This window comes from Panthera onca, chromosome D4, assembly GCF_046562875.1.
Source record: "Panthera onca isolate mPanOnc1 chromosome D4, mPanOnc1 haplotype 2, whole genome shotgun sequence".
Classification (NCBI taxonomy): domain Eukaryota; kingdom Metazoa; phylum Chordata; class Mammalia; order Carnivora; family Felidae; genus Panthera; species Panthera onca.
The window spans coordinates 7132791-7251821 of NC_138351.1; the positions used below are offsets into that span (position 1 = coordinate 7132791).

Genomic DNA, 119031 nt, shown 5'->3' on the forward strand with positions numbered 1-119031 from the left:
TTCTTTGTGTTGTCTTCAATTTATTTCATAGGTTTTCTATGGTTTTTAGCATACAGTTCTTTTACCTCTTTGAGCAACTAAGGCTTTGATGTGTGTTGATGTGGAATGTGATGAATGGCAATGATGGCTAGCCCCCTCTCTTGAAGATGGAGAAGGTCACAGGCAACTGGAGGCAGAGAGAGAGGGGAGGAGACCACCTGGGGCCTCCCTGGAAACCAGTCTTCCTTGACTCATGATGAGTCCAGGGACTGGAGGTCGGCCTCTAGTGACCCACCTGATCCCTACCTGCTAAGGAAGACCTTGCCTTAATATGAGGGAAGGGAAGGTGGGGAAGGGTGTTCTGGCCAGAGCAACAGAGATGGGTGTTTATTTTTAGAAGGAACGAGGTCAAAGTTTGGCTCATTCCCTGAAAGCAACTCAGATAAAAGGGAGGTTTATTTTAAGTTGAATGGGTTCATGGGAGCTACTGATGAAGTACTTCCCCAGTCCATCTCCCCTCAGTTGACTATTAGGGAAGAAGTTCCTTTGAGATAGCTCCTTGTGGAGAATAAAGTTACTGAAGTCACAACTGTCAGACCTCAGTAAGGGGAGTCTCTGAGGCATAGGGCTGAGAAATGAGGGTGGAAAAGGCAGGGGTGGGAGAGGTTGAACTGGTCAACCTTTCTTTCTTTTCTTCTTTCTTTCTTTCTTTCTTTCTTTCTTTCTTTCTTTCTTTTCTTCCTTTCTTTCTTTTCTTCCTTCCTTCCTTCCTTTCTTTTTCTTTTTTTCTTTTTAAGTTTATTTATTTATTTTGAGAAAAAAGGAGAGAAAGAGCTCACGCAAGCAGGGGAGGAGCACAGAAAGGGGGAGAGAAAGAGAATCCCAAGCAGGCTCAGGCACTGTCAGTGCACAGCCTGATGTGGGGCTTGAACTCACGAACCCTGAGATTAGGACCTGAGCCAAAATCAAGAGTCAGAAGCTTAACTTACTGAACACCCAGGCACCCCTTCCACCAGCCTTTCAAATTTAAAACACAAGAGAGGGATTCCAGAGACCAGAAGGACCTTCTGGGGTCCTGGAGGGGATATGTACTGTTCTCTTCTCCTCTCATCTTTGGGAGGGAAGAAAGGGATGCTGGACATCCTGAAGTTTGAAAGTGCTCTTCATAAAATGTAACACCTGCTGCTTGCCTGGGGTTTCTGAAGGTGAGAAGTTCCCTAAAGTACCCCATTTCTGGGATGTCAGAAGGGCTGCGGGGTTGTTTTCAGGGATGATGAAAATGGAGGCACCCCTCATCCCAGGCCTTCCTGCCCTCAGTAGCCATTAAAAACTCCATGGTTCCTGTGGCTTCAAGGGACACAGAAGGGGGATAAGCCACAGGCACAGGGGTCCTTGGCCTTTATTAGAGTACCATCACTGGCCTGACCCAGACCCATCCTGGGGATATTTGCCTCTCTCACTCCAAGAGAGCTGACCCACATGTTTACCCTGTTCCTGGAGTAGGGGGAGATTGAAAAGGATGTGAGACTGGAATTTCAAGTGGAACTGGGCTCTGGCAGTTCCCCTAAATGTTAATCGTAGAGTTACCGTATGACCCAGCGTTCTACTCCTAGGCATATAACCAAGAGAAAATGAAAATGTATGTCCATACAAAAAGTGTACCCCAATGTTCCTAGCAGCATTATTCATAATAGCCCCCAGTGGAAAGAGCTCAACTGCCCAGTAGCTGATGAATGGATACATACACTTTGGTGCATCCATCCAGTGGAAAAGAATTCAGCCTCACAAGGGAATGAAGTACTGATTCAGTCTATAGTGTGGCTGAACCTTGACAACATCATGCTCAGTGAAAGAAGCCAGTCACAAAAGACCACATACTGTATAAGTCCACAGATATGAACTGTCTTTAACAGACAACCCCTAGAGACAGACGGTAGTTAGTGGTTGCTGAGGACTCGGACTAGGAGGGGATATAGAGGTGTGACTGTTAAAGGGTATGGGGTTTCATTACAGGATGATGAAAATGTTTTAAAATTTATTGTACTGATTGTTGCACAACTCTGTTTATATACAAAAAACCGTTGAATGGTATATTTTAAAGGGGTGGATTGTATGGTATGTGAATTATATATCAGAAAGTTGTTAAAAGAGCTGGAACTGAGCTGAGTCATAAATGACCTGTGAGGTATGAGATTGGACTGAGATACGATGAAGGTTTCTCTCTACCCATCAGGCAGGGGGATGGGCAGGAAGGCAGAAGGCCTCTTCACCATGTAGCCTAGGCAAGCTCTTCAGAGGGAAACCAAAGAAGGGAAGGGAGAGACAGCCCTGACTAGAATTCTGGTCCTCATTCCGGTCCCTTCTGCAGACCGGCCTGTGGTTCCAGTGTCAGGTCTGCCTAGGTAGCTGGTAGAATTACCATTTTTGCTCAAGTGGCCTCCATTACATCAGACAGTTCTAATAACACAGAGGAGCAGCGGAGCTTGAGATCCCCTTACTGCTACATGCTGACATAGGCATGGCATCATTTCTAGGGTGGTTTTGGGGGAAGGACAAGGTAGAGACAGTTAAGGAACTAAACTGTCTACATGCATCCCAACATTCCTCCATTTTCCTGGTCTTGGCTCATCTCTTGAGGGACAGAGGGAGGCAAGAGTGTTGGCCCCAGACATTGAGGCCTGCTCTGAGATGAACCTGGTGTGGTCCCAGGAACTCAGGACTGAAGGATCCCCAGAACCAGCTTAAAATTGTGTACTCATTTCAGTGTGTGTGTTGGAGGTGAGTTTTTTCCCACACCAACAAGCAGTTCTTGGATACCAGCTGGGTGTCCTACAATTCAACTCAATTCTGACACTATCTACCCAGAGGTAGTATCAGATTCCACAGGTGGAGGGGTCAGTGATACAAGGCTGTCCCCACTTCACATACCAGTCACAATGCAGACTGTCACCTGTGCTTCTGACTGACCAGCTACTGATCAGAGGTTCCCACCACCCCTCCTTGGGTTTCAGTAATTTCCTAGACAGGCTCACAGATCTCAGGAAACCAATTTACTTGCTAGATTACTAATTTATTACAAAGGATATTAAAAATACTAATCAACATCCAGATGAAGAGATACAAAGGGTGAGATCTGAACAAAGGCCCTCCTGTCCTGATAGAGTTTGAGCCCAGCACAGTGGCATATAGAAGCATTCTGACGCCACAACCTGGAAGCTCTTTGAACTTTTCCTTTTTTTTTTTTTTTTTTGATTTTTAAAAAATGTTTATTTATTTTTGAGAGAGAGACAGACAGTGTGAGCAGGGGGAGGGGCGGAGAGAGGGGGAAACACAGAATCCGAAGCATGCTCCAGACTCTGAGCTGTCAGCACAGAGCCTGACATGGGGCTTGAACCCCTTGAACCGCAAGATCATGACCTGAGCCAAAGTCAGACACCCGAATGAGTCACACAGGTGCCCCCCTTTTGGGTTTTTAGTGGCTTCACTCCATAGGCATGATTGTTGGTTGAAATCATTGGGCACTGGTGATTGATTTAACCTCTGACACCTCTCTATTGTCAGGAGGTCAGGGCGTTAAAACTCCAAAGTTCCGCGTCTCTAATCACTGGTTGGTTCTCCTGGAAACCAGCCCCAAACTTAGATGCATCCATAAGTCACCTCACTAACATAACAGAAACACATTTACAGTCCTCATCACTTAGGAAATTCCAAGGTATTGAGGAGCTCTGTGCCAGAAACAGAAACCAAAGGCCAAATGTGTATTTCTTTTAGAAAACATAGCATCACATAGCCCTTTCGTCCAGGAATTCCCTAACCACGGTTCACCACAACTACAACAAGGTCCCAGAGTGGAATGGAGGAGGGAATCTTTCTCCTGAAGTCTAGATTGGCATCCTTTGCCCTTAGAGATCTTTGGGAGGAGACGCAGTGCCTGGTCAAGTGGAGGGGACACCTAAACTCAACCTCAGATAAAGGAAATAAGAAGTTCTCACATTGACTCTTGGTTTCAACTCCATTTAAAAAAAGAAAAAAGAAAGTGAAATGATGCATATTTTCATCTTTTCAAATACAGTCAGAGACAGGAGAAGACAGCTGACTCACGTTTTGAGGAGACTGACCCATATCAGTTTTTCCCAAACCTGGCTGCACATCAGAATCCCCTGGGGAACTTTAAAAACATAGAGGTGCCTGGACACTCCCCCAGACCTTTTGATTGGAAATCTCCATGGTTGAGGTGCAGAGATATGCATGTTTTGAAACTTTGAAAACAGGTGATTTGGATGTCATCAGCATGCCCTAATTGATGGCTCAGCATTAGAGAATCCCTAGGTTTGATTACTTTGTTCGCCACCATCCTTGTGAAGAAAAGTGAGTAAGAGGGAGGAATAGAAAATGAGAACTCCCCGGCCAAAAGTGGCTATTTCAATATGTGCCTTGTATCTGTCTATGTTTCTTGGATTTTCTTTTGTAAGAAAAGCAGATATCAGGATCCTCGGTTTACCCTTGGGGGGGTAATACGTAAGCATTCAGCCATGAGTTACTCACCTAACTCGTGGCACGTGGGGATTTAGAAGCCATAGTAATCGCAGAGAGGTGGGACTATGTGTAAAGTAGACAGCAGTTGACACAGAGGGCAGAAACGTTGAATCAGCCTCTACTCCCCACTAGCTGCTCTGAGGGATGGTGGTAAAATGCCTGAAGAACGAGATGGAGTTTTGTAATATTTTCTAACTTATATAGAAAGCCTAGTATTTCTTGGAGCACCTGGGTGGCTCAGTCAGTTGAGCATCCAACTCTTGAGTTCAGTTCATGATCTCACAGTTCGTGAGTTCGAGCCCCATATTGGGCTCTGCGCTGACAGTGCAGAGCCTACTTGGAATTCTCTGTCTCCCTCTCTCTCCCTGCCCTTCCCCCACTTGCTCTCTCTGTCTCTCTCTCTCTCCCAAAATAAATAAATAAACATTAAAAATTAAAAAAAAGAAAGCCTAGTATTTCTTGAATTAGGTAATTCATATAAAACAGGGCCTGCTGGTGCCTTTTGCATAAGTGGCATGTTAAAAATTAGTGACTTCTTTATTTAATGAACATTTCTATTCTGAATGTGGTGCCAGACAAGGTAGAAAACAGAACACTAAAAATAAATTCAGATGCAAGCATTGCTTTCCCAGACTGTTACTCTGATAGCATAAGGCCACATGGCCGTAATTTCTAGTTATTCACTCCACAAAGGGTGTTGTTTAATTGAACAATGTTATGGTCCTGGCACTGGGGATGCAGAGGTGCTCAAGACATTGTCTTTGCTTTGAGGGGCCATGTCCAGTGGGGAGAATGACACATGAACAGAATTATTGTAGAGAGTGGTAAATGCAGGCACAGAGAACGCCCAACTCAGCTGTCTTCTAGCCTGTCTTGACGACTTGCCCGTTGAGGGATCCAGGGGCCTCTCAGCGTGAGATAGGATGTTGGTGATGACAGTGGGGGGCAGTGTAAGTGCCACAACAGAAGTAGCTCCTAGGTCCATACATGGTACAGAGGAGAGTAATGCATTGTAAGTCAGTAGGTCTAAGAAGTCGTTCTTATTTTACGAAAGAGGAAATTGAAGTTGAGAGGAGGTAAGTGAACAGGTAGCCAATGGGAGGCTGAAGACCCTTCAAAACAATAGAGGAAGAGGATGGAGTGCTACTCCTATCACCCACTCACCCATTCTCAGACCTCCCTGCAGATAAAGAGCAGGTGAACTGTCCATGGAGCCGCACACGGGTCATGATCAGAGACCTCTGCCCAACTCTCTGTTTCATCTTGTACCAGCCCTGAGACCTTGAACAAAGGACTTTCTCTCTTGGTATTGTTTCATTATCTGTAAAACAGGGGTAAATGTCAAATGTAGAATGTTGTGTAGATTAAATGGTTTGAGACATGGAGAGTGCTTAGAACAGAGCCTATTAACACATAGTAAGTTCTCAATAAATGTTATTTATATTATTCTTATGCTGTTACCTGGTTGGTATGGTCAACCCAAGATTGTATTCATAAAAATATGATTAAAACCTAGCTCATTCTTTTCCCCTCAGAATTAAAATGTAAAAAGTTTAGTTTGTTTTTTCAGATTGCAAAATGACACATTATATCATTGCTAAATATATTTTTTTTTAAAGAAAAGAGTAAAGATTACCCAAATAGTACGCCTGAGTGGCTCAGGTGGTTGAGCATCCGACTCTTGATTTTGGCTCAGGTCATAATTCCAGGGTCATGGGACTCTGCGCTGAGTATGGAGCCTGCTTGAGATTCTCCTTCTCTCTCCCTCTGCTCCTCTCTCCTGCTCGTGCGCTCTCTCTCTCTCTCCCTCTAAAAAAAATAATAACAATAAATAAATAAATAAATAAATAAATAAATACATAAGATTACCCAAATACACCTGAGATAATCACTAGTATTTTGGTGAACATAATTTTCTATAGCTCTCTGGACACACATGTATGTATGAATGCAATTTTAATAAACGCCATTATATTAAGATGCTGTTTGTTCACTGAACTTCTTTTATCACTCATCAAAATTGCCATGGGCATCTTTCCATGTCAACAATTATAGATCCCATGATTACTTGTAATGACTCATGAGTATTTCATTGCATCACTACACCATAATTTATTTAAGCCGTCACTACTGAGAACCACTTGGGTGATTTCCAGTATTGCTGATATTATAAAACGACGGAACCACAAATGGTCTCACCTATGTGTATATATGACATGGGTCCCTGTCTGATTATTTCCTTGGAAAAACCTGCTGTAAGTAGTCTGTCTGCATCAAAAGGTATATACCTGAAGACATGTGTCCCAGGAGAGTAACACATATTGTGGAAAAACAGACTGGCTGGTCATCTGGCTCGACAGTACTTACATGAATGTGGCTTTTGCCGCAATTCAGGACCTAGTTGTGGGAGTTGAAGTGGGCCAGTGGTGAGTTTGTGGGAGGGCAAATATTCGGAGGCAGTCCCCGCCCACAAGTTTCAAACATGTTCCTGTGCCAGCAGGTAATTTTTCAAGCCTGAGAAGGGGCTCAGTGGGAGAATTTACTGACCTTGTTTGGCCACCAGGGCCGTACAATTTCTTTGAATATCTGGCTTTTCCAGGAAATCAGACTAGGAAAGTTCATTTGTCTGAAAAATGTCACTTAAATTTTGAGGAACTTGCTGAGGGTATAATGTCCAAGGGTATTTTGCTCCAATCATGTTTGGGGAAGATTTTTCCCCAGCCCCACACTTTCTTTATCACCTGGCCAGCAATCCTGGGCCTTTTCCCTAGCAAACGGAGCTGATACGTACAGTAAGAAGGATGAGAGGTGGCCATGAGATTCAGCACCTTCTACTGGCCAGAGAGTAATAAAAGATGAGTTGAGTATGGGAAGGAATTGGACACGGGCTGGACTGAACAAGACTTGGGCAGTCAGATGGGCTCTTCTAACAGGTGGGTGAAGGTAAAGAAACACCTGGCACTTCACCTTAAACCCAAGGTCCACCACTCCACACACTGGGCTCCAGCCTCTTTTCCCGACATCCTCGGATCCTGCTCTAGGGTGGGGCATCCCATCACACAGGCTTGGTGTGGGAGAGGAGTGATCAGGAAGAACTGGTGGAATGAGCAGTCTACTCCTACTTGTAGTAATTCCTAGCTGAAGAGGAAAGCAGCGATACAAGCTAACCTTCACGGCGTTCTAAATGTTGCTAGGGCAGTTCCAAGTGCTTTATGTGTATTAACCCAATTAACTCTTACAACAACCCTAGAAGGTAGGTATGCTCATTGGTATCATTTTATAAATAGGGAAACTGAGGCACTGAGAGGGCAGACAATTTTGCCGAAGGACATATACTGAGTAAATGGGAGAACTGAGATTTAGCCCCCATAGTCTAGCTCCAAGTTCTTTTATTTATTATTGCTCTCCTTTGTGTTTGTAATAGTGAGCATCTCTGATTCTATCTGCAACCAGACACTACTGAAATAATCATAAATATATATATGTATATATATTTATATATGTATATATATATATTATATATATGTGTATATATATGTGTATATATATGTGTGTGTGTATATGTGTGTGTGTGTGTGTGTGTGTGTGTGTGTGTATATATATATATATATATATATATATATATATATATATATATATGAGATAACCTTAAGAGAAACCAATGGGAGTTCTCGAGCCTGTTTAAAGTGAGACCTCTTAAGAGTATCAAACCTGACAAATAAAAGGGGATTGAATGGAGCCCCTCCTGGCCTGGGATTATAAAAGAGAACAAGATCTTTAGGGACAGAACCATGGATTCTAGTGGCAGGAATTGTGACATTATCTGACAGTGGCATGCTTTGCATTAAAAGTAGGGGGTATGTTGACATTTTTGCTTCTATTCTTTGTCAGCTCTAGTTCCTTTACTCTTCCCCTCTTGTTCTCTCTGTCCCTTTCTTCATAGGCGGCAGCTACTTTGTTTGTGTCCAATAGACATACGCGTTATTGATCTCTCTTGCAGGCAAACACTCTGTGTGTGTGTGTGTCTATATATCTTTATATCACCTATGTATACACACATATGTTTCATACATACAAATTTATCTCTACAAATTGTTAGTTTTCTAAAAATATTAAGCAATCAAATTCAACAAACCATTTACTCTATATACTGTATGCCTAAGGTAGTTAAATTATTACCTTCATGCTCAATAGAACAGGAAAATAGTCGAGTCAAATGAGGTACCAAAGGCTGCTAAAGGCCCAGCCAGACATGATACTAAGGGTGAAGAGACCTATGTGCTGGGAATATAGGAGTGGACCCAGTGGACTGAGTGAGCAAGCTGTGGTGTGCTGGCTGGGAAGGAAGGAAACTGGGCTAGCCAGGAGGGCTCAAGAGAGGGAGAAATGCATGTTCATTATGGATACAATGGCCAGGATACTCACTCCCTGTCCGTACCCACACTGGGACAGTCAATGCCTCTTGTCCCCTAGCAAATTGAAGGGTCATCATGGTACTTTAATTTGCCAAAAGCTGACTTGCAACAGACATTTGCTATATCTTTTCAATAGATGTGTGTGTGTGTGTGTGTGTGTGTGTGTGTGTGTGTGTGTGTGTGTGTGACATTATTCATTTCCAGTAACTTCTTGAAGTTCAAACCAGAGCATTCTCATAACCATCCTGACTTTGAGGAAGTAGTCTCCTGTCTTACTTCCCTCTCTCCACGTTCACCCCTTTGTTCCCCAATTTTAACTCCTCTCTTTATAGCCACCAAACTTGAAGCTTCCCTGACTGTCCACAGAATTCCCCAGTGACGCTCTTTCATGTAATCTAGGAGAAATATCAAAGAGAAACTTCTTTCTGAGCTCCATAATCTACATTTATAAATTGTTCTTAAGTAGCAGTTTGGGTCCTCTGGATCCACTTTCTCTAGAAGTCCCAACTGTCTTCCCAATTGACTACCCAGAAATACCAAACCTCTTGAGAAATAATATTTATTCTTTTTTTCCTAATGTTTATTTATTTTTGAGAGAGAGAGAGAGAGAGAGAGAGAGAGAGACAGCACGAGTCGGGGAGGGGCAGCGAGAGAGGGAGACACAGAATCTAAAGCAGGCTCCAGGCTCTGGCTGTCAGCACAAAGCCCAACGTGGGGCTTGAACTCAAGAACCTCAAGATCATGACCTGAGCCAAAGTCAGATGCTTAACCAACTGAGCCACCCAGGCGCCCCAACAATATTTATTCTTTCTAAGCAATATAATGAATCACTTTTGGAACAAAGAAGGATCTATATCCCAGGATTGTAGAATTATACAGAATATCCAGAAAGAATTTAAAGCTGTTCACAAGGCTCTCTAACATACAACAAACAAGCACAAATGGAAAGTGGGTCAAGAAAGGGTAGGGAAAGAAGAATAAAGCCCAAACCACGGAGTCTCCTTTTCTTCCTGGGCACAAGCCAGGAATGCATGCTCCCTGTCAGAATACACAGGCTTGCTGTGGTTGAGCTACCATCTGCTTTTTTCCAGACCTTGACACCCATCACCTGATTGTTCTCCCTGCTTCCATGTCCCTACATTGTAGCAAAAGTGATCTCATAACACAAGCAGGATCAATCATTCTCCTGCTTAAAGCCTTCAGCAATTTCCCATTGCATTTAGAATGGAAACCAAACTCTTGACCATGCACTCAAAGTCCTATATGGCTAGCTTTCCAATTTCATCTTGTGCTTTTCTCCGTCCTTCATTTGCTACTCTCCTGTCACTCTGGCCTCCCTTCTATCCCTTGATCATGTCAAGCTCAATCCCACCTTAAAGCTTTTGTGCAAATTGTACATCCTGCTGGAAGTACAACAACTTTTGTACGGCTCAGTTTAAATGTTACCTTTTCAGAGAAATCCCTTCCCTATTCATTGTCTGTAAAGTCATTTCATGACTCTTAAATTTTATCTTGGTCTTTTTATTATTATTTTTTTAAGTTTATCCACCTATTTTGAATGGGGAGAGAGGGGCAGAGAGAGAAGGAGAAAGAGAATCCCAAGCAGGCTCTGCACTGTCAGTGTGGAACCCAATGTGGGGCTCAAACCCACGAACTGTGAGATCATGACCTGAGCCAAGATCGAGTCAGATGTTTAACTGACTGAGCCACCCAGGTGCCCCTACCTTGGTCTCTTATTTATTGGTATTGTTGCACTTATGTAGTCATTATTCTGTTTATTATGTATCTCTACCTTCACTCCCAGACCCTCATCCAGATTGCGAGTTCCACCAGGCAGGATCCAACCCATGTATGTTTTGTTCTTTCCTATATCTTCAGTATCTAGCTCAAAGCTTGCCAGGCAGTAAATACTCATTAAATATCAGTTGAATTAAAAAGTTAAATTTGCTATAAGTTTTCCAATCCAATGTTGGACAGTTAAACAATTACTAATACTTCTAAGGTTGATGGTAAAACAAAAAAACTTCTCACTTGAGGAAACACAATTACTTTGGCATTAAGATCAAAGGGAAATTTTTCCTAGAGTTCCTTAGAAAGCACATTATGTAATGACGTGAACAATGTCCTCATCCATATTTTTACAGTATATTCAATGACCAGTTTCAAAAAGTGCTTTGTTAAAACAACCTCAATAGAGGCCAATGACATTATAGCTATTTTAATTCAATGTAGTCTTTTCTTGCTGGGATACCAATACTAATTTGGTCTTGATGTTCAGCTGTAGCCAACACTGATAGCTCTCCCTCCAAATTCATAAACTCCTTTTTCCAGCTAGATTATATGTCCCAGTCTCCCTTGCAATTGGGTATGATCTTGTGACTGAATTCTAACCAACGAAATTCTAACCAACGAAATTCTAACCAATAAAACCAATTCATAAAAACTTTCCACTGAGCTCCTCTGTATTCTCCTAGTTTAACAAGCTGTATGGAGGCCCCCTAAGGAAACCTCAGAAACCACATACTGAATATAACAGGGCCATTATCCATCTGAGTCCTTGATTGACTACACAGAGCAGACTGCCTACCCAAGTAGATACTGACTCTGTCCTTTTCTTATAGAAATTTTACCCCATGCCTATGGACAGAACATACATATTCTTCTACCAGCTCATGTTCAGCATTTACAATGTGCTTGAGTTTTCTTACACATATTAACTCATGTAATTATCCTAACAGCTCTCTTGATTCAGGTATTATCATTGGCTCCATTACACACATCAAGAAAGAAAGAAGTACAGCAACTTAACCAAGATCAAAGAAACAGGAAGCAGCAAACCCAGAATTCAAACCCAAACAGCCTAATTCTACAGTCCCTGCTCTCAATCACTCTCCTACCCTATTTTCTAACAGAGTTTTATTAAACTCTTTGTTGACATAGGTGCCAACTAATTAACTAAAGCCAAACGTTAGTCTTCAGCCATGCTTGTGATCCCTATGTCCATTGGAAATACTTTAATACTTGGCATGAATTATTGTGAGTCAATAAAACACTCTCCCAACCACTGTCCGGTACATACAAGTGTAATCCTGGATGAAAACTATGTCTGGGTTTCTTCCTTTTGTTTCTTCAGTCTCTTACAGGGAGGCAGAGGCAGTGATAAGACTGTGTGAGTCAGCAGGGGAAAGATGATGGAGTAGAAAAGCATCAGGAGTTTGTTTTCCCACCTGGACAATAATTACAGTGGCAGAATCTGTCTGATACAACTATTTTGGAACTCTGGAATCTATTGAAGACTTGCAATTTCCAGGGGAAGGCATGGTAAATTGCAATTAATTTTGATACATTTCAGCTCATAGCACAATATCAGCTGCCTATTTCCTACCCCTACTCCTATGGCAGGAGGCTAGCTATGCACATATTCCTGGAATAGCCCACACACAGCTTGTGGGAGCCAGGGCAGGCAAAAAAGACCCTATTCTCCAAATATTGAGGATTTTTGCTCTTATCACTGATTGCTGCATCTAACCACAGAGGTGCAGACAAAGAGGCAGCGGCCATTTTTGTTGCATCTCCTCTCATTGCTGCAATCCCCTCTCCCTCCAGCTGACATGACTTCCAGGGGACTTAAAGGGTCAAAGCCCTTTTTCTTACTATCCCCTAAAACTTCACATTTTTCTCTTTTTTCCCTTTGGGGAGCCAGACAACAAAGACTAGGACATTTATAACTGCAGATATGGGGAAATTTTTTAAGTGACTGCATATGGCCAGAGAAAGGAATAGGTTCATAACAGACCTGAGAAGACCTTAAGTTTACACCTTGGTAAAACTGGCACAGATTCTTGGCACAGAGACAGACTACAACAGTAACAACAACGGCAACAACAACAAAATAAAAACAATATACAAAAACCACAACAAAACAGCAAACTCTAGGGAATATGGAGAATCTTATTTCTAGAGTTAACACATTATTAGATTCAAATGTCTTATTTTCTACCAGAACAACAAAAACAAAAATAAGGCATACAAAGAAACAGGAAAGTATGGTGCATTCAAAGGAAAAAATAAATCAACAGAAACTGTCCCTGATAAAGACTTGATGGCAGATCTACTAGAAAAATGCTCTGAAACAAGTGTGTTAAAGGTGCACAAAGAACTAAAGGATGATATGGAGGAAGTCAAGAAAATGATATATGAACAAAACAGGAAGACTGATAAGGAGATAGAAAACCTAAAAAGAAACCCAAAAGGAATTCTGGAGCACAAAAGTACAATACCTGAAATGAAAAATTCACTAGAGAGATTCAATGGCAGATTTGAAAGGGCAGAAGAAAGAACCAGTGAACTTGAAGATAAGACAATGGAAATTATCAAGTCCGAGGAACAGAAAGGAAAGACTCTGAAGAAAAGTAAACAGAGCCAAAGTGACCTGTAGGACACCACCAAGTGAGCCAGAACATGCATCACATGAGTTCCAGAATGAGAAGAGACAGAGAAAGGGGCAAAGAGAATATCTGAAGAAATAATGGCTGAAAACTTCCCAAATTTGATTAAAGACATGAATATAAACATCCAGGAAGCTCAATGAACTTTCAGTTCTGAACTCCACTGAGACACATTATAATCAAACTTTTGAAAGACAAAGACAAAGAGGGAAACTTGAAAGCAGCAAGAGAGAAGCAACTCATCACATACAAGTGATCCTCAGATAAGATTATCAGCAGATTTCTTATCAGAAATTTTGGAGGCCAGAAGGCAGTGAGCCGATAATTATTACTACTAGACTTGCTCTGCAAAGAAATGCTCAAAGGAGTCCTGCAGGGTGAAATGAGACGACAACAGACAGTAACTCAAAGCCATATGAAGAAATAAAAATCTTGATAAAGATAAATACACAGGCAATTATAGAAGCTAGTATTATGGTAACAACATTTTGTAATTCCACTTTTTGTTTTCTAAATGATTTAAGAAATTAATGCACTTAAAAGAATTATTAGTTTATGTTTTGGGGGATACAGTATATAAAGATATAATTTTGTGACTTCAATAGTCAAAATGGATGGGGAAAAAGTTGTAAAGGAGCAGAATTTTTGTATGTTACTGAAGTTAAGGTAGCATAAATTCAAATTAGAGTGTTAGAACTTTAAGATGTTAAATGTAATCCCATGGGAATCATGAAGAAAATAGCTATAGAATATACACAAGAGAGAGAGAGAGAGAGAGAGAGAGAGAGAGAGAGAGGAACTTAAGCATTTCCCTACAAAAAATTAACCACAAAAGAAGAGAGTAATGCAGTAAATGAGGGACAAAAAAAGCTATAGGCTATATAGGATATAGAAAAATGACAAAATTAAGTCCCATCTTATCCATAATTACTTTAAATTTCAATGGCTAAAACTATCCAATCAAAATACAAAGATTGACAGAATGGATCAAAACACATGATACAACTGTATGCTGTCTATAGGATACTTACTTTAGTTCCAAAGGTACAAACAGATGGAAAGTAAAAGGTTGGAAAATATATTCCATGCAACTAGTAATGCAAAGAAAGCAGGGGTAGCTATACTAATACCAGACAAACGGACTTTAAAACCAAAAAGTTTGCAAGAGACAAAGAAGGACATTACATATTAATAAAAAATCAATACAGCAAGAAGATATAACATCCCATTTACAATAGCATCAAAAAGAAAAAAATACTTAGGAGTTAACCAAGGAGGTTTAAGACTCACAAAATGAAAACCACAAAACATTGCTGAAAGAAATTAAATAAGACACAAATGGAAACACACCCCATGTTCATGGGTTGGAAAGCTTAATATTGTTAAGATGCCAGTGCTACCCAAAGCAATCTACAGATTCAGTGAATCTCTATTAAAATCCCAATGGTATTTTTTTGCATAAATAAATAAAATGCATCCTGAAATTCATATGGAATCTCAAGGGACCTCAAATAGCCAGAGCAATCTTAACAAAGACCAAAGCTAGAGGATTCACACTTCCTAATTGCAAAACTTACTACAAAGCTGTAGTAATCAAAACAGTACAATATTGGGGAAAAGGCAGACATATAGGTCAGTGGGATAGAATAGAGAACCCAGAAATAAACCCCTCAACATATATGATGAAATAATTTCTGGCAAGCTTGCCAAGACCACTCAGTAAGTAAAGGACAGTCTTTGTAATAAATGGTACTGGGAAAACTGGATATCCACAGGCAAAACAATGAATTTGAACCCTTATCTAAAACCATATACAAAAATTAACTTAAAATGTATCAAAGACTCAAATGTAAGAGCTAAAATAATAAAACTTCTAGAAGAAAACATAGAGCAAAAACTTGATGAGATTGGATTTGTCTTGAATATGACATGAAAGGCACAGGCAAAAAAAGAAGATATAGACAAACTGACTTCATGAAAAATTTTAAATTTTGCACATCAAAAGACAATGCAAACATTGCAATAAGGCAACCAACAGAATGGGAGAAGCTATTTGCAAATCATATATCTGATAAGGGATTGATATCCAGAACTCCTAAAAGTCAAAAACAATAAAAGCCTGATTAAAAACTGGCAAAGGGCTTGAACTGACATTTCTACAAAGAAGATACATGAATGGCCAGCAAGCACATGAAAAGATGTTCAACATCACTAATCATTGGGGAAATGCAAATCAAAACCATAATGAGATACCACCTTACACCCTAGAGTGGCTACTGCCAAAAAAAACAAAAACAAAAACAAAAACAAAACCAGAAAATAACACGTTGGTGAGGATGTGTAGAAATTGCCCTTGCATACTGTTAATGGGAATGTAAAATGAAATGGTGCACCCACTGCGGGAAACAATATATCAATTCCTCAAAAAATCACTGTATGACCCAGCAATTCTAGTTTTGAGTATACACAGAAAATAATTGAAAACAGGGTCTCAAAGAGGTGTACCCATGTTTATGACAGCATTATTCACAATACCTGAAACTTGCAAGCAACCTAGGTGTCCCATCAACAGATTGATGGATAATCATAATATAGTGTATACATTCAATGGAATATTATTCAACCTTAAAGAGAAAAGAAATTCTGACATATGCCACAACCTGGATAAACCTTAAAAACATTATGCTAAGTGGGTGCCTAGATGAGTTAGTCGGTTAAGCATCCGACTGTTTTTTTATTTTTATAGAAATAGAACATTGAACTTCTTTTTAAAAAATTTTTCTAAACATTTATTTATTTTTGAGAGAGAGAGAGAGAGAGAGAGAGATAACGAGCAGGGGAGGGGCAGAGAGACGGAGACACAGACTCCGAAGCAGGCTCCAGGCTCTGATCTGTCAGCACAGAACCTGACATGGGGCTCAAACTCACAAACCGTGAGATCATGACCTGAGCCGAAGTTGGACGCCTAACGACTGAGCCACCCAGGCATCCCGTAGCACCCAACTCTTTATTTCAGCTCAGATCATGATCTCACATTTCATGGGCTTGAGCCCCACATTGGGCTCTGTGCTGAGCATGGAGACTACTTGGGATTCTCTCTCTCTCTCTCTCTCTCTGTTTCTCCCTCTCTCGCCCTCCCTGCTTGTGCTCATGCTCTCTTTCTCAAAATAAATATTAAAAAAAAAACAAGCAAAAACATTATGCTAAGTGAAATAAGCCTGCCACAAAAAGACAAATACTGTATGATTCCACATATACGAAATATTTTACAGTAATCAAAATCATAGAGACAGAAAATAGATTGGTGGTTGCCGGGGGCAAGGGCAAGTGGGGAATAGGGAGTTACTGTTTCATGGGTACAGAATGTCAATTTTTACGATGAAAAGGGCTATGGTGCTGGATGGTGGTGATAGTTGCACATGAATGCATTTAAAAATGTATACTTAAAAATGGTTAAGATGGTAAATTTTGTTATGTATATTTTACAATAAAAAAAAAGCAATAGCATGATCAGAAAAAAAAAAAAAAGATTGTAGGAGTTAGGGTAGTATCTGCTGGTGAGGGTAGGAAGATGAGCTTGAACTGATGACTCACCAAGAGGTTATCTGCACAGGAGAGAAATAAACCCATTTATTTGTCTCAGTCCAGCAAATCCGTGTGCCACAGCTTGGAGAAGATTTGAAACACAGCCCTGTAGGATCTTTTGATCTTTGAATCACTATAATGATCTCGCTGAATTAATACATTTACAGAAAATCTTGCTGCTATTGCAAATTTTGATGATGTATCAGACATGAAGCCTGGACCCTGCCATATATCCTGCATATGTAGCACTGCCTCAGACCATTACCTTGTCATCATTATGACTCTAATGGGATGCTGCTTGTTCAGTGGAGTAAGGGGTTTCTTAAAAGTCAGAGATTGTCAAAGTGTGACCTGGGGGCTACCTCTGGTCTACTGTTTTTGTAAATAAAGTTTTATTAGAACACAGCCATGCTAGTTTGTTTGCATATTAATTATAGCTGCTCTTGCACTCTAATGGCAGAGTTGAGTAGTGGCAACAGAGATCACATGGCTCACGAAGCCTGAAATATTTACTATCTGGCCCTTTACAGAAAATTTAAAAATGCCCACCCTTGTTATAACGGAGTAGGAGAAGAAAGGATAAAGGGATAGGTTGGAGGCTCATTGTGGGCATCTCGAATGGGGAGGCCAAGGTGTTCAGACCTTATCCTTCACTCAGGGAGGAGCCACTGTAATACTAAGAAAGTGCTGTGATGACAGAAATATGTTTAAGGAGAATTCTGGTGACTTTATTATAAATGCTGAGAAAATGGGGGCTGAAACAAAAGGCAGGGAGCATGGTTAGGAGGAAGCTTACAGTTACTTAAACTGAGGCGATTAGGGTCTGGAGCAGACACTGTTGGTTGTCTACCACCATTCAAACCCCCATCTTCCACTGTGGCAAGGCCCCGACTTTGTTAAGGTATCTATCCTCATGTGACCCAGAAAAAGATGGTCTCATCCCTGGCTCCTGGGTAAATCCTTGCCAACAATTGGTTTGGGGGATGGGCATGGGGCCTGGTCGTGGCCAGTGAGACACACGAGGTGTGGCTGCTCAGTGTGGAATGTGGGACTACCATAGCTGTCTTGCTACAAGCTTGTGTATATAGAGTCAACCCCCCACCCCCACCACAGAGTGAGGCCAAGAGAATTGCAGAGAAATAGAGACAGAGCCATTCTACATGTATATTTCTTGCTGAGATAATGATCTTCCTTTTGTTTAAGTCAATATGAACATCCTAATAGAAGGGCCAAGAGAGGGCAGTAATTGTGAATTCACAAAAGAAGAAGTTGGAAGAAGAAATTCTGTGAAAGCAGATTAGGTCAATATCAAAGCTGAGCTATGAGAAAACGGAAGAGTAAATATGGTCCAAACATTTTAGCTCTGGTGACTGGGAACCTTAATAAACCATTAACAGAAAGGCACAAATGATGGGCATGGCCCACTGTTTCTGTTTTAGTCTATTTCCCTGTGAGGCCAACAGACATCCCAACAGAGGATCTGCTTTGCATATTGCTTTGCATATTGCTTCCCAAACATGTGAGTATGAGATAAAGCTCATTTGACCCTACAATATTGTAGCTGTCAGCAAACATTCTAGGAATGCAGTTATATACAATATTTATTTTTTATTATAGATGTTTAAATTATAACAGAAAGGATGTATGGTTTTGTAGTGGTTGTTAGATTGGGACAAAATCATTTCCTTATAGAATTCAAATACCCATTTTTTTAGGGTGAGAGTGCAAAATATTTTTCTAAAATTAGGGTGCAATAAATTTATAGTAGGAAAAATTCATTTAAGTATACATAGATAAGTGTACCTTAATTTCTTTATTATAAAAAATACATTAAATCCTATATTCATCTGCTTTTAAAATATTGCCCAAAGAAGAGAAGATACCCAATAAAAAAGTCAACGATGAGTTGCTTTTATACTTACAAAGAGACAAACACATGCAGAGAGAAAGAGACTGAATAAAGATTTGCGGGGGGGGGGGGGGGGGGGGGGAGGGGGAAGGGAAAACAGTAGGAGAAACAGAAGCATTGTCTTTTCATCATATAAATACCCACAGGATGAAAGCCTTGGTGGGTGCCATGGCCTGGCTAGAGCTACAGATGAAAACCCACAACTCAAGTGTTGCCCTAATACAAAGAGGCAAATTTCAAACTCATTAATACTGCTTTAACAAAATTTTCTAGACAAAAAATGAGTTGATCAATGTACTAGAATAGAGTCTATGAACAGATAAATAGATATGTAGACAGAGATACAGTCAATTGGTTTATGATAAAGGTGACACTGCTATACAGCAAGGGGAAAGACAGTCTTTTCAGTAAATAGTGTAGGGACAATTGGTTATCCATATGATTTTTAAAAATGTGGGGTGTCTGGGTGGCTCGGTCAGTTAAGTGTCTGACTTTTGACTTTGGCTCATGTCATGATCTCATGGTTGGTGAGTTTGGGTCCCACATCCGGCTCTGTGCTAAGAGCACAGAGCCTACTTGGGATCTCTATCTCCCTCCCTCACTCTCTCTCTCTCAAAATAAACACTTAAAAAAATTTTTATTATTATGTTTATTTTGAGAGAGAGAGACTGAATGCGAGTGGGGGAGGGGCAGAGAGAGAGGGAGACACAGAATCTGAAGCAAGGCTCCAGGCTCTGAGCTGTCAGCACAGAGCCCGACGTGGGGCTCGAACCCATGAGTGTGAGATCATGACCTGAGTCGAAATCGGATGCTCAACCGACTGAGCCACCCAGGCGCCCCAATAAACACTTTTTTAAAAAGTAGAAATACTTTTTATGATGTGATATGCAAAAAATTAATTCCAGAAGGACTGAAGATCTAAATGTGAAAAGTTAACAGTAGATATTTTAAAAGAAAACGTGGAAAGAGGTCTTCATGACCTTGGAGTAGGCAAACTTTGCTTAAATGGGACCCACAAAAAAATAAAGGGAAAATTGGTAAATAGGACTATGTAAAATTAAGAGCTTTTTGATCATCAAAAGACCCAACTAAGAGAAAGAATAGGAAACACACAGGGTGAGAAAATATCTGACAAAGGACTTATATGTAGAATCTGATAAGAATTCCTACAAATCAATCATAGACAACCTAATAAAAAATGAACACAACACTTAAAAAGCCCCTTCATGGAAGCTGATTGCCACATAGCCCACAAACATGAAAAAGAGCTCAATTCCATCAGCCATCAGGACAATGCAAATGAAAACCATAGTTGATATGTCTACAGATTTACCAGAATGCCTAAAATAGAAGCAACAAAATGCCAGATGTTGGTGAGAAAGTGGAATAAGTAGAGTTCTCACACGCTGATGCTGGAAACGCGAATTGGTACATTTCCCAACATTTCCACACTATGCCCCAGAAATCCCACTCTTATGTATGTCTATATCTTGATGGCCCAGCAGTTGAACTTACCAGTTATATACTGAATAGAAATGAGCTCAAGGATTCATCAAAGACATGCACTAGAATATCTAGAACAACACTAGTCAGATTATCCCCCATTGCCTGGAAAAACAAAACTATACAGGCAAACGAACATCTGACTGCTTCTGGAGTTGTCCAACCCAGGTAGGTCCCAGTGGTAATAAACTCTGAAACCTCTTCATTAACATGCCTCCAGGCAGTCTTTGGCTGCAGCACAGCAGGGAGGGTAAGAGCACGGGATCTGAAGCCACACTGTGTCTGCATCCTAAAGACATCTGATTTTGGTCCAGTTATCTAAACTTTCTGTTCCTTCATTTCTCCATCTGTCAAGAAAAGATGATAACGGTAGTTTCCTCATAGAGATTTTAGGAAGACTAAATGAGTCAATGCACACAAAGCACGGAGAATATTGCCCAACATATAGTAAATGTTTTAAAAATCTTAACGCTATTGGGGTGCCTGGGCGGCTCAGTTGGTTAAGCGTCCGACTTCGGCTCAGGTCATGATCTCACAGCTTGTGGGTTCCAGCCCCTCATTGAGCTCTGTGCTGACAACTCAGAGCCTGGAGCCTGCTTCGTGTTCTGTCTCCGTCTCTCTCTGCCCCTCCCCCGCTCATGTTCTGTCTGTCCTTCTCTCACAAAATATAAACGTTAAAAAAATTTTAAGTCTTAATACTGTTTATTAAACCTCTTTCATATGTTCCAGTGCTCTGATATGGCAGAACTCATGCAACTACAAAAATACCACATTTGGGCTAGAATCAATGAGGCACCAAAATTCACGAACTCGCCAAGGATTGAGAAAATATAACTTCAGTGGTAGAGAGGATAAAAATTGAGTTCAAACTGCTTTAATTATTTTCTGGAGATTCAGTGGTTTCTCTAACACCGTTATTTGTGTCTTTTGTTTTGTTTTGGGAGGAGGAGGCGGCTCTATGCCCATAAGTAATGATAATATGCTTCAATCGTGGTGTTTTTAAGGGTAGTGTGGATGTCTGGCTCATCTCTATATTCTTCATGAAGCCAAGTAGATACAGGAGGCACTAAATGCGTGTTTGTTCAAACAAAGAGGGCAAGTTCTCATTGATGGTGTACTTGTTTCTCTTTAGTTAGAAACCAACAAGGGTCATTGTTTTGCTATATTTTGTTTTCAGTTTGACTGAAGGATAGACAGAAATATTTAACTTGAGGTGTAAAAAGAGGAATTACTTTCCACTAGAAAACAGCTTGTTCTGAAATTACCAAGAAGTGAAGCATCTTTCTTTAAAAACAAAACACAGGTATCCAAATAAACATTTTCTAAACTGTCCCTAAATAAGTTACATTATCTTATGCAAGTAATTTCTGCTTTACGGTAGAGTTCAGCATTTACTGACATGAGAGATCCAGATGAATCGAAAAGGGATCAATGCCAGAATTTTATTTTATTTATTTATTTTTTTTTTAAATTTTTTTTTAACGTTTATTTGTTTTCGAGACAGAGAGAGACAGAGCATGAACGGGGGAGGGTCAGAGAGAGGGAGACACAGAATCTGAAGTAGGCTCCAGGCTCTGAGCTGTCAGCACAGACCCCGACGCGGGGCTCGAACTCACGGACCGCGAGATCATGACCTGAGCCAAAGTTGGCCGCTTAACTGACTGAGCCACCCAGGCACCCCAACAATGCCAGAATTTTAAATGGGCAAATTGAAAAAGAAAAGAAATTCTAGTCAATTGTAACATAATGAAAAACTCCAAAATTGTTACGATGACCATCAACCCAACACAACTTTAATTCAGTTATTTTACTTTATAGAAAGAAAAATTAAACATTTTAACTTTAAAATTTTTTAATTTTTAAAAATAAGTTTTAGTAATATATACAAAATTAATTTTGATTTAAAAATGGTTTCTGAAGTCGTCCATTACCAATACCAGTCTGGTTGGATTTATAGCTCCTGGACTTTAAAATAATTTAATAAGTAATTTCTTGGCATTGATACTATCAATACACAAACTGACTAGACCATCCATCATGCATTAGATATGCTGTCGCATTTAGACCTCACTCTGTTTTACCCATAAGGAAACAAGACTCATGAAGTTAAATCACATACCCAAGTCACAGAGTTACTAAGAGTGGAACTTGGGTCTGACTCCAGGTTTCTACACAATCTCTCACTTTTCCTAAATATATGTACATTTCTCAGTACAGCTAGATTTTTTTTTTTTTTTTTCAGTTTTTACCTTCCACAGTCACCCAGGATGAAGCAACTTTTAGAACAGTGGTAAAACAACAAAATGTGTTTGTTGTTTTTGTCTTTGTTTTTGTTTTTCAGTTTTCTCCTACATGTCTGAATCACTTTAATCAAGTTTTGAAGTCCCCAAGCATCTTCTGTGTCCTAGAAAGAGGCCATTTTGTTGGATCTCATACATGTTAGCATTGACAACTTGTTTCTGTCTTGCTAAGAGAGGTAGTTGACGGATAAAGCTTGCTCTCAGTCATTTGTTGTTGCTGATTTAAATTTTTTTCATTATTCATGCTTGATGTGGCATTTTCTTTAATTCTCACAACAAAAAAAGATTCTTCTAGTCAGTTTCAGTTATGCAAGTTTTGTTGTCTACTGAGTAACTTCTCCATAATCTTTCATTTTTCACAACTGCAAAGCACTGAGGTGGAAACAGCTTTTTGTGTCTTGTGAAAGTCTGGGTGCTTGGTCTTAGGGCAGACGGCCAAACCTTCCCAAGGAGAAGCCAAGATCTGAAAGGGGAAACCTAGGTTTGGGGGATTTTGATAGTCACCAATAACCCCCCAAATGCTGGCCAAAAGTTTTACCTTGCAGTTATGCAGAAACTTTGCTTGTGTTAAACTCAGTTCTTAGACTGGATACATATATTGGAATCTTTCTTGCAAATTTCCCCAAGATCCAAATGTTTTAGTGATTTCATATCAAAAGAAACATATTTCATATCTATAACACCATAAACAATGGGTTGATTTGTTCTACTCATTTTTTTTTTTTTTAACAGTATCATATGGATCTAAACCCACAGTCAGAGCCCATAAGTAAACTGATCATGCTTTTCCATAGTCAAGCCATACTGGCTTTTTCCCCAGTGAAAACTGGGGAAAAGGTAAATGAAAGAAAATAATTCAGTCCAGATTGAAAATCCATTGGTGGTTCAATTTAGTTGTTTAAACTCCCTCACCTCTGATGTTTGTATTTAGTCTTACACATTAAGGAGAGTTATCATTTCTTACAAGTAGTACTTGAAAGTTCCTAGAAGGCAAATAATTGAGCTCAGATTTTAAAAATTATAATTTATTTGGAATAGGTAGTATGTTCACATGATTCAAAAGTCAAAAGGTCCTACCAGTAAGATTGTCCCACTAGGAACCCACTATGCCACTCCAAAAACAACCAGTCTTATCAGCCTCTTATGCATTCTTTCAGATATACATTTTTTGCATATACATGTAAATATGTATCTACATTTTTTCCCTTTCAAATAATACAAAATTTATATCTGCAAGGATAGTGTACATAATATCAAACTAAGTGTACCCAGTATACACACTAAGTACCTGGTGTACAAAGTGTTCATAGTATAAATGCACACATAATACAATGTACAAAGTGCTCATACTACACTGTTCTATATTTTCTTTTTTCAATTTAACAATAACTATATGTCAGAGATATGTTTCATATCAGTACAGAAAGAACTTCCTCATCTGTTTATGTGGCCGTCTAATATTCTTGTTTGGATGCAACGCCCCATTCATTTAACCAGTTCCCAAATGATGAACATTTGGGTTATTTCCAATGTTTTGCTATCACAAACAAAGCTGAAATCCTTTCAGCTTTAAAACCCTTTTTTAAATCAAAATTAATCTCATATTTATTAATTCACATATCCTTCACAGTAAGGATACGTGAATATCCTGACACACATGTCATTTTTCACATACGAGAATAGAACTGTAGGGTAAATTTCTATAAGGAAAATTCCTGGGTCATTTATCATTTTGATAGATATTGCCAAATTATCCTTTTCAGAGGTTGTAGCAATTTACATTCCCACTAAAATGTAAGGGATCACGGATTTTCTTCCATTGTTAAATTTATCCAAGGGGGAAAGGGGAGGGGGATAGGGGAGGAAGAGGAGGATGATGACGACGACAAGGAGGGGCAGCAGCTGCCCACACTGCTATGGCCTGGATATTTGTGTCCCCTCAAATTCACATGTTGAAATTCTAACCCCCAAAGATGATGGTCTGAAGATGATGGAGCCTATGGAGGGTTCTTGGGTCATCAGGGTGAAGTTCTCATGAGTGGGATCAGTGTTCCTATGAAGGAGACACCACAGGGATCCTCTGCCCCTTCCACCATGTGGAGAGACCACGAGAAGGTGCTGGGTACAAGGCAAGAGGAGGATCCTGACCAGAAGACAACCATGCTGGCCTTGGCCTTGGTCCCACCTGGACCTGGGACTTCACAGTCGCCAGAAAGGTCAGAAATAAATTTACCAGTCAGCTGCTCTGTGGTATTTTGCTATAGCAGCCTGAACGGACTAGAAACGCACACCATCAGACGCAGGCATCTTCTCCATTCTCCAGGGTCCAAGTTGAATCTGGCCTCATTGGTGAAAGTTTCTGGCACCAATGATTTCCTCCTTCTTCTACTTTATAATGTTTGCTGTCCTCTCTTCTCACTGTCCTGAGACATTTTCTTCAAGTCTCATATTCTCCAACATTTGAATTATGACTTAATTCTTCTTGAATTTATGTATTATGTCTTCAGTTAGACTGTAAGCTTCTTGAAAGCAGTGGCCACATTTCACATCTTTGACTCCTCTGCTATGCCTTGTAAATGCCTGGCCTAGAGAAGTTGGCCAACAAGTAATTGTGACCCACGGATATGGTTGTAATGGAACTGTGAAGAAACATGAGTAGAATTTCAAGTATTAAAGTGGCACTTGTGGGGTGCCTGGGTGGCTCAGTAGGTTAAGTGTCCGACTTCGGCTTGGGTCATGATCTTGTGGTTTGTGAGTTCGAGCCCCGCATCAGGTCTGACAGAACGGAGCCTAGAGCCTACTTTGGATTCTATGTCTCTCTCTCTCTCTCTGCCCCTCTCACACTTGTATGCATGCTCTCTCTCTCTCTCAAAAATAAAGAAACATTAAAAAAAATTTTTTTTTTTTAAGTGGCACTATATCTCATCTTTGGCATGGGCTGGGGAAGGGAAATCAACCCCTAGACTACAAAGAGGGAGAACAGAGGTAGAGGGAAATACAGGAAGCAAAATCAGATTAATATGTTAAGATTTGCCACAATCCTGACACAAAGACTTCTTCTGGTAAACCCATTTACTTCTTGAGAATTTTCCTTCCCCAAAATGGAGGCACCAGAACACCGTCCTAACTCGGTTTTGCCACCATCGTAGTTATCCCCAGGAGTCTCAAGGCACTGGATCTGAGAGTGTGATCCTTCAGCTGGTCTCCAGCCTGGAGATGATGCAAGATCAGATTCACCTCCGTTTACCTTCCCTCCAGCCAGGATGTGGCTGCCTATTGTTTGAGGCATAGCCTTGAAGGGGGTGTCCCTTCTGCAGTGCCTAGGGTCTTAACATCTCATCTCCCCTCCCTATCTGGATCATCCCCAGATTTGCCACCTGGCCTGAAAGGCCCTACTGAGGGGCTGAATCCTGAGGCCTGCATGAGACTTAACTCCACACCAGACTGCTGCCCATCTCCGCAGCCTTGACTCTCATTTTCTGCAAGAGATCTAGAAAGATCCAGAAAGATGACACTGACTAGAAGGAGGAAGATGGGGATCTGTGTTTTCTTCAATGGAGATAGAGGTTCTGAACTTCTGCTTCATTTAATTCCATTCTTCTATACTACAGAATCTGCAATCAGATCATAAATTGATGAAAAAATGGAGCTAAAATATGATAAGTTCATAATTAAGAAACCAAGAAGTGTAGGGGCACCTGGGTGGCTCAGTGGGTTAAGTGTCTCTCTCTTTTTTTATTTTGAGATAGAGAGAGAGAGAGAGAGAGAGAGAGCAGGGGAGGGGCAGAGAGAGAGAGGGAGAGAGAGAATCCCAAGCAGGCTCCATGCTGTCAGCACAGAGCCCGATGTGAGGCTCGATCCCACAAACCGTGAGATCATGACCTGAGCTAAGATCAAGAGTTGGATGCTTAACCGACTGAGCCACCCAGGCGCCCCAAGCATCTGACTCTTGATCTCGGCTCAGGTCACGATCTCACGGTTCGCGAGGGCAAGCCCTGCATCGGGCTCCACGCTGACAGTGAGGAGCCTGCCTGGGATTCTCTCTCTCTCTCCCCTCCCCTACTTGCACACTCGCTCACACTCTCTTTCTCTCTTACTCAAAATAAATAAATTAACTTAAATGAGAAAAAAAGAAACCAAGAAATGTACATTTCAGCCAATTTGGCCACCTATTCTCCATTCGAAATTATGTCATAGTAGTCTTATATACATTACTTTTAAATGACCACTTTATATTTTTCTGTTGAGGGAAAAGACATAAGTAAATAATCAGCAAGAATTATAATAAAAACTATTGCTTGGTATATCTCATCACCAGCCCATGGCATTAGATGAGCTAATATAATCCCAGTGTCTAGCCTGAAGTACGTGCCCAATAAACGGTAATTATCATGACTTTTAATGACAAAACCTCACCACTAACAATTGTTTCAGTTTCCTCAAACTTTAATTTCTTTTAAAATATAAATAATTCTGAGAATATTTAAATTATAATAAGGGTAAGTTGGTTTATTGATTTCCTTGAAACTCTGGAGGCCTGGAGCAGGGAAAAGTCATAAAAATGGAATGCATCTGTCATCACAAATATGGCCAGGGATAGCAATTGTGCAAAAGTTAACTCTGAATTCTAACTTTTAAAATAGTAATAATCTAAGTTTTCTAAAATATTTAGATAAAAATATATTTGGTTGGGGCACCGAGGTGGCTCAGTCGGTTAAGCTTCCGACTTTAGCTCAGGTCATGATCTCATGGTTCGTGGGTTCCAGCCCCACGTTGGGCTCTGCGCTGACAGTGTGGAGCCTGCTTGGTATTCTCTCTCTCTCTCTCTCTCTCTCTCTCTCCCCACCCCCCTCTCTCTCCCCCCCCTCCCCCCACCCCCGCCCCCCCGCTGATGCGGTCTCTCTCTCAAAATAAATAAATAAACTTAAATAGTAATAATAATAAATAAAACTACAAATCTTTTTATGGCCCCATCCTAGACCAGGCTTTAACCCTCCACTTGACTTCACGCTAAGATGTCTCACTTCCCTTTCAGAGTGTGAAGACTGGAATACATCCAGCTTTACAGGCGTTGGCCTTCATGTCCATGTTTACTGTCCTGCGAAGAGGACTCTCTGAGAGGAAAGCCCCTTCAGTTTCCTTATTGCTGTCTGTTTTGTTTTTTTAGAGAGAGTAAGCACAGGCAGGGGAGGGGCAGAGAGAAGGAGAGACGGAATCCCAAGCAGGCTCTGTGCCATTAGCACAGAGCCCAATGCAAGGCTTAAACTCACAAACCTTGAGATCATGACCTGAGCCGAGATAAAGAGTCTCAGAAGCTTAACCCACTGAGCCACCCAGGCGCCCCTCCTCATAGCTGTCTTGAGGACCACTCCCTCCCTCTCATCCTCCCTCCTCTCCTTCCTCCCTCAGATCTTCAATTTGTGTGACACAACTTTGACTCTTTTCTTGGTATTGTCCTAAAAGAAGCTATCGAGTAAGAGAGAATGAAAACTTTCAATGCATCCTTTTTAAACAAATAATTCTCTTGATCGATTTCATCACACTTAACTCAAGAGTATGCAACATAAATGGCAGCTATGAAAAAAATTACTAGGAAGGTAGCTGCAGATATTCTAAGCAACTTTTCCCACCAGGATATTAAACTGGACGTGGTTTATAAAACCTAGAAAACAAGAAAATGGACAGGCTGGTGCACCGAGGAACAAAATAAATATTTTATTAAATTAATGCAGGTGTAAATAATGACAATTAAAACGCAGAACTAAGTATCCTCTCTGCCTATGTCTTTTACAGTGAAACACAAGACAAAGATATAAAGTGCCTTACAAATCTAACACCACAAGAAGGCATTAACATTTAGGAATGGAGTGAACAGACTGTCCTCCAACTCAGCCAGAACCCTCTCTTGTACCTCACACAGAGGATACAGTCACGCAAACAACGGATGCTGTACAAATGAACGTGTACAAAAAGAGAACAGAAGGAGTTCTGTTCTGTTGGAGATTCTGTTTCTTCAGCCTTGACATGTGGCAAAGCAAAGGTTTTCCTTGTTGATAACACAGGTAGATGGCGAAGACAGAAGGAATACGCTGGGGCCTCCAGAGAGGGCATGTAAATTCAAAGTTCTGAAAAGCAGTATCTTGGATCTTTGTAGTGATGAGAACTGGTAGGACTCAAGGGTTCAGGCACAGCCCTTTTCAAGGGTTCAGGCTCACCTTTTCTAGCACAGGTGAGAGGCCAAGTACAGTACTGGAATTTCAAAAAAACAAAAACAAAACAAAAAACAAAACACAATAAAACCCACTCATGTAGTTTTGCAACTGCAACATCAAAGTCTAGTTTATACTCAAGAGAAAACAGAGAGGAAAAAACAAGTTCCACACATGATTTGGTCGTAGAGAATTAGTATTAAAGTCAGCCCTTAGGACTAGGTTGACCCCGTGTACCCTGGAGAACCCAAGGGTTTCACTTTGAGAAACACAACAGAAACCAAATCCAAACTCAGTCACAGAGCACTCAACAAATGCTGTTGTCTAAAAGTGGATGAAGTAATATTTAGGATGTACTAAGTCTTAGAAAAGATACTAACAGGCTATGGAAGAAGCAAAGAAGCAAAGAAGACATGACGCCCGGCCTCTGGGAACTTCACATTGGTTCCAGCCGCTACATGAGGAATAATATATTCAATAAAAATAGCAAAGTGCACAGCAGGTGAACAGTGTGTTACCACTTACGTGAAAAAGAGAAAGAAATAAAAGACATACTTTTCACACATATTTCTACATATATTCAGAGATGGTCTTTAGAAGACCACATAAATAAAAGGCACGGATGGTTGCTTCTGCAAAGGAAAACTCGACGGCGAGAATGGAATGAAGACTTTTTAATGTTTTCTCTTAGATCTGAATTCTGAATCACGGAAAGAGAGGAATTCAAAATTCAACAGCACTTAAGTAAAAAGAAAGAACTGCTAAAAATAATACCAACACGACATATATCGACATCAGACTGCAGGGCAAAGGTAAGTAAATCAGAGATAAATGCAATGAGAGAAAAGGGATTCAAGAGTTATCGTCCACAATTTTTAAAAATGCTGACTTCTCCTCATAAACTAAAATCACTTGGATTATGAAAATGTATTTTCAGCTTCTGAGGAACACACTGACTGGCATCCCTCCTTTTGGAGGCTTTTCCAGACTCTCCACACCGTCGCGGTCCTCCGGTACCTTATACTGTGACGCTGCACTAAGTTGTAATAATATATTCTCTGACCCATCACTCCTCCATGCCACGAGCTCCTTGAGGAGAGCTACTTTGTCCTCTTCAGTCACGGCCCGGCAAAGTGCTGGACGTGCAAGGGCACTTCCTAAATGTCTCTGCTGAATGAATGAATTGCTTAAAGCAAAACACAGCCCTCAACTGTCTTCTAAAGGGCCAGTGAGTGACAGCTGTGGAAATCTCAGATGTGATATTTACTGGCTCGGGCCAGTTACTTTATCCCTCCTCTCCCTCCACCGTGAAATGGGGGTAGCAACGGTGCCTACCACAATACAGTTGTCACAAGCATTACGTGACATTGTGTGTGAGGATGCCACATGGCTGTAATGCTGAGAGGTAAAATGGAACAGACACTGCAGTAACATACCTCGCCTTAAGGTGTGAGAGGAAGAGTTTTCATGTCAACCAAAGTACTGGGGGGCTAAATAAGGTAATATCCTATACAAACCATCAGTCTGTTCTCTATGCTTCCTACGTCCTGGTAGCTGTGGTGGATACCAAGCACTTTATAAATACTACATGCCTTGGGGCACCTGGGTGGCTCAGTCAGTTAGGTGTCCGACTTCGGCTGAGGTCATGACCTCATGGTTCATGGGTTCCAGCCCTGAGATGCGTTCTGTGCTGACAGCTCGGAGCCTGGAGCCCGCTTCGGATTCTGTGTCTCCCCCTCTCTCTGCCCCACCCCTGCTCACCCACTGTCTCTCTCTCTCTCTCTCTCTCTCTCTCTCTCTCTCTCAAAAATAAAGAAACATTACCAAAAAATTTAAAAACACTACACATCTTATTGAACACACCCAAGTCACTAAGCAGTTTAGTGCCGTGGCAAAATTTTAACTTCCACCATAGTATTCCTTCAAAAGAAATCACTCACAACCACACTCACATGACAAGACTCCACACACCCAAAATAAATAGAAATGACATACTTAAATATTGCTGCAACACTGGGGCTCTCAATAACACAGACGACAAATAGAGATGCTGGTGAAGCCAACGGGCACTTCTGTAGGAACTGACCACTAAATCAGGGAATCTCAACTTGTTTTCCTAGGATGAGCGACGGACAATTTGGAAGTGTCCTCTCTCTTTCTCAGGTGCCCGTAAGTCTGAGGCCCCAGTCATGCTGAGGCCACAGGGTTTCCTGGCAGGTGACCCCTGCTTACACCTTGCTTTGTTCTCCTCTTCTCTCCTGGCTTCCACTTTTCAGCGCTTGGGCCTCTCACATCCGACATCGTCTGCAGTTCGCCTGGCCCTCCGCATTCCTCTGGTCATGCTTACCCCTGACGAGCCCAAACCACAGGCTGAGAATCCCTGCTTTAAGATCAGGAATTTCAATGCTGGATTACGTCTCCTCAAATTGTAGATCTGGAGAGTGATCATGAGAAACATAACTCATGGTTGCTAGATGATATAATAAATTTGCAGTAAGAGAAAGAGGCAAATTATGTTTATGTCCAGTTACCTCTGCAGCATAAAGGGTGATCAACCTAGGTTTGTCCTAGTTTTAAAACTGAGAGTCCATGTCCTGAAAAAACCCTTAATTCTGGGCAAATGGAGAGAGATGGCTGGTCACCCTAAGATGCTCCTAACGTTCACTGGTTTTACAAAACAACTGAGTGGGATGGACAGCATAATGAGACCTGCCTGGGCTTATCCAAACTAATTAGATTCCTTTAAATTTGGGTTTGTCATGAAGTTTCATTTCTATCTGAATTAGAAAGAATTAGAGGGGTGCCTAGGTGGCTCAGACAGTTAAGCATTAGACTTTGGCTCAGGTCATGATCTCGTGATTCATGGGTTTGAGTTCTGCATCGGGATCTGTGATAACAGCTCAGAGCCTGGAGCCTGCTTTGGATTCTGTGTCTCCCTCTCTCTGCCCCTCCTCCACTCGCACTCTGTCTCTGTCTCTCTCCCTCTCAAAAATAAACATTAAAAAATTTTTTTTTTAGAAAGAATTAGAAATCTTAATATAACTTTCTTCTTAGTTCAGGGGTGCCTGGGTGGCTCAGTTGGTTAAGCTTCCAACTCTTGATTCTGGCTCAGGTCATGATCTCAAGGTTCATGAGCTTGAGCCTGGGCTCTGGGCTACAGTGTAGAGCCTGCTAGGATTCTCTCTCTCAAAATAAATAAAATAAACTTGAAAAAAATAAACCTTTCTTCTTAGTTCAATCAGCTGGGTGAGGTCTTTCTACCTTTTGTCAATGCAGACATTTGTGGTGAAATGAATGTTAGTGGACAGGTTAAGAGTAAGGATCAATGGTCAGGCTAGCGGGCTCCAAAGCCTGATTTTTGTCAGGTATGTGTTCTTGGGCAATTTACATGATCTTCTTAACCCTATGTTTCCTCTACTATAAAATGGGGAATATTCCAGTATTTATCTCTCTGATTTTGTGGGGGAGAGATTAAATAAGGAACTGCCTATGCAGTTAACACAGTGACTGCTACTCAAGTTCTCTATCATCTATCCATCTGTCATCCACCCACGTAACTCAACTTGGTCCCCCCTTTTGCAGGGAGGTGTTAGGATCCAGAGCAATAAAAATTTAGCAGAGAGAAGTTACGTCCTCCTGCCATCCCCAAAGCTGTGGACCAGGGCTGTTCCTCAGTCTCCTGGCTGACAGTGAGAGGAGGCCCCTTATCGCAGGTGGAGGTAAGGAGGAGCCCGTCGCTCTAACAGCCAGCATTCTTTACAGCGAGGGGAGATTATAGCTGATGGCTTTCTTCTTGTTAACTTTTTGTTTCTTTTTCCTTCAGCTTCCTCACCCCTGCTAATATTCTTACCATTTTGTTTCTTTGAGTTCATATCTGTGGTGTCACATTTTTCCACATCCATCGTTCGCACTTCAAAAAAAAAAAAAGAAAACAACAAATCATATTTATCCCCATATAACATAACTCTACATCCCATGCAGTGACTCAAGTTTAAATTCCAGGTTCTTAGGAAACATTTTTAATCCCCTAGGAAATCTGGTAGACTTCCAAATTTATTCCATGGGTTCCAACCCCTGAGGTCAATTCAACAGTTTAGGGCATATTCTTTTGCTGCTAGATTTTCTTTCTTTCTTTCTTTTTTTTTTAAGTTTGTTTGTTTGTTTGTTTGTTTTAGTTGTCATCTCTATGCCCAGTGTGAGGCTCAAACTCACAGCACTGAGATCAAGAGTCATATTCTCTCCTGACTGAGCCAGCCAGGTGCCCTGCTCCGAGATTTTTTTTTAGCAGTATATACTTTTATTCTCCATCCTTCCCTCAGAGATGGACCATATTCCAAGGTACTTTATTATACACTAGTTTTCTAGTCATTCCTAATGCCAAAAATTATTTTTCATGGGGAAATATTCAAAATGCAAGGTGGCAATAGTCACTTCCTTGGACAAATCAACTCCATTTCAGGGTCATCATATCATTGAAACTTCATCCTTACATTCTGGCTCATTGTCTCAGTTCTGTTAAATACGTATTCTTTAGAAACAGCTGACCTCCACTTAATTACACCACTTTCCCGTATCCACTCACCCTATTAGGGGTTGTGGGGAATTTCTCAACCACCATTGGAATTCCCTTCCATCCTCCACTTCCCTATTTGACCTCAGATAATTCTACACACAGATCATCATTGGATCCCCTGATATACTTCTCAAAGTATTGGGGAAATGTCTACTTTGAATCATCTTAAAATGGGAGGAAATTATTTGAATAGATTCAATTTCCTGGATTCTAATTGTTCCCATGGGCAAATAGAGAAACACATGCAAATTATTTCAAAAACTATATAGCACCCTCAGCCAGAAATCTTATAAAATACTCTATGGTAGGAGTATCACAGCTCTACAGGAAAAACTATCTTTATTCCTCAGGGTGCCCAGAAACCAACTCAATACAGCAGTACAACTAATGCAAGACTTAAATTCAACCGAAACCGGCAGGTATTTTAGCTTTTCCTCTCCTACTCTAAGTCTGTGGTTATTTGCATGATGGAAAGAAATTGTATGACGCGTGGTCTTCTTCACCCTGTGTACACACCCATTCTCCCGCCCTCACCCCCATACACACGCTCTTCACCCTGCAATCCTGCTCGGCCTCACTGCCATCTCTACTCAACAGCGGAATGTCTTTGGGACACGCTGCAAAGGCAAATCAGGTTTCCCTGCAGCCGTGATCCAACTGTCACCCCCTTGGAAATGCTACTTCAAGGGCTCACTGCCATCCTCAATGTAAGCAATGGTGCAGAACAGCGAAAGGAGCAGGACTGGAGTGACGCATGACACACAGGTTCACACGCTAGCACAGCTAAGACCTACTTTGCATAACTGAAAGCTGGCCTTACAAGTGAATGCTAATAGAAAGGCAGCATTTTATAAATCATTGCTTCCTAGTGGGGCCACCACTAACATTTGGGGCGGGAGGGCCCCCTGCTACATGGGACTATCCTGCACATTACACAAGACTTAGCAGCCCTGGCTCTGCCTATAAGAGCCACTGTGGCAACAACAGCACCCCATACGCTTGCCCATATGCCCGGCGGCCCAACTGCAATAAAAGATATACCATCTTGTTTCTTCAGACAGAAAGTGACAGCCGGGACCACGACAAGAAACAACAGGATGGCTCCCAGAATCATGAAGTGAGTCCTCTCATTTGCTGGAGCCAGAAATGGTTCTGAAAAACAAAAGAGAAAGAGAAACTGAAGATAACATTTTGACGGGAAGGGGTCGAGAGAGTAACTATCCTTGAGGTTTAATTCAGATCAGCTTGAGGTGGCCAAAAGTGCCAGGCCAGCGAGTGGCCAGAACGGCGAGATGCCTTCGACATGAGAATGGGAACAGCATGGAAAAGAGAAAGAAGCCCAGGCTTTGGACAGACGGGCCTGGAGTTCAATTCTGCTGCCACTCCCTAGCTTTGAGGTCTCAGGCAAATCCTTTAACCGGCCCACAAAATGGAAATGATAATAAATTTATTGCGAGGCTAGTGTTTGTGAAGTGCTCACCACAGCAGCTCAGTACCACGTGGGAGCCTTATTATTCTCCTCGCATTCTTTAATGCAGAAGCCAATGGCTTGCTGTACGTGGTGGAGATGGGACATGAAGGCCACCTGGTCCTGGCAGAGAGCTCCTGCCTCCCCGTACACGTGGCCGCCACTAAAGGCCTTTTCAGGCTACCTTTTATTTCTCAGTTTGAACATCTCGGGCCATCCAATCACTCATACCTGTCACCAATCTGTCTGGGGTTCCGTGCAGGAGGAAAAGGGGTTCCCTCAGCACATGATGCTCAGATACTGCTAATTCCCACCTCCTAACCATTAGTCATGATCCCTGACGGCCTAATTCAAGCTTTAAAACCACACAGTGGTCAACCTTTCTTTAAGAGCTTACAGTTTACAACCTGTTTATATCTATTTTATTTCAATCTCAAAGTTAAGTTGAGTTAGGCATGTAAGATATTAAAATAAAATCGCAGGTTATAGATGAGGAAACAAACACCAGCAATTAGGCGAGTTACTGTAAGCCTTCCCACAAATTAGCTGTCATAAAACAACTTTTAAATGGCAGGAGCCCATGAGAGCAGCCCCTACCAAAGTGACTCATAACCCAGTAAGAGCATCTCTTTAAGTTTCTAAACTTTTTTTGCTCTTTTCATTCACAGGACCAATCCAGTATTATTTACCTTTTCCTATTGTTTGACCTTTCCACCTAATTTCTTAGTTTTTTTTTTTTTTTAAGTTTATTTATTTAATTTGACAGAGAGAGAGAGAAAGAGCACACACAAACTGGGGAAGGCAGGGTAGAGAGAGGGAGAGAGAATCCCAAGGAGGCTCCACAATACCAGTGCAGAGCCCAAGTGGGGCTCGAACTCACAAATCATGAGGTCATGACCTGAGCCAAAACCAAGAGCCAGACGCTTAACCGACTGAGCCACCCAGGCACCCCTCTTAGTTGTTTTTTCTTAAGTAACTGAAGCTTTACTGATAACATCTAGTAGAAGAGGGGGCGTTGAGAAGTGCTTCTCAGAACACCTCTGGGGTTACATTAACATCGTACTCTCCTGTCTCTCTCTAAAGGTCTGAGCCTCTCACCAGACTCTGTATCCCACCTTACTCACTTCTGTAGGGTAGTAAGGAAAACAATAACGGAGTCTGCGCAGGCAAGAGTCTCAAATCCCTCTCACATGCTGTAGCGTATTTACCCCTAGGATAACCCTGCCTGACAGGTTATTGCTGTAGAGGGAGCGTGACACATGCAGAAATTGAGTCTCTTATGTCTTAAGTGCTCAGCAGACTGCTTTGAGTTGGAATGTCATAGACTATATCTGGGGTTGGGGGACAGATGGGGAGAAATGACCTGTACCATTTAGAATAGGATAGATTTCCATTTGCTTGCTACCGGAGAAACCCTGGAAAGAAAGGAGCAGCTCTGATGTGCTCAGATCTGGACTCCTGAAACCCTGCCTGTGTTGAGTCTTCCTTTCAGATACTCCCCCAGACTCTCTCAGCCATAAGAGCATTTCCTACATGGAATGGGGTTGCCTTATCTGTTTAACTTTTCCTTTTCCTGGAGAGCCTGAATGGTGTCTTACTTTTCTATGAACCCCTGATACCTGGAACATAGGGCGTATTCAATAATATTTGCTGAATGCTTATTAAATAGCAATAGGACTCAGATGAGTGGAGGTGAGGAAGCATTTTTTAAATACAGTGTAATACATGCATTCATCTATTTAACACATGAATGCCTACAGTGAACACGCATCGTGCTAGAGGCCAGGGGACAGCAGTAGGCACATTTTAGTTGAGACATTTCAGAATATTACCTGGGATGACCAACTCAGCAGTACTGTTTCCCTCGGGACTTGATCTTTGAAGAAAAGTGCAGTAGAAAATCTCGTTAGCCGTTGTGTTGATTCTCAGCGTGCTGGTCACATTGAAAAGCTTTGTCTCCACGTTGGAAACAGAGATGATGGTTTTGCCATTCAGGACTTGATGGGTACTGTTTGTCCAGATGACTTCAGCGGTCGGGTAACCCTCAGCCTGACACATTAGTTCATGTTCAGAGGTGACAGGATCCACAGAAATTCTTTGGTTGATTTTTCGATATGGGGCTAGGTCATGAGCAGAAAGAAGGCAGGGCTTTTATTTAGGACAAAACTATGTATGTAGCTTGATGCTGTCTACATTAGAAAAAGTATCAATTCTGGCTGGTTCTCAGAGAAATAAGCTTAATGTTCAAACGTCTCAGCAGTGGGGAACCCCTGTTAGTTCTGTTTCAACTCTTTTTTAAAATTTTTTTAACATTTATTTATTTTTAAGAGAGAGACAGAGAGACAAAGTGTGAGTGGGGGAAGGGCAGAGAGAAAGGGAGACTCAGGATCTGAAGCAGGCTCCAGGCTCCGAGCTGTCAGCACAGAGCCCAATACGGGGTTTGAACCCATGAACTGTGAGACCGTGACCTGAGCTGGAGTTGGATGTTTAATCGACTGAGCCACCCAGGCGCCCCTCCTTCAACTCTTCTATTCACAACTGGGCTAAGTTTGAACTTACAGGAACAACTACCTTGCCATAAAAATCATATTGCTTTTATTTAGACTTCAAGTAAATGTACAGGTTAATTTAAAGAGAAATGTCTTCCTGAAACCAATAGTCTTTCTATCCAAATATAAAGTATGTCTGTCCATTTACTCAAGTCTTTGTATGTTTCTCAGGAAAGCTTTATAATTTTTACAAAGGGCCAAACCATTTCTTCTTAAATTTATTCCTGGATATTTTCTTTTTGTTGCCATAAATCTATCTCCATAACATTGAACCTCTTCAGCTGGGCAGCACAGTTTTCTTAGACTTTATTTAATAAACAGAAAATCTGATTTTCATGTGTCACTCACCTTTTTTTTTTTTTACTATTTTTCTTCTTCTTCTTTTCTAAATATACTTTATTGTCAAGTTAGCTAACATACAGTGTATACAATGTGCTCTTGGCTTTGGAAGTAGATTCCCATGATTCATTGCTTACATACAACACCCAGTGCTCATCCCAACAAGTGCCCTCCTCAATGCCTGTCACCCATTTCCCCTCCCCCTTCCCCCTATCGACCCTCAATTTGTTCTCTGTATTTAAGAGTCTCTTATAGTTTGCTTCCCTCTGTTTGAAACTATTTTTCCCCCTTCCCTTCCCCCATGGTCCTCTATTAAGTTTCTCAAATTCCACATATGAGTGAAAACATATGATATCTGTCTTTCTCTACCTGATTTATTTCACTTAGCATAATATTCACTTTTTCAACTGTAGGTCAAGGATCAGAAATTAGGTATGAAAAAGAGCATGATATCATTATAAAAACTGCTATGTGTTCCTGATAACACTTTTTAAAGGTTAAATTTATTTTTTATACTAAAGTAGTTTCAGATTTACAGAAAGATTTACACCAAAGATAGTGCAGAGTCCCTACATACCTATCACCCAGTTCCCCCACTGCTGACATCTTACATTTGTCATAACTAAGGAGCCAATGTTAGTACATTATTATTAACTAAACTTCACACTTTGTTATATTTAACTAGTTTTTCCCTACGGTCCTTTTTCTATTCTAGGATCTCATCCAGAATTCCATATTATGGTACTTACTTTTTTGAACATTTTTATGCTATTCTTTATTTTATGTATTTTTAAAATCTATTTATTTGAGAGAGAGAGAGAGAGAGAGAGAGAGAGAGAGAAAGGGAGAATCCCAAGCAGGCTCTGCACTGTCAGCACAGAGCCCCACGTGGGGCTCAAACTCATGAACCATGAGATCATGACCTGAGCTGAAACCAAGAGTTCTATGCCTTAACTGACTAAGCTACCCAGGCGCCACTATGCTGGCTATTTTAATAAATCATTTAAATAATTATTACACTCAAGATATAAAGTTTAAATTTTAGATCATCAATTAAAATTTAGCTCATCAGTTTAGGACCCTTTTAGGATTAAGATACCATGTGTACTGGCTATTCTAGTAGATTGTTTAGTCTATTTACATCACCTAAGACCTTTATTCATGTTTTTTCATTACAAGCATGGTAACGAGCCATTATTATGCTGGTAATCTTTATTTTACTTCCAATGCTTCAGTGAAATCACTAGCGGTTCACCCAGAGCCTTAACTTTCCATTCCTTTACTAAAGGCCTAACAATGGCTTTATGATAAGATATATTCACAGAAATTTGATACAAAACAACCAGAAACAAAACTGAAATAATGATGTGATGTTTTTGTGCTCTTAATGAAACCACAAATAGAAACACTGGAAATCAACATAATGACAATTTCAAAACACATAAAGAATGGTTCTCATGAGTACTTGGGCCCTCAACATTGTATCTGTTATGTTCAAGAATTCTTTAAGAAAAATAAATCCACTGGGGCACCTGGGTGGCTCGGTTCTTGATTTTTGGCTTGGGTCATGATTTCAGGGTCATGAGACTGAGTCCCACGTCAAGCTCCACAGTGGGCGTGGAGTCTGCTTAACATGGTCTCTCTCCCTCTACCCCACACACTGCTCTTGCATGCGCGCGCTCTCTCTCTCTCAAAATAATAAATAAATCAATCAATCCACTGATTATATACCTCCTGCAATAATATTACCGTAACAGGTTCTAGTTCACATAGCACAGAGCTTGATCTCTGGACAATTTCAGTTTCAAGAGTAAAATCACAGATAACAGTAAAGGATTAGAGGTAAAAAGTTTGCTTTTTTACTCTTCTACTATAATTTTTAATGGAATAATAAAGGAGAATGTTGCTTCATGCTAAGAAAATGTATAAATGTGGTATACCTCTAAGTGCCCAATAAATGAGTGCATTGGTTCTACTCATGGTTAGATATCCACGGTATCAGTCTCTAAAGTAGGGCACATGTATTTGGGTATAAAAAGAAAATATGAGAACTTCCACTTATACATATTTTTATCATAATAATTAAGAGATAATCTAAGCTTAAAGCTTTGCTAATTGATACTGGGGCTTGCTTCATATGCCACATGAGGGTCATATGGGAAGAGGGAGGTTTTACAACACCAAAGGGAGAATAGTGACTCATTTGGGGCTTATTATAGATTATCTAATTTTAAGTAGACTGAACCTGCTTACAAAATGAACAACTAATTAAAAGTTTCTCCGCAGAGAAACTGAAGATGGAAGATAATACTAAGAATTCAAGCACAAACCACAAGGAAGTGGCAGGAATGACACTTTATGAAGTTAAAAGAGTAAATGCCTAATTGGACCTGACAAGGTGATGGTTTGAAAAACCTAAAGACTGTAGATAATGCTGCTATAAATACTGGGATACCCGTATACCTTTGAATTAGTATTTTTGTATCCTTTGGGTAAATACCTAGTAGTGCAATTGCTGGAGCATAGGGTAGTTCTATTTTTAACTTTTTGAGGAACCTCCATACTGTTTCCTACAATAGCCAAATTATGGAAATAGCCCATATGTCTATCGAGTGATGAATGGGTAAAGAAGATACGGCATATATATACACACAACACACTACACACACACACACACACACACACACACACACACACACACCAGAATATTACTTAACCATAAAAAAATAATGAAATATTGCCATTTTCAATGACATGGATGGAGCTAGAGAGTATTATGCTAAGTGAAACAAGATGGTGAAAGACAAATACCATGATTTCACTGGTATGTGGGATTTAAGAAACAAAAAAAATGAGCATAAAGAAAAGGAGAGAAGCAAACCAAGAAACAGACTCTTAACCTATAGAGAACACACTGATGGTTACCAGAGGGGACGTGAGGGGAGGTGGGTGGAGGGATGGGTGAAATAGGTGATGGGGATTAAGGAGGGCACTTGTTGTGATGAGCACCTAATGTTGGATGTTAAGTGTTCAATCACTAAATTGTACACCTGAAACTGAAAAAAACCCTCAAGATTGTCAAGACCATCCACTTTGTTAACAATGAACTTCACCTTGAAGTATTAGCTAATGATAGTGAATCATCATAATTAGCGAGGCATTAAAAATACGGTATGTTAAATTTTTATTCCATCCTTTAAAATTTTCTATTTTTGTACATATTTTTAATGTTTGTTTTTGAGAGAGAGGCAGAAAGAATGTGAGCAGGGGAAGGGCAGAGAGAGGAAGACACAGAATCTGAAGCAGGCTCCAGGCTCCCAGATGTCAGCACAGAGCCCTAGGTGGGGTTCAAAGCCATGAACCCTGAGGTCATGACCTGAGCCGAAGTTGGATGCTTAACTGACTGAGCCACCCCAGAGCCCCCTATTTTTGTACATTTATGGAATGCACAATGCAGTAGGTTGAACCATATGAAATTAGCGATGTTCAACTTCTTTTACCTTTTAAAAAAGTCAATTTCTTATGCTATATCCTTTATATTAGCACAAGTACATCCTTTATAACTGCACACACATATTAGCTAATCTACTTTATTGATGGGGTAGGTTACCAAAAACATTTACAGACTACTGGTTTACTAGATATAGAGCACACATGTGCTAATCCAGTGGTCATATCAAGACCAAGAAAAGTTCACAGTAGTTTTGAAGTCAATATACAATTCCATATATGCCCTGGAGGGATAAATACAAGGGGTAAAACCTGGTCATTAAGGACAGAGACTTAAGAGCTAGATTACCTGAGTTCAGAACCTGGCTTTACCACCTAATAGCTGAACTTGGGTAAATTACTTAATTTCTTTAGACCTCAGTTTCTTAAAAATATTTTTTTCAATGTTTTATTTACTTTTGACACAGACAGAGACAGACTGCAAGCAGCAGAGAGGCAGAGACAGAGGGAGACACAGGACTCAAAGCAGGCTCCAGGTTCCGAGCTGTCAGCACAGAGCCTGATGCAGGGCTCGAACTCACGAACCGTGAGATCATGACCTGAGCTGAAGTCAGACGCTAAACCAACTGAGCCCCCCAGGTGCCCCGGAGCTCAGTTTCTTTATTCATAAAATGAGAATCACACCATACCCATCACTGAATCCAAGATGGCATCTATTGAAAGACACACTTAGATTGCAGAGATAGTCGAATGTGAAAACATGCATCCTCCTACCCCATGATGGACCTCCTACCCCATAGAGTCATTTGAGGGTTAAGTGAGTTAATATAGGAAAAGTGCTTAGGACAGGGCCTGGGATGCAATAGCTACTACATACGTGTCAGTTACTACTAGGACAGCTACTAGAGCTGCTGCCGCTCCTCTCCTTACTACCTCTATTTAAGTGTCCTCAGACAGTCTTCTTCAGAAAGTACTGACAATTCCTCATGAACAGACTCAGAAATAAATTTTCACATATTCAAACTTGTTCATGTTTCAAAAAGGTTAGGCTTATCCTATTTGAGGAAATACTTCATTCATTCAATAAATATATTTTTTATGTTCTTTTCATGTTTGTTTGTTTGTTTGTTTGGAGAGAGAGAGAGGATACGAATGAATGTGTGCATGCACAAGAGAGCCAGGCAGGGCCAGAGAGAGGCAGAGAGAACCTCAAGCAGGCTCCATGCTATTAGCACAGAGCCCACCGTGGGGCTCGATCTCATGAACCAGGAGATCGTGACCTGAGATGAAATCAAGAGTCAGATGCTTAACAAACTAAGCCACCCAGGCACCCCATTCAACAAATATTGTGTGTGTGTGTGTGTGTGTGTGTGTGTGTGTGTGTGTTCTTGTCACACTCTTCTTGTATGCCAAGTCCTAGGGATAAAACAGTGATTAAACAAACCAAAATCTCTGCCTTTGTGCGAAATATATTCAAGAAAGAGGAGAGAGATAACAAACAGAACAGGCACATTTATATGATGTGTTAGATGGGGATAAGTATGTTCTGTGATACATTAGATGGGGAGGAACACTACAGAGAACACCTAAATGGGGATGGCTGGTGAATCTGGGGGGAGAAATGCGGTTGGTGGGGAATGACAACATGAATCCTTGGTTTGTATGAACAAATGAGCTTTATCAGGGTAACTGTATAGTAATTGAGTTCATCTAAAACTAAACTCTTACACATTTCAGTTTTGAAATGCTTCCCCTTTAAAATCCCAGGGTGAGTAAACTCTCTGTGGGAAAGCTGCTGTTAACTCAGGTGGACAGTGATGGGGAAAGGAACCTGACAGCATTACTGTGAAATCATTTGCATATGGAGATGACTCAGGAATTCTAACCTGCTTGAGTTGTGAAGCTCATGAAAGAGGACATTTCCACGAATGACTCTGCCTCAGTGCATGTGAAGCTTGGTGGCTGGCTTGCTGTCAAGTGTAGTTCAACTCAACACCCAAGACCACTGTGTACAGATGACAAGAGGGATGGGACTAGGGTGCCAAAGTTAGTAATTTATAATACAAAATGGAATGGTCAAAACAAATCAGGGTGCCTGGGTGGCTCAGTCAATTGAGCATCCGACTCTTGATTTCAGTTCAGGTCATGATCTCACAGTTCGTGGGATTAAGCCCTGTGTTGGGCTCTGTGTTGACAGCATGGAACCTGTTTGGGATTCTTTCTCTCTCTCAAAAATAAGTAAATAAACTTTAAAAAACAAAAATAAATCAGACCCTCAAACCTGGATGTTCATCTGCTTTGTTCCATTAGGAACCCCTCCTTGGAAAAACCATCAAGGCTATAAGGTTTTCTATAATGTTGAACCATAGCAAAGGAAGTCACAGATCAACAAGGGACATTACAGAGCCCAGAGGACCTAAAAGAACACTCACACTCGCTACAGGACAACTGTTCCACTCTCTGCATACCCCCTAATGGCTGATGAGAGACCCTCTTTTCTGGAAGCAGAAATTTATACCCTATACTTCCTTCTACCTGACCACAGGGTTTTGCTCTTTTTCTCCAACCTAGATCCAGCCATGCTGGCCATTCATGGGGCTAAGTCTTGATAATTTCTTCAATGCCATGAAACAGTTAGTGCCTGATATTTGCTGACAGACTGAAGGAAAGTTGAAAATCCCAACCTGGGATCTCACCGGCTTGCTGTTCTGGGGAAGTATATGGTAAAATATAATGAAAATTAGATCTACTTCCCAAGACAAGTGACATCATCTTGACAACAGTAGTACTAATTGATCCAGAATCAGAAACTCAGTAATGTGCCATAAAATAGATGCATTTCTCCGAATTCCTACAAAATTTTGATTTTGAGTTTATAATAATCAGTTATCCCTTTATGATAAATATAAACTTTTTCTACTTATAAAATTGATCTTCCAATGGAAGGTGGGTAAACCAGGAATGGAAAGAGCAAGGAGGGTAATGATTAGATTCTGGTCACATACTAAAAGATCATCATGTAAACAAAAAAGGCAGGCAGATAATCTCAAAACTATGACTAGAGAGAACAGATTTCAGCTTAGTATCAGATAATAATTTCAATAAGCCTATGGACAGGATGTTGCTGTGGAAAGCATGTGAGCAAAAGATCCCTTAGGGGAGATTTCTGTTCTTTGGGACTTTGGATTAGCTTCTCTTACTTGGGATCCTTTCATGTTTCAATTCTGTGAATCTAAACAGTGAAAGCAGTAGGGGTCAAGTAAGGTGTTGAAGGTGTTTTCCTTTTCTTAGCTAGTGGCAATGCAAAACTTTGAACCTAAGTGACCTGATGACGTATCTGTGGGTCAGTACCCAGGAATTTGACATTCACAGTTCCTCTGCAACACTCCAAGATAACAGTGGTACATATTTTCAAGATGAATATATGCCCAATGAGCCTAGTTTACACTGTCTCTGAAGAATAGTTTCCTTTGTATTCGGTAGGATTATTTTTTGCCTACATAGACTGACTTCAAGTCTTTCTGAATGTAAACCTTATAGTGGGGTTTGTTTTTAACATATTAATCGGGACTTGACACAGAGAGGCATAAAGGAAGGAAAATGATGGCAGACTTCATAAAATTTTAAGAAATTATAGTGGAATAAAAAAATTCCTGGAGGGACACATGAACAGTGGTTGCCATCTTTGTGTGCCACGGAAAATGGCAGTGAATGGAGGAAGGGCACTTTTGTAATTCATTTTACTCCCCTCCATAGTATCTGAATTATTTGCAAATACATATGTTACTTCCACAATAATAAAAAAGTACATACTAGAAATTTATATTTAGAAGAACTGAAAAAGGGCCCTGCCATGTTTGGCTCTAGATTCCTGGGGGCTGTTGAATAGGAAGTGTTCCCAGGATGCTCCCTGATGAGTGTGTGAAGGAATGAATGAACAGACTGACACCATGGATATCGAGGTCCACTTGCAAGAAGGAAATGTTCCCAGCACCAGGACACGGTTTTCATCAAGACTGGGCCCTCTCCACCTGGGGACTACTCTTACCATGAACTTTCAAAGTAATCCGCTTATAGTCAGCACCGCCATAGCCAATCAGGCAGCAGTAAACCCCGGCATCCTCCAGGGTCACGTTTGTAATCTGAAGCGCGGCCTTCCCCAGGAAGAGCTGGTCCTTCAACAGCTGGGCCCTCTGACTGTAGCTTCTGTGCTGAACTTTCAGGTCTTCCTTCCCTTTCACAAACTGAATGATTTTCTTATCCTCCATTTCCCAGTAGACGATCAGTGAAACCAGGTCTAATTGTTCTTCTACGGGGAATCTGCACTCCATTGTCACATTGCTGCCGTACTCTACCACATACAGGTCCTTGGACACTGTGATCGTAAACGCTGAAGAGAAAGATGATCAGTCTTCAGAAGATGGGAAACTCCTCAAAAAATTTGCAGACTGACGCAGGGTTTACACTTTATCTGGTCACTTATGTGATCATTATGTTCAAGGACTTACTTCCCTAAAATACATATTTTATCTAGTGGCTTTGGAGCACACTTTGGAACCCTAAATCTCATCCATGAGTCAGAATAGTAAAATCCACTAAACAAGTTGCTGTCCCCAAATCATAAAACTATATTACTGTAGAAATATGACACGGTGATGGTGTACTTATAACCAGGAATACTTGGTTTCATACGGATACCCCCATAATGTCCTTTGGTTGGATACCTAGTTACCTTCTAGACAGTCTGAATGATAGATTCCAACAGTCCTCTTTTCTTACTGTCCTAAACTCTTGACCAGCTGTCCAGCCAGAGGTACATGGGTATGGAGATTTAGGGAGGGTCTCAGGAGGATGCCAGTACTGTGTTACCCTGACACTTTCAACGTATACTATAATTCTTCTGTAGAATATACTCACTGGGAAAAGCAGGTTGCAGAGGAAGGTGGATATAACGATCCTGTTCTTGTTTAAAATAAATGAATAAAAGTACGTACATAGACCATTTCCCCAGATATTTTCAGGAATTATCCCTGGGAAATGGATAATGGGTAATAGACAAATAGCTAATGGATAAGTTTTCTTTCTTTCAGTTTGACCATATTCCCTGTATCTTTGGCCAATGAAATGGGTTTATGAAACAAAGAAGGAAAAACAGAATGTTCTCTAAAAAAAAATGACATCCATTTAAAATAATTATTTTAGTTTTTAACTTATGGTAAAATATTTCAAATATAGAACCTAATGAAACGATCTGGTGTCTTACCTTTCAGCAAATGACAGTAGGCCATGAATGCAAAGACACTAAATATCCTCATTTTTCTGGAGTGACCGAATTATGGAAAACACAAAAAGAAAAATGCTTTATTCAATGATGACAGGTCTTGGCAGTTCTCACTGAGTCTTCTGATAACCAGACAATGCCTGATTCATAAATGTGGAAGTGCAATAGGGAATTTAGAAGTTTAATACCTTTACTTAATATCCCACAGTCATATAAAGCCAAATGGAAAAAAGTTACTATGATGAGAATCTTTATTATTATTTTTTTGTTTCAGAAGTAGAATTCAGTGATTCATCACTTACATATGACGCCCAATGCTCATCCCAACAAGTGCCCTCCTTAATGCCCATCACCCATTTAGCCCATCCCCCCACCCAACATCCCTCCAGCAGCCCTGTTTGTTCTCTGTGTTTAAGAGTTTCTTATGGTTTGTCCCATTCTCTCTTTTTATCTTATTTTTCCTTCCCTTCCCAGAATCTTTAAATGTAATTACAAGGTCTGAAAATAACTTATACTAGAACTCAAAAGACGCCAAGGAGAAAATACTACACTAAACCCTCTCAACTATTTCATGTTTTTTCTGCAGTGGAACATATCTGGAAATCCAAACCTGCTCTGTGAAAAATTTCAAGGGAGTCTGACTTCCACACCTCCCACCTTTTAACTCTTTTTTTCCCCCTTCATGGCACCTGAATATTTTCATTCTACCCTTAACTACTCAAGCCTTCCATAGCACTATCCCAACCACGCCACCTCTCTCCCAGGGGCCATCCTTCTAAATCTCCTCTTCTGTCCTTCACTTATTCCAAATTATAAATCCTATTCTCTCAATAAAATTGATTCTACAAGTAGCAGGAGTCAGAAGGAGAAACAGTAGGCTCCAACCAATTCATACTAAGATGTTAATAACTCACAGTCACTCTTTCTATTCTTTATTAACACATTCTCCCTCTTGTATTATACATGTATTTACACGCTTTGAGAAGTCACTTTTCCCTCTTAAGGTCTCTTTGACCTCTTGTATACATACAAAAACTCACAACTGATCAATTAATCTATGCTACACATATATAAGACAGAAGATTTAGGCTAATACACAAATAGCTCCTAAAAATCAAAAAGAAAACTACATACAACTCAACAGAAAATGAGCAAAAAGTTCTAGCATACAGGTCAGAGAATAAGAAGTACAAATGACATATACACACAGGAAAGAATGTTTAATCTCAACAGTTTTTAAAAAAGTATAGTTTACATTAGGTACTATTTTTCACTTATCAACCTAGCCAAAATTATAAAGATTCCTAATATTAGTGTTTGTAAGAAATGAACAAATGGGTTTTCTCACTAATGGTAGGAATGTGAAATTATACAGCCTTTTTGGGATGGCAATTTGGTAATGCCCATTAAAATTTTAAATGTATATATGATATATGAGCTCTCACCTCCTCTCCTAGAAATATATCCTACAAGAACACCTACATAAACAATACATGTAAACCGGTGATACTACTAACACTAGCCCCAAACTGGGGAATACTCCAGAAAGCCTAAAGGGTTAAATAAATTTTGTTATAGTCATACAATGTAATACCATTAAGGATAGAATTGTAGTGACTTTGCAAAGCTGTAGAACATAATTTGCAGAGCAGTATATGTAGCAGAAATCTACTGTAGTGAAAACAAAGAAAAATCTGTGTGTGTGTGTGTGTGTGTGTGTGTGTGTGTGTGTTTAGACATAGGAAATACCCAGAAAAATCCATACCAACACGCTGATGGTGATTATCTCTAGGAGTGAAATCAAAGGGATGATAAGCAGGTTTTCACCTTTTTATAATTTTTAAAAGAAAGAATGGGAGAAAAAGAAAAAAAAAGTAGATGATCTTACTAATGATTTCTTTGGTGTTTCTGTGTGCACATTTTCAAATAAATGAATATGTTTCCCTTTAGTTATCAGAAAAACATAAAAATGAATTTAGTGAAGCATTTCATCCTGCCAACCCGCAGAATGTTTGTGAGGCAGAGTAGCAGAAGGGACAGAACCCTGGAACCTCAAGCATCAGAGTTGAGGGAGAATAATGATATTTATTTTCCTGTTTTTTTGTTCATTATTAGAATAATATAAACACATTGAAGAAAATGAGAAAAGAAGGGAAAGATCACCCACTATTCCATTACTTTAACCTGGGAAACAAATGCTAATGCCAGGATGTATTTTTGGTGTCCAAGTGCAGTGGGGTGGGGGTGAGGATTGCTGGTCTCCAAGAATGCTGTCTTTGAGCATCCCACAAAGCACAGGACAGCCACCACAGCAGAGCAGTGTCTAGGCCAAGCTGTCAACAGTGCTAAGACTGAGAAACCATTATGAGCATTCTAGCAAATATTTTACCTCTAGTCCTTTCCCCTATGAATTTTTTTAAAAACAATTATAACCTTATCCTACATTTAACACTCATTTTTTTTCATTTAGTATTACAATACAAACATTTTCCATTTTACTGAATGATATTCGTAAGTATCTTACTGTTTCCATAATGGTTACTTCCCCTATAGTTAGGCATAAGATTGTTTAAAAATATCATACATATTTGTGTATACAGCAAATATCTGGGAAGTGCCTACTGTGTGCTCAGCCCCATGCTAGGTCCTAGGATAGACTTTCCCCAAGTGGAATTGTTGATCGAGGACAAAGAACATTCTGGGACACCTGGCTGGCTCAGTCGGTTAAGTGTCCAACTTCTGATTTTGACTCAAGTCATTATCTCATCGTTCATGAGTTTGAACCCCACATCAGGCTCTGCACTGATGGTGTGGAGCCTGCCTGGGATTCCCTCTGGAACATCAGGGCAGCTGGTCTAAGAGAACACTGACATCTTCCTCAAGTAAGAAACTATGATGGTATATCTGGATTCCCTGACAAGAGCATTCAAAGAGCAAGGAAATTTGAACTAGGAAAGAAATGATGGTTCATTCTGGATGGGGAAGCAGGTTTGTGCCTGGGGAACTCAGTATAATCCTTTGGAACTGATGCTACCCCCTCCATCTCCCAAGGGTAGCCAGGGTAGGAGGAAAAGATGGAAAAGAATTCAAGCTTCCTTTCTCAATAAGTAGGAGTAAGCAGTGTCTTGATATCTGTTTGGTTTAGAGTTTCCTTTGACTTTTACCTGATGTAAATGAACTATAATTTGATTTAAAAAAAAATTTTTTTCCTGGAGTTTGACAATGTAACTACAAAATGAAAATCCACCCCATCAATAGATCAAGAGAGTTGACCTATTAAACCCAGCTAAACCCTGCGCCCAACTCCCTTCCCTCGGTCACCCTGAGACCCTCTTCTATGATTCCCAGGTGACTTCAAATCCCAGCAGTACTTCTGTGGCTTCCTGTAAGACTACACTCTAACTACTGTCCTGTAACCTCTGCCTACTCTCTTCCACCAAAAAAGGCTAATTTTTTCTTTAGACTATCATAGACCTTAAAAACTGCTGGCAACTTCAATGGAAAGTGGCACTATCCTGAAGGTGATTTTTCAATTTGCCTCAAAAGGTGGCTCAGTGGGTTGAGCCTCTGACTCTTGATTTCGGCTCAGATCATGCTTTCATGGTTGGTGGAAATCGAGACACATGTCAGGCTCTGCGCTAATGGTGCGGAGCCTGCTTGGGATTCTCTCTCTCTGCCCCTACTCCACCCCCCAAATAAAATAAACATTAAAAACATTAAAAACTTAAAAAAAGGGCTTTAAAATATTCAGGCTCTTTGCCTAAGTAGTTAAACTTACAAGAGTTTGCCTGAAGGAAATAATCAGCAATATCCCAGAGATTTACATTCAAAGATGTTCACTGAATGGCTAAGATACTTAAAACACTGTAAATAATCTTTATGTCCAGAATGGGATATTAATTTTGCCTGGTTACCCAGTAACATGGGATGCAGCCACTAAAAAAACTGTATCTACATGTACACACATATATACATACACATATATACACATACATACTATGAGTATGTGTGGGTACATATATCACATTTTAGAAGACTGTTTAATCCACAGAAAATCATACAAGGTATTTCTTAGATGCAAACAAGGTGAAACAATGTGTTATAAGACAAAGACCATGATCAATGTGTCCAAAGGCTCCATTTGGAGCCTGCAGGTCTCCTGCAGGTCCTCAGCGCAGGCAGCGCGAAGAACTCCTATTGAGGTTTCCTGGATCTTACAGTAGGAGGGGATCCTTAGGAGATGCTGCAGGTGTACGACGTACTCAGCAGCTGAGGATGGACGAGGACCCAGGTGTCCGACCTCCAGCCTAGGAATTTCCCCCTAGACTCTGCTACCTAAGTCAGGACCATATTCAGGAACGCGCGGAAACTTATACTTACAAAACTGACATGAAGCAAAACTGAATCCCACCTGGCGAAAGGCTAAACGTTTTAGCTTTTCCTATTAACCTATGCAGCTGATCTGCTCTATTGCCCCATCCAACCAGCAACGCTTTCCCACGTCCGCCTCCCCTCTCCATTCCAAAGGTCTAAAGAGCATTTTTTAAAGCGCCAACCCCAACCGGGACAGCTAGCGAATCCCGCGGTGGGCACCCCATGAGGGAAGGACGCTCCCTACCTGCCGGCGGGGAGACTGGCGGCGCCTCCCCACGCGGTGGCCCCGGAGCTGCTGCAGCAGCAGGCGGCGCGGGTTCTCGCGCTAATGAGCTGGCGGGGCGGGGCTCCGCCCCACCCGGCCGCAGCCCCGCCCCTGAGACGCCGGCGGGCCCTTAGTCCTTGATCCGTTTTCTAGGCTGGGCTCGTAGTGGGGAGTTAGCGGTTGCGTTCTAGGAGAAAAAGTTGAAACCGAAAGCGAAAATAGAGGCCCGGGTTCTTGTAAATCAGCTGTTAAAGAGAAAAGCTTCCGCATTAAAGCAATCTAATAATTCCGACCTATTCTTTTAAAACAGAGGTTGAAAAAATAAAACAGAGGTTGAAAACAAACTGACGTCTGAGCTGATTACAAAGACTTCAGACGGCTTTTATTTTAGGAATCCAGACACCTGACGTTCTGCCCATCAGGTCCCCCCCACCCCCCAACCCCCACAGCCTTCCGATAAAAGCTTTTCACAAGATGAGGGTACATCTTGTCGTAGCTGGATGTAATTCCACAATACATACGAAGTAAAATGTCAAGCCCATATGGCTTTGGTTTTTATTCTAGAAAGTACGGGTGTGTGTAATAGGAAATATACTTTTAATACGTGAATTTTGAGGACTTCCTCAAAGTTCCTCGACATAATGAAACTTAGGTTGCTTTGACATGAAAAGAACTTCCCATCACCAGTTACATCTTTTAAGAATGCTCTCGATCCCTGCTGTCTTGCCATCCTTGGGGGTTCAGGTTAGGTTAGCACATTCTAGGCGAAGATTAGGAAAACCCTCCAGACCGATGGAGGAGACTAGCTAAAAACCATGTGAGTCACACAGAGGGTGATGGCATAATTTACTTAAGCGTTCCCCATTGCTGGACTTGTAGGTGCTTCCCTCTCTTCCTCCTTCCTTCTTCCCTCCCTTCTCGTCTCTGTCTCCCTCTCTTTGTAGTTTTAAATTGGTAACCTGAACTCTTCATTGTTTTGACTTTCCTGCTTATTAATTTCAACTGCAATTCAAAATACTGCATAACGGATGAATATCAAGTTGTCCATTGTCTTGGTTATGGCATTTGCTTCCCAAGTAAGACTTCACATTCTCAAGAGTATCACGTTTTTATTCTTTAACCTAGAAAAATACTGAGGATGATACTGCTCTAAAAATCTGGTAGAGAGTGTGAAATTCTCTTTAGCCTCAATCAAATTGTAAATATACTTGGAGATTCAGCTGAGACGCTCCCTCTTTCAAATCTCTTTTTGAGGCCACATAGTGGAATACGGCAGTATTATCCCAACTTTGTCTGATATTTTCTATTTTATCTTTCATTTTTCTAAAAATGAGAGTTAAGACCCAGGACACAAGATTTCATGACCTGTGAGTGTGGTCATGACTGTTGTGTGAGGAAAAAAAGAAAGAAAAAAACTGTCTCTAGAGCCACCTGCTGCTAACTAGCTAAGTTACCCTGAGCAACCAATTCACTGAGTAGTAGTGAGGATTAAGTAATATCCTCTTAGATGGCCTCTATGATCTATGAATAATTTTTCAAACTGAGAGGAGGGGGGAGGGAGGGTGTTTAGTTTATTGTTTGCTTTACTAAGGTGATGTCCAGGGTCTACATAATGATCAACAGAGAAGGCAGAGAGTGAATGGAATCTGCCTTTCTCTGAACTCAATGATGGGAATGGAAAGTATTTACTCAGATTGCTGCTCAGTGATTTACATATTAGTAATTTGATGATTGCTGATCTTATTCATCTTCCCCACCTGTTTTCACCCTTCAGCCATTGATTTCCCATACAGCTTATCAAGGTTCTTGATGAAGTTTTTGGTACCTTCTGGAGATATTAAAAAACAAACAAACAAACAAACCAGGATGTGTTTAGAAAAAAGGAGAATTTATCACTTCAAAAAATATATGTGAGTCTGTATGTTACCATACTGGAATTAAAATTAAAAAACGTAAAAATATACATGAGAATCAAAACAATCCTGACTTTGTGATTTGGGTAACGTAGACGGAGAAGTGCTGAGACAGGAGGAGACCAGTGAGAAGCCAAAGGTGTGGAATGAGACATCCAGATCATCTTCAGTATTGCCATATCCTTTCTCGCTGCTCTATTCATTTTGAGAGGAAAAAACTCATCATTGCCAATGGGCCATTTCTCAGGGTGTTTCTAAGGTTGACTAGCATCACAGTTGACTTGGCGTAGGTGTTTAAATACAGAATCCAGGTCTCTGCTGAATCCAGTTCTCCTGGGGCTGGTCTGGACATGCACATTTCAACACCATCCCTGGGTGGTTCATGTGCACACTAAAGTTTTGAAAACTGATGGTATAATGTTTAAGGAAAAACTGAACCAAGAGTTCTTTGCAAGTGCAGACATAGCACCCTTTCCTGTAATTTGGTTAACGAGTATCAGTACCACCCTTCACTCTAGTTCTGCCTATCCCACTTCCACATTTGCCCTTAAAACGAGAGAGATGATCTTTGTTCTGTTCTTAAGAGGAGGATAGACTGTAGGTTCTGAACAACTGGGCTTGAAGTGCCATTAAAATTTCCTGGTGAAGGAGCAATTTCCAGTAAACTTTCTTGATCATCACAAACAGGATAAAATAAAGAGACTTTAAGAATATCAACAACCTGCTTGGTTTGCATTGAAAGTTTACAAATGCATTTTATTACTAGATAGAGAGAATATCCAAATGTGTCTCCACGTTCTATTTTTGATTGTGCGCAACTGTAAACCGCTGCCCTGTGTTATGCCCATCTCTCTCTCTGTGTCCCTATCCGCCAACTCCTGCCTTCTGTTGGCTTCCTCCTTCATCATCTGTTCATAATCTGTACATCTGTGCCAAACAGATTTCATTGATAACACTTTGCCCTGGTCACACAAGTGTTTAAAATACAGGAGTAATTCACACACGGGGATGGTCAGAGAGAAGCAGCTGTCATCACCTGACACCAGTGTTCAGATGCCTCTCTCACTTTACACTGTATTTGTCTCCTTCCTCCCTGTCCTCAGCTGGGGATGGGCTGGCCAACTGAAGAGTTCTATCTAGTCTTCAAAGGGGAGCTCCCATGCTGTGGGCACTTGAAAACAAAGATGAGATCTCCAACAATGTCCCCTGTCCTCAGGAATTAATAAACCCACAGAAATACTTATGACTTGAATCAATGCTGTGGGACTTTGGGACTCTATGGGAAATGACTTAGTTCTAAGGTATCTCAATAAATGAAGGCCACTAAAAGTAAAGTTTACAAGTGGGAGATACCCTTTTAGAGGATACTAGAAAATATTCTTTATTGATTTAATATCCTAGACTAAAAATTACGTAAGTGAATGTTATACAAGTCAAACAGTCCCCTCTGAGTCATTCCACTTGATTTAAGGGCATGATTTAGTTCCAGTGTCTCTTGTAGAATTGCCTCCAGAAGTATTATCTTATACTCACACTGAGATTTAAACTAAGAACTATGTGAGTTCTCAATACCGAAAAGTCTTCAAAGCCTCTCCTTTGAAGGAAATAACTGATTTTTCTTCTCTGGTCTGAATAAGTGCTTATTCAAAGGTTATAGTCACATCCAAGTCACAGGATTGAGAACCTACTTAATCTGCCACTCCTGACTGCAGACTCATCATAAAAGAATGAGAAGTAGTTGTTTTTTTTTTTTTCTTTTCCCCACCTTTCACTGAAAGGACATTAAAGCCTTTCTGTTTTGAGAAAGAGAGATAGGCAGGGAAGATAAGCAGTTTCCCCATCACCCATGAGGGCTGGCCTAGGTTTGGGTTGGAAAGGTAGTCCTAGTTTTGCTTCTGGTGCAGTAGGGTTGGTATCTGTCACCCTGTATTTCACAGACTCCAATAATTCTGGAAATAACCCTCATTTGATTGGTTTTGGTAAAGGGGATAATTAATGCCTGCTGTAACCACAAACGATTTAACCCAGTTAGGTCATCATTTTTCATGTGTTTATGGGGGGCAAGAGGAAGATGGGGAGCTGACATGGGGAAGAATACATTCTAACATTGAAATGCTTATTCCCAGATTCACTTAGAAGAAATCAATGGGACTATAGCAGGCCAAGTGGTACAGCATTTCCAGGGATGCTTGCCATAGGAACAACAGAAACAGAATGAAGACTGAGGTCTGGGTATGATTTTTTGGTGTCCCTGGGTAGCACAAACATATGTTGTGCCCTTCTTGTGAAGAGTTGAAAAGGAAAGGTAATAGATAATAAAGTGGATCACCTTATTCATCACAGTTCAGAGACTGTTCTCAAATTTTTAAAAAGGGTATTTGTGCTGATTTCTCAGGGGTGCAGGAGGCTGAGAGTCACAGGCAGAGAACAGAGTCATGTGAGCCGCATGGGCTGGAGAAAGAGGAAGTCAGCCCGGGTCTAGTCTAGTGGTCTTCTCATAGTCGAGAAGAAGGAAGAAGGAGGAGAAATATAAATAGGTACTGTGAGTGGAAAAAAATCGGGAACGAGAGAAATATATAGAGAAGATCTTGGAGTCTGTTAAACAGGCTGAGGAGAACATTTGCAGGAAATTCTTCAGAAAGCTTATGTATTATTTTTCAGTATTTCAGCTGTCAGTTTATATTTCCTTAGAAAGCCATTACATGCTTGGACTGAACCATGTGAAGCCTTGGTTTTATTCACTTTACACTCTGAAATATAATCACCCTTCGCTCCTGCTGAAAAAAGCTTTCCTTGACTCGGCTGCTCCCTTAAATTACTGTCATCTCCGATTACGCCACCTCATGGCACACCTCAGCAAACTATATCATCACTTTCTTCAACTATCAAATTAACAAAACAAAAAGCAATCATTATAGCAAAGATTAATATAGTAATAGTAAGACATAGATTTTGTACATGTCGGACACTGTCTTGGTAATTTCCATATATTAGCTTTAAGTTTTATCCTATGAGGAGGGTACCGTTATCACCCCTATTTCAGAGATATGGATACTGAGGCACCAGTGCTTAAGTAACTTGTGTAAGCTTCCACAGTCAGAAGTGGCACAGCCAAGGTTCAAACCCAGGCACTTTGGTGCCTAAGCTCTTAACCACTATACAAGTGTGCAGTGAAATTGGTATCCTTGCTTACTGCTGCTGGCACTGTGTATTTGTTCAACCTCAAGAAGTGAAAGAGGCAACTGGGTGACTCAGTCGGTTAAGCATCTGATTTGAACTCAGGTCATGATCTCACGGGTCATGGGTTCAAGCCCCACGTTGGGCTCTGTGCTGACAGCTCAGAGCTTGCCACCTGCTTCCAATTCTGTGTCTCCCTCTCTCTCTGCCCCTCCCCCACTCTCTCTCCCTCTCTCAAAAATAAACATTAAAAAAATGAAAAGAAACCTGAAACACGCTTGCTATCTGACCCAGTAATTCCACTCCCATATATCTATATCTATATCTGTATCTATATGTATATCTACATCTATATCTATATCTATATCTGCCTGAGAACTGTTCATAGTAGTGTTACTCATAATAACAAAAGATAGGGATAATATAAATATTCATCAATTTAAAAAATTTTTTAATGTTTATTTATTTTTGAAAGAGAGACAGATCATGAGTGGGGGAGGGACAAAGAGGGGAAGACACAGAATCTGAAGCAGGCTCCAGGCTCTGAGCTGTCAGCACAGAGCCCAACGTGGGGCTCAAACTCATGAGCCATGAGATCATGACCTGAGCTGAAGTCAGAAGTAACTGACCGAGCCACCCAGATGCCCCCAAAACATCCATCAATTTTGAACAGATAAACAAAAGATGGTACACCCACACATTTGCATATTATTCAGCCATAGAAAGGAACGAAGCAGTATTATATGCCACAACTTGGATGAAACCTGAAAACCTTATACTATGTGAAAGAAGCCAGAGTCAAAAGACCATATATGTTGTACGACTCCATTTATGTGAAATGTCCAGAATAGGCAAATCTATTGAGACAGAAGGCAGATTAGGAATTGCCAGGGGCTGGGGGAAGCAGGAGAACGTACAAAACTCAGTGATGTTCTCTGTTGGTTCAAAGGTATAAACATGTTCCATGATTCAAGTGTAAGGTTGTAATTTAGACCGTGTTCCCCACAGCTTGGGAAACTGTTCCAGAATAGCTTACTACTGAAGAGCTTCTGGCCTCAGCCCACACTGTGCACCTAGATGCCTTCCTTCACAGACCGAGGCTCTTGGCTAAACCTCATTCTCAGATTAATGGAGAAATTCATAGTCCTTGGGAAAGCATCTCTGTTAAAAGGAAATACTACCATACATACCTTGAATTTTCAAAAATGTTGTTTTTTAAAAATTACTTTATGGTATACAGGGAAATGGTGAATAATTTTACGGTCCTGGGGGGAAGGACTTTCAATGAGTTGAGGATTTTACATCAATTCTAAAATATGTGTACTACTCAACTTGGTATTTACAATCAACATATTAAATGGTTATATATATGAAGCTGTTTATCACAGTGTTATTGACAGTAGCAAAAAAAAGAAAAATCCAACAATGAAAATTGTATACACACTTGCAGAAAGTCATACACCTTTAAAAAATGGGACATATGGGGGCACCTGGGTGGCTCAGTTGGGTAATTGTCCAACTCTTGATCCCAGCTCAGGTCTTGATCTCAGGGCTGTGAGTTCAAGCCCCGTGCTGGGCTCCGTGCTGGGTGTGGAGCCTACTTTTAAAAAGTGGGATGTATGAATGCTATCTAACATGAAAATCATGCTACCATGCAAAATGATTAAAAGCACCTATTTGTGTGTGTGTGTGTGTGTGTGTGTGTGTGTGTGTGTAAAAACATACAAACATTCAGTAATTCATACAGTTATAAATAATACACATACTCATTAAAGTTGTATGTTTGTTTTTTGTTTTTTTTTTAAGAGAGAGAGAGAGTGGGAGATGGGAGGAGAGAGAGGGAGAGAATCTTAAGCAGGCTCCACGTCTAGCATGGAGCCCGACACAGGGCTCAATCCCATGACTCTGGCATCATGACCTGAGCTGAAATCAAGAGTCGGACACTCAACCAACTGAGCCACCCAAACACCCAAAGTTATATGTCATTTGATACTGAAATAATTTCCTTTAATCCTCTTACCCGTATTCCATTGTGTTCAATAACTATACGTAGATTTCTCTTAATTCCAAAGGTATATATTCTATGGTCACTTTTTTCACTTCTATCTTAAAATTGTGAACAATATCAGGGCACCTGGGTGACTCAGTCAGTTAAGCATCTGACTTCGGCTCAGGTCATGATCTCGTGGTTCGTGAGTTCGAGCCCCACATTGGGCTCTGTACTGACAGCTCAGAGCCTGGAACCTGCTTCAGATTCTGTGTCTCCCTCTCTCTCTCAGCCCCTCCCGTGCTCATGCTCTGTCTCAATAATAAATAAACATTTAAAAAAATAAAATTGTGAACAATATCATACATATAAGAGCATAATGTAGGTATATCGTTTGAAGTGCATCCATTGGGTTTCCACTGGGAACTGGAATTCTACTCGGTTCAACTGAAGAGATGTTAACGAATACACTATTTAAGAGGGTGTGGGTGAGATTAAGAGAACCATGAAGTTGGGCCTGAACCATCAACAACTAGCAACCGTGGGAAGTCCATACCATCTCTGCACTAACATGCAAAGGAGGAAAGCATTTCCAGAGCTCCATGAGCTAGAGCCACAGAAGAGAGGCCTCTGGTCAAGAGTTCCAATTGTGAAAGGACCCAGCCACTACTAGGTTATCAGTCCCAAACAGAGAAGGAAAGTAGAAAACATATCCTACCTCTTTCCTCCTGCTTCCAGTCTCCTTTTCGAAGTGTCCGAACACAAATGGAAACAAAACGAGCTGTGGTGAGCCCAGGTGATACTCTCCAAAAAGATCTGCCTCTAGAGGCATAGAACAGGGCAGGGGAGGAAGAGTGGATATGAGGAAAGGCAAACAGAAAACCCAAATGGTCTGCCTGTTTTGCCACTCAGCAATTATTCTTGCCATTGATCAGGTGAAGAGAAGCTCATCCCCTACACATGAGAATCAGAAGCCTACCAACCACTATACTGCTTTGAGGTGATGTCAACTTGGGTATACTTTGACCTAGAAACTAAATTGTAATATTTGTCTCCACCAGCACTCTTGACACAAGGTAACAAGGAAAGAGGAGCAAGGAAGAAATGATCAACATTTTACATGTCTGTCTGTCTCAACAGCTTGTTGCAAGGCTAAAATGGATAATTATAACTTCCTACTTCATTTATGTTTCCCTTGCCCTATGCGGTTCCTTTGTAGATCAGGATTTTTTTGCCTGGTGTGGTGATACAACATTTAATTTCTGCATGTTCTGAAATTTAAGTGGTCTCGACCTTATCAAGTTCCTGCAGTTATTTAATGACCATTAGAGTATTCAGATATGCCCAGTGAATCTCTGGTCATCGTGCAGAGTTCTCCTTGCCCTGATTGTATAGCTGCAACCCAATTTCTCCTTGGTAATTGGGATCAGTTATCCCAATTCCATCACAGTGAGAAACCAAAATGATGAAGGGGGCAGATCCAGCTTCCAATTCAATAGAACCACAGCTGAGTCCTGTAGTAGAAACATTCCTTTCTTTTGAACTAGGACTTCCAAACATGGTCAAAGTTTGTAGAAATGGTGTGCTGGACATTTTCCATTTGTCCCAGCAGTCTTTGTGCCTAGGAGGCTGACCTCTAAAAACTGCATGAGCCTGGTTTCCTCATCTTTGGCTTCGGGGTAGATCCAGCTAATGGAAGACCTCAGCAGGATATCGGAGCATGAGAGGACACAGACGGGCCTTTCTTTTCCACTCTGTCCTCAACTGGAGCTGAGGGTGTGGCAGTGGCTCCAATGACAGAATCTCACCCTGCTGGGCTAATGGTCAGTACTGACTGCCTTCCTCTGCTGAACAGCATAGCTTCTGTTGGGTAGCCCTCACCTACAGCCACACCTGTGGCTCTTGCCTGGTTTTAGTAACTGTTCCACCCCTCTGGCCCCTTCTGCTCCCAACTATTGCTGGTTATGACTGGTTATTGAATACAAACTATGTGCCAGACACTGTGAGAATTGCCTAAACACATTATGTCATTTAGTCCTCACAGTTCGAAGGCTTTTAGTCCTATTGTAGAGATGATATAGTTTTAGAGATTTATAGAAGCGACAGTGACAGAGTTTGACATAGAATCCAGGGGTCCCTATGCTAGGGTCTCTGCGCTCAAATACTATTCCCTGCTTCTTTTATCAGTTGATATCCTGCCTTAAAGAATCGAGGTTCCATATGGCTTTGCTCCTGTGGCACCAAGGATACCTTGACAACACACCCACTCCCACAGTTGGGAACATGAATGCTGGTAAGATTTCCCCATCCAGCCACTCAACAAACAGCGTCTGGAATGTAGGACCCAAGCTCCAGAATACTAAGGGTCAGTGCTGACAGCATTAAGGCAAGCCTAGGAGGTTGGTTTGGTGCTTACTCACAGGGAACAGGGAGCTTTGTGTCTATTATTGTGCAGTACCATACTATTGTGCAGTGACAGGATAGACAGCCCAGAAATAAACCCCACATTTATATGGCCAATTTATATGGCCAATTAATCCACAAAGGAGGCAAGAAAATACAATGGGGAAATCAAGTCTCTTCAACAAATGTAGCTAGGACAGCTACATGCAAAAAAATGAAACCGGGCTACTTTCTTACACCATACACAAAGATAAACTCAAAATGGATTACAGACCTAAATGTGAGAGATGAAACCATAAAACTCCTAGAAGAAAACATAGACAGTGATTTGTTTGACACTGGCCTTAACAAGGGAAACAAAAGAAAACAAACTACTGGGACTACTCCAAAGTAAAAAGCTTTTGCATGGCAAAGGAAATCATCAGCAAAATAAAAAGGCAACCTACTGAATGGGAGAAGATATTTGCAAATGATATATCTGATAAGGAGTTAATATTCAAAATATAAAAAGAATGTATACAACTCAACGCCAAAAGACACAAACAGTCCAATTCAAAAACGGGCAGATGACCTGAACAGACATTTTTCCAAAGCAGACATACGGATGACCAACAGACATGTGAAAAGACACTCAACATCACTAATCAAGGGAAATCAAAACCATGAAAATCAAAACCACAATGAGATATCACCTTACACTAGTAAGAATGGCTAGAATCAAAAACAAAAGAAGTGTTTGCAAGAATGTGGAGAAAAAGGAACTCTCATGCACTGTTGGTGGGAATGCAAACTGGTATAGCCACTGTGGAAAACAGTATGCAGGTTCCTCAAAAAATTAAAAGCTGAATTACCATATGATCCAGTAATTACACTATTGGGTATTTACCCAAAGAAAATAAAAAAACTGATTCAAAAAGATATATTCACCCCTATGTTTACTGCAGCATTACTTACAATAGCCAAGATATGAAAGCAACCCAAATATCCATTGACAGATGAATGGACAAAAAGATGTGGTACACACACACACACACACACACACACACACACACACACTGGAATATTACTCATCCATAATGAGACTGTGCGATTTGTAACAGTGTGGATGGAGGTAGAAGGTAATATGCTAAGTGAGACAGGTCAAAGACAAATATCATATGATTTTACTTACATGTGGAATCTAAAAAACAAAACAAATGAATACACGAACAAAAGTAAAAACAGACCCATAAGTAGAGAAGAAACCAATGGTTGCCAGATTTGGGGGGGGGGGGGTAAGGGGATGGGCAAAATGGGTGAAGGGGAGAGGGAGACACAGGCTCCCAGTTATGGGATGAGGAGAAGTCACGCGGATGAAAGGGACAGCCTAGGGAATATAGTCAATGGTATTGTAATCCGGTTGTATGGGGCAGATGGCGGCTCCATTTGTGGGGAGCACGGTATATAGACTTGTCAATCACGAAATACACCTGAATGTAATGTAGCATTGTGTGTCAACTATACTTAAATTAAAGAAAAATGCAACTGTGGATCATATGTTTAAGTGACAACCTCTCATCAGACACATTCTTTTCTGGAAAACAGACCCAACTGTGTGGTTGACACCGCTCCTGGAGAGTAACAATGAGATGGCTCCTTAAACTCTTTAGAAGCTCAGCTGGGCGCGGGAGCAGGGATTTCTCTCATACATGGGTCACTTACGAACCTCACTGAGGCCTCTTCGTCCCCTCAAAACCTGACAGCTGAGCCGCTGTTGGTTTGAATTTGCCTCTTTGATCTCGCCATTCTCTCCCGGGCACCTGGCGGGACACAGTACACTAGGCCTCGGGCAGGAGAGGGGCGTCTTTCAGGAAGCCAAGGGCTGCGCTGATTGGCTAAGCCTTGGAATCACTGTCAAGGCCGTCCAATCCCGAGGCTCCGCCCGCCGAGTCCCGGTCAAGTCTCGGTGGAGGGGATTCCGGGCCTGGAGGCCTCCGCTGCGGTTACCGCCCGCACCTCGGCCGCCGCCTGCTGCCCAGTGAGTGAGCGCCGGGCCCGCGGGACTGGCCGAAGGCTGATGGGGAGGGGGGAGTCCGCGCGGCCGCCTCTGCCGGCGACGAGCTCCGGGGTCCCGGGCTTGCCGGGCAGCGCGGGGCGCCCGCTCCTCGGGGGCACCCCTAGTTGGCTCTCCTCTCGTCCTCCCGGGTGCTGACCGCTATCCCCAACCTCGTTTCGAAAGAGCGGGCTCTCCTCGCAAGGAACCCTGGCTTCTCCAGAATCGATGTAATCGAGCTGGGAAAGGAGGCAGAGCATTATCCGCGGAACTCCGCATACCACTGCAGGAAATACCCAAGTTACGGCATTTGGGTCCAGGGAGCGCGGGTGGAGTTACCATAGGGAAAACCTCCGGAAGCTGTGGGTTCTGAGCTGGAATTCGCGGGGGGGTGGGGAGTGACCTAATTTGACCGGGATGCAAAAACGTACAGGAAATTATTGTAATGTGCCACTAGTCTTAAATGTAGGTAATGTACCATTTGATCAGGAAATGAATCAGCACAGACATTTGGATAACAGGTCACGCATGGGTCATGAATCTTTCTTTCTCTTTTTCTCTTTTTCTCTTTTTCTTTCTTTCTTTCTTTCCTCCTTCCTTCCTTCCTTCCTTCCTTCCTTCCTTCCTTCCTTCCTTTCTTTCGTAAAATCAAATCATAGTTCCCAGGGGTGACAGGAGTAGGGCTGCCCGGAACTTGCAGCCCCTACCTATTCTCCTCAGATATACCTCTTCCCATCTTAAACGATGGCATAGCTGAGGGCCTGAGGCATTGAAGAGCCCTTTCTAAGGTCTCAGGAGTAATCAAAGGAAAAATGAAGGCAGAAGGGACCCGAATCAGCATTCTCAGCCCCTTGAGACACACTGGTATCTAAGCTGTAAGTAGTAAGACATTTGTCACCAGTGATAAAGTTGTAATTTTTGAAAGACACCTTATTCAATTTGGTGAATTCAAAGTTATCCCTATTGCAAGATCACTCTTGCTTATTTTCTGATAAATATTTTGTGAATGGGAGAAAGCTGAAAGTATTCTGGACACTTTAAGGAACCGCTTAGATTTTGGACAATGCCTTTGTTAGGGTGGGGACGGAGGGGAAGGTTGAAGATACTGAACTCTGGGACATAGTTCACAAGGTGTGGTACACTTATTTTCAGGTGTGGGTTCCCTTGGGGACCACAGGGAACTTCTTCATCCTGATTGGATTCTACATTTAACCCTTGGGAGCAAGACCAAGAAACTGAGGCCCAGGAACAGGTAAGTCTATACCCTAACCTTCCAGATAGTTTCTCCTCCCTAGATGTCTGATGTGAGCACTGTCTCTCCACTTCAGGAGAGATCCCACCCCCTTCTCAACAGGGGCACTGCAAGAGACACAGTTCTATAATTTACAGGGTGAGAGTGTGTGTGTAGGAATGGGATTAGAGGACAGCTGTTTTCTTCATAAATGTTTGTAACATATGTAAAAATTCAATCATCTACTCCTATGTGCAGGAAAAAAAAAAAAGAATGGCAAGTGACCTAAGCTTGATTTCTCTTTTATCACTCATGTTCTATGCAAACATTTATGGGAAAAAAACATCATGGGGACTTCCAAGATGGATAATATATTGCTACTTCCTTCAAGGAGGTTCTGGCCTGCTGTTGCAGACAACTGACTCGGGGTGCCAAAGTTCAGAAAAAGGAAAGAACTTCTGTTACATCTCCCTACCCTCAGTGGGTGGCCCCTAACTCTCTGGACAGGGGACGGAGTGGGGCTGTGGCAGAGGGGAAGAGAAACCTCATGACCTGCCTCTTCTCTCCAGTGAGTTGTTCAGCCTCCTATGCCCAGTACTGAGGCTGACTCTGGCTCTGAGGTCCCTGTAAATCAAGAATGCATCTTTGGCAAGAATACAGGGAAGTCACTGAAGTCTGGCTTGGAGTGCCCACTCGCCTGGAACCTAGTTAGCAAGGATAACTATTCTACCACCTGGCACAAAATTCCCTCCCTCCCCCATCATCTTCTCCCCAGCTAGCCAGAACCCACTATTTCATGATAAGGCTGTGAAAAACATAAGCTCTGCTGGGTTTCCTACAGAAGAGTGTGGGTCCATTGGAAAGCACTGAGGCTGGTCGGTCCGACATGAGGTTCACAACCTGCTTGGTAGCCTACCAAAGAGAATCAGCACTGTTATTGAGGGGAGAGCGGTGGTAGCTCCCCTAAGTTTTTTTAATCTTCTGAAAGTAAAATTAATAATAAACCGAAGGCCTTCTGTACCTACCCAATTGGATTAAGAACAAAAAATTGAAATTTTGGCTCCCTAGAAGTGATAGAGCACTTAAGAACTTCCTAAGCATGATAAATAAGATAGGCAATACCATGTATTCATTTAAAAATTGCTTTTCCCAGGACATTTAAGTGTCATTATGGTCTTCCCCTCTTGAGACCTTCAGTAGAAGCTGAAGAGAAGAAAGGTGAAGCCAGAAGAGGATGGCCAAGGGATATCACCAGTGGCTGACACAATAGGGGTATATAGGAGAGGGCCAGGGATCACAGGAAGAGTGTTGACATAGTGACCTGGAAACACCTAAAACTTCCTAAACACAAATGCAAGGAGCACAGAGAAATCTGTCTTCAAGGTGTCCTCAATGCATCTTCTGAATCGTCCCTTCTCAGAAGCAAAGTTTCTGTCATCCAGTTGTATAGAAGGTCTATACAACTGTCCCTCACAGAAGAGAGAGTGATCTTTTAGTTTGTTTGTTTTTAAGTATTCAGTTCTTCAAGATTTACAGTGGGAAGCAAAATCAGGAAACATGGAGCTGTATACCTATAGAGAAGGAGGAGATTCTGAAATCATCTTCGTTCAGTCAGCTGGTCATAGGCTAGCAAATGTTGGCCATGCTGGTTAAGTTTGCCCAAGATCAGACAGCTACTTAGAAGAAAGGACTGTAATCCACACTGTGTTCCTAGCTCAGAATTTGATTTTTTTTTTTTTTACATTTTTATATGGTATCTGGTATCTGGTATTTGTTATATGGGCAGTCCAAAGCATCCTATATGAGGATACATGTAGAATATATCATTTTAAGCCTCATTGCTTTTTTACATTTTAGGTGAAGATGGGGTTTATATTCTCAAAATCTATGAATGAAAACATGAAAAACCAACAGGAGTTTATGCTTATGAATGCTCGACTCCAGGTACATTTTCAAATAATTAAGTTTTTATGTTGTTACAGTGGTTAAAGTTTCTATGACATACTCCAGCAGTATTGTTCTCTTTGGCCCCAAAAGGTAAAATGCTCTTGGGCCTCTATCCTTGGAGCCAAGATGAAATGGATTACTAATTATCTGGTAAATGGGCGTGTTTAAATCTCCAATCTAGATCCTAGTATAAAAATTTCCATACCAAAGGAAGACATAACTGCTTAGAGTGTAGGGGAGGTAGAATGATGCCCCTCTCCTCACCAAATATGTGCATCCTAACCTCCTGTGGATATGTTGCCCTACATGGCAAAAGAGACTTTGAAATGTGATTAAGTTAAGGAGTTTGAGCTAAGGAAGCTCCTGGGTTATCCTGGATTATCTGGATGGGCCCAATGTATTCACAATGGTCCTTATAAGGGGTAGAGATGGGGCGCCTGGGTGGCTCAGTCGGTTAAGCGTCCGCCTTCAGCTCAGGTCATGATCTCGCGGTCCGTGAGTTCGAGCCTGCGTTGGTCTCTGTGCTGACCGCTCAGAGCCTGGAGCCTGTTTCGGATTCTGTGTCTCCCTCTCTCTCTGACCCTCCCCCATTCATGTTCTGTCTCTCTGTGTCTCAAAAATAAATAAATGTTGGGGCGCCTGGGTGGCGCAGTCGGTTAAGCATCCGACTTCAGCCAGGTCACGATCTCGCGGTCCGTGAGTTCGAGCCCCGCATCAGGCTCTGGGCTGATGGCTCGGAGCCTGGAGCCTGTTTCCGATTCTGGGTCTCCCTCTCTCTCTGACCCTCCCCCGTTCATGCTCTGTCTCTCTCTGTCCCAAAAATAAATAAAAAACGTTGAAAAAAAAAATTAAAAAAAAAAATAAATAAATGTTAAAAAAAAATAAGGGGTAGAGAGAGGACAGAGGGTCAAAGTCAGAGAGAAAAAAAAAGATTTGAAGATGCTATACTGCTGGCTTTGAAGATAGAGTGAAGGGCCAAAGAAGGAATTCAGGTAGCCTCTGGAGAGGCTGGAGAAGGCAAGGATGTGGATTCTTTCCTAGAGCCCAGAAGGAACACAGTCCCACAGCCCGCTTGGGATTTCTGACTCCAGAACTATAAGATAATAAATTTATGCTGTTTTAAGCTTCAAGTATAATTTGTTATAGCAACAATAGGAAATTAATACACACTGTGAAAACTTGACACTGGATTTAGACATAGGCTGATAGCAAAGTAGAAGTAGCAAAGTAGAAGATTGTCTAATTGCCTGGTATTGTCTAACTGCCTAATTGTCAGGAAGTATTATGAAACGTTGTAAAGGTTTGACTGAAATTATTTTCCTAAGGTTTCAAACAAAGATCTCTTGGCTTCTGGGGTTCATTATGGCCCTGGGGATAGAAGGTCCTACTGTGAGGCAGTATGGTGAGTGGTTAAAAGTGAGGACTAAAGACAGACCAGCTAGGTTTGAATCCCATCTCTACCCCTAACTGTATGACTTGTGCCTCAGCCTCCTGGTTTATAAACTGGAGGTAACAGTATCCCCTTCACAAGGTTGCTTTGAGGATAATGATGGTCGTGTAAAGAGAGTATATAGGACAATGTCTCAAGTCCTCAGAACAGTGTCTTTCACTTTATAAGTATTCATGGTTGCTGCCATGATTGCTATTAAGAGTGTCCTGTGCAGGACAACGATTTCTTTTGGGGGAATGGGACAATTTAAAGAATGGAAACTGAATTTTTGTAACACAGAAAAGTGACCTAGGGGAGATTAAACATTAGGCATATGAACCAGCCAAGAATGTCATATGCCCAGAGAGTCTTTTGTCCAAGATCTTTGGAAACTATAGATTTTTACATCCATTCCCTTGAAGTCAGGATATGTGAAGGGTGTGGGATTTTATCCTATTTGCAAGATAACAAATTAGCCTGTTACTATTTATTGGACGCTGGCAGAATACAGGAGACACTTCCATCAGAGACTGAGGACTTCACTACTCAGAGCACAGTAAGCAGCATGAGCTTGAGGTTGGCATGAGTTTTCCCTGTGCCCCTCAAGTCTCAAGAGGGCATGCAGGCTGGCTTAATTGGATGCTGAGGTGGGTACAATGGGTTCGGGACACAGCGGAGGAACAGTGAGCTATGGAATCTACTACTTCTACCGTGACTGGTCAGCCAGGCTGCTCTTAGGTAAGACTTGTTACTTCATTTCTCAAGGTTTCTCACTGCAAACACAACCCTGAGTAATGGCCCATGTAAAGAACAGTCAGACCCTATATCCTTGGCCTACCCAGCAAAAAGTACAGGAATGGCCCATGCAGTTTGATTCTCCCAACATGTGTTTGGTTAGGATGATTAGTTTTTCTTTGTTGATCAGGATAGACTTTATTATTTATCTTCTAATTTCAAGGAAGGATGATAAAAAGAATGTAGATCAACACTATTAAAGCAGCTTTCCACCTTAAAGCTACTTGAGTTCTGATCTTAACTGGGACAGGCTAGAGAGAAACATAATCTGAAGAAATTTTGGAAGATTAGGTGGGTCCTCAAATATTTCCTGTTTAAAGGAATTAAACTTCTAACATCTTTCTTAGGGTTTAGAGCTATTCTTTTATTGAAAAAAAAGTATCACAAAACATTTGATACATTCTAGAGAATATATTTATAAGTTATGAAGCATAATAAAATGAGTACCGATGAACCCATTACTAAATTGAAGAATTTTGTTATCACAATACACCTGAAGCTACCTATAGGTTCCATCCTATATGTTGAGTGAGCCCAAACAGTTAAAGCCGGTCTGGAATTGACCTCATATCCCAGAGCCCCTGGGACTGGGCAGGACTCAGAAAATGTAAGGAATGGGCCACTAGGGTAGAAGATTTCTTGTCTTTGTAAGTTCTTTAAAATATTTTTAAAAATCCCAGTTGAAACATCATATGTACTAATGCCTTTAGCCCATGACGGCATGTCTTTTGGTGCTTTTCCTATTTGATGGCATCTCAATAAAAGGGGTAAAGAGAAGAAATAAAGCAAAACTCTTATTAAAGAAAAGCCTAATGACTAGAATACTTTTCCCAGTTTTTTTTTTCTTACTTCTACTTTTTTTTTTTTTTTTTTTTTTTTGGTAAAAAAGGAGATAAATAATAACTCAATCATTCCATATTATTCGGTTGTTTTTTTTTTTTTTTTCATTCAGGGAAAAGAACAAGAATTAGAGATTCAGCTACATCTCATACCAGTGCCCAGGTTCTTAACTGGCTGTACATTCTACTCACTCAGGGCTTTGGGATATTTAGGTCCCACCCCAGACCAATCAGATCTCTTCCTGGCCGGGCATGCTGTCACTGTTCTAAGCTCTCCAGGAGACTGTAATGCACAGTCTAGTTTGAGGTCTTTGCCCTTTTGCTTTCCATGATGCTACATAATTATAATCAATGATTGGCAGGGATTTAACACAATGCATATTGGAGATGAAACCAAATAGTTTTCAATTTAAGTAAGCTAATCAGGAAATTAAATCAGTCACTGGAGTCTGATTAATAAGAATTTGTAAAAGACTTCAAATCAGAAAGTTTTCTCTTCATTACAACTTTGGTTCAAGTTGAGCTAGAGGGGATTTATACTACTAGTTAGAATGATGTTTTCATATCATCAGCAAACTTCAGTTTCCCATTGCTTTGTTTAGCCTCTCTTACTCATGATGGTGGCTATACTCAAGTAAACGAAGTATCAAAGAAAAATGAATACTTTCTTAAAATGCCATTAGATGGCATACCTAAACTAATTTCGTATCACTTGAGTGGCCAGAAAAGCATTTTGATATTATATAACGGAATGGAAACTGAAAACGGAAAGCAGAAAGAATGAGGGAAGATTCCATAAGTCTTTGCTGTGCTCTAGAACTCTGTAAGCAAAGCAGTTATGATCCATGTAAAGATAAGTCAGGTAGTTTATTCACCATTTACTGTGTATAGACAACAAACTCAAGATTTAAAAAATACGTGATTGTATGTCTATTGTTAGTTTGGTGTTAAAGAAATGAGGTATAGTTATAAACCAAAAAATACATATTTAATATATATAAAATAATGTGCTGTATGCTAAGCAGGACTCAGAAATGCCTAAGGTATGTGCTCTATATTCAAGGAACTTATCATCTAAATTCAAGGAATTTATCATCAAGGGTGAGTCATGCTGCAAATAACCAGCTGTTTGTGTATATGTATGTGGTAAGCAGAACATTGGCTCCCTAAAGATGTCCACACAGTAGTCTCTAGAACTGTGAATGTATTATCTTGTGGCAAAATGGACCTTGCAGATGTGATTAAGGGAACAGACCTTGAGATGGGAAAATTATCCTTGGTGATCCATGTGGACCCAATCTAAACACATAAATTCTTTTTTTTTTTTCTTTTAGTTTTTTAATGGTTATTTTTGAGAGAGAGAGAGACAGAGACAGAGAGAGACAGAGAATGAGCAGGGGAAGGGAAGAGAGACAGGGAGATACAGAATCTGAAGAAGGCTCTGGGCTCTGTGCAGACAGCTCAGAGCCTGACGCAGGGCTCGAACGCACGATCTGTGAGATCATGACCTGAGCCGAAGTCAGATGCTCAACCGACCACCCAGGGCTACCCAGGTACCCCTAAACACACAAATTCTTAAAAGTGGAGAGGTGAGGACAAAAGAGAGAGAGAGAGAGAGAGAGAGAGAGAGAGAAATACCAATGTGGAATTTAAGAAACAAGTGAGCAAAGAAAAAAATAGACAAAAAAATAGACTCTTAACTGTAGAGAACAAACTGAGGGCTACCAGAGAGGAGGCAGGATAGGGAGGAGTGAAATAGGTGAAGGGCATTAAGAGCACACTTACATGAGCAGTGAGGAATGCACAGAACTGTTGAATCACTATAATGACACCTTAAACTAACATAACACTATACATTAACTACACTGGAGTTAAAATTAAAAAGAGAGAGAGAGAGCGGGAGAGAGAGAGAGGGAGAGAGATGTGATGTTGCTGGACTGCAACATGGAGGAAGGGATCCCCCACAAGGAATGCAGGTGGCTTGGAGAAACTGGAAAATGCTAGGAAACAGATTCTCCCCTAGACTCTCGAAAAGGAGATTCTTGCAGACACCTTGATTTTAGCCCATTCACACCTGTGTCAGACTTCTGATGTCCAGAAGTATAAGATAGTAATTTGTGTTATTTTAAGCCACTAAGTTTGTAGGAATTTGTCTATATAGCAGCATGGACTCTTGATAGGATTGTTTCTGCAACATAAAATATAATGTATACTCAATACATGCTTTTTCAAATATATAAAAATTAGAGCAGCAATAACTATTATGAGAACTTTCTGAAATTGCTAAACCCCTATAACTCCCAACAACCTGCCATTCTTATGCCCTCTCATCTGTTTTTTGCTTTTGTTTTGTTTTTTTGAGGTGAAAGCTTCTTGAAATAAGAAGGGTTTAATGTTCTGAGGAAAACAAGAGAGTACAGTGTCTGCTTGGTAGAGAGTCTTGTGGCAACAAGGAGCCCAAAAGGTAAAGTAGGGAGTGAAGAGGGAGGAAAGCAGCCAACTCTGTATGTGGAAGGACGAGCAAGTGGGAGATGGTTCCAGAACCAGAAGTGGCCAGGAAGTGCCCTGACTAAAAGATCACCATGTCAACACAAGCTCACCAACTTAGATTTGGAACTCTCTTCAACTTAACCCTCTGAAACTCATTGCTGTCCAGTCCTTATCCCCGTTACCTTTGTCCCTCACTCATGATTATTCTTGAGGTTTATTTTTATTGTGGTAAAACGCAAATAATATAAAATTCATCATTTTATAAAATTTTTAAGTGTTTTTTTATTTTTGAGAGACAGAGACAGAGAGAGAACAAGTGGGGGAAGGACAGAGAGAGAGGGAGACAGAACCCAAAGCAGGCTCCAGGCTCTGAGCTGTCAGCACAGAGCCCAACGCGGGGCTCGAACCCACGATCCATGAGGTCATAACCTGAGCCAAAGTCCAATGCTTAGCTGACTGAGCCACCCAGGCGCCCCTAAAATTCATCATTTTAAAGTGTACAATTCAGTGACATTTACAATGTTGTGTAACCATCTCTGCTACTGAATTCCATAACATTTTCATCAAAAGGAAACCCCATGCCCATTAAGCAGTCACTCTCCATCACCCCAATCCCTGGCAACCACTAGTCTGCTTTTGTATGGATTGATCTGTTCTGGACATTTCATATAAATGGAATCATGCAATATTATTTTTTTGTCTGGCTTATTTCACTTAACATAATCTTTCCAAGGTCCCTCTATGTTGTAGCATGAGTCAGAGCTTTATTCCTACTTATGGCTAAACAACATTCCACTGTGTAGATACACCACATTTTGTTTATCTGCTCATCAGTTTACAGACATTAATATTTCCACTTTTTGGCTGTTGTGATTAATGCTGCTGTGAAAATTCTTATACAGGTTTCTGTTTGAACATTTGCTTTTCAACTCTTGAGTATATACCTAGGAGTGGAATTTCTAGATCACCTACTTTTATATTTAACTTCTTGAGGAACCACAAAAATGTTTCCCTTGGTGGGTGTACCATTTTACATTCTTACCAAAAGGTATGTGGCTTACTATTTACCCACTTCCTTGCCCAAACTTGTTATCTTCCTTTTTCTTTTCTTTTCTTTTTTCTTTTTTTTTTAATTCTACCCATTCTAATGGGTTTGAAGTTGTTTCTCATTGTGGTTCTGACTTGAAATTTCCTAATAACTAATAACATTTTTTCACAGACTTTTTGGCCATTTATATATCTTCTTTGGAGAAATGTCTATTCTGGTCCTTTGCTCATTTTTAAATTGGGTTGTTTTTGTTTTTGACTCTGCAGGAGTTGCTTATACATGATGGACACTAGATCATCATCAAACAAGATTTGCGAATATTTTCTCCCATTCTTTGGGTTGTCTTCTTACTCTCTTGACAGTGTTCTTTCATGAATACAAGTTTTTAATTTTTATGAAATCCAATTTATGTTTTCTTTTGTTGCTTGTACTTTAGGTGTCATATCTGAGAAACCATTGTCAAATCCAAAATCATAAAGATTTGCTTCTGTGTTTTCTTCTAAGAGTTTTATAGTTTTAGCTTTATATTTAGGTTTTTGACCCATTTGGGGTTAGTTTTTTATATGGTGTGAAGTAAGGGTTCAACTTTACTCTTTTGCATGTAGATATCCAGTTAGCAGGAGGCTCATTCTTTATGAACATAAAGAAGTCAGGCACTGCACAGTTAAGATTAGGAGTCACATACTAAATCTGTAACTGACTCAGATGACGAATCTGTTCATCAGGGTTCAGGCTCTCTGAAAAGAGCATCTTGGCCTATTAGTGGTCTTCAAGTACCTGAAGTTCAAGACAGTGACAACCTTCCGGTTTCTTTTTCTACTAAAGTTGAAATGGATAGAAATAAGTTAATTTAACTACATTATGAGGGATTCGGTAAATACATTGAATACATTATTTGACTTTTAAAGAGGTTGCTAAAAATCTTCAGCAAATCTCTTTAAATGTGGGGCAAAATATTAATCACTTAATGGAATCACTTAGAGGAGTTAACGAAAATAGTTATGATTTCCTATATTCTGTCCATATTGAGGAAGGGTAGGGAATGAAAGTGAAATAATGAGGTCATTGATGCCACAGGTACTTATCTCTACAGAGGGAAACAACTAAATGACAAGGGTCAAGCCACCAAGCTTATCTTGTGCTACCTAGCCTTTCCCTGCTGACATTGGGTCCAGGACCCTTCAATCAGTTCTCTAAAGGGGACACAATGGTTTTAGGTTTGTTCACAAACTTAAATGAGATCAATGAATCCAGTTATAGACTGCCAGAAGGCTTTTCTTTTTCTTTGCTTCCCTCAACTATAATTCTGTTTCATAAATCTGATCAGAGTGAATTTTAATTCATTTTTAGTTTTTCATTGCTTGAACAAGTGTGGTCACTTTACTTATTTATTAACTCAGTAAAGCATGTTCTGAACGGCCAATATATACAGAGTCTGGGACACAAAACTGTTAATTAAAAAATGGTACTATAGCTTTAATAATTTTGTTTTCTCTATAAATCTTCATAACATGTATTCTTTCTCCCTCTCACCCTACCTTACTCTTAAAAATAATTTAATGCAGGCTTGCTGTTAAAATCTTTACACTTCTCATATGTGTCTTGTTTCTACTTCATTTTCTTCCTTAAGATAATTAAGAATGTGGGGCAGCAGGAGGAGGAGAATTTTTAAGAGACAAAAAAAAAATATCCCCTATAAATATCTCTAATAGTTAACATTAAGGTAACAATTCAAAGTGTCATTATTCTTCAATAATCTTACTAAGTACAAAATAATAGTGAAACCACATTTTAATAAATGTTTTAGTTTAAAATAATTTTAGGGGTGCCTGGGTGGCTCAGTTGGTTAAGCATCTGATTTCAGTTTAGGCCATGATCTCATGGTTAGTGAGTTCAAGTCCTGAATCGGGCTCTGTGCTAACAGTGCAGAGCCTGCTTGGGATTCTTTCTCCCTCTCCCACTCTCTCTGTTTCTCCCCCACTTGTTGTCTCTCTCTCTCTCTCTGTCTCTCTGTCTCTCTCTCAAAAAAAATATGAATAAACTTTAAAAAATAAATAAATAAGGCGCACCTAGGTGGCTCAGTCAGTTAAGTGTCCGACTTTGGCTCAGGTCATGATCTCACAGTTTGTGGGTTCGAGCCCTGCATTGGGCTCTGTGCTGATAGCTCAGAGCCTGGAGCCTGCTTCAGATTCTGCCTCCCTCTCTCTGCCCATCCTCCACGCATGCTCTGTCTCTCTCTCTCTCTCTTAAAAATAAAGAAACATTGGGGCAGTTGGGCGACTGACTTCAGCTCAGGTCATGATTTCATGGTCCAGTCGATGGGTTTGAGCCCCAAGTCAGGCTCTGTGCTGACAGCTCAGAACCTGGAGCCTGCTTTGCATTCTGTGTCTCCCTCTCTCTCTGCACCTCCCCCACTCGCACTGTCTCTCTCTCTGTCTCAAAAATAAATAAATATTTCTTAAAAATTAAAAAAAAACATTAAAAAAGAACAAGATTAAAAATATAAAAATAAATAAATAAAAATTTAGATTTACAGAAAAATTACAAAACTAATACAGAGAGAGTTTATGGATACCCTTCATTTATTAGCTTCCTCTAATATTAACAATTTATAATATCAAAGTACAATGATCAAAACCAGGAAATTAACATAAGCACAATAAAATGAACCAAACAACTGATCTTTTTGATATTTCACCAATTTTTCTTCTAATGTCCCTTTTCTGTTCCAGGATCCAATCTAAGATCTCACACTGCATTTAACTGTTGTGTCTCCTTAGTCTCTTCCAATCTGTGACAGTTCCTCATTCCTTCCTTCGCTTTCATGATAAGTATTTTGGATAAGTCCTGGTCAATTATTTAGAAGAATTTATTTTACTTTGGGTTCTTTTAGTGTTTTCTGACAATTAGATTCAGGTTGTGCACTTTTTGCTATTATTCTTAAACCACAGAATGCTATTGTGTCTTTCTCATTGCACCATATCAGAGGATACCTGATGTCAGTATGTCTTATTACTGGTAACGTTAACCTTGATCACTTGGTTAAGGTGGTGCCTAGCAAGTCTCTCCACTGTAAACTTACTATTTTTGGTTTTCTAATTGATAAATACCTTTGGGGAGATACTTTGAGACTCAGTTAATATCTTGCTACTACTCACACTTGTGTCCATTGATCTCCGCACCCATTGGTGGGATCTTACATGCAACAATTATTACTGTAGTATCTGCCTAGTGGTGATTTTTGTATCTTCTTCATTCCATCTGTATTTGTTCACTGGAAAAGCTGTTCCTTCTTCACCCAAATTATTTATAGCAATATGGTCTCATGGACATTTTATCCTATGGGTTATAATCTAGTACCACCATTATTTACTTTATGGTTTAAATTATTGTCTTGGCTATTGGAAATTCCTTCAAGTTGGCTCCTAGGTCCTTTTGACATACCCCAACGTTTTTTGAATATTTTTTTATTTTCTGTGATCAAAAGATAGTCCATATATATTGTCCCTGTCCCAGGTCTGGAATTTAACCACTTATTCAAGGAGTCCTGGTTCCTCTTATTGGAGAATAGTACTTAGAAATCAAGACCTGGACTCTAGATGTGTTTGTTGCTATGGTCATTGTTCCTGGACCTATTCAGCAAAGACATGTACATGTACTAACCCATGCACATACACTAAACCAGGAGTTCATGCTGATATCTCTGATCAATCCATTATGACGCCTCATTCTAGTCTTTCCCTATCCTCATATGTTCTTTATCAGACAGTGAGAAACCTGGCTGTTATTTTCCATAATATATTCACTTCACTCCTAGTAGACAAGTAAAATAATTCTAAAATTGCCAATATATACCCCGGTGAGAAACAGATTCACTAACTAAAGTACATTTTTTGTTCTTTTCCCCTTTACAATAAATATCCACTCAAAATACTGTTTTCCTGTGAATTGGGTTAGTTCTTCCTGGGCTCCTTCAGAATGGTTAGGTTATTTATTTGTAATATTTATACTTTATATTCTCCCTATGTCTGGTCAGTTTTAATTAGTTGTAGGGTAGGGGGGTATATAAAACATAACTGTGTTCTACTAATCAAAGCTATACAGCAAGACACACTCCAAGAAGGGTATCTCCCTCCTCATTCCAGCTAACCTATTCCCACCCCTCTCTTTTATATAGCCCCTTCCCACATTCAACCTATAGGTGCCTAATTTCTCGTGCGTATTTTCTTTTGTCTCCTTCTTTCTTACATAAAAGGTAGTGTACCAATGATACCCTTTTATACCTTGCCTATACATTTAACAGTATATCACTCCAAAGCTGTTCAGAGGTTTTTCTCATTTTCTTTAATAGTTGCATAGTACTCCATTGTGTGGGCAATATTATTTATTCAAATGATGTATGGGCACTGTATTAGTTTCTTACTGCTGTGACAAATTTGTTGTAGTTTTAAATTTATCCAAACTGGCTTCTATCTCTTACAATGAGACCTATTATGATATAAATACAACAAAATACTACCTGTTTCTACACAGCCTTCCAGCAGGGATTACATAGAGTGCAAAAGCATTTTTCTGCTAGGTTTCAGTCCTTCCTAAAAAGTTCTTCATTTAAGGGGCGCCTGGGTGGCTGAGTCGGTTAAGCATCTGACTTCAGCTCAGGTCATGATCTCACGGTTTGTGAGTTAGAGCCTCGTGTCTGGCTCTGTGCTGACAGCTCAGAGCCTGGAGCCTGCTTCGGATTCTGTGTCTCCCTCTCTTTCTGCTCTTCCCTCACTCATGCTCTGTCTCTCTCCCCTTCAAAAATAAATATACTTTTTAAAAAAAGTTCTTCATTTAATATTTTTAAATGCCTTCTAGATGTTAAGAGCCTTTAAATGTAAAAATAAAAATAGCCTTTCATATGTGAAAATGTTCTATTTAAATACATTTTTTGGTCTTGCTGTTAGCATTCATAAACCACCCAGAGACAGATTCATTTAGAATTACAAAGTATGATTGAAGGTATTATGTTAAAGAATACAGCCCTAGTGCATTTATTAATAATACATGACCAAGTAAAAAACCCACTTTTGGGGGGAGTTGATGTGTACATGAGGATTTTTTGGGAAAATCAGAACCATGCAAATTAGGAATAAGAAACCACATCTCCATTTGGTCCTTAGTGCCTATTCCAAGAGATGGGCTTCCAAATTATACTGCAGAAGGACAAAGGAAAATGCAGTGTGAGGTAGTGAACAGAGATTATTACACAGAGAAATGTGCACTGTTCTAAAGATGTTCTTGAATATAATGTTTTCCTCTCAACTTCTCCTACATTATGCTCTGCTTCCTGATGCATACTTCTTACTCCCTGACAATCGCTGCCTCTCCTCCTCTTATTATGCTCTCCTCCTCTTATTCCCTGTCGATTGCTGCCTACATTATGCTCTGCTCGCTGATCCATACTTTCTTTTATTTTATTTTTTATTTTTTAAAATTTACATCCAAATTAGTTAGCATATAGTGAAACAATGATTTCAGGAGTAGATTCCTTAATGCCCCTTACCCATTTAGCCCATCCCCCCTCCCACAATCCCTCTAGTAACTCTCAGTTTGTTCTCCATATTTATGAGTGTCTTCTGTTTTGTCCGCCTCCCTGTTTTTATATTATTTTTGTTTCCCTTCCCTTATGTTCATCTTTTTGTCTCTTAAAGTCCTCATATGAGTGAAGCAATATGATTTTTGTCTTTCTCTGACTGACTAATTTCACTTAGCATAATACCCTCCAGTTCCATCCACGTAGTTGCAAATGGCAAGATTTCATTCTTTTTTTTTTTTAATTTTTTTTAATGTTTATTTATTTTTGAGACAGAGAGAGACAGAGCATGAACAGGGGAGGGTCAGAGAGAGGGAGACACAGAATCTGAAACAGGCTCCAGGCTCTGAGCTGTCAGTACAGAGCCCGATGCGGGGCTCGAACTCATGGACTGCGAAATCATGACCTGAGCTGAAGTCGGCCGCTTAACCGACTGAGCCACCCAGGTGCCCTGATTTCATTCTTTTTGATTGCCGAGTAATACTCCATTGTATATATATACCACATTTTCTTTATCCACTCATCCATCGATGGACATTTGGGCTCTTTCCATACTTTAGCTATTGTTAATAGTGCTGCTATAAACATGGGGGTGCATGTGTCCCTTCGAAACAGCACACCTGTATCCTGTGGATAAATGCCTAGTAGTGCAATTGCTGGGTTGTAGGGTAGTTCTATTTTTAGTTTTTTGAGGAACCTCCATACTGTTTTCCAGAGTGGCTGCACCAGCTTGCATTCCCATCTGATCCATACTTTCTTACTCCCTGATAATCGCTGCCTATGTTATGCTCTGCTCCCTTATCCATACTTTCTTATTCCCTGATGATCGCTGCCTACGTTATGCTCTGCTCCCTGATTCATATGGTCTTACTCCCTGATGATCACTTCCCTTATTTCCTAATGAAATTGCTCCATGTTTCTGTGGAGGTACCTATAGAGACATGGTCAGAACTGTGGAGGTACCTACAGGGACACAGTTAGAACTGTTGAGGTACCTACAGAGACATGGTTGAACTGTGGATGCATCTACAGAGACACGGTCAGAACTGCTGACCAAGCTTTCAATGACTTCTGGATTAAGTAACTGACTGTGAAGCTCTCTTGCCAATTATTGGAAACAAATTCATATCATGCCTCAGAGTAATGATCACCTAGTCAAGGTAAGATTCATTTCTTCAGACACATGTTTTTATAGCTTACATAATTAATTTCACCCAAGCCTTAATAAAAGTCTGTCCTCTGCCCCTGATCTCTGCCCTCGGAACCAGCAACACATCAGAATGTGGTTTGCAAAGAGTTCAACCTTAGGCTCTATCTCAGGCAAAAAGGGAGTTGATTAAAAAAACAGGCATGTTTAAGTCAGTGTTAGAGGGAAGTGATAGTGAATTTTGTTTGCAGCATCTAATGTGTGGTTCTTTTTTGTAAATGGAAAGTTACTTTAAAAAAACTCCTTATGAAAGAGTCCTCATATTGGGAAGCTTCATTCAATTATATTATTTCCAATTATTTTCCCCTCTTCCTTCATTTCCTTACATCTGAACCATTCATTTTTTCCCCTCAATGACTATGTTGAAAACCTCATAAATATATTTTGCCTCCTCTACTTTCTCTCCACCTTCCCTTCCCAACTGATCAGCAAGTAAATGTGGATCGCAAGTTCTTACTTCCCAAGAATTTAATAAACCTCAGCCACTACATCAAAAATTCTAGATCATTAGGCCTTTCAAAATTTTTGAAAAATTGACTTAACAAAGATAAATATAATTAATGTTCACAGTTCTTAAGAAAGGGATATATGTGGGGCGCCTGGGTGGCTCAGTCGGTTAAGCGTCCAACGTCGGCTCAGGTCATGATCTCGCGGTTCGTGCGTTCGGGCCCCGCATCAGGATCCATGCTCACAGCTCAGGGCCTGGAGCCTGCTTCAGATTCTGTGTCTCCCTCTCTTTCTACCCTTCCCCTGCTTGTGCTCTCTCTCTCTACCTCTCAAGAATAACATTAAACATAATAGTAATAAACATTAAAATAATAAAACATTAAAAATAATAATAATAATTGCCAATTTTTACCGAGTGCTTGTTAAATGCCAGCCACTATTCTATACATTTTATGTATTCTCTTATTTTGTTTCATAATAACCTGGTAAAGAGACCCTATTATTATGACCATTTTATAGATGAGGAAGCTGAAACCTAGAGAGGTTAAGGAGCTTGTCTAAAGTTACGCAGCTGGTGTGGAGTAGAACCAAGATTCAAACCAGGGAGTCTGACTACTTTTCGCACTTTTACATAACCATATTTGTCTCTCCCTGCTTCAATTATTCATTCATAAGACATACACAAAATCCAGGGCATTAACCAATATGAGAATGTAAGTTAACCTTAAACAATTTGGCTTATGCATATCTATGTAATAATTACACAGTAGTGACATAGTAAATGGGAAGCACAAGTAGAAGTTTTAAGATAAAATTTAGGATAAGCTGTGGAAATAAGAAATACACCCTTCTGGGACTTATTGTCAATGACAAGTTACATAAGCATATCAACCCTAAGCAATTACTCAGAATTATATAGCATCTTTATTGTTAACATCTATGACAACTTGCCAAGTATCACTTAATTTATCCCAAGAGGCCCTCCCTGGAGCAGTCCTGAGGAGAGCAGATTATATAATTTATCACAATGTCTAAAATATAAATGGAGAAAGGAAAAAACAAAGACACTGAAAAATCAAGAGGTTTGTTCCAAAATGTGCAGACTGTTTCAGTCTCGTTTTGATTAAACCCTAGTACCCGGCATTGTTGTTCTAAGAGATTTGTTGCCTTTCCTTCTGGACCTCATAGTGCAGATAACAGAGCTCTAAGTGGTGTGAGGTTCATTGCTGCCCAGGCCAGGCCAACTCCTCACCTCTGTGCACCCTTGCAGCAATGGAGATTGGTGTAGGATTACCTGATTGAGGAGAATGTGCCCCTACCCCCTTGAGCCTGGTAGCGGTGGGAAAGGGGAAGGTGCATTGAATTATCTGTGAGGCTTTTCCAACCAAACCTCCTTCCCACAGATTCTCTACTCAACCTAACAAGTGGCCAGCTTTAGGGTGTCTTGGCTTACTAAAAGGCTGAGGACAGCTGAGCTGGACAAAATATGAAAACAAATGAACATACCAGGGTGGCTGTGGGAATGCCCTTTTTTCCTCATGATTGAATACAATTAAAGGCCAACCTTACCTCTGCTCCAAGGCCACAGACCCTGCCTTTGATTCTGGAGGACAGTCTCAGTAATGTGTGCCACTGCTCACAGGGTGATGAGGAGAAGGCAGTGCTGAATCAACACCGAGTTTACCACTGCTTCTGACCAAAGACTAAGGAATAGCCAGTGTGACATCATCTTTTACCCAACAACACAATTCGTTACATGTGACAAACTAGTTTTGTGGAATTTTCTGACATAAAACCCAAAGTGCGCTGCCCTCATGAAAAATATTGTGATAATCTAGATAAAATTAGTATTGCAGTTGGTTATGACTTCCTTCTGTTATCTTAGCCCTTTCCCCCCAGGCAATGTTTTTGGACATCTTGGCTATTTTCTGTTTCACCCTGAATAATCAAATGTCAAAAATTGCAAATGCTTCAAAGATAAGTAATCTTATTTTGATTTAGCACAAATCAAAACCATATTGCATCATATAAAGTTGTGTTAAATCAATGATTATAGATAAACTGAATGATGCTTTAAGCACATACAAACATTTAATCTTTGAAGCCAAATTCCAAGGTCTTTTGGTGGCCGACATAAATTCAGCCAAGTATTTTTCTGTTGGTATATGCTATATATCCTTCATTTGTTTTTCTTAGAAAATTCTGCTACTTTGATATTTAGAGTAGGGAGACCTAGTAGGGCAAAAGAACAAATATCTCCTTTGCAACAATTTTCTGACAATTAGGCATTATAGTAGTCAACAGAACTTTTTTTTTTTTTAAGATTTAGTCTTTTTTGAATTTCAAAGACATTTAAAAAGTTCTCTCCTGAAATGTTCCTGTTTGACATGATACAGGGAAGGCAGCACACATGTAGATTTGACTGCCATCACTACACTTTATTTCCAACACCCTGGACTTGCCTTTTTACACTTACTGTCTCTCAAAAGATTTGTGAGGTAGGTGTGTAATCGCTGCATTTGATGGATTGAGGTAACTGCTGTGTAGAGTCCCACATCTAAGACCAGAGAGCTAACTAACACCAAAGGAGCCTGAGGTCAGAGTCTGGATCTCCCTGGCTCCAAAGTCACAAACCCCACCTTTATTTGGTGACTTATGGAAGGCCACCAAGAATAAACACTGTAGAAGAAAGGCAAGGATGGTGTACTGGTGTTCACGTTCTGCCCTTGGATCCTGTGGGAGAGAGCCCATGTAGGAAGGGTCTCCAGGCCCCACAGCTACCTCTCTGAGTCTCTGCCTAAGGCCCCTCTGTTTGGCCTCTCCTGTGATCTTCAGATTCTGAAAATGGTCTAGCATCAGTCCGCCTTGGCCAATTCTGTCAACATGTCCAGATCTTCCCTTAGCACTCCCATGGTTTTACAGGTTAATTTTACATGGACAAAGGTAAGCAAAATAGAGACATAACTAGTTTATGAAAATATAAACTTAACTAGATACAGAGTGTGCTGTTCCTGAGATTCTAAGCCAAAAAACATCCTAGCCTGAGGCAGATGAAGGCTGGCACCAGGGTTTCAGAATCTTCTAGACAGCCTGTGTTGGTTCTTCAATGAATATCTAAATCAGATGATACCTTCCTGGTGCATCTGGCCACATTCACCAACCATCCTGGGTATTTTACACTTCAGGCCCCTGGAAACCTCACCTTTGCTCCTCACTCCTCCTTGACATTTCTCTTCGTCACTTAGGTTTTCCTGAAGCACATTCTCACTGAGAGCTCCCAGCGTCCCTATCCTTCAGAGGAGGTGAGTTTCACGTACTGTGAAGCAAGTCCCTCCACTTCATATTTGTAAAGGCTTTAGGTCACAAAGGAGAAGGCCATCCTACCCTGGAGTTAATGCCAGAATCCCTTCTTTCCGAGGGCCAGAGGCAAACTCCCGTCACTTCCTATTTTCTCTCTGGTATCACTGTGGATGACCCACTAACATTCTTTCCCTTTCTAAGAGCTTCTAGAGAGTGGGTCATCTGCAAAGCAGAGACGATGGGTACACTTAGGATTGAATCCTCAGATTTTTCCTAGATCAGTTTATCCTCTCTGGCCACCTCCCCAGGTCCTCCTTGATGACTCATTACTCAGATGTTATCAGAATAAATTAAAAAAATCTTCCCAGAGTCTTTTAATCACCCCCTGAAAGCACATGGCAGTTGGTACAGACTGAGAAAGAAAAATGTACCCCTGACAGCTAGGCCCTGGCACTACCAGTTAGGCCATGGTGTTCTCCTAGGGAACATAAGCAGCTTCAGAGAGCACCACCATCAGACAAGACCACTCTATAATCATGTCAGAAAATAGACAAAGAAATGGACATTGTCCAAACTACAGAGATGACTGGGCGACCCCCCCGCCCCATGCTGACTAATGTGAGGGCTGCTCCTTCTCTACTATTTACAACTTGCACATGCTTAGTACCTGCCACCTTCTAGATAAGAAGACTTAAAATATCCAGTCATGGAATTATTCCCACTTTCTGACAGCACTCAGTCCAGATGATCTCTGAACCTTCCCCCAAATTATTTAACACAAGTCCATGTCCTATAAATCTCTTCTAATAGTCTCTTACTGAGACACCCCACACTTCCTATGGTATGTTTCTCTTTCGCTGCAACAAGTCAATGAACTCTACTTTTTTTACTTTACTTTTCTGGTGGTCTTCAGCAGGAGGAGCACTAGGATAAGATAATAAATATCTAATGCTTATTTAACATTTTCTCTATGCCAAGTACTATTCTAAGCTCTCTGAACATATTAACCCCTGTAATCCTTGTTACACATACTGAGATTGCCACTATTACTATTTCCATTTTGTAGATGGGAAACCGAGGCACCAGGAGGTTGAGTAAGTGGCAGCCCTGTTTCCCAGAAGAGGAACACTCCATCACAAGTTTGGGCAGTCTTTAAACTATGGAACAGACAAGAAAACACTTCAGTTCTCCATGTTCTTTAGGACCAGGGTGATAGAAGGCTAGACTAGTTCCCCAGGACTATATACTTGCTAATTTTAAGCCAAAACTTGGAAAGTCAGAGGGAAAGAGTAGGAGAGTGACCTCATTTCTGAAGAATTTTTATTTTCTTCACTGCAAAAATATGATCTCCTGCCAAGAATAATGAGTTTATATCGGTTTTAAGGTATATTTCCCATGATATTCTCCACATAGCCTGTGATATTTGAGTGTTTACCAATGTGACAGGCATGGTTTCAGATTATCACTAATCAACAGAATTAATATCTCAGGGCTTGGCTCACTCGATTTCTCAACAACTCTTGATACAGTTGATCACTGATCACTCCCTCCTTGAAACTACTGTCCTCAATGCTGGGAAAGCCTATCTCCTGGTTCCCTTCCTCCTTCGCTAATGAAGCCATCTCAGTCTCTTCTGCCTCCTCTGCTCCCTGTTGCACGTTCCAGGAGTGGCCCTGGCTCATATCACAGTTGTCTTCTCTGTCTGTGCTCATGTCATAGGGGATCTCATTCCATCTCCTAATTTCAAATACCACCTATATAACTGATAACTTCAGATTTATATTTCTACCCTAGACCGATCATACTGTCTACTTGACGTATCTACCTAGATGTCCATAAACACCTCAAACTAACATGTTCAAACCACACACAATTCCTTATTCTCACCCCACCGATCCCATTCTTAGCCATCAGATCTGCTCATCCTGGAGGCTTCCCCATCTCCACAAGTGCGACCACCATGCTGTTCTCAGGGTTCAAACCTGAGGTTACCTCTTACTCTTCCCTTTCTCTCACACCCCATTACCCAGTCCATCAGAAAATCACTTTCAGCTCTAAGTTCCAAAATATCCAGAATCCAACCACTTCTCACCACCTCCATTGCTACCACACTGCTCCAAACCCCACCTTTTGCCTCCATTCGTGCTATAGCCTCCTAACTGTTCCCCTACAACTTATTTCCTTCTTATACTGAAGCATGTCATAGACATAGTGAAGTACACAAACCCTATGTATCCAGGTCAATAAATTTCTACATATGTTTATACTGGTATAAGTATCACCAAGATCAATGTATAGAACATCTTCAGCCCTTAGGAGGCTTCCTCCTGCCTCTCTCTCTCTCTCTCTCTCTCTCTCTCTCTCTCTCACTGCTTAAAGGCAACCATTATCCAGACCTCTATCCTCATAAATTAGTTTTGCCTATGTTAATGCTTCGTATGTATGCAATCACACAGTATGCATTCTTTTGTCTTTTTTTCCCATTCAATATTATGTCCACATTGTTTATTCATATTGTTGCTTGTAGCCATAATTCATTTTTTCCAGGCTTTGTAGCATTCAATTACACAAAACCACGATTTATTTATCCATTCTATTGTTGATGGGTATTTGGATTGGTTCCAGTTTGGGTCTATTATGAATATTGCTGCTATGAACACACATGCTCATCTCTCAGACTGGTCCTGTTAAAGCATCAAATCACACAAATTCCTGCTTATAACCTCCAGCAGCTTCCTATATTCTTCAGAGTAAAAACTAAAGTTCCAGCAAGGCATGTGAGAAACTGAATTTTGAATTTTATCTTATTCTAATTAATATCATTAATTTCAAGTTAATATATTGCTAGTGGCTACCATAATGTACAACACACCGCTACAGTAACTCTGGATGTCTGGCAGGTAAAGCAATTTTCAAAATAGTTTTTTCTGGCATATTTTTCATCTAAGTAAATGTACAACAAGCTTGTGAAGTTCACTAAGATAATTCCTGATATGATTCTGGTTGGAATTTATTCTTGGGTATTATATAGTATTTATAATATTATGAATTGTTTTTAATGGTTTCTGGCATATAAACATTTTTAATTTTTGTATGTTGAGCTTATATGATCATATATTCAGCCATCCTGCTAAATTATCTTGTTGATTTTCATAGTTTTGGGGGGGGGGGGTTTAGTCATTTTTCAACTTATTTTCTCAAATCTTATAAATAATCATTATCCATTTGTTTTAATTCCTACTTTTACTGCACTATGGTTAAAAATGGTCTACGAGATTTTTGACTTGAGAATTTATTGGGATATTTTATTGTGGCATAATACAATGTTCACTAAATATTTATAAAGAATATTTTCCTATGTTTATTGGGCTATACACATATACATAAAATTAATTTGTTAATTTAGTTGCTCAAATCCTCAATATTCCTACAATTTCTTTTTTTTTTTTTTTTTTTTTTTTTTAATTTTTTTTTTTCAACGTTTTTTTATTTATTTGTGGGACAGAGAGAGACAGAGCATGAACGGGAGAGGGACAGAGAGAGAGGGAGACACAGAATCGGAAACAGGCTCCAGGCTCTGAGCCATCAGCCCAGAGCCTGACGCAGGGCTCGAACTCACGGACCGTGAGATCGTGACCTGGCTGAAGTCGGACGCTTAACCGACTGCGCCACCCAGGCGCCCCACAATTTCTTTTTTTAAAGTTTATTTATTTATTTTGAGTGAGAGCGGGAGAGTGGCTGAGACCAACTGAGCCACCCAGGTGCCCTAAATTGATTTTCTATTGGATTTGATACAGGGAGTGCTGTCTTCCTCCAGACTCAGAATTAATGATGCCAATATCTTTCATGAAAACTCATGCCTTTCCCTTCCTACCACACTGTCTTTTATGTGGCCTTTCCCCTGCCTCCCACTGTGGGCTGATACTAAGCCAGTATTGCTTTTAATACTTCACATCTTAGCTTGCTTATCAGTACTATCAAATTAGGTTTTAGTTTTCAAAAATGAGGTCAGTGTGAATAAACATCCCATCACAAAAAATGTATCTCTTTCTCATTAAGCAGAAACATTCATGAGGATTATAGAAGAACATTTTATAGCACAAACCTCTAATTACATTTATGTTTATGTTTCCCAATTTGACCTCTCCCTGTCTGTGGCTATTCAGTTTGGGTTTTTACTTAGCATTATATTGCAGGAGGAATGAGTATTTCTGCAGGGATTTAACAGCAGCAAATCGAAGATTTATTGGTTATGACTGGGTCAGGCTCACCTTTCTGTAAAACTCTTAGACCCATACACATCAGAAAAGGACAAAATGTAAAAATAACAATTTCTTCCATTTCAGGAATTAATGGTTATTTTCTTATAATAATGAAATGGTATTTTATTCTTAAAATCACATGTGAACATGAATATTGGAAGTATTATTTCCCAGAAACAGGAAACTAAATAATGGATTCTTTCTACAGCCTACTTCTGTCTTTATACTGAAATCAGGTTTAAATAAGAAACTTCCAATATAAGGTTTGCCAAAAATTCATAAGAACTGGAGATGACCTACCCCATGAATTCTTCCTATTAGCAATTATGTCACTATATTAACTTTCTGATATTAATTGGATTCTGATTTTAGTTATTGTGCAAACATATTTTCTTCTAAATAAAAGAATATCCAGGTTAACAACCATACAAACTGAGCTCCCCAAATACCCTGTAAAAAATGGTGATGGGCTGATATCTGAGCAATGTTTTAAAGGAAGGCAGATCACTTCAACTCACCCTCTTGACCAAAAATTTACTATGGTGTATATGGCACGTCTATAGGGCAAGTAAGCATCTAATACTCAAGGACGGTGATATTAGTATCAGACATAAGAAAACTTGAAGAAAATACAGAAACATTTACTGAGCAAAAAAACCCAATATTCTTCCCATCTCTTGCCACTGCAAGGAAAACCTGGTGTGTTTTGGTATGAGAATAGAAAAATATGGAATATAATGCTTGAAAGTAATGATTTGTGAAAAGGAATATATATATATAATGCTAAACAGTTTTTCCTTTCTTCTTTTATAAATGTAAAGATGGAATGTTTTATTATAAAATTATTTATAATTTTTTGCATCTGACTAGAATTATTCCTTACCAAGTGGTTCAGATGTTTTTGAATAATTTACTGAGAGTGGAATACAAAAGGCCTTTTTAAGATACAGGAAGAATTACGAAGTCAGGCGACTATATAACCACATATCTTTCTTATTTTTTATAATGATTTAAAATAAACACATGCTGGGGCACCTAGGTGGCTCAGTCGGTTAAGCATCCAACTTCGGCTCAGGTTATGATCTCACAGTTTGCGAGTTCGAGCCCCGTGTCAAGCTCTGTGCTGACAGCTCAGAGCCTGGAGCCTGCTTCAGATTCTGTGTCTCCCTCTCTCTCTGCCCCTCTCCTTGCTCACACTCTGTCTCTCTCTCAAAATTAAATAAACAGTAAAAAAAAACTTAAATAAACACATGCTGTCACTTACCTATCATGACTAATGCTGAAAGGGTAGTCTGTCCCATTTCTTTTTTTTTTTTAAACACCTTTGCTGAGGTATAATTGACATAGTATAAAATCCACCCATTGTAAGGATTCAATTCAGTTATTCTTAGTACATTTATAGTGTTCTGCAACCATCACCATAATCCAGTTTTAGAACATTTCCATCATCTCCAGAATTCCCTTGTGCTCATTTACAGTAAGTCTTGGATCCCAACACCCCACCTGGAAAATCACTAATCTACCTTCTGTCTCTATAGATCTGCTTTTTCTAGACATTTCAAACAAATGGAATTATACAGTACTGTATCTGTCTGGCTTCTTTCACAAAGTATAATAATTCTGAGTTTCATCCATGTTGTAGTATATTTCCTCCTCCGAGGGAATTTTAGAATCAGCTTGTCAAAAAAAAATGTTTTATTTATTTTTTAACTTTATTTATTTATTTTGAGGGGGGAGAGAGAGAGAGAGAGAGAGAGAGAGAGAGAGAGAGAGGCAGAGAGAGGGAGAGACAGAATCCCAAGCAGGCTCCATGCTGCCAGTGAAGAGCCTGATGTGGGCTCGAACCCATGAATTGTGAGATCATGACCTGAGCCAGATTCAAGAGTCATAGACGCTTAACCGACTGAGCCACCCAGGTGCCCCTGTCAAAAAAATGTTTTAAAAACTCCTGCCAGCCAGGTGGGAAAGTCTTTGCTCAGCAGAGCCTTTAATGACTCTTGTTTCTTGCTTGGATTCTCCATCTGCTGAAGTATTTTGGAATAATTATTTTAGATTTAGAACATTTCTGAATGTAATAAAACTACATGAAAGTACAAAAGTACTTTTTATTGGATAAAGACCTTCAGTTTCAGGATTCCCTGAAGACATCAACATGCAGGATTAGAAGCACTAGCATTGAGAAGACAGAAAGGAAACTAAATAAAGAATATCTACATGGTTATAGTTGTATTCAGTGTGGTTAGTGTTATCTTTTTTTTTTTTTTTTTTTTTTTTTTTTTACTTCTCTTTTGCTTTGGCTCATATCCTGAAAATAAATACTTTGCAAATTTCCTGGCTATCATGGTAAGAGGTGTTAAACAATATTATTCTCCATTTTATTGTGACTGTAATAGCATCTCATTAGACCAAAGTCATATATCTGACAACTTCTTGTCTGGCACATGATGAGGAAACAAGGAGAAATAACTTAAAGACGAAAGAACCAAATAATTATAACAATTGTTATTAATAATTATAACAGTTATATTTATATACAATTGTATACATATAATATATGTAATTATTATAATAATTGTAATAAGTATAACATACTCATAGGATGTCCCTATCAGGTCCTCATTAGAAATTTATGTACTTCTACTTTTTTTTTTTTTAATTTCTTTTTTAACGTTTATTTATTTTTGAGACAGAGAGAGACAGAGCATGAACGGGGGAGGGTCAGAGAGAGAGGGAGACACAGAATCTGAAACAGGCTCCAGTCTCTGAGCTGTCAGCACAGAGCCCGACGCGGGGCTCGAACACACGGACCGCAAGATCGTGACCTGAGCCGAAGTCGGCCGCTTAACCGACTAAGCCACCCAGGCGCCCCATATGTACTTCTACTTTATACACAGTTCTAACAAGCTTTGCTCTCTTACTGCCCCTAAGACAATCAAAAGCAACAGATCATTGAGAGGGAGAGAAAGAGAAGAAAGGGAACCAGGAGACACTGGTGCTTAGAAGAGGATTTACTACTAAGAGTGAGAAATAAGCACTTGATACAGGAGGAGACAGAAAATAGATGCAGAGGCCTGGGACCACTCAGCGAACTATGACAGCACAGCTGGATTACAGCCCAGGAGAGCTAATGATGAGTCTATGTCTTTACTAAAAGAAGGTTCCTAATGTTCAAACCTAGAAAAAAGGTATGTAACTACTAGCTAACTAAATTCATAAATAAATAACCAAACTACTTTGGTTTGCTATATTCTATTATGAAGGCAGCAGCATTTATACCACATACTGCAGTAAAAGCAGTATATAGCTTTTAGACAAATGTCTGTTAAAATGGTTAGAAATCTTTTGCAAATTTCTTGCTAGAAGGAGTATATTTCAGTCCTCAGGATAATGCTTTTATTTTTTATTTATTTTTATTTTTTAATGTTTATTTTTGAGAGAGAGAGAAAGAGTGAGAGAGAGAGAGAGAGAGAGGACGAGCAGGAAAGGGCCAGAGAGAGAGAGGGAGACAGAATCCAAAGCAGGCTCCAGACTCTGAGCCATTAGCACAGAGCCTGACATGGGGCTTGAACCCACAAACTGCAAGATCATGACCTAAGCTGAAGTCAGAGGCTTAACCAACTGAGCCACCCAGGTACCTCAGGATAATGCTTTTAAATATGAACAGATGATTCCTAATATTGCTGAAAATGTAGCGTTTCTGCATTTCTTATTTTTTGGCCTGTCCTCATCAACTGACAAAAATTACGATGCTGGGCTAATCTTTGGGAGATTGCAGCAACCCCATTAATAACTAGATATTACAACATTTAAAGCCCATACTATAAAGAAGTTATTGATTATTGTTGGGTTAAGTTACATTTGCAGTAAACTAAACATCTGATGAATTAGGTTGTATAAAACATTTTTCTATTACTAAATGAACATGGGACTTATTATCTGAAAATAAATAGTACGGAAGATAGGTTTCACTGAGAACAATGGATCCACAGTCCAGAGAAGGAGCTTGCGCCCTGCCAACTACTCATTTGGCAAACTTGCACGTGCCTTTTAACCTTCTTGAGCTACAGTTTCTTCATCTAAGAGGTAAAAGAAAACCCAGTACAAACAGAACTACAGATACAGGCGAGTTACCTAATCATTCTTACCCCTCAGTTTCCTCTTTTGGAAAAATGGGGATGTTTGTTACCTCTGCCAAACAGACTGTTACAAGGAGTAAATGGCTCAATAACCATTAGCTTTTAGGAATCATATTGTCACTTGTGTGCAAATTTTGTCTTTTTCTCCTGAAACATATTTTTACTTCCCTAGGCTTCAAGATTTACAGAAATGTATTTCCATCTGATACTGTGTAAAGCTGCTTCTGTTCTTCCCATACAAACATCCTTTCCTCCACCAACCACAGGCATGTTTAAAAAAAAAAAAAGATGCTCTATATACATAATTTCTTTTTAGCCCCATAAAAAAGTAAACCCACGAGGTAGGTACTATTATTATCCCCATTTTACAGATGAGAAAACTAGAGCATACATATGTCGTGACTCACCTAGGTCACAGGGCTGGGAAGAGATGAGTGGAGTCCCACCTAGAAAACTGTAGGAGGCCAGGCTGACCAAAGCTGGGAGGGGCTGCAGCAGACAACAAGGTTAGGACATCCTGGGGCACAGATATGGTCTGAAGGACCTGGAAAACTGAGCAGAGAGGCAAAAATAGAAGCATTAAAAGTTTTCGAGGAGGGGAGCACCAGGGGCAGAATCGATATTTACAAATAATCAATCTTACAATTCTGTATCTATTTTCTAGGCAAATAATGGCAACTAACTTTTATTTAACCCTTATTAAAGCTCTGCTCTAGACCTCTGCATGTATTTGCTCATTGAATACTTATAACAACTCTAAAAGGTAGGCACTGTCATTTGCTCCATTTTACAGATGAGAAAACTGAGGCGCAGAAAGATGCAAGAACTCACCAAAATCCAGACAGCTTGCAAGTGATGGAACTAGGCTTCCCTGGCAGGCAGCCTGGCCCTGGTGTCTACTGTGGCCTCTGTGCCACAGTGCTTTTGTTAATAGATATATACCGCAGTCTAGACATATAAGGCTAGCAGGGGAGGCAGCAAGAATGGAGAAAAGGGGAAATTTTGAAAGAAAAGTGGGTGGGATTTCTGGACTAACTAGAACTTGGGGGGAATAAGAAGGGGAGTAACTTGAAAATGAAATAAAAGTTTTCATTCCCCTGGGAGAATCACGGCACCTCTGAGGAAGACAAGGAGCTGGTCTGAAGGAACCACCATGGAAATGCAGGTGGTGTTGAATTCAGGGTAGTGCCAGGAATGCTAGAGAGATGGCTGCAGCTGGCAGCATTGCTCAGTGAGTAGACAGCACTCCGGAAAGAGATGTGAGGGCCTCCTGCAAAGATAAACTCTCAAGTCAGGAAAACAGAAACTCTCCAGGGAAGAGAGAGCGAAGAAAGGAAAAGAGTAAGTCTCTAAATCTAGGTAACCACCAAGGACAGGAGATGAGAGGAAACAGCAAGACAAAGAGGCTAACACATACCAGTGCCCTTGGCGCACCAGCCCTTGCAAATACACCGTGGGATTTAGGAGAGCAGCCCTGTAAGGCAGCTAATGTTGCTCCTGGAGATAGAGGAATTTGAGTTAAGGCATTCAGGGGTCTTTCCCACAATCACACAGCAAGTAAGTGATGTAACTGGAATGTGAACCTAGTCCATGCAATCCCAAAGTCTATCTCTTTCCATAAACAAAAATGTGTGGAAAGGGGAAAATGCCTGACACAGGTGAAGGCTGGTGGCTGGTGTCTAGGACAAGGGTGGCAGGACACAAAGCCCTAGAGGTGAAACAGAATAGGATTTTAAAAGGCTACATCATGTCTAGGAACTAAAGAGCCAGTGGAAGTTTTTCAGCAGGAAAGTAATATAAGAATCGTTTTAAGACAAGAATATAAACAAATATAAAAAGACAAGTATTAAAAAAGGGACAGGTTGGGGAAGAAACTAGGACCAGAGAACACAGATGGCGGTAACGCTGTACTTTTTTTGATGAGTAATGATGCTCTGGGCTGGAGCTGGAACAAAGGCAGCACGGAAGAAAGAGACTGGATTCAGGAGGTATGCAGAGATATTACGGTAAGACCTGCCCATCCCTCTCCCAGGGGAGGTCCCCAGAAGGCAGCTGGAAATAGGATCTACCACTGAAAAGAGTTGTAGGATGGAGATTTAGAATTCAGAAGTCATCAGGAAGAGATGGTATCACCAGGAACTGGAAGACCAAGAGAAGATGACCAAGCAGGAAATTCTGGGGGCAAAGTAAACAAATAGAGGATTTGAAGGACCGTTTCTGGAAAAGGCTCCAGTGCTCATCTGCTCTTACGAGTTTCCTTTTCCTTTTGTATCCTGTCTACAGAAGGGGAGCAGGTCTTGACCTTTCAGAACTTCCGTTGCTCCCTGTTCTGCCCTCATCTCGAGCACAGACACTATTTTCCTTACAAAGCCATGGGCTGGCTTTGTTCTCTCTCAGGGAGAGATCCCAGAGCCCCAAACCCATGCCTGTGCAATAGGACAGGGGAGGTCACATCTCAAAGAAATGTTTAGACAGTCAAGTCTGCAGACCCTGGTCATTATTCGGAAGTGGTGGTGGCTACTGGTTCTCTGAGAAATCCGCCGTGGCACTGAAAAGGACGTCTTGTAAGGACCATGAAATGCTCACATTCAGAGAGTGGTAGTTACCGAAATCACTGAGGAGAGGGGAGCATGAAATGCTGGTAAGAAATTGGAGGCAGTGAGTTGTTGAGGTTCTTTCAAAGAGATTTAAACAGAATATTCAGGTCAGTCTGTATCCCAGGTCAATTGAGAGCTTTATGCAATCTTTCTAAAATTATGGCATCAAATATATGGAAAGCTAAAGGTTTTTCAGATGATGATCACATACCCTGCCATTCACCCCTATTTTCTATACTGACTTGATACTTCAGTATACTTAACAGTAGACTGAAAATTTGGACTTTGGGACAGGCAGGTCTGGGTTAGAATCCCAGGTCTGCTATTTAATAACTGAGGCCACAGGGGAAATCACTCAAACTTTGAACCTCAGTTTCCTCAACTGTAAACTAGATAATACCTCCTGTGGCCGTTAATATTGACTGGATTGTTTAACTTCTGTTCCATTCCAACTCCCTTATCAAGTGCCTGTGGATACAACAGAGGCTGGAAAAGTCAAAGGCAAGTTTCCCAGACTCCCTTGCAGCTGGGTTTCATATCTAACCTAGTTCTGCCAGGTAGGGCATGCCTGAGGGAGACTCTGGAGGTAGATGTGGGCAGTGTAAAGCTCCAAGAAGACACTGGATCTTCTAGTAACCACTGTAGAAGTGACTGGTATTTTGGGAATGTGGAGGTGGAGTTTCAGCATTTGGACCCAAGTATGTGACAGGAGACAGTAGCTGTGGGGTTCCCCCAGAAAAGTCCCATGTTCTGGCCGAGCATTCTCCTGGTTGTGTTGTTCCTGACAATACAGAATGCAAACTGATTTTCCCTGCTTCCCCAGAAATTCTTAAGCTGCGAGATACCCTGCAATAATTGTCATTTTGTTTAAACTACTAGTTGGAATGGATTCCCTTTTTTTCAACTCATAGACCAACCTCATAGGGTTTTGTGGGAAAGGCAATGTATGTAAACAAGTACAGTGCTTAGCACCTCATGAGCCACGTTACTATTATTAGCGAATCGTATATCCTCAATAGTATGTCACAATTAGCAAATCAGTGTCCACAATGAAGTAAAAATAAGCATCCTGCAATTTCTTAAGGATTTTCTGATTTTATTTTTTGAAACATATTTTGATTCTAAGATTCTTAGTTCTACGTATTATAGAGGTTTTAGTTTTGTGCACAGTTAGGATCAACAAAGTGAAACATTAATTATCAAACTAAGAAATATGTCCTCTTTAAAATGAGGAAAACCAGGATAAAAGAAAACGCCCATATTGTTTTTTACTTAAGTTGTGGAATTGTCTTCAATTTCAGTACCAGACACAGTTAGGAGTGATCTTAAAAGACTTTTAGACAATGGCTGAGAAGGTCAAAGGTCTTTTGTTCTTTCCCAGGCTCTGCTTATCTTGTTAGCATCTTCTGATCTCATTGGGGAGATTCCATTTATTTTGGAATCCATAACTTAACATAAAAGGTTTTTGCCAAACTTGCATTCTTATCTTTTATTTAGGGAGACCTTACTGTTTTCAAACATTTGAGAGGAAGAATGGATTTAATTGTGTTTAATCTTTATTGGAAGATATGTAACAAGATGCTGTAAGCAAAGCTTTTAAGCTTCTAAATACTACTGTGATTTTGTTTATGTTCAGTTACTTTCATAAGTCATTGACCAAAAAAATAGGTTTTTTTTGTAAAAAACTTGAATTTATTACTCATTTTCCTTTCTGGATTCTCCCCAAACTATTTACTGGATGTTGAGCATTTAAAATATCTGTAGAGCAGGGCACCTGGGTGGCTCAGTCAGTTGACTCTTGATTTCAGCTCAGGTCATGATCTCATAGTTCCTGGTTTTGAGCCCCACATTGGACTCTGAAACAACAGTGCAGAGCCTGCTTAGGATTCTCTGTCTCCCTCTCTCTCTGCCCCTCCCCTGCTCATTCTCTCTCTCTCTCTCTCTCAAAATAAATAAACTTAAAATATATCTATCGGTAGAGCCAATTAAAGATAAATCTACTTGTTACAGTTTTCATTTACAGATGCTTCATGTTAGCAATCTTAGTTTATGTTCTATTTATCTGAAATTCTGATTTTGCTTTTAGTTTAGGGGGTATCAATGATGTCTCTGTTAATTTAACAAAGGCCCCGACGAATATGAAATATTTTCAATTCTGATAAAAAAAAAAAACTTCTTTTTGTGACAGGACACAGAATTCTTTTTGGCATTGCCCAATTAAGGAAATAAAAACACAACTTTTCTGTTACTTGGGACTATATTATGCATAAGTTAAAAGGCCACTGGAAACTAAAAAGACAGAAGTAACTGAATTTTTTCAAGATTGGTCTAATTATTTCTCAAAAATAGAAAAGGCTCCAATGGAAAAAAATGCAATGAAAATAATTTATAGGACAATGTCATTGCCTTCTTTGAGCTCTGAAAATATTTTCTGCATCCAAGTGAAATTTAATCACTTTATTATTGTATTAAGGGGAAACTTGCATTAAGTGGTCTGTGGAACTTTATGTAATTGTCCCTTCTGAAACTCAAGAGATTGATAAATTACTGAGGTCAGTAATTTGTGACTGTTCTTAATATTTTTTAAACAAAGAGGGGTGCCTGGGTGGCTCAATTGGTTAAGTGTCTGACTCTTGATTTCAGTTCAGGTCATGATCTCACGGTTCGTGGGACTGAGCCCCTGCAGCTGGCTCCTCTCTGGCAGTCCAGAGTTGGCTTGGGACTCTCTCTCTCCTCTTTCCCTGCTCATGTGCTCTCTAAATAAATAAATAGATAGATAAAGCTTAAACATATATTTTTATATAAAATATAAAATATATTTTATTAAATTATTTAAATATAACAATTAAATATATTAATATGTTAAATATATATTTATTTAAAAATATATATGTATAATATAAATATATATATAAACACAGAAACTGAAGAATTAAAATACACAAGAGGGGGTTGCCTGGGGTAGCCCAGTCAGCTGAGCGACCGACTTGATTTCAGCTCAGGTCATGATCTCACTGTCGTGAGATGGAGCCCCGTGTCCAGCTCTGTGCTGGGCATGGGGCCTGCTTGAGAGTCTCTCTTTCTCTGTCCCTCCCACACTTGCCCATGCACTCTCTCTCTAAAATAAATAAATAAATTAAAATTAAATAAAATACACAAGAAAGAGCAGATATAACAGTTTTATGAATGTAGTCAGGATATGGTTTCTACTACTATGTACAATTAAAAAAATTTTTTTGATGTTCATTTATTTTTGATAGGGAGAGAGAGACAGAGTCAGAGCATGAGTGGAAGAGGGGCCGCAAGAGAGGGAGACACAGAATCCGAAGCAGCTTCCAGGGTCTGATCTGTCAGCACAAAGCCTAACGTGGGGCTCAAACCCACAAACGTGAGATCATGGCCTGAACTGAAGTCAGACACTTAGCCGACTGAGCCACCCAGGTGCCCCTATTACAATTATTTTTAATAGGCTAGTTCCCTTTTATTATGTTCTCTTTAAAATGAATTGTGGTTCTATAACTGTTAAACTAGTATCACATAAACCTATAAGAACATTAGAGTCTGAAATCATAAGAAGTAACATTCTAATTTCAAATTGTTTTGTAAAGCAATACCAAAAATAAGAGACAAAAAAACCCCTATTATTATAAAAAGATCTAAAATTCTTTTAAAATAGGATGAAGAATTTTACATTTATGATTTGGGTTAAAAACTGCTAAGGAGGGGTGCCTGGGTGGCTCAGTCAGTTAAGCATCCAACTTCAGCTCAGGTCATTATCTCACGGTTCGTGGGTTCAAGCCCTGCATCGGGCTCTGTGCTGACAGCTCAGAGCCTGGAGCCTATTTCAGATTCTGTCTCTCCCTCTCTCTCTGCCCCTTCCCTACTCACGCTCTGTCTCTATCTCTCAAAAATAAACAATAAAAAAAATTATTTTAATTAAAAAAACTGCTAAGGAAACTTACTGTACATGTTCTCTTTTTCTCGTATTTCTTATGTGTCAATATTTGGGGAAGAAGGGTGAAAATGAATGTACATTTATTTACATGATGCCTATTATTGGTAAATTAATAGAATTATCCCTTATGGCTGCTGAAAAAGTTTGTTAATAAAATTCATTAATTAATTTGAAGTTTGAAATGTATTTAGATCTAGGCCTATGATTTTAAGCATAATTTATGAAGCATGAGATAATTAATAAACTTAATTGGTAATTAAAATTATAGCTCAGTGATGTCTTTCATCAGGAATTTTTTTGCCCACAGAGAGGGTATGCATAGATTTTTTTTTAATGCTAGGCTCAGAGTTTATTGTAGATACACAGTCTTACTGATTATCACAATTTATGATATACAGAGATGAATGCCTCTATTCTTATTAGAAGAGACACATAAAATAAGATTTGTTCATAACCATTTTTAAAATAAACTTAAATTTTAGAACAGCTTTAGTTTTATAGAAAAAGAGGACAGGGGCGCCTGGGTGGCTCAGTCAGTTAAGCGTCTGACTCTTGGTTTCAGCTCAGGTCATGGTCACACGGTTTTGTGAGTTTGAGCCCTGCATCCAGCTCCGCTCTGACAGTGCAGAGCCTGCTTGGGATTTTCTCTCTCTCTCTCTCTCTCTCTCTCTCTGCCTCCCCCACTCATACTGTCCATCTCTCTCAAAATACATAAACTTAAAAAAAAAAAAGAGGACAGGGTTCTTGAATACCCCATACTTAGTATACTCTACAGTTAATATCTAACATTATTTTAACTGTCACAACTAAGAAATTAACATTGGTATATCACTATTAAATAAATTCCATATTCAAATTTCATTAGTTTTTCCCTAATTTCCTTTTCTGTCCCACGATCCCATCCAGGATGCTTCATTACTGCATACAATGCGATTCACTCTTTGTGCCTGAAGTTTAAAGGTCTTTGGCAAATGCAGTGTCACCTTTCCACCACGACAGTGCCATACAGATTAGTTCCACCAACCTTACAAAGCCCTCTGTTCCCAATCTTTTGAGAATTCCCAGAGGATCAGTTTTCAGACTGATATTTCAGCTTGATCTTTGGTTGGGAAAACCTAGGCTGTGAATTTTTTCAGGCAGTGGTTCTCAATCCTAGCTGCATACTGGAATTACCTGGCAACCTTTAAAAAATATTAATGACTGGTCCTCACTCCAGATCCTAGTTTCACTGGTCCGGGGTGTGGGCCTGGGCATTGGGATTTTGAAAAGTTCCTGAGAGGCTCACAATGTGCAGGTACGATTCAGAACCACTGATCTTGTGTTCATCTGTTTCATGATTGGATTCAGCTGCATTTTGATAACAACACAAATGATTAATTGATGCATCTACATCACTTTGGGGGGGGATACTATGAACTATCATGTAAGTTTTTGAATAAGTAATATAGCAAGGATGCATTTCACATGCTAACTAATCATGTACACAAAACACTCTGGCTGGAGGAGGCTTTTCTGCTGTTATTTCCTGTTTGATCAACCTGGGCAGCTCCAGGTTATTTCCTCGAAGGGTATTCAGCCATGTTTCAGGTTGGCTTGGCCATCATCTCTGGACTCTAGGATGCTGCTATTCCCCTGATATCCAGCCACTTTCCCTACCCAGCACGTGGTTTATGGCCCCTGCCTGAGTGTCTGTTAAGGAGTCCCCAGGCTCTAGGTTTTGTGGACTATCTGGTAAGCCCAGACCTGCCTTCAATTGTCAGCTACCTTCTATGACCCTCTTCAGGTTGACACAGGAACCCTGCAAACATTCTCCATACCCCCTGGCGGCTGAGGGAGACTGAGTGGCCTCTCTCAGGTCTGCTCTAAGCCTAGATCTGCCTTGCAACCATTTCTGCTCCACTTCAGTTGTCCCTTGCCAGAATTCCCAACAGAAGATAGGCCCACAGGTACACTCTGGGGATCCCCAAACCCTAAATCCATCACAACCCTCCAGAGTTTCAACCCCTAAGAGGGGCCAAGGAGCCAAGCCCCATCTTTAAATCTAAAATCTCCCTTTCTTCTTCTAGTTCCTTCTTACAGTAGAAAGGCAGCAAGAAGGGAAAACGGAGTCACGTTATTTCCCATTCCTTCCCACCCTATGGTTTACATCATGAATTCTATGCTTGCTGTCCTCTATATTCTGCTAATGATACACAGTGCCAAGATTTTAGAATTTAAAAAACAACTTTTATCTCTCAAGAATCTGACTTTCTTGGGGTGCCTGGATGGCTCAGTCGGTTAAGCATCCGACTTCAGCTCAGGTCATGATTTCACGGTTCGTGGGCTTGAGCCCCATGTTCAGCTCTGTGCTGACAGCTCAGGAGCTGCTTTGGATCCTGGGTCTCCCTCTCTCTCTGCCCCTCTCCCACTCCCACTCTGTCTCTTGCTCTCAAAAATAAATAATAAAAACATTTTTAAAAAAAGAATCTGAATTTCTCAAAATAATGGGCTGTCAGACAGTTGCTTCTCTTGTGTTTTCTAAATATCCCTTCAGAAATCCAGTCTCCTTTTGTGCTCTGGGCTGTATATGCTTTCTGCTCCAATGAAGCGAAAGACACTGACTAAAGTGACAAAGCACTTGAGGCAAAAAGAAGATTATGGCAAAGAAAAATCTCTATTGATGTCTTAGAGTAAAACCCCTCTACAATCATATCATAAAATGATATGGACCTGCTACATCAAGTGAATGTCAATTTGCAGCCAGATAAATTTGGAAAGAAAAATGATTTCAATGCAATTTCTAATAATGGCCAATAAGATGTACTTGCATTTAAAAGCACATAGATCTTTCCTCACAAGTGACAGAATAGGCTGAACATATATTTTAGGGTTGAATAAAAGTTCCAGATCACATGCATTCAAGACCTGAGGACACAGAAGAAGAATATCATATCCAGTCTGTATATATATTCCAGGAAGATTTCACTGCCAAGGTGACAGCTGTGGATAGCTGTCCAGAGGAACTTCAATCAAAGTCTATTGAGATTAAAAAAAAAAAAAAAAAAAAAAAAAAAAAAGACGAATAAAAACAAATGAAGAATGAAAATCCCTTGGAAGAGCAGATTATTAACTCTGTGCTCCAAATCAAAAGATGAGTAACCAGACTTTGCTATTTGTTTCTTCCTCAGCTGGAAAGACAGCTAATGATGCAGAATGAAATGAGAGAAAGGCAGATGGCTTTGCAGATTGCTTGGTCTCGAGAATTCCTCAAATATTTTGGAACTTTTTTTGGCATTGCAGCCATCTCTTTAACAGCTGGGTATGTTTGCTATTTACTTTAAACTTGTCTTAAGTAATTTACTTATTTTTTCTTTTGACATTACATATCATTATCAAGTTGACCAAGATAGGACTTTGTTGCAAATAGTGTATACGTAAAAACAGTAACCCCTTATAGCTTAGTCCTTGGAGATAACTGTAGAACCAGGGTAGAAATAGTTAATTCTACCTCTAGTGTCTCAGATTTCTTCTATCCTTTTCTCCATTTTATAAGTTACAGGACTGACTTAATACCAAGATAGAAGAAGTCCTCTGCTAATTTATCTCCACAATCCATAAGGGGGATATAGCAATACTTAACCATTTTTTAAATGATTAATCTGAGCCTCAATGTCAAATAAAGACGAGCAAGTCATAGACTCTGCTCTTGAGAATTGCAGACTCTGGGGAGAGGTTGTGGGTAAGAAAATTCTATTTCTGTAAAATACTCAAACGTACTAAGTACCTTCTAAAATGGAGGACATTCGTCCAAAAGCAGGTAATTTTTTTTCATTGAGTATGGAGATAAGTATTTACATGCCATTCTTGATATTTATTCTTTTTTGTTCTTGAACCAGAGCAATAAGAAGGAAGAAGCCAGCCTTCCTCTTCCCTATCATTCCATTAGGCTTTGTCTTCACCTACCAGTATGACTTAGGATATGGAACCCTTCTCCAAAGAATGAAAGGTCAGTTTTTGATAAAGCAGAGTCTATTTCTGATTCATCTTCTGGTTCAAGGATCCTCTCCTTATGATCCCTTCATTTATGGGCATTTTGACAAGACCCCTCTCTGAGCTTCCAATGACCAACATATCTGCTCCCTCTCATAGCAGTGTGCTAGAGTCAACTCATACCAGCTCACGTGAACTATCAAATTTTCAGGAATTTGTAAGCTGGTTGTTAAATACAGTCATTATTAAAAATTAAATTATATAAACTTATAATTAAATAAATTACAAAAATAATATTAAATTCTATTAAAAACAATGGTAATATATACTCAACTTACCAGTTTTTCATTATTTTACTATTATCAGTACTCCTAAGTTATGTGTATCTATTTTATGTGTATCTACTGTATCTGCATGGCAGAAATGCAGATACAATAGACAGACACAATAAGATACAGATACAACCCTGACTTCAGTGGCATCCCATTGGTAGCCTGAAGTTGGTCATGGTGGGAATATTTACACATGGAAATCTGCAAACACCAAATCAAGGCTTGACTTACTATTTTGTTGATTGTCTAAGCCAGGGGTTGGCAAACTATGGCCTGCAGGCTGGCCACATGTTTTTGAAAATAAAGTTTTATTAGAACACAGACATGCCCATTGATTTCTGAATTGTCTGTGGATATATTCCCATTACCACAACAGAGCTGAGTGGCTGCAATAGAGACATAAGGTCCCACAAGCCTAAAATATTTACTGTCTGGCCCTTTTAAGAAAGCTTGCCAACATGGTCTAGACTGAAGGAAGTGAAGAAGAAAATGTTAATACTGTAGATTGTGCTTAAATGTTTGTTGTGTCAATGGCTATTACACTGTGACTAGCACAAACAGTTGAGGAAATATTCTCCCAACATTTAAAAACTGTTATCTGAAAAATAAATAAATAAATAAATAAATAAATAAATAAATAAATAAATAAAGTAAAATAAAATAAAAACTGTTATGCGATTCAGCTAAGTTGTTTACATCATTCTCAAACAAATAACATTCCAACATATGTTATTGTTTCCACTTTTGTCCTACTCATTAGTATAAATGAAAATACCAACAAATATTCATGTTGGAATTATACTCTCTCATCAATTACAACTATAGATTAGCTATGAATATAATATTTCAGGAAAAAAACAATAAAAACATTCTGAGAATCAATTTGCTATGGGAAATTTATGATAAAGTATACAGAACATTTTATTATTTTTTTATAAATTGTGTGCTACATTTATTTTATATAAGTAAAATTTATAATAAACTTATGTTCATAATAAACTTATATGCTTTTTTTTTTTCCGGGAGAGCTGGTTGTTAAATAATCACCAGCACCATGCTGTTCGCACAGAACTCTGGATTTTATTGCCCTAGAAAATAGCACTGCCACTGTCCCTTCTTCTTGAGCCTTTGACCCAGAGCATATTGGAAACAGTGCTTTCCCAAGCCTTTCCTCTCATGGGCTCTGTGGGCACATCACTGTCTCTCAAGCTCTGTGGGGACTGATTTGGTACAGGAAGGGAAGAAGTATAGACTCCTTTGCAGGTATTGGAATCAGGGAGTAGAACTTCTCTTTCCCAAGCCTAGAGAGATACAAGGGTTATATGTTCTTAAAAATTCCCATTTGAAGATGGAAATACACTTTCCACACAAAAACTCTGCAAAAATGTTCCTTGGGGTCAAGCATTATTGGTATCATATCATAGTTCAGCTATATTGTGGGCTAAATAGTTTTTTGTTGATGGCCTAGAAATTTCTTGATTGCATTATTACTATGGGAAAATGCATTTTAAACACTGACCTACAAATTAAATTCTGGAGTGCAATCTCATTTTATGCAGGAGACTAACTACACAACTGATGTACCAATGTTAAAGCTCATTTCAATAACCTACTCAGTTTCATGCTACTCATCTGCTTAAGAATTCATTAGTCTGATTTTGCAAGATGAGGAGCTCTGGAGATAGATGGTAGGGATGCCTGCGCAGCATTATGAATGTTTTTAATACCACTGAACTGTAGACTCAACATGGTTAAGACAGTAAATATTATATGTATTTTACCACCATAAAAAAGAATGGGGGGGAAAACTCACTAGTCTTGAGTTCAATTGTTTCATTGTTTATATGGACATTAGAATTCTTAGCGCCTCATAAAAATTAATATGTACTATTAAATGTCAAGCCTGTTACACAGCATTCACTTGATCATATTACTAATAGAGAACAAGTTTATTTTCTAAGAACACTGTGATTGTATGTTTGGGAAGTAATTTTATTACAGGTCCATCAGAATCCACAGAACATATAATTTTAAAATTTCAAGACACACTGTCGGAATTTCCTGTTTAAAAAATATATATAGGGGCACATGGGCAGCTCGGTCAGCTCTTCTCAGCTCAGGTCTTGATCTTACGGTTGTGAGTTAGAGCCCCATGTTGGGCTCCTCTAATCTACCAGGAAATGTGCCATCTTCGAAAGTTTAGGTTATAACATTTAGCCCTGTTAACTAGTGATGACCCAATATATACAACCCTTGTTTGACTGAATTTATCATCAGCCTTTCTGCAAACACATGGTGAGAATTTGCAGTATGTGAGGCCCTATCACATGGAAACATCTAGTATGTCATCAAAGGCTTGTCTAATTACATATAATTTATAATGATTTTTACTTACTACTTAAGACAGAGGCAAAAAAAAAAGATGTTTGCCGATGGTTGAAACATTATAATTTGAAAATTGTAAGCCCACCCTCTTGGGCCTGGGGTACAAATAAACTGTGTGCTAAAATAGAGGTACTTAAAGGAAACATTTGCCTTCATTCCCAAGGAAAGTTTATAGAATGTCAACAATGTAGATTATAATTTTTTTAATCTTGCTAATTAGTCTTCAACTGGGCCCAAGACAGTACTAGCTGTTATTTGAAAGCGGAATTGTTTATAAAAATGTATATTCTTGGGAAGCCTGGGTGGCTCAGTTGGTTAGGCGTCCAACTTCGGCTCAGGTCCTGATCTCACTGCTTGTGAGTTTGAGCCCCACCTAGGGCTCTGTGCTGACAGCTCAGAGCCTGGAGCCTGCTTCAGATTCTGTGTCTCCCTCTCTCTCTGCCCCTCCCCTGCTCATGCTCTGTCTCGCTTTCTCTCCCTCTCTCAAATATAAAAAATAAAACATTAAAAAAAAATTTTAATGTATATTCTTGTGTGTATGTATGTATACAGACTAAAGAACATTTAATATTATTTTGGGTATAAGTGGTTTCAGGTAAAAGATTAGCTTTTCTGAAAAAGTAGAATTTTAATAAGCTTTATTTTCTCTTATGTGTGTCACTTACATATTAAGGGCAATATAGCAAAGACTTTTTGGCTTCTCCATCCCAAACCCCTCCAAACACAACTAAGGCTTACCATCCTGACTTTCCTTCAAGGGATTAAGTATTACATGTGGTATTCTTTTTCTTTTACATTTTAAAATGCTGTCTTCTATCAAGTAAAATCTATGGCATATCATTTATCTCTGAGTCTTCAGAATTCCTTTCCTCCCAAAGGAAAGAATGGCCTTCCTTTGGGAGTTTCCTTCCCCTAAGGACAATGGGTGAAACATGTGAATGTGAGATTTAGGGGCATGCCTCCAACACTGTTACAGCTTGTCATTGCGATATAGCAATTTGGCCTTCTCACAAAACACTAATGGCCATTTTGTCACCTTGCATATTTCTGTACTTTATTTAAGGTGAAGCTGAGAACATACTGGAAACAGAAAAGAGTAAGTTGCAGCTGCCGAAAGGAATGATCACTTTCGAAAGCCTTGAAAAAGCCAGAAGGGAACAGAGTAAATTCTTCGTAGACAAATGAAATTATGTTTACCCACCGAATCTCAAAACACATCATTGTTGACTTGAATCATGGTTTTTACAATTTTTAGATGCTTGAGATTTTGATATAATGGATTTTATTTTAAAATATTAAAATGCAAGATGGGTTTTGTTAAATGATTTTAAAATAATATTTATAACATTCAACACAAAATTATGGAGGTACTCTAAATAACTTATTTCCTATATATGTGTGTATTACAAATATCTAAATGTATAATTAATAAATTATGTTGTTTTGAATTTCTGGAAGCAAATGTCCTGCTGCTCTCATTTCTCTGTCACACATGTTCCCTATCACATTTCTCTCCCACCAATACTTCTTTTATTTGGATTTGTCGACTGTCCTGTCTCTACATGATAGAAAACAACTAATGTTAATGACTAACATGAATATTGTACTTATTATGGCCACTTATTTTTTTGCATATATTATTGTAATCATCCCAACAATCCCATAAAGCAGGCATCATTTTACGGCTGTGGAAACTAAGACACAGAGAACTTAAATTACTTGCCTAGAGCCATATATAGACTTGAACCTAAATGGTTTGGCTCCAGTGAATATGCTCTAAAAGGCCTTGAAAAGGTTAGACCTTTAACACATTCTTGCCAAGCGAAGACAGCTGTGAAAGACAAAAGGTAAACACAGTCAAATGATTCAGGACAGAGCTGCTAAAGAGGTGGCAATGAGGGGAGGTTGATTAGGATCCTACCTTTTTACTTCCACTCACCAGGAAACCTATACTCATAAGATAACCCTATTTAGCCCCATTCCTACAGTTGCAAACCCTACATATAATAGAATAGTTACAAAGATATTTCCTGATACCTACTCTGTATCAAGCACTATTGTAGGCCCTAGGGTTACATGAGTGAATGAACAGACAAGGTTGGTGCATCTCAGGCAAAGGAATGTGTTCTAGTAAGGGGTGGAAGAACTGAGGAAAGGAACAAACAAACATGGAGATAAACAAGACCATTTCTGATGGTGATGAATGCTCCAGTAGAAATAAAACAGGATAACAGAGTGATTGGGAGCATGTGGGGAGGGGGGACTATGGATCTGGGACAGTAGGAACTGCCTCTCTACAGAGGTAACGTTTGGGCTGATACTTGAATGGTGAATTAACCGGTCCTGTGAAGAGCAGCTAGGGGGACAGGGAAAGGATCTCAGCAAAGGGAAGAGCCAGAGGAAAAACTCTGAGACCTGGCATGGCCAAAGAATAGAAAGGCCAAGCAGAATAGGAGGAGATGAAATCTGAAGGGGGAACACAAGCCATTGTTATAAACAATAGTCATTATACTCAAGCAACTGACCACATATCAACATATGGTTCTGACAGAATCATAGTTGTAGAGAACGTTGGGTGAGGTCTTAAAGGATGCACTGAAGTTCTCCATGAAGATAAGGAGGTGCAGAACAATGACATGCTGGGCAGAAGAAGAGGCTTGATTAAAGGCAAGACAGGATGTCACTTCCAGGGATTTGCTGCTGGTTCGATTTGCCTAGGCTGGGGGGTTCCTCCTGTGAGGGACGTGTTAAGAAATGCACTTGGAGGCACAGATTATCTCTGGAATGGCTTTGGGTTTAAGGAATCTGCATCCTGAGAGTAATGGGCATGAAATATCTGCACTGGGTTTTACTGGAATTAGTCACTATAGGGGGAAGATCCCAGAGCCCATGCAATGAAGAACGGCAATAGTCCACCCGAGTACTGGCCAGGGCCTGAACTAAGGCTGTGGCTTTGAGCATAGGTTCAGGAAAGTGACACAGAAGAATAGCAAAACTGGGAAACTAGTTTGAGTTTGTGGAGGGAGAAGAAAGTAAGTTCTCTTCATTGAATCATTAGCATGGATTTCCTGGAGGACATGGGAAAGTAGTGATTAGGAGGCACACTGGTGGTCTAAAGGATACTTAACATCTAGCACTGGTTCATAGACCATGCCAGAATCTGGAATTGCATTTCTTTTACCTTAAATTCAATCATTCTGTCCGAACATTCCTGACACGGTCTAGCCAGGGCCCACCGAGAATGGGCTTAAGTGTCCTGCAAAGACTGACTGGCTAAAGACCTTACACAAGATGTGTGTCAGTGTGCAACATATCAGGCTGGGGTCCCTCTGGACCACCAGGACATTCATTTGTATTGGCCTCTCACCCTGGCATTAACCCTGAGTTCGTTAGTAATTATTACTCAATAGAGCCTCTGCTAAACACACACACACTCACATTTTTGTTTGTGCCTATTGTGAGGCAAAAATCAAAGCAGAGCTATTAAATAAAGGCTTTGCAATTCAACTGTATTAAAATATATTCCAATTGTCTTTTGTATTACTGATTATCCAATGCTTTTCCCCTTATTATTAAACATAATAATATTTATATTATGAAATATAATAACATTTATAATTGAAAGGACAAACATTTTTGCTCTGACACTCGAGCTGTTAGCCATTTATGTTAATACTTGCATTAATTACTATTATTATTATTATTAAATTCTGATTACCAACTAGACATCTGACATTTCTTTTTTTTTGAATTTTCTAATGTTTTTTTATGTTTGAGAGAGAGCATGAGCTGGGAAGGGGCAGAGAGAAAGGGAGACAGAGGATCTGAAGTGGGCTCTGAGTTGACAGCAGAGAGCCCGATGCAGGGCTCAAACTCACAAATTGTGAGATTGTGACCTGAGCCAAAGTTGGACGCTCAACCAACTGAGCCATTCAGGTACCCCTAGACATCTAACATTTCTAAATACTGAACATGATGTGGTCTTTGTTCAGGTAGCTTATATTTACAGATCTTTGTGATATTACAAGAAGAATAAGGAAATTGTTGTAAGAAAATATATTAGAAGAAAAATAAGAAACTAAGGTCTGATTATAAGCAAAGATTTAGAGATTTGAATAAGGGTAACCTCACCCAGTGTCTTTTCAGTGATTAGAAACAAAGCTGGGGAAAATCTCATCCCTATCCTATGTGGCTGTTCATCTTCCCCCAAGACACTGCAGACCTAACCAAAGCAATGCAGAGATTCCCTCACCTTCACGTGGAGGTTAAGTCGTGGTGGGAAGGAAATAAATACGGGCCCCAAAATTTTCTGCACCAGAATGACCCTTATTGGAAATCAAATCACTTTATAATAATAAAATAATATAATAGCAAAAACAGTTTATAAAATCACAGTACTTAGCCATTTTGAACGTTTTTAACTCATATTTAAATGAGAGAACTGGGGACTAAAATTACAGTCACTAAAATTACAAATAAACTAAGTTTATATGATATTATACCCAACTCAGTTTGTGTTTGGGGGTAAAACTGAAGGGTCCTTTATGGTCCAGTACCTAACTTCACTTTGTAAAGATTATAAAAGTGTCCTAAATCTACTGAAAACAGTTTTAATGACAAATACTGAAGTTATTGTCCAGATGTTAAAAAGAGAAGACCCTTGGAAATGGTCTACTATAAGCTCCCATTTTCACATTTTCTCAAGAAAATGGAGGCTTTTTGTGATTTACCTAAAATTCCACATCTGGTAATGGTAGTTTGTACTAAAATGTTGGTGTTTTGAATTCCTGGCAGGATTCTCCCTGACTCTGAAAGAACAGTGACAATGAAAGTCAAAATCAAAAATATGCTTCTATAATATCATAGATACTCAGTCTCAGAGCCTTAGAAGAGGGGATTAGAAGGGCAGGGTTTAGGGCACCTGGATGGCTCAGTTGGTTAAGCATCCAACTTTGGCTTAGGTCATGATCTCATGGTTCGTGGGTTCAGACCCTGCGTCGGGCTCTGTGCTGACAGCTCGGAGCCTGGAGCCTGTTTCGGATTCTGTGTCTCCCTCTCTCTCTGCCCCTTCCCCGTTCATGCTCTGTCTGTCTCAAGAACAAATAAACATTTTTTAAAAAATTAAAAAAAAAAAGAAGGGCAGGGTTTAGAAGAAGATGAGGAGGGAGCAGACTCAAATTACAAAGAATAATCTACAACCAATGTAATCTGAATGTGAGCAATCTGAAATTCATAATATATTTTATAGACTTTGACAATTTAATACACGCATGGTCAAAGGTTATAGTCTAGAGACACTAGCCAGAACCTAGATAGTGTTTCTGCTCCACTGTTCTGGGAAAGGAACAAACTCTTGCTGGGAAAATATTATTAAATAAAGTCCACTAGCCAGGGATCACACTATCTCTTGGCCTTGGAGTGTGTTTGTTCTGCAAGAGGGTTGGAAATATTCCTTAGGTTTGGCCTTGTGGATGCCTACAAGGGATTTCAGGAATACCTGCATTCTACCAACTGTACAATTTGCAGAAAGTAGATTCTAGTATTCAGGGATGACTACTTAGCATCTCTGATGATTTTTCTACTGGTAACTTTGGAATTTATGAAGACTGGAGCAGTGCTTGGCCTGCAGGTGCACCAGGAAGCCCAGACTGACTAGGGGCGGGGGAGAGAAAGTGAGAAAGGCCTAGAAAATAAGAAGGCCAAAAAAAAATGAGTAGTCTTCATGAAGGGATAAAGCTGACTCAAATGCCCCTCATAGTAAACAGCACAAAAATGGCTGCCAGGGGAGCCACTGGTAGGGGGAGTTGAGCCCCTCAGGGACCAAAGTCACCTGTGGGATTCTCTTGCAGCCCAGTTTATTTTGCTGTGCTAACTTGTTCCTCTGGCCACTTGGAAGACAGTAAGAAATGTGGCTGGGCAGGACAAATTCATCATGACTGCTGATAAAGGTAACTGGAAACCTAGGTCACTGATAAAGACTCAATGGTGCTGCTAAGTCTCAGGTTTAGATGACATTTCTGGTTCAAATTTTTCTGTCCACAGGTGTCACAGGATTGAATGATGGATTGCTAACCTCAGTTTATTTATTTTTTTCTTGGAGGACTTCCATTATGGCTAGCAGCACTCTGTGGATGTTTTCTGCTCTGCCTGGATGTGAGGGATAGGCAGACACTGACCCTGAGTTGGTATTAGAATTTCATTTGGTGTTAGAAGAACAGAGTTCAGGATGTGTCCACAATGAATTCATGTCCTAGAAAGGATTGGCAATCTGGGATTCTGGTTTGGTGAAGGTTTCAAAAAACTAGAAGGAAACAGTTGTTGAATACATGTGAAAGTCAATGGATCAGAGATACTAGTATACATTGAAATGTGTTAAGGGAGGTCTGTGAAAAGCTGTCAGAATGTCAGGATAATACGATTGGGATTTGAGGAATACAGGTGTTTTTTTTCCTTCTCTTCATACCATCCCCACACCATTAATTTACTGCTGATGAAGATGTGACTTGAGTAGAAGATAGAACTACTTGGTGAATTCTATTCACCAAGGTGATTTTGAAAAGAGAGCGAGCTTGCTAGGGACCCAATATAGGTTAAAATACTCGACAAGTTCACATCTTCTTAAATTACTCCAGAGAAAAGTTGGCCTCTGGAATGCTTTCTTTTCCTCTTCAAGGATCTAAAACTTTTGAAAGGCTTCCAACTAATGCTACCTATTTCAAACTAGAAACAACAAAAAGACACTTGGGTTTTGAATAGAGTTTGAGCCTATGGATGGTTATGTCTCTGAATTCAATAACCATGGACTACGGACAGAGTACCGGACTGATCTTCCAGCCAGTTTCCTTGTCTGATCTGGAAGCTTAGGACAAGGCTGCCATCTCTGAAACAGCCTGAAAATCTAAGTAGGCAGGTAAAGGGGGTTCTGTTCAACTTCTAACTTTAGTAAGTTCTCTTCAGCAATTCAAGCAGAGACATCAATTTCCTACTAGGATTGTTTTAGGAAAAGAAAAAATTCAAATAGCCTCATGGGTGATGGATAAGACATTCCATTCTCCCTCCCATTTCTTTTTCCTCAGAGATAATCACTTTTATCTCTTTTAGCTGTCTCAGTATAGGATCTCCCTGAAGCAAATTTTGCAATAGTGCCTTGAGCAAGTCATTTACTTGGGCACATAATCCCAGAAACTCTGGTGGGGAATTGGTGGAGTAAGATAGGACAGAGAAAAAAGCTAGTAAATGAAATCTTACCCAGGAAGTTACCTCTGTGGGCAACTTAACCCTGCTGGGGAACTCTGAGAAATGGTTCAGAATAACCCCTTCACCCAGAGTTATCTGACCCCAGAAATGCAAGAGCTGGGGTATAAAAACCTACTTTTGAGTTCATTGGTGGAGGGCTATTCCCAGTCCATTATCTTTCCAGCACTTAGGGTGTTTTGGCAAAGTGGGCGCTGGAGGCCAGAAAACCTGGAGGCAAGAGATGCAGGTGCTACAAATTGGAAGTCAGATCAACTTAAACTGAAATGGCATATTCATATTTTAATTCATATTTTAATACCAACAGTGTAACTTTAACTTTACATCTCTAAGTAACGTTCCAGTGTAGCTATCTCCTAATGTTCCCAACTTTTTAAAAATATAATTTCTTGACACATCATACAAATCATGAGGAATTGCTTTCACCTCTCCCACCTTATACCGTCTCACCTCTCCCACCTTATACCGTCTCGATACCACACACTTGCACCCTTCCCAATGATTGACCCGTCTTTCCAATACTCTTATGTGATCGTTTTGTTAGATCAATGTTCAGGGCTTACATTGTGATGATGACGAACACTTAGCAAAACTGTGCCACGTAGTAAAATATACTACGTTCTCTCTCTTGTTTGGCATCCTGCTTTTCTGGAATTAGTAAGTCTAGTTGTTTCATGTGCTTAATGTTCGATATATTTATCACTTCTGTGGCCATGAACTCTTTGTCAGTTTCTCCCAAGATGTCCATTCACATCAGTTAGTCTATCAGTATCTCCTTCTTGAACAAACTTGCAGACTCCTGACCTGCTCCCACCTGGACTGTTTTCCCTCTACACCTGGTACTCAGCTCTCCCTTCACCTATGGTAGGGGTTCTCTTCTCCTTATTCCTGTGTTGCATCTTTTGTTTCCTATACCCTATGTTGTGCTCCTTCATTTGCTGGAACTCATCCTCCTATAGCTTTCTGAGAAAGGGTAAATGGAGGAAACCTGTTAAGACCTTACATATCTAAACTTAACAGTTCTTTTTTTCCAATTTTTTTAACGTTTATTTATTTTTTGAGAGAGAGAGAGACAGAGTATGAGCAGGGGAGGGGCAGAGAGAGACAAGGAGATACAGAATCTGAAGCAGGCTCCAGGCTCCGAGCTGTCAGCACAGAGCCCAATGCGGGGCTCAAACTCACAAGCTGTGAGATCATGACCCGAGCCGAAGTCAGATGCTTAAGCCACCCAGGTGTCCCTTAACAGTTCTTTTCTGATGCTTGATTGATGCCTTGACTGGGCACAGAAATTCCTGGTTGTTAGTAATTTTCCATCAGTATTCCTAAGAGATCACCTCATTTTCTTTTTGCACTTCTCAGTCTGTTTGTCGATATCCTGAGCTGGGAAGCCTTCCATCACAGATCCCCCTCTTTACCCTGCTTGAGCTCCGACCACATGTGTTGGGCCACTCATCACATAGACAGATGTGCTCCTCACCCACTCACCCCACTCACCTGCCCCACTGGGCAGAAGCCATCCTTAGCCAGTCAGGCCCACACACCTCTCACTAGGCCACCTTCCCTTCCTTGCTGCCCCCAGTGTGGATGGCCTCCTTCACTCCTCTGAGCCACCACTGGACACCTCCTTTGCTCTGCCCTTCCTGATGGCTTTAGCATGGAATTATTCAGAAAGAGAAGGGAAGAAGAATGAAAGAACTGAATTTTAACATCTGTCATTTAATTTATATATTCAGAATTTTTGAAACAAAATTACTTTTAGATTTTATGTTAATGATGTTGATTTTATCGGCTAGATCCTTTGTTTTGAATATTTTGAGAGAGACAGAGAGCATGGGTATGAGTGGGGGACAGGCAGAGAGAGGGAGAGAGAGAACATCAAGCAGGCTCTGCACTGTCAGTGCAGAGCCCTATGTAGGGCTCGATCTCATAACGGTGAAATCATGACCTGAGCCAAAAGCAACAGTCAGGTGCTCAACTGACTGAGCCACCCAGGCACCCCTAGGCTAGATCCTTTTATTTAGAATTTGGATAGAGAGGTTTTCACTAAAGAGTATTTGTGTTTATTGGAGAAAAGTATCCCAGTGAGTTGTTTTGGCAATGTCAGTGAGCAGAGAGTAGGATTCTAAGGCCAAAGCAACCAAGGAACAAAACCCCTGGTAACCATGGAACCCCGTCCTCAATAGAATAGGACTGAGTCCTGGGCCATCAACCAGTTTCTATATGAGGTGTAGACACTTTGGAGAAGTGTATTGGCTCCTGAAATATTTACATATCTACTACTCTGCCAATTAATTGAGAACTTGAGTCTAAACACCAGCATTAAAGCAATATATTTTATAACTCACCAAAATATACTGTTACGTTCAATATGCCAGACCATTAGCCTCATAAATTTATTAAAGCAACCACCATTTCAGCATTTATAATTGCTTGAATAATTCTAACAGTAGTTTTTAATAGCATATAATTTTAGTTATAAATGAGACTGTTCTGTTGCCTTAGTCCAGGGATTCTTAACCTCACTACATTTGGGGCCAGATAACTCTTTGTGGTAGGGGGCTGTTCCATCTTTGTAGGATGTTTACCAGCATTCCTGGGCTCTGCCCACTAGTCGTCAATAGCAAACCTCCTCTATCTTGGTTGGACCATCAAAGATGTCTCCAAATTATCCTTAGCTGAGAACCATTGCCTTGAATTGACAGTTCAATCATTTAGACTCTCTTTTTTTTTTAAGTGTATTTCTTTATTTTGAGAGAGAAAGAGAGTGAGGGCGGAGCAGAGAGAGAGGTGGGGAGAGAGAGAATCCCAAGCAGGCTCCACACTGTCAGCGAAGAGCCCAACACAGGGCTCAAATTCATGAACCATGAGATCATGACCCGAGCTGAAATCAAGAGTAGGACGCTTGGACCGACTGGGCCACCCAGATGTCCCTAGACTCTCTTTTATCTTTGTTGTAAATGTATATTTTTGCCCTTAACAGTGATGAATAACCATTACTGTTTAGCTTTCCAGGTATACAAAATTAACAGATGACTACTAAAAGATAGCCAGTGATGCTAGGAGCATAAAATGTCAATTTAAAAGGTACTTAGCTTATATTACAACATTTCCACTATTGGGTGTAACCTGATTGTTGAGTGGGCAAAACGAAATCATGTTTACAAAGTTTCTCAGGAAACTGTAGTCAGTATCCAAGTGTTAACAGCCCAAGCTTTGCAGACTGAGTCTCAGTTTGAACCCTTCACTCCAGTGCTCACCAGACCTGAACATGTAACTGAACTTCTGTTCTTCTATCACTCAATTTTAGTTTGGTGATACTAATATTACTCAGCTCAGAGGTTGCTGAGAGTGATAAAATGAGATAATGCAGACAAAGTATTTGGCAGATAATAGGCATTCAATATTTCCTAATACTACTGTCCTATGTCCAACGCGTATTCCATGTCTGTTGCTGTTTTCACTCTAGTCTATAACTTGATGAGTTCTAATTGACAAAGGACAAGCATACAGCTGACTGCAAGCCCTTCTCTGTTTATCAATTAACTGTATACCCTATTTGTCAGAGAACTGACTATTCATTTTCTATGGACACAATGAACATATTTGAGAAATAAAACTAGAGAAAGTGATTCGGTCGGGGGCTATATTTGATAGGTGCATTTAGATGACACTTCATTAAAAAAAGGAATAAAAATTCAAATAACATTTAGTTATGCATTAAACAAATGATATTTATTGAAAAGAATAAAACTGAAACCAGGGCTGTAGAAAATCCAGAATTATCTGAGTTATCTGGACCTATAGACAAGAAAACCTGAAAGCAGGAAAACAGGGTTTTCAGAGAAAACTGTGCCTTCTAGGGAAGTGGTCCTACGTATTCAAAACAGCTGATTACTGGGTCAGATTCATTCATTCTCTGGAAGCAAGAAAGAAGATACGAAGAAGGTCTCTTCATTCATTGTAATTAAATGAGCAGATATTCTACACACACCAAACAGCAGGAAAAGCACCCTCATCAAAAATCAGTCAGTCACTTGTTAGAAACCACTGAATCATAGATGAAGAGAGCTCACAATAATACAGAGGCATAGAACTTGCCCTAGATTTTTCATCAGTTTTCTTCTCCACTAGTCAGCTTAGTTCAGAATGATTCCTTTTGTCAAATGCTTTTGGGCATCACCCTTACTTTTCAAAAAAAAAAAAGAATCACATCTATCAGTCAATATTAACCAAGAAAAAAAGTAGAATTAAACAAACTTCACTTTATTTATTTTTTTTTTACATGAACTAAAATTTTAATAATCACTGATGTGGTAGAGTATATTAATATTTTTGCCAAATACTCTTGTGGCCAGGATGAAATTCCTTTTCAGGACTGTCCTTTCCTTTATTTTTATATATGAAATTTATTGTCAAATTGGTTTCCATACAACACCCAGTGCTCATCCCAAAAGGTGCCCTCCTCAATACCCATCACCCACCCTCCCCACCCTCCCACCCCCCATCAACCCTCACAAACTTCACTATATAAGAAGGGCAATTTGCAATTCTGTTCAACATTGTTTCCATAAAAATAATACTCCTTAAATATCAACAGAATTATATGTATTTCTAAAGCTTTAATATGTCCTCTCTCGCATGCTAATATGTGCTTCAGAATTGTTCGAGAATAGTTAGTAAAGATTATTCTGAGCTGTTTCAAGGTTGGTATATTGAGCCAGATACAAGTAAATATAAAATATAACTTGTTAATCTCTTCAAATATAAGTGACATGTGATGTCCTTGCAAAATACAAGGTTAACACTGAAAATCAAGTTGGAAGGAATAAAGTATGATTATTTGGGCTTAATAGTCATGACTGAACACCTTTGTATTAATTTTTCACATGTTCCATTGTTAAAAGATCAAAGTAGAATAATTACTTTGTTTCTATAAAACACTGGCTGGAACCTCAGACAAATTAGGAAACATATTCCCCTTAGCATACATACATATCTGTTTTCCACCATATTAGCATATCCTTATAATACTGACAGTTCTTTACAATACATTTAAAGTATTGCGTAACCCACTTAAGCTCAAGACTGGTATATTTAGGAATTCTAACTTTATTAATTTCTTCAGGATTGCATAAGTAACAACTTAAATAGCATTATTCCTAAAATGTTTCATCAGAGTCTTTGGGCAGTGGCTACATGGTAGTTTGTCAACTATTCAGCACACTGGAGACAACTAGTGAGCTTAAAAATACTGATGCCTAGTTCCCGCACCGGGATACACTAATTCAATTGTTTTAGCATGCAACATAATATTACTGTTTCTTAAAGGACCCCAGGTGATTCTAATGTGTTGAAATACTAGGGAAACTTTGGGCTGGATTAAAGGTCCAGATTGGGAGTGGGAGCCACGGACCATTGGCTAATCTGAAGGATCAGTCATATTAATGAAGAAAAGATGCTAGATTAAGGGTAATGGGGAAAAGGGGTGCCCTGGGGTAAGTCTTACACAACTGCCCAGGAGTTTGTAAAAATGTACAGATGAGTCAATGGGGTCCCATTCTATCAAGCCAGTTTGTAAGTACCAAAACCCCCCTCCCCTCCCCTCCCTTCCCCTCCACTCCCCTCCCTCCTTTCTTTCTTTCATTCTTTCATTCTTTCTTTCCTTCTTTCAAAATCATGCTATCCCAAAGAAGGATGGGAAGGATCACATTGAAAATGCATGTCTTTTAATGCTTCTTTATTTTTGAGAGAGAGAGAGCAGGGGAGGGGTAGAGAGACAGGGAGATGCAGAATCCAAAGCAGGCTCTAGGCTCTGAGCTGTCAGTGCGGAGCCCAATGCGGGGCTCAAACTCCTGAACCGTGAGATCATGACCTGAGCCAAAGTTGGACGCTTAACAGACTGAGCCACCCAAGCGCCCCAAGACTTTAATTTACCAGTTATTGGGTCAGAGCATCTATGCTCACTAAGATCTATTTTAGGGCAATTGGGTAACTTAGGCAAGGCAACAGTTCCAATGGTTAAAGTGAGACATACCTATTTGTTCTCCATTTCATATGTAGTAACCTCTGAGGATTATAGGGGGTACCATATTAATATGTAGTGGGATCCCCAGGTGTACCAGTAATTTGAGTCCAGTATTATGTCCATTTGGTACCAATCGGTACATTTCAGAAGATGTTAAAATTAACTCAGAACCTGTGCTGTAGAAGTTTAAGAGCCAATAAATATGCTTTTATCTCTTTGCCATTTACATCATTTTAATAAATTTTAGACTTCCAATTGGGTCTAACTGTGGGCCTCAGTTTTTCTTTTTTTTTTTCCTTCCCCTTCCCCTATAGCCAGGTTCATTTGTTTGTTTGTTCATTCATTCCTTCCTTCTCTTTCTTTCTCCCTCTCCCTTTTTTGGTTGGCTACTAAATATAATCTGGTGTCAGGGGGTGTCCTCTCTACCCCATGCTTATTTATAAATATCTTCCCCCAGAGTCTCAAGTATCATCAGGCTCAGTGGTCACCCCCATGGCAATGTTTGCTTTATAGGGTTTAAAGAAGTTTAAATGAACTCCTTTGCTGTGCCACAGGGATGCCACAGGTGTCTTTCCTTGTAACCCTGAGGATCAGGATCTTTGTTGTGACAACAGCATAAGAAGCAGCAGCAGCTGAAGTCAAGCTTTCGCTTTTTGCAGATGACATGATATTATACATGGAAAATCCGATAGACTCCACCAAAAGTCTGCTAGAACTGATACATGAATTCAGCAAAGTTGCAGGATACAAAATCAATGTGCAGAAATCAGTTGCATTCTTATACACTAACAATGAAGCAACAGAAAGACAAATGAAGAAACTGATCCCATTCACAATTGCACCAAGAAGCATAAAATACCTAGGAATAAATCTAACCAAAGATGTAAAAGATCTGTATGCTGAAAACTATAGAAAGCTTATGCAGGTAATTGAAGAAGATATAAAGAGATGGAAAGACATTCCCTGCTCATGGATTGGAAGAATAAATATTGTCAAAATGTCAATACTACCCAAAGCTATCTACACATTCAATGCAATCCCAATCAAAATTGCACCAGCATTCTTCTCGAAACTAGAACAAGCAATCCTAAAATTCATATGGAACCACAAAAG

The 119031-nt window shown here is 40.1% G+C and overlaps 2 protein-coding genes across 3 annotated transcripts; one reads left to right on the plus strand and one right to left on the minus strand.

Moving 5' to 3' along the window:
- Positions 1-28369: 28369 nt before the first annotated feature.
- Positions 28370-51259, minus strand: CD274 (CD274 molecule). Its single transcript, XM_060610203.3, has 7 exons — positions 51163-51259; positions 46527-46582; positions 45312-45653; positions 36758-37045; positions 34499-34609; positions 32735-32794; positions 28370-31318 (listed from the first exon to the last, which is right to left on the minus strand). The coding sequence occupies exons 2-7, from the start codon at positions 46576-46578 to the stop codon at positions 31296-31298; spliced, it is 876 nt and encodes a 291-aa protein (XP_060466186.1). The 5' UTR covers positions 46579-46582; positions 51163-51259; the 3' UTR covers positions 28370-31295.
- Positions 51260-62573: 11314 nt separating this feature from the next.
- Positions 62574-106001, plus strand: PLGRKT (plasminogen receptor with a C-terminal lysine). 2 transcript variants are annotated; one of them, XM_060610205.3, is made up of 6 exons: positions 62574-62680; positions 63848-63947; positions 65784-65870; positions 101121-101251; positions 101829-101938; positions 105703-106001. In XM_060610205.3, exons 3-6 carry the CDS (start codon positions 65790-65792, stop codon positions 105822-105824), a joined length of 444 nt encoding a protein of 147 aa, XP_060466188.1. In that variant the 5' UTR covers positions 62574-62680; positions 63848-63947; positions 65784-65789; the 3' UTR covers positions 105825-106001. The 2 variants fall into 2 exon arrangements, with proteins under 2 accessions (XP_060466188.1, XP_078292195.1); XM_078436069.2 differs by having other exon boundaries at positions 62589-62684.
- The last annotated feature ends 13030 nt before the right edge of the window (positions 106002-119031 follow it).

Coding starts and splice junctions, on each gene's coding strand:
- PLGRKT (XM_060610205.3), top strand. CDS start 65,790: ATGGGGTTTATATTCTCAAAATCTATGAATGAAAACATGAAAAACCAA. Junction 101,252..101,828: donor GCCATCTCTTTAACAGCTGG/GTATGTTTGCTA, acceptor TTCTTGAACCAG/AGCAATAAGAAGGAAGAAGC. Junction 101,939..105,702: donor CCTTCTCCAAAGAATGAAAG/GTCAGTTTTTGA, acceptor ACTTTATTTAAG/GTGAAGCTGAGAACATACTG.
- CD274 (XM_060610203.3), bottom strand. CDS start 46,578: ATGAGGATATTTAGTGTCTTTGCATTCATGGCCTACTGTCATTTGCTG. Junction 45,654..46,526: donor CTACTGTCATTTGCTGAAAG/GTAAGACACCAG, acceptor CTTTCTCTTCAG/CGTTTACGATCACAGTGTCC. Junction 31,319..32,734: donor GAACTCAAAGAAACAAAATG/GTAAGAATATTA, acceptor ATCACTCTCCAG/ATCTACAATTTGAGGAGACG.